The sequence below is a fragment of the Ceratotherium simum genome, chromosome 13 (assembly GCF_057802395.1).
Source record: "Ceratotherium simum simum isolate JZ-2026a chromosome 13, ASM5780239v1, whole genome shotgun sequence".
Lineage (NCBI taxonomy): Eukaryota > Metazoa > Chordata > Mammalia > Perissodactyla > Rhinocerotidae > Ceratotherium > Ceratotherium simum.
The window spans coordinates 64,926,387-65,070,565 of record NC_141912.1 but is presented as its reverse complement, the minus strand read 5'-3'; positions in this window follow the sequence as shown (position 1 = coordinate 65,070,565).

The following is a 144,179-nucleotide window of genomic DNA, read 5'->3' as shown; positions in this document are numbered from 1 at the left end:
GGAAATGGGAAAAATCTTCCCCTCTGTATCTACAGCTGGCATTTTTGCAGGGATCATTAGTGGAACACATTGGCAGTGAAAAACAGGTTCAGCTTTTCCGGGACTGGCTGTCACTTGTGCCAAGAGCAAATGGGAATAGAAATAGTAACACCAGTCCGGCTATTACCTCACCGGAGTTGGCTGGCTCTGCACCCACGGCTCTCATAAGCGGAACCCAGTCTCCTCATCTCACTTGACCTCTCTGCACCACTTGTGTGTGTGAGATGGGGCAGCGTAGGAGATGCGAACCGTGGCTGGGTGCTGGGTGTGAGCAGCCAGCTTGACTTTGCAGTCCAAGACTGTCTCTTCCCAAGGGATTTACCTCTTTTCATTACAGGAAAAGCTTGCAAATTAAGCTCATTTTAATGGAAGTATTAATTAGCAGAAAATTTCCAGGAAGGAATTGAGAGAATTTGGCCATATTTATCAATAGCCTTTTAAAAATATCATATGTTTGATCCAGAACGTGATTTCTAAGAAAACACCCTGAAAAAAATCATCTCAAATGCACACAAAGATTTTTAAGTACAAAAATGCAAATTATAGAAAGATTTTAGTAAATAAAATCTTGAATAAACAGCAATAAACAATTAATTAAGTAAATTGTCATTATCCATGTTAAATAGTTGAATAACTATTAAAGGAGTTTTATAGAACTTTAAATGAAAATACACATTGTTTAAAGTTTCTCTTTTTCTCTCTTCAAAGAAAAGAGATACACCCAAGTTATCTCTAATAAGGGGGAATTTTTCCTCCTTACAAATGAATAAATATGAAAGGAAACTAGCATGGAATAAAAAGCCGCCAGGAGCTGGGGTGGCTTTTGGAAGAGAGAGAGAGATGATGTTAATGAACAGCACCAGGAAATCAGCAGAGACGCCTGCTCCCTCCACAGCGTGGAGGTTGTTCTGGAGTGTTAACCAGTGTGATTAAACAAGACGGAAAAGGCAAGCAAAATAAATGCTGTAAAGTAGGTAAGACAACTAGGATTATTTAAGAATTATATAATTTTATATTTGAAAATTACAGGAAGTCAGTTCTAGAAAGTAACAAAACAATAAGAGGATTTGGGAAATTAAAAAATTTAAAAATCATCAGACTATGTGATAAAATTCAGGAAAGATAAACTACCCAAGAATTAATGTTTGAGGTGAGAGCAGGAAGTGGACTCAGTGTGTGAGGGGTCCTGAGCCTGTCAGAGGGAGTGAGAGCATGGAAGAATCCAGAAGCCCCTAAGGCTGGGGTGAGGTGAGGGGGTTGAGAATGAAAAATGAAACTGAGGAATTAAAATGGGGGCATAACATGCAGGGCTTTGTAAACTATGATTTGGGCTTTTTTCCCTCCATTCTTAAAGCAGTGAAAAATTTCTGAAGAGTTTAAAAGGGGACCATAAGATAATATCTGCACAGAAAAAGGATATTCTGGCTGCAAATGTGGGAGCCCTTTTGAGGTGAGCCACGTAGAAATGAGGTGACAAGTTTTGGGTGGAGATCCATGAGAATAGTGTCTACAGCAGTAAGAAATCCAGATGAGAGATGCTAGCAGTTTAGACGGGGTGGGGGCTGGGAACTGGAATAACCCAGTGATGTTTAGGAGATACAATGATAGGGCTCTAGGCGGTGGGCTGTGGGGTGAGGGTGAATGAGGGGCTCAGCGGCCTTCTGGGCTTCTGAACTGCACAGCTGTGTGGGTGGGGACACCAGTTATGTGCGACAGAAAACACTGAAACAGTGTGCAACTCAATTAGCCTAATTCAAATCAAAATCTTGTCTCAAAACTATTTCTCTAACAACAGTGTCAACAGGCTATTTCGAAACTCAGAAAACCGGGAAATGGTTTTTTAATTCTCTTCTTTCTTTTGCTCTCTTAAGACCTACTCTCTGAAGGGGGACTGTCAAAGGGCAGCAGAAGAATTGCCATGAATTAGAAATACATTTTTAAGTGTATCGAATTATTATCATGTCCAATATAAGCTTTTATTTGGTGACATTCTAAGCAGCAACCTAACCACGCCCTCCCAGGAGAAGCACAGTGAGTGTAGATAAGGAAAGCAAATCTTAGTTTTCTTTTAAGTGTCATTTGAATGTTTTGCATGAGTTTGTGTTTCTGATATAGTAAAAAAGAAAAAAAAATTAAAAAGTCATCTAAGGAAAAATAGATATGTTGCTTTTATTTAAAATAGAAAAGGAAGGGGAAATGCCGAAGAGTAATCCAATGCTGGTCAGAGGTCAAGCTGGGAAAAGGCCAGGAAGTGCCCACTGCATCTGGAAACATGAGGGTCATCATGACCTGGGGGGGTCAGAGTCAAGGCTGTAGGGAGAACACCAGGCAGCAAGAGCTTGTGGAATGGCACGTGGTGATGAAGTGGGGGCCAAAGTGTGTTGATGAACTGACTAGCAGGTGAAGAAAGAGATGGGTAGTAGCTAAAGAAGAACGTGAAGTCTAGAAATTTGTTGTGGCTGTTTAGCTTTGATGAGAAGGCTATCAAGAGATTAGATATTAGGATCCAGCCCTGCTGGCCTAGTAGGTAAGGTTCCACTCTCACCACTTCAGCGGCCCGGGTTCGCTTTCCGGTCTCGGAACCACACCACCCATCTGTTGGTTGCCATGCTGTGGCAGCAGTTCACACAGAGGAACTAGAACAACTTACAACTAGAATGTACAACTGTGTACCGGGACTTTGGGTAGGAAAAAAAAAAAGAGGAAGATTGGCAACAGACGTTAGCTCAGGGTGAATCCTTCCCTGCAAAAAGAAAAAAAAGAGAGAGATCAGATATTAGAATGAAAAGAGGAATCTCCATAATGGATGGACATTGAGGGTATAATGCAAAGTGAAATAAGTCAGAGGGAGAAGGCCAAATACCGTATGATTTCCTTCATTAAGTAGTAGATAATAACAACAATAAACAAACACATAGGGACAGAGATTGGATTGGTGGTTACCAGAGGGGAAGGGGGGAGGGTGGAGGGTGAAAGGGATAATTCGGTACATGTGTGTGGTGATGGGTTGTAATTAGTATTTTGGTGGTGAACATGATGTAGTCCATGCAGAAATAGAAGTACAATGATGTACACCTGAAATTTTTGCAATGTTATAAACCAATGTTACTGCAATAAAAAAAAAATAAATAAATAAATAAATGTAGAATGAAAAGAAAATTATTAAGATATTTTTAAAATAATGTAATGAAATATACCAAAATAAAAAATATTTTTTATGCCTGTATGTTGGGATTTGGAGCAATTTTAAAGCCTTAAATAAAAAGATAAAAATCTTAAAATTTACTCTAGTGAACAAAGATTTATTTTATGTTCAGAAAAGTAAGGCCAGTGAACTTCATTTTACAAAAGAAACAAAAGAATGCTGGTCACCAGGGTGCAGTTCTGCAGGCGTGGGTTGAGATGCTGGAATCTGAGGGATTTGTCCAGCACCCTGTCCTGATGCTCCCTTCCACCCAGGAGCCTGGTTGCTGTGAGAATTTCATACTGCATGAAGCTAGAGAGCTACATGGTTGTAAAATAATGTTTCAATGGAGGATCAATATTAAAAGATAATGAGGATTTCCAGTTCCAGATAAGATGGAGTAGACACGTTTACCCTACTCCTCTCTGCTTCTTACACCTAAATATCTTGAATGAGATACATGAAACAAACATCAGAAGATTCTGAAAGGTGAAGAAAAGAAGGCAGCTTATCTAGGAACCTTGGGGTCCAAGGAAAGACTTGGCAAGTTTTGGGGTTTTTTCCTGCCTCCTACATATCCCATCCTGGGCACTGGAGAATTTCACAAGCTAGAAAGAACAGGAAATGCAAACAAACAAACAAAGAAAAAAAGAACAAACAAACAAAATAAGCTTGATTTCTTTAGCCAAAGGACATGGAAGGGAGCGGCAGTGCAGGACGTCAAGTTATGGACACACCAGACACGCTCCAGAAAAACTGTGCCCTCCTCCCAGACTTCAAGACTCTGTGAGCAGAGATCTGGGTACCACCCCAATCCAGCAGAGCGACGCCCCGCCTCCAGGAGGGCAGTGTCTACGGGCACAGCCTGTGTGAGAAGTGCCTGACTGGCACACTGCCCTGGGCGCAGCAAGGTGTGTCTCAGTCCCTCCTGATGGACAGGCCCTGCAGAGGCTGTGTATGAGCAGACTCAACCACCACCCCAGCATGGTATTATTGGTTAACATGATCTAAATACAATAAAAAGTAACTTCATACACCAAGGAGCAGGAAAATCTCAAGTTAAATGAGAAAAGGCAATCAACAGACAACGCCGAGATGGTACAGATATTGGAATTATATGCCAGGATTTTAAAGCAGCTATTATAAAAAATGCTTCAACGAGCAATTTTGAACACTCTTGAAACATGAAAAAATAGAAATTCTCAGCAAAGAAATAGAAGATAGGAAGAAGAATCAAGTGGAAATCTTAGAACTGAATATATAATAACACAAAGAAAACATATCTTTTCCACTTCCAGTTTGGAGGAATAACGGGTATTGACAAATACGCCCACCCAGAATACTTAGAAAAATGAGACAAAACTCCACACACATCTGTTTGAAATCATCTGGGAGATGCCAAAGGAAACAGGCTCCAAGAAACTAGAATTCCAAGAGAAGACGAACTTATCAAGGTAAATGCTGTATTCTGTAGCACTTTTCCACTTGAGACATTGGCTGATTTTTTAAGCTGAAAAAGGAAAAGCAGAAAGAGGTTGCTGACAGACAGGAACCTGAGTGAGCTTGGGCGGTCACCCAGGGCTGGGGAGGCAAAACTGGAGTTCAGGGCTATCACGGTGCAAGACTCATGGGAAACTATTCCACAGAGGAACAGAGCCCGTGAAGGGGCCAGGACTCCGCGTCAGATTGCCCCTGAAGATGTGTGCTGTCTTCTAGGCAGCACAGGAGCGGGAGTCTGAGACATCAAGTGGAAAGCTGTTCCTCCGAGCTGGAAGATGAACAGAGCTCCTGCAGAAGTCACAAAGCTAGAGACATACCCAAAAATCGAGGTCAGAGCCCACCGAGGAGGAGGGGAGCCTCCTCCTGATTAACAGCCGAGATTTCCTGGTAAGAGCCGGAGAGGACTGTACCACAGGAGGAAGAACAAACCGGAGATAGAATAAATCTCAGAAGACTGGGTAACTCTCCTCCAGGTGCTCTGCGCTAACAGCCGGTGAGAGAGCAAACTCAAGTCTCTCTGGAGGAATTAAACAGCAGCCCAAGCCTCAAACTATCCCTCATGTTTCTCATACACGTTATTCAACATTCAGTCAAATACTTTCAGGAATGCCAAGAGACATGACAAAATGATCAAAAGCCAAGATTTAAAAGAAGGCAATGAAAATAGACGCACAATTGATCAAGATATTAAAGTTATCAGACAAGAACTTTAAAATAACTGTAATTAAAACACAAAGGAAAATAGAAGAAAAGATAAAGAATTTCACTCTCACATTGGAATCTATCACAAATCTATAAAAAATATTAAAAAATAATCAAATGCAAAAGGCAAGAACTGGTTTTTAGAAACAGGTTTAATGACAGATTATATACAGCAGGACAGAGAAATAACAAACTGTAAGACAGGTCAATAGAAAATGTCCAGATTACAGCAAAGTAAAAGACATAGAAAATACAGAACAGTGCATGAGAAAAGTGTGGGCCACATGCTTCTAGTCTATGTACAAGTGAGGTCCGAGAAGTGCAGGAGACAGACAATGACGGCAGAAGCAGTGGATAAAGGGATAATGACCAAAACTTGTCAAAATGATGAAAGACAGCAAGCTACAGAATCAAGAATCTCTACAAATCCCCAGACGGGTGGACGTATACGTGAACAGGTAGATAAATATCACACAGGTACATCGTCATTTAACTGCTGGAAGTCAAAGACAAAAACAGAATCTTTAAAGCAGCCAAAGAAAAACGGCGACAATGAGACACAGCTCACTTCTAAGCAGAAGTGATACAAGCCAGAATAAAAACAGAATCATACCTTTAAAGGGATGAAGAAAATAACTGACTACATATCTGGATTCTAGATCCTGCAAAAAATGTTCTTAAAAAGTAAAAGCTAAACTGGAAAAGAACTGAGAAAGTTCTTCCACACAGAACTCCTCTGGAAGAAACACAAAAGCCAATTCTTCATGCAAAAGAAAATTGAGCCCCAGTGACAGCTGGGAAAGTGAGTGGGAACTGAGAGCAGAGGGACGGTTAGATGTGAGGGTAAATCTAAGTCCACACACTGTCTACACGACAGTTGTAGGAAGATCTGTGTGGTTTAAGTTATATGTAGAGTGAAATACAGGACACCCCCAAATCAGGAGAGGGTTAAAAAGAGTGAAAACGTTTAAGACTTTTGAATTACGTGGAAAACAGTAAAAGTACAAATTTTTTATTATACTTTGATAATTTAAATAGTCACCTGGTAATCACTAAAAGAAAAGAAAAGAATGGATGAGTAACAAGCTAAAAAATTGAAAACAAATCAATGATAAAAAATACTGGATTTGAAGAAGAACAAGAAGGAGAGAAGAAAGAACAGAGCAGGTGGCTTAAAGAGAAAACAAACAGCAAGGTAGTAGATTTAAACTCATATAGAGCTCTGATTACACTTAAATTAAGGGGGCCAAATAGTCTAAATAAAATAGAAGTGCGCCAGACTACACTGTTTAAGTGAGGCATATATTAATATAATAGTGACCAAATTTTGAAGGAAAAAGATGCAAACACTAGGCAAAAGAAAACTGGTGCATCTGTATTAATTTCAGATACAGGAGGCTTTAAGGCGAGAATCTTAAAAGATATAAAGAAGTATGTTTCATGATGATGCTTTCAATCTATAAGGAGGATATGACAATTATAAATTTATATGCATATTATAATCTAGCCTCAATATAAACAATGGAAAATGACTATTTACTAAAAGACAAAAAATAGATAAATCCATAATTACAGTTGGAGGATTTAATACATCTCTCTCAGTAACTGATGGAACAGGCAAATACAAAAGGGATTAAGATATAGAAGACTTGATAAACAAAATCAGCAAATTTGTCATAATTGAGAGATTTAGAACACTGCCCTCAAGACTTGCATTTTTCTCAAACATGCATAGTATATTGACTCCAAAATTGACTGTATGTTTGGATCATAGAACAAGTTTTAAAAAATGGTCAATGAATTGACACCATACAGAGTCATTTTTTTCAACATTATATTTGAGGTCTTGCTCAGTGCAATGAGGTTAGGAAAAAATTTAAACCCTAATAATTTGGAAAAAATTATTTTTTATTATTCCCAGACAACTTTGTATATGCAGAAAAGTCAAAAGAATCTATTCTTGGGGCCGGCCCGGTGGCGCAAGCCGTTAAGTGCGCCCGCTCCGCTGCGGCGGCCCGGGGTCTGCTGGTTCGGATCCCGGGCGCGCACCGACGCACTGCTTGGCAAGCCATGCTGTGGCGGCATCCCATATAAAGTGGAGGAAGATGGGCATAGATGTTAGCCCAGGGCCGTCTTCCTCAGCAAAAAAAGAGGAGGATTGGCGGATGTTAGCTCAGGGCTGATCTCCTCACAAAAAAAAAAATAAATAAATAAATAAAAAAAAAAAAAAAAAAAAAGAATCTATTCTTCAAAAAGAGTCTTTATCATTAATAATAAATTAATATAAATTAATTAATAATAATTCTTTACAGTCTCTCTAATGAAACTATTATAATTAACAAGTGAATTTAGCAAAATCATTTGTATCTCTATATACCAGCAACATTTAGAAAATGAAATTAAACAAAGAAGATAATATAACGTGCAAAACTAATTGATAGAAAAGGAAGAGAGAAAAGTAAAAATCTTACAATTAGATATTGAGAAAAATGGCTAAAATATAATCTGAAAACAAAAACAGCATACACAGAAAAAATGAAGATACAAAACTATCTTTAATAAAATAAATATATGGTCAGTGAAACTGAGAAAAATTAAATGATAGTAAAACAAAGAGTTAAGTTCTGCTGACTAATACCATTTTCTTTCTTTTAATATATATTTTTAATATTCTTTTAGCCTCTATTGTTTTCTTATTTTCTTCAACTTTGTTTTATATCATAGTGTGTTATTCTGCTTGGAAATCTTTTTCTTATTAGTTTTATCCTTTTAACGCTCCATTTAAATTTTATTTATTTAAATGTTTTAACATTTTCTGTTTTGTCTTAAATTTATGTAAACAGTATATCTCACATCATGATATAGTTGTATTTGATTATTTATAGAGTATTATGTAAGAGCATAAGTATTATATAAATTAATGAATCTGTAATGTAAATTAATGTTTAACTTCCTCCTCCCAAGGTAAAGTTGGTGCTGTCCTAGGTTCCCCCTGCAGCCTTGCAAGCCCGGGAGATATTTGCCCCTCCGTTTGTAGAGGGGAGCCTCGTATCACCCTCCACTTTGAAAGTCGGCTGGGAAGTGTGTCAGTGGAAGGAAGAAGGAATGTGGTGACAAGTCTGAAGAGAGTAGTGAAGCTGAGGGGGCCTTCACCTGAACTCTTCTTCCAGAAAAGGGACGTGCCTGCAGACAGTTCAGGGACACAGTAGAGAACACCCGGTGCCACAGGGGAGGGTGTTGCTGGGGACAAGTCTACATTGTTGTGCCAGATATGGTTCTGGGCCCCCAAGGATAAAAGACAGTGAGGACCCCAAGCTTACACCTTCTTCAGCACTGGTCATCCATGAGTCTCCTTACTCCGTCAATTGTTATCCCTTTGACTCAGTCTCCTAAACTCCTCTGCTCTTTCATCCCAGACGGATCCCCCTGTCTCTGACTCTCCACATCTTTCCACGGTATCTTGGCTCCACACTATTAATGCTGTCGTCCTGGTGTTCGCACTATCAGGAGGCCGGAACTTCTGCAAACTACCTTCAAGGAGATATGTGCATGGCAGTCATTGATCATATGATTAGCCAGTCAAGTGAGTGACACATGGGTACCAGGAAGGCAGCTGGGAGAACCAATGTACCCCAGAATACACTAAGGTGAGGTGATCCTGTTCCTTATTTAAGGAATGAAGAAAGTGGAAATCACTCAGTGAGACTATGAGATTTAACAAACTGTTTACTGTAGATTGGTGTTACCTATTGATGCCGTCAACCTATTTCTTTATTTACTCTCTGTGTAATCTATGGAGAAATACAAAAATATGATTGTTAAACTCCTGCCTACAATGGAGAAAGATGTTATTAAAACATATGAAAATAAACGTGCTTTTGTGATTATGAAAAGTTTCATTTCTTATTTTATAAGACATTTTCTTACAAGATCACTGGATGTCACTCAGGAAGGACTTCTGTTTTTATAAGCTTTCCTCTGGAGTCATCGTCCTGTGGTCTATTTTGTTGATACAGGAAATGAAAGTTTTCATTGTGAAAGCAAGCTTGATGTTCCACAACCCACAGACCATGACAGTGTTCTAGAAAGTGTGTCATTTCCTTTTTTAATCTTTTTTTGATAGTTAATCAATTTCCTCCATCTCACAAATATCACACAAATATAATCTTGTCCAAATAACATACACTGAGAAAGAACAAAAATTTGTATAAAATTCATTTCCATGTTCAAATGTGTGTACCTCCTAAAAGTAAGGAAGGGGAGTCCAGAATTCCTAATTTTGTGAATTTTTGAAACTTTTATTTTTGATTTGTATGCACTCATTATTTACGGTGGGAGCACTAAAATACCAAAGACAGTCAATCCTAGCAAAGGATGACTACACAATCAATAACAATCTTTAACTCATCTCACTTTCTGTGCTAAGTAGAAACAAAAATTTTTGAAGGAAAAATACAGAAATTAATTTTCATGTAATTATTGTGGAATCCAAAATACAAAGGTCTAAAGAAATTTTAAGACAGTCCTTGAACCAAAGAACTTTCCCTTTAAATAGAGAAATTTGACCATCTGTGGTGTTGACTGTGATAGCTCCTGGAATCCAAAAACTTGCTGTGTTCAGGAGACACTGAGGCCCCTTCACCACAGGGGGCAGGGGCGATCAAAAGACTTGTAATCTTTGACACTTCCCTCTCCTAACTCCACAAAGTCTGTGTCAATAGTTTCACATTTCATTTACTGTACAAACCCCTTAAGCTTTTCCTCCACTTAGTTGTAGCTCCAATCCAAAGCTACAGATTTAAGACGATGCCGCCCACTTCAGATCTAGATTTCTGCAAAAAGCAGGTCTAGGATGATAACCATTGCAAAGATCCAAATATTACCAGGACTATTTCTTCCTCTTTGCACGTAACTAACTGTAACGGCCATGATTAATAAATCTTTGACTGCATCAACTCTTACTGATCTTTCTTTTCCCTGGATTACATCAATAAAACTGAAGAAGCAAATATGTGTTAGAGGGGAGAAGGCAGGAGACAGTAGCTAACAGTTTTAAAAACTCACTTTCTTGGGCTATACGGTAATTCCCCAGTGGAAGAGAAGTATTCTCCTTGCACGCTTCACAAAGCAAAAGTGAGACACTCCCTAATATCTGACTCAGTAGATTTTGGGTGGAGCCCAGGACATTTATTCAAAAAGCTCTTGAAGTGATTCTAATTCCAACAAAGTTTAAGAACAATTAAAGTGGTCAGAATGGCTGGATATAGCAAAATTTTAAAAACATCAGTTTTGAGTGAATATGTCTCTTTCCTTAAAAATCTTCCACCTGCTTTTTCCTTTTAGCAGTATCTTCAAAAAAAAATCATTGTCTGAGACCTCTGACTCAATCCATAGAACAACTAAAGGGGAACTCCCCGGGAACTCAGCTGTAGCCTAGGGTTCTGGTGTTCATAACAGCCTGACGGGCAACAGAGCTGTAATCATCCCTAGGGCACAACTTGGAGAAATAGTTCACCAACTTTTCTTCTTTTGGGTTATTTTTAAGAATATCACTTTTTATAATAGAGTAACTATTATCATTCAGAAAGATGCTTAATACCACCTGCAGAAGTTCAGTCTTAGCCCTAAAGCTTGTAGTTGATCTTCTGTCTCGCCTACCTGTCTGAGTCCCAGAAACACTGATCACTAGAAGACAACTTGCCATCCCAAACATAGTAGCACAATTTCCTTGTAGGATTTTAAATCCCAGGTATATCTATATTCCTCATTTTATGCATGAGAAATATAAGAAAAATAGACCTTTGTCTATAATAACAACCACTGGATGGATTGCCAAGCATTGGCTGGATTCTCAATCTTATGTTGTTGTGGGGTATGAGGGCTCTCTTTCATGAATAGAAATCTGTTCAGATAAACATCTTCAATCTTGTGGTCCAAATGTCCAGATGCTACATCAACGTAGTGTGGCCCCCTCTGCCAACTGTGATCACTCGCTGCCTCATGTCCCAGGCTCCCAGCGTCTTTCTAGTGAATTCTCCTTTGCTGGTTATCTTCACAGACACCCTTTTTAAAAAAATGTTCTTTTCTGTATTGGGCAGTTAATTTCTCTTTATAATGATTTTCCTATTGAATACTTTATTTTTTCCATCATTTGATGGCTTCCTCACCCTTACCCTGGGAATTTGTAATGTGTATCAAGAATCTGAAGTCTCAAAATCTTCAGATGCTATTTATGTAAACAAAACTATAAAACATGAAAAAATTGAATTGTGTTCCATTCCTGTAGAGTTGTTGTTGCTATTCATTTGTCTTGCCATTGCTTCATTCACAAATACGTGAATTAGATTGGTCTTTGCCTCATAGGATAAATTGGTCTAAAGATAGTTAAGTAAAATACCTCTGGTCTTCTGCTCTTCAGTCCGTCCTTCACCCAATAGCCAGGGTCACCCATCCAAATGCAGATATAATCTAGGCATTCTCCTTAATGACTCCCTCACTGTTTCCCTATGCCATAAAATTTGAACACCTTGACATGATGTGCAAGGCTCTTCATATCTTGGTCATATTTGTCTCCACTCCTTACCTTGTATTTACACTTCAACAAGACCTACACTTGACTACAGTTGAATCAAACACACACACACACACACACACACACGCACACACACACGCATGCACACACACGCAGTGTCCTGCCTCTCTGTCCACAGTTACGTTGGTCCCACTGTCTGAAACATTTCCTCAACCTATAAGACTCAGCTCAGGTCAAGTTCCAGAAAGTCTTTCTTGATCCCACCTCCAAAGTGAACCAGATGAGTCATCTCGGGGCTCCCAAAACACTGTGTCTGCTCCGATTCAATGCATCGAACGTCATCTTCTTCTCATTCTCTAGTAATACATCTTCTTATGCACTATGAGTGAGCTCCTTAAGAACAGGGACTCTGCCTTATTTATTTTCTAGTCTCCTGGCTCTATCAATAGGTGCTCATAAATGTTTGCTGAATACATGGATGAATGAGTAAAAAATCAGTCAGTTAACGTTGTAGCCTACTGGAGGAAACATGCCTAAATAGATATAGGTTCCCTTGCCGGCAAATAGGCACATGAGCTTAATATTCAAAGTATGTAAAGGTAAGATTTATTTGTTTCTTATAGTTCTATAAAATTTTTGTAAGATTATTTTCTTAATAATCCTTTTAGTCAACCATTTTTTGTTTTTAAAAGCTTAATTATAAAATAATGACTAAAACATTCAGTCTTCTTTCTTCAGTGGCAGCATGAAGGGGTAGCAGAGGGCATGTGTGTGGGAGATTAATGTTGGGAGACCTGGCTGATGTCCTATCTTTCATTTACTAGCTGTGAGTCTGGTTAAGCCTCTTAACTCCTCCAAGTCTCAGTATCTATGTGTGAAATGTTTCTATGTGTGAAATGATTGCTTATCCAAACTACTCGTGAGATTTCATTGAAGAGCAAATGAGATAGCTATGTAACAGTATCAATAAAAAGTGTTTTTATTTCCTTTCCTAAATAAATCTCTTGGTTCTATGTGTCCCATGTTAGTAAGGAGTTACATTTAAAGAAACAGTCCAACAAGCAAGATAATTAAATATTGATTAAAACCACTATTTGTGTTCCTCAATGAACATGTATTCGTAATCCACAACTTCTTAAAATTCCCTCTTCCACCCATTCTTCTTACACTTGTATTTTATCGCATACCTGTTGAAAGCTTCTCTCCTCACACCTCATTCCCTACTCTCCACTAAAAGCTCTCATCAAACCCAGCCAATGCAGGCCTTCCCTTCCCTCCCCATTTCTCCATCAGTATCTTTTCTCCAATGGGCAGAGGAGAACTGAGCCCATGAAGACTCGAACATCTGTAGTTTATGCTCCTGTTTTATATATGTGATGAGCTCTAGATATATAGAGCTCTAGAGAAGATGTGCATTCATGTCCACACAGAGATTACAGCTCTCAGGACTCTTCCACCATCACAGCCCTGATCATACTGAACTGTCACATCCTTGCTCTTAGTACAAGACCAAGCTCAGGCACCCCTCTGGCTAATTCATTCATTTACTCACTCGTTCAGTACTTTTAGACACCAATTCTGTGCCAGGCACTATGCTAGCAATGGGAATTCTGTCCTCTGATTTCAAGGACTTCAGAAGATAGTGGAAGAAGGATACACAAAAATAATGTTTACGTTACTGTCTGATAAGTAAAATAATTCAATTAATTAACTTTATTTTTCTCCTTTGTGGTAGACATTGTGCAAAGATCTGGGGATATAGTGGTGGACAATATAGATACTAAACATACAAACTTAAAACAAGGAACATGTTGGGTAGAAATGTAGTCTGGGAGATCAGGCAGGCATCCCTGAAGACATGATCTTTAAGCTTCTATCTGAAGATGACTAGGATTTTGCCAGATCAGAGGCAAAGGAATTGGCATGTGTGGGACCCGGAGGCTAGATAGAGTTGGCACTCAGCAAGAGCTAAGAAAAGTTTATTATCTTAGGTGCCTGCACTGCGAGTGGGAAAACAGATAGACTTTTTGAGCTGATTTTTGCTCAAACCAGCAAAGTGTTGAGGTCTACCCGAAGGACAGTGGGAAATCTCTGAGGAGTTCTAAACAGATCAGATCTGCACCTTTAGAATTTCACATCCTGACTCAGGAAGGACCACAGACTCCTTCGAATGCTGGGGCCAGTGCAGAGGCAGCTTCACTGTTCTAGGGAGAGAGGCTAGTGGTGTAGACTAGGGTGGTGGCTGTCAAGATGGGAGAAAATTGATACACAGAAGTTTAGGAAATAGAATGAATAGTACTTAAAATTGGCTGGATGAAGGATATGGGGGAGAAAGCAGGGTTTCTGGCTGGAAAGAGTCCAAGCAGAGGCACCGGGACACAGGATCCTCCCATGTTGTGGCACCACCATCTTCAGTAAATGGTCTCCAGGGTCAGAAGGGTGAGAGAGAGTGAAGCTTTGCAGGAGACAGCTTTTTATGAAGCACATGGAGAAGTAGCATTTACCCTTCCATCCTTATTCAATTGGCCTTCAAATCAAAATGGTCTCCCGGAAATGCAAGGAGCTAGAAAGTAGTTTAGTGGACACCTAGGAAGAAGGAGAGACTCTCCAGAGGTGGTAAGCACTACACCGGCCTGCGCAGCCAGCGGTCAGCTTTGGTGGGATGGGCTCAGGGAGGGGAGAACAGACAGGGGAGTCTGGGACACGTTGGAAGAAGGCGATAGTCACCTGAGCCCGGAGGAAGACTTCACTGCGAACCAGGGCCCGTGTTCCGGGCCTCAGGGGGAGAATAGGTCAGGGGCGTGGCTTAGCACGCACACATCATGGATCATGAGCGAGGCGTGGTGAGAGACGCGCAGGCCAGAAGCAGGAAGTCAGCCGAGTTATCCCAAATGTGAAGCAGGTTACTTTTCAAAATAGCGGTCAGTACATCATCTCAAGGGTATTTCTGGAAAAGTCAGCGATCAATGTTGCACCAACATTTGCTCTGGGTGCAAACAATGAAAAGGCAGGAAAAAAACAAATTATGTCTATTTAATTTTGTTAGTTTTTTCTCGTTTCACCAAGACTACTTGTATTCGCCTACATGTGATGGACTTGCCACCATCGTGCGTCTAACACATAGAAATATGACTTACAGACTTTAAGTTTTATTTACTTGCTTACTTTTTAATCTTGTCCTCTCCTGACTTCATTTTTAATCCTCAGTGAGGGAAAATACTGGATAGTTCATGTGTGAGTCTGATGAAACTTTATTGCCACTTTCCTGTCAAAATTCCATAAAAAATATGATCTTACTGAAATACGAGTTTATATTATAACTAATTTTTTAACATTTTTCCTAAATAATTAAAAAAATTTTAAGAAGGTGAAGAACCTGAAAAGGGCACATAAGGACACTGTCTTGTCAAGAATCAACAACAGCAAAATGCTCTCTGTAGGACTAATAGGGGTAATTCGAAGTGTAATTATTCCAGAGAATTTTGGATTTAAATTGTCATTTCACCGCATATGCTATTAAAATACCTGCCAATCTCTCTCCAAAGATGTCAAAATCAACGGCAAAAATAATGCCTGATTAATTGATTTGAGATGTTGTATATTTCAAAATTAACATGGGACCCAGTGTTTGCTGTAGTTTGTTTATGGATTTTGTGTATTTCAACTCTTTCCAGGACATATTTAATTGATTGTAATTAAAAATTATTGGCTATATATTTCTAAAATCCTTTTCTGTGATATTTTCTGTTGTAAGGCTTTGAGCTTATAGAAACTTAGGTTTTAATATTGTTTCCAAAATGGAAGGTGAAATAAGTTTTAATTCTAACAGATTTAGTAGATGAGTCTCAAACAAATGCAAGATATTCAAAATTATTTTGCAATCATTCTCTGGGAGTAGAAAACTTTAAACAAAGAACTGAAATGGAAGAATTGTGAACAGGGACAACAATTTGCCAAGGCGGAAGGAATTCCAGACACACACATTAAGAATCTCAATTATTCTGTATTTTCCATGTCACTTGAAAATCCTCATTCCTGGCATTCTCTGGATCATCCACAGAGACAGAAATGCTACCTGCCTCAGGCTGTATCTGTTTACATGATATGTCTGGAGGAAACACAAAAATTCAGCAGTAATTCCAAATATTCTGCCACTTGTTATGAAGATGCTGCCAAAGAAGAAAGAGCGCCACCTAGTGAATTCCTTGAGGAATCTTTCCTACCTGCCCTCCTTGGACACCTTTTAAGGGGCGCCTGCTCTGCACTATGCACTGGCTACACCCATCTCTAAACCACTCACGCAACATTGTAGCACACTGAAATTCTCCCACCAGCCTCTCCACTGCCCTGTGCCCTTACACTCGGTGTCCTGGGTCTGGAATGTCCACCCCACGTCTTCACACCTGCTAAAATTCTACTCATTCTTCAAGAGAGTTCAGATGGTGCCTCCTTGGTAAGACTTTTCTAAAAGCCCCACCCCTGAGCAGTGTTACTTTCTGTGGGTTCTGTGCTTCCACCACATCATCTGTTGTCTCCCTCTCTCGTATGTGTGCGTGTCATATATTCTGTACCATATTCTTACATGCTGGCACATCCCACTTCACTGTATAGTTAAAGGCAGAAGCAATGTTTGCCATGTGACAAACACTCAGAAACTAAAAAGGTCATGTTCCTTTTGTGAAACAATTCACCTCCACTCTGCCTAAGCAATCTAGGTTCTAGAATATGCTTTGATAGCATCAAGGATATTGATGGCCACTCATGTATCTTTCATTGGCAGTAGGCTGGCTGACTCTCAGAGACGATGTTTATCCACGACAGACTTCTTTGCTTCTCAGTGAAAATGCTGCAATAACTATCAACTTTTGATTACTTTATAAATCTAAAAATAGACTCACAAAATATTCAATGAATGTCCATTAATGAATAAATGAATTGATGTTATTAACAACTCTGTCAATGTAAGGGGATCCATGAGAAAGAGAGGTGATGAGAAGATGACCAGTGACACCCTGGGGAAGCCCCCACTTGAGGTCCTACAAGAGATCAAACACACTCCCATGTCAGCATGTAGAGAGTTCACTGCAAAAGCAGGACCAAGAGAGGGGAAGGGAGTCAAACAGAGCTTAAGGGAACAAGGTGGAGGAGGGAATCAGACAGTGGCTCCGGGCCAGTGTGTAAAGGAGACCCACAGGTACGAGATCAGGGCCTGGTCCACAGGAGAGCCACAAGTACGGGATCAGGCCTGGTCCACAGGAGAGCCACAGGTATGGGATCAGGGCCTGGTCCACAGGAGAGCCACAGGTACGAAATCAGGCCCGGTCCACAGGAGAGCCACAGCTATGGGATCAGGGCCTGGTCCACAGGAGAGCCACAGGTACGAGATCAGGCCCGGTCCACAGGAGAGCCACAGCTATGGGATCAGGGCCTGGTCCACAGGAGAGCCACAGGTACGAGATCAGGCCCAGTCCACAGGAGAGCCACAGCTATGGGATCAGGGCCTGGTCCACAGGAGAGCTACAGGTACAGGATCAGGGCCTGGTCCACGGGAAAGCCACAGGTACGAGATCAGGGCCTGGTCCACAGGAGAGCCACAGGTATTGGATTAGGGCCTGGTCCACAGGAGAGCAGGGAATGGGTGCTTCCTGAGTGGAGCCAAGTATAATCCCCAAATGGAAATGAGTCAGTGGGAGGGAACTCCAGAAAGACAGGAAATGGGATTATGAACTTAGTGGAGAAGACAAATGTACTCTTAATCACAGTTGGGCAGAAAACAGACAAGAAGAGGACAGCTAAAAGAAAATAGTTTAATACTGTCCCAGCGACCTTGTCACAGCAGCAATCCATCTAATATTTAAAGGATCCTGAACTTCAGAGCAAAGAGCAGTATGTGTGACAATCCTGTCTCAATGTTCCTCAACCTTGGCTGTGACAAAGATTCTCTCAACCAACTCCAGCCAGGATCCTCTGAACCCTCTTCTCCACTGGGCCTCAAGCTTGGCTTGTACAGATTGAACAAAACACTAAGGAGCTTCTAACAGCTCAAGGCCACGTCCTTAGGGTGACCCTCGGCCCCCTGAAAGTGCCTGCCTGAGAAAACTCGAGGCTGCTAAAAGAAGTCACCGTTTGTCCCGGCCAACATGAGAAGACAGGGCAGGTCTCCCAGCCTCTGTGGGAGAGCGGGAGCCTGACTTCCAAAAGCGCCAGTTAGGAAATCCGGAGGGTTTCACATGGAACCCCGCTGCCCACTTGATGAATGTTCACTCTTCTGAGACCCCACACACCTCCCTCCTAGTCCCTCACTCTCCCTTTAAAACACCCAGTCACTCTGTACAAATCAAAGGTGAGTTCAGTTCAGGCTACACTCTTTTCCCTGTTGCAAATAGTATGTTATTGATTAAAATATGTCCTTAGTGCAGTGTCTAGCCTTGTTCGTCTTTGACAGATGCATATATTTTAAAAATCCCAGTTTCCAGACCACACTCCATATCAACTAACCCAGAATCTCTGGGGGTGGGACCTGGGCTTCGGAACTTTCCAAAAGCTCCCGATGTGATTGTTATCACCAGGCAGGGTTGAGAACCACTGCTTTAGCGACAAGCAAGCAGACAAACCTCCGGTGTCATCTCTGAAGGAAACCCAACTCCCCGCTGACAACCAACCAGCTGCCGACCGTCGGGCTGCCGTCGGACAGGGGGCTGGGCCGGGAGGGCCAACGGCGGGTGGGAAGGACCGGGTCAGGCGGGGGAGGCCGTGCGGACGCTGGAGGATCCAGCCCAGAGCAGCACGAAGCAGGCCGGCCTGGTGCTGCCTGGGAAGCAGCAGCCAAGCGCAGCCTGGCGCAGAGGAGAGGACAGGTGCACGTAGGGTCGTGGACTCGCACAGCGGCTGGAGAGGGCAGTCGGTGGAGGTGCTAGACAACGACCGTGTGCTGTGCATCTTCAGCGCCTCAGCGAGTTCTTGCGGAGAAAGGTCTACATCCAGGTCTGTGTGTTTCTACGGTTTTTATTCGTTAGACCTCCTCGTGGAAGAGTGGAGGGCTGGGGTGATAGGCTGATCTGGAGGACAGTGCGCAGTGACGAAAGAAAAATTTCCTGATGAAATGTAAAACTAGTTTCCTATGGATTCATATTTGGGTTGTTCATGGGATATTGAAAGCAATTTTTGAATAGAAAAATGCAAAATAATTTAAATAATTATAAAATTTGAAAAATTTAAACAAACATATTGACTCCTTTTCTATCTTTATTATTCCTATTTTTTAAAGAATTTAAAACATGGATATGAGATTTACTTTAATATTTAAATATTTATAATTAATTTTGCATATGGTACTTCCATCCTATCCTACATATTCATTCAGAATATGAAGCCTCTTTCAAAAAAAATGTGAATAAACAATTCCCATTAAGCAAAATAAGAATGCATAGCAGATTATGAAAACTAAGTGATAATATATAATCTTCCAAAATAGACTGTGGCACTCTCCATCAAAACTGCGATAAATTTACAAACCCATATGGGTAATATCTTGGCAGGAGCTGCCCTCAACTTTTAATACTTTATTACATCTATTTAAACGATAGTATTTTGGAGAACTTTAGGTGGACATCAATTTTTTCTGTCAGGAAAGAATAATCAGCAGTATCTTTATTTAATACAAGAGCAAAATGTAATAATAAAATTCCATTAAACCACACCACAGTGAAGAGAAATGATCTACAAATACGTGCAACAGTATAGATGAATCTCACAAACATCGTAAATGAGAGAAGTCAAGCACAAAAGAGGGCACATGTGCGAGTCCGTTTATCAGAAAAACAGGCAAAACTTTCCTATGCTATTAAACATCAGGGTAGTGTTTAGTCTCGAGAGTGGGAATGAGCGGGGCTTCAGGGGTGCTGGTGATGGCTGTTTCTTGATCTGGGTCCTGATCATCTGGGTGTGGTCAGTGTGGGAAAATTCACTGTGGTGTCTGATAGGTGCATCTTTCTGCATGTACATTACGCTTCCATAAAATGTTATTTTTTAAAATCCCACTGGAAGTGCCCCCATGCGCCCATTTTTTAATGTCGTGGGATAAATCAGAAGCAGTATGGAAGAGGTGGGTAAGCACTTTGGATGTGGAGTCTGGGGGCCCTGCCTCTGTCTGTCAATGACTGTGTGGCCTGAAGCGACCCGGTCTCTCCTGATCCGGGTGCCTCATTGGGAGGATGAAGGTGTACAAGCCCCACCTCAGAGAGTCAATGGGAGGCATAAACCAGCTGATGACTGTCAGCAGCCTCATAAATGTGAACTGTAGCGGGATTGTGCGTTTCTCTCACTTATGAGGAACCTTAAAACGGTTCCTGACATCTATTGGATTTGTAATATTGCGTATCTTTTCTTGGTTTCTATGCTGATCCTCCCTCCCCCAACACTAAAATAAACTCAGTAAAGGCTGGGAGGATTCCTCAGTGTGGCGTGGAGAGTTAGATGATGAAAGATGTTAGGGGCCGGCCCAGTGGTGTAGTGGTTAAGTTCATGTGCTCCACTTCAGGGCCCTGAAGTTCTTGGGCTTGGATCCCGGGCGGGGACCTACACACCACTCATCAAGCCATGCTGTGGTGGCATCCCACGTAGAAAATAGAGGAAGATGGGCACAGGTGTTAGCTCAGGGCCAGTCTTCCCCACTAAAAAATATATAAATAAAGGTGGTAGGCAGGTGACAAGGAATGTGGCATTAGCAGGTGGTAACAGTGAGGGAGACCTGGACCTGTAGCACACACCTCAAAGGCTCAAATTAAATGGAAATATATGTAAACACTCTGACATCCAAACAGAATACTTCTGCAAAGAAAGACTCAGCCCTGGGCTTCTGACCCCTTCCTTAGAGGGCGTGGCAGTCAGGTAGGTCCCAATCACTCTCCGTCTCTGCCCCAGTCTAGCTGTCTCACCTTGGGCAACTTATTCTCCCTTCTTAAGCCTCATTTTCTTCATTTGTAAAATGGAGATTATAATATCTTGCATGCTGCCATATGAAGACTAAATGGAATTGCTCTGTCCATGTCTGGCATATAGTCATGGTAGCTAGGAAATCATAGTATTCTCTTACGTCTCCCAGCCCTTGACTAATGAGCAGCACGGAGAAAGAGTCAGAAAGCTAAAACAATACTGAAAACAAAATCATATACAAAAAAATAACCCTGCGATTTGGCTGGTTGATTGATCAAATGATAATGGAGTTCCACTCTGTGTCTTAGAAAAGTGATAGACATCATTTTTTAACTCAAATCCTAATGAATTTGACTGCTGATGACAGGCTGTAGATAGGATTGATTTTTAGATGAATGATTTTGATTTATTTTGCCAAGATCTGTGATTAAGTGTTGTTAATTTGTCCATATTTGTTAGCAATTTCAGAATCTGGCTCAGAGAATGCAAAAACTTGAAGCCCCTGACCTGGCCTAGGGTCATGAAATAGGGTGATGCTCACTAGCCCAGGACCTTGGCTTCCCAAGGGTCTGTTAACTCAATTTTATGGATCCTAAGCATCTAGCATATGCATGCACACTGATGGGCATGAAAGGAGACACAAATGTTGCCCAAGCTCAGCTCCTTCTGCAAAGCATCTTGGAGAGAAATAAAGGGAATAAGTTATGTCTAGAACTAACTACCGCAAGGCAGACTTGACTTGACCAAGTGAACACCGTTGGGAGCCCAAAAAGGCTATAACATTGTCATCCAGGCATGTGTGTAGAAAGTGAAATACATGGAAGAGAGAACTTTGGTGGGAAATCTGTGTTTAGGGGATAGAAAAAGAAAGATGACCCAGAAAGGAGACATAAAAAGAGTAAACTCAGAGATAGGAGGGAAATCATGAAAAATAATGCATTCTTTAAAAGTCAATGGAAAAGAAACGTTTTAAGAAGAAAGGTTGGGGGTCTGGCCCAGTGGCTCAGCAGTTCAGTGCACACGCTCCGCTGCTGCGGCCTGGGGTTTGGATCCCGGGTGCGCACTGATGCACCGCATGTCAAGCCATGCTGTGGCGGCGTCCCATATAAAGTGGAGGAAGATGGGCACGGATGTTAGCCCAGGGCCAGTCTTCCTCAGCAAAAGGAGGCAGATTGGCATGGATGTTAGCTCAGGGCTAATCTACCTCACAAAAAAAAAAAAAAGAAGAAGAAAAGTTGGACAGTGTCTTCAAACACTGCAGTGGATGGTGAGGATTGAGCATAGATCCCTAGATTTGCTACCACTTATTCTTTGGGCTCCCGGTGTGCTTTCTGAGAGTAGACTCTCTCGAACTCTATGGGAGAGAGAGAGCAGAGGGCAAGGAAGAGGTGGGAAGTGAGGGGGTTAGTTAGAATGGAGTCTAAGAGTAGAGGAAAGAGAAAAACACAGAGGACGGTGTGTGGAAGGCAAGTGAAGCAAATGTGTCAAGGAGGAGGAAGTGACCAACCCTGTCAAAGGCTACCAGTTGGTCAAGGGCGTGGAGGACTGAGACCCCAGCACTGAATTCAGCAATTCAGAGGTCAGCAGTGGCCTCCACAAGGGCTAGTTCTGGGCGGGGAATACAAGGTCAAGAGAGTTTGCTATTGTTTTTCTTTAAGATGGAATAGACTACCAAAAATATTTGGCAGATTATGGGAATAATTAAATAAAAAATGAAAAACGTTGATTATTCAGAAAAAAATTATGTCCTTGGAGAAGGCCGTTTGCACAGATAGGACCATTAGCACAAGCGGGGGCATTGGCCTTAACTAGGAGCAGGGCCAGCTCCCCACTGGGAGGAAAGCAGAGATACAGACTCAGATGCTGAAGGTCGGCCACGGAGAGTTTCTAGAAGTTTTCTCTTGATGGTTTTTATTTTTCAATGTGAAATATGAACTGAAGTTAATGACTAAGAATGTGGAGAGAGAAGATACTACCAGAACTGGTATAGATGCTGTTGGCAAAATTCAAATGTTCAGATTTTTAGAATGAGGTGCACCTGATTTTCTTAGATTTTACACAGAGGGGTTTCTGGTTTTGTTTATGCTATGTTTATATGTTGTGTTTTGTTTGTAACATTTGTATTTATTAAATATGTTCATTGGAGGGTTCAAGCCAGTGGAAAGAGGAGTTGAAAATACAGAAAGGAGGCACAGGTGCAAATGTGCGTATAGGAGGGATTTCAAACTTGTTAGGATCACTTTTCTCCCATAAGACACCGGCAGCTAAGAATGATGAAGTCCATGGGGAAATAGTGGACAAGTTCAAGAGAACAAGTTGGAAGCACAGCTGTGGGGAATGGGTGAGCGTGCTGACAAGCGTGTGCCAAGGATGGCTGTGTCATTGAGTATCCAGTTGGGCTTGGATAGTCTATATTTTGGGGTTCAACAGCCCACATGGTTGTATGATTTCTCCAACATTTCCCTGAAGTTAAAGGGTAAACATCTGCTTATATGGAAGTCAGCCCCTTCCTAAACAAGAAGTACCTGGAGGAGAATATGTGGCTCTCACACAAATGTAACTCTCGTGGAATATTAAATGCACATTCATTGATTCATTCATTCAACAAAAGGTTACTGAGCATCTTTTATATGCTATGAGCAAACACCACAGCCTGCAGTCTAATAGAACAAGACACTAATCAAATTAGCTCACAAATAAATGGAAAATGCAATAGTGAGCCCATGGGAAGGAAAGGAGGAAGGGGCGATACCAGCACATAATGGTGATTTTTTCCCATGGTGGGATGAAGTCTTCCCAGAGGAAGGAAGGAAAGATTGAACAACAATCTCAAGACTGAGTAGGAGCTCCCTAGGGGAAAGCATTGGGGAACTGTACCCAGCAGAGAAAACAGCACAGGCACAAACCCTGGGTGGAGGGGGGCCCAGTGATCACCAGGGGTGGAAAGCCCCAGAGCAAGCCCCACATCTAAGGAATGGAAACCCACAGAGCAGACCTGGAGGGCCCAGGTATCTCCCTTCCCCCTTAGAGCAAAGGAAGCCTCTGCACTTGACAGCAGGAGAGTCTGGTGATGGGTGAGCATTTCCCAAAGACCATTGTGGGTGTGGGGTGCATGGCGAGGCCCTACAGATGAGGGAGCTGGGATCAGGGGTGCGGGATGAAGGCAAAGAAGTGAATGGATTCAAGAGGTCTTTGGGAGTTAACACTGTCAGGGCTTATGGTGGATCAGATAAAAACGGCGAGGGAAGGTGGAGACAGAATAACTTCCTGTTTCTACTTTTCCAACAGGCTAGATAGTGCAGTTTTGGGTGGTGGAGAGGAAGACTAGGAGTTTCAGTTTTTGTCATATTCAGATTGCGACAATCACAGGAGAAACCCTTACATGATTTGTTTGGGATTAAAATAATCATAATCAATGAATTTATTGATGGTGCTAAATATAGGCTACATTCTAGCATTTGGCTCTGATGTTACATAGGTCTGTTTTCTCAGATTTTGCCTTTTCTACCATCACTTATGAGATGTGTTGAATGACAATCCTGTCATCTGCAGAGAGAATTCATTGTACGATAACGTGCTTTCTTTTTCTTTTTTTTTGGTGAGGAAGATCAGCCCTGAGCTAACATCTGTGCCCATCTTCCTCCACTTTGTGTGGGATGCTGCCACAGCATGGCCTGACAAGCGGTGCGCTGGTGCATGCCTGAGATCCGAACCTGGGCCGCCAGCAGAGGAGCGCCCACACCTAACCGCTCTGCCACAGGGCCGGCCCCATGTGCTTTCCATGTATTAGGGAACTAAAAGTGAACACCGTTTCACAGGTTAGGAAGCTGCAGAGCAAAGAAGAACAAGCACAGCGCATGCAGAACACCGGAGCTCAACAGCCCAGCAACGAGGGAACTCGCTGACTGCAGGCCGGTCACTTACCCTCCACACCTCAGCTCGTTCATTTTGAACTCGAGATACAAAAGTGAGAACAAATGGGTTGAAACTGATCTCCAAAATGTCTTCTAGTCATAAAACTTAAAAGAATTGCTTGTGAACATAAAGCAACAGAGTAAGTAGCTGAGGTTTGTATTCCGTATTCTTAAATTTCTGAGTTACCACGTGAAGCCAGAGTTCTCCTCCCAAAATAAATAGAAAAAAATAAAATAAGAAGCAGAAAGAAACATGCCCTAAAGTGAATAACTAAAATGCTTAAAATAAAGGCAACAAACGTCAAGATTTCTAGGAAAGAAGAGGAAAAAAAACCATGATAATTTATGTATTATCAAAAAAACATTATTGAAGGAATGAGTTATGCATTTTTTAAAAGGCCAAGAACAAGTCCACTAAATAAACAAATAGTAGAATTACATTAGAGGAAATAAAAAACAGTAGAAGGATGGTAACCTTAGGTGTTGACCATAACAACAGCAGAAACGTCTGCAGTTTATTAGCACCCGTGCTGTACAAGGGCAAACCAGATTTTCCTCAGCACTGCTGTCACAAATGTGAACGGTTTTTGCAAGATGTATTAATTTTTCCTGATTTTTAAAACAATGTGTATAATATTTAAAAGATCAAAATTAAATTAAATGTAAAGAAATAACATTTCTAATTCCAATCTCTCCAGAAGTGAAAATGCTACTATATTTCTTTTCACTTTTTTAAAAATCTTTTTGAGTATCAATAATTTTTATAAATAAAAAATTGGAATAATACACAGTAAAAACAATTTTATGTACTTCCCTAAACATTTTTAAACTTTTATATTAAACAGTTCTGTTTCCTAAATATTTTTCAGAACATTATTTTTTACACACGCTTAGTAAATAATTATGTAGATATTTCATATTTTATTAAACTAATACTCTATTTGGGACTTTAGGGTTTCTAATTTTTCTCTATTATGAATAATATAATGTAATTAAAATCTTAAAACATAAATATTTGTTTGCCTCTCTGATTATGTAAAGCCATCCCACTATAAAGATGTTGCATCAAATGACATGAACTAGTTTAATATTTTCACACATGTTAATTTTCTTTTATTCAAACTTTATAGAGGAATAATTGACAAACATAATTTATATTTAAAGTGTACAATGTGATGATTTGACATCCATACACATTGTGGAGTGATTACCAAGATCAAGATAATTAATACATCTGTCACCTCACGTAGTTAATTATTTTTGTGTGTGTGGTAAGAATGCTTAAGATCTACTTTCTGCAACTTTCAAGTATATACCACCATATTATTGACTATAGTCACCATGCTGTGCATTAGATCTTCAGAACTTATTTTTCTTATAACTAAAAGTTTCTACAATCTTACAATTTTCTTCCCCCGCATCCACTGGCAACCACCATTCTACTCTCCATTTCTATGAAACAGTTTTTTTTTTTTTTTAATTACACATATAAGTGATACCATATAGTATTTCTCTTTCTCTGTCTGGTTTATTTCACTTAGCATAATGACATCCAGATTTATCCATGTTGTCACAAATGGCAGAATTCCTTCTTTTATATAGCTGAATACTATTCCATTCTGTATATATGTACCACATCTCTTTATCCATTCATCCATGAAAGGACATTTAGGTTGTTTCCGTATCTTGGCTATTGTGAATGATGCTGCAATGAACATGGGAGTGCAGATATCTCTTCAAGATACTGATTTTACTTCCTTTGGATATACACCCAAGAGTGAGATTTCTGGATCTTATGGTAGTCCTATCTGTAATTTTTTGAGGAAACTCCACACTGTTTTTCATAATGGCTGCACCAATTTTCCACCAACAGCGTACAAGGGGTCCCTTTTCTCTACATCTTCACCAACATTTTTCTCCTGTCTTTTTGATAATAGCTATCCTAACAGGTGTGAGGTGATAGCTCATTGTGGTTTTGATTTGCATTTCCCCGATGATTAGTGATGCTGAACACCTTCTCATGTACCTGTTGGCTATTTGTATATCTTCTTTGAAAAAATGTCTATTCAGATCCTTTGCCCATTTTTAAATTGGATTATTTGCTTTTTTGCTATTGAGTTGTATGAGATCTTTATGTACTTTGGATATTAACCCTTTATCAGATGTATGGTTTGCAAATATTTTCTCCTATTTTGTAGGTTGCCTTTTCAATTTATTGATTATTTCCTTTGCTGTGCAGAAGTTCTTTAGTTTGATGTATCCCACTTATTTATTTTAGCTTTTGTTGCCTATGCTTTTGGTGTCTTATCCAAGAAATCATTGTCAAAATCAATGTTAAGGAGAATTTCCCTGTATTTTCTTCTAGGAGTTTTACCGTTTCAGGTCTTATGTTTAAGTCATTAATCCATTTCAAGATAACTTTTGTGAGTGATGTAAGATAAGGGTTCAGTTTTATTTTTTTGCATGTGGACGGCCAGTTTTTCCAACATCATTTATTGAAGAGAGTGTCTTTTCCGCATTGTGTGTTCTTTGCCCTTGTCAGAGATTAGCTGACCACATATGCATGGGTTTGTTTCTGAGCTGTCTATTCTGCTATGGTCTATGTCCCTGTTCTCATGCCAACACCATGCTGTTTTTATTACTATAGCTTTGTAAGATAGTTTGAAATCAGGAAGTGTGACACCTCCAGCTTTGTTCTTCTTTCTCAAGGTTGCTGTGGCTATTTGGGGTCTTTTGTGGTTCCATACAAATTTCAAGATAGTTTTTTGTATTTTCATGAAACATGCCATTGGAACCTTGATAGATTGCATTGAATCTGTAGATCACTTTGGGAAGTATGGATATTTTAACATTAATTTATCCAATACAAGAACACTGGATCCTTTCCATTTATGTGTGTCTTCTTCAATTTCTTTCATCAATGTCTTATAATTTTCAGTGTACAGGTTTTTCACCACCTTGATTAAATTTATTCCTAAATATTTCATTATTTTTGATGCTATTGCTTTCTTAATTTCTCTTTCAGACAGTTTTTTGTTATTGTATAGAAACACAACTGATTTTTGTATGTTGATTTTATATCCTGCAACTTTACAGAATTTATTTATTAGTTCTAACAGGTTTTTGGCGGACTCTTTAGAGTTTTCTATGTATGAGATCATGTCCTCTGCAAACAGAGATCATTTTACTTCTTCCTTTCTCATTTGGATGGCTTTTATTTCTTTTTCTTGCCTAATTACTGTGGCTAGGACTTTCAGTACAATGTTGAATAGAAGTGGTGAGAGTTGGTATCTTTGTCTTATTCCTGATCTTAGAGGAATAGATTTTAACTTTTCACTGTTGACTATGATGTTAGCTGTGGACTTGTCATATATGAACTTTATTATCTTGAGGTATGTTCCATCTGTACCTAATTTGTTGAGAATTTTTATCATGAAATTATGTTAAATTTTGTTGAATACTTTTTCTGCATCTATTAAAATGATTGTATGATTTTTATCCTTCATTCTGTTAATGTAGTGTATCACATTGACTGATTTGTGGATCTTGAACACTCCTTGAATCCCAGGAATAAATCCCACCTGATCCTGGTGTAGGTGTATGATCCTTTTAATGTGCTCTTCTATTGGGTTTGCTAGTATTTTGTTCAGGATTTCTGCATCTGTGTTCATCAAGGGTGTTGGCCTGTAATTTTCTTTTCTTATAGTGTTCTTGTTTAGCTTCAGTATCAGGGTAGTTCAGATTTTCTATTGCTTCATGATTCCATCTTGGTAAGTTGTATGTTTCCAGGTATTTATCCATTTCTTCTAAGTTATCTAACTTATTGGCATATTTGTTCCTAGTAGTCTCTTATGATCCTTTGTATTTCTATGGTACCAGCTGTAATGCCTCCTCTTTCATTTATAATTTTATTTGAGTCATCTCTTCTTTCTTAGTTAGTTGAGCTAAAGATTTGTCTATTTTGTTTATCTTTTCAAAAAACCAACTTTTAGTTTTATCGATCTTTTCTATTGTCTTTCTAGTCTCTATTTCATTTATTTCTGCTCTAATCTTTATTATTTCCTTCCTTATGCTAACTTCTGGCTTAGTTTGTTCTTCTTTTTCTAGTTCTTAAGATGTAAGTTTAGGTTGTTTGATATCTTTCTTTTTTTCTTATGTAGGCATTTATTGCTATAACATTCCTCTTAGTGCCACTTTTGCTGTATCCCATAAGTTATGATATGTTGTGTTTCCATTTTTGTTTGTCTCAAGATATTTTTTGATTTCTTTTTTAACCCATTGGTCGAGCAGAAGCATGTTGTTTAATTTCCACATATTTATTAATTTTCCAGCTTTCCTCCTGTTATTGATTTCTAGTTTCATATCATTGTGGTCATAAAAGATACTTGAAATGATTTTAGTCTTCTTAAATTTGTTAAGACTTGTATTGTGACCTAACATATGATCTATTCTGAAGAATGTTCCATGTGCACTTGAGAAGAATGTGTACTCTGCTGCTGTTGGATGAAATATTCTGTATATATCTGTTAGGTCAATTTGGTCTAATATGGAGTTCAAGTCCATTATTTCTTTGTTGATTTTCTGTCTGGATGATCTATCCATTGTTGAAAGTGGGGTATTAAAGTCCCTACTATCATTGCATTGCTGTCTATTTCTGCCTTCAGATCTTTTAATAATTATTTAATATATTTAGGTGCTTCAATATTGGGTGTATATATACTTGCAATTGTTAAATCCTCTTGATGAATTGACCCCTTTATCATTATATAATGACCTTCTTTATCGCTTGTTATAGTTTTTGGCTTAAAGTCTATTTTGTCTGATATAATTATCCCTGCTCTCTTTTGGTTTCCATTGCATGGAATATCTTTTTCAATCCCTTCACTTGCATCCTTTGAGTGTCCTCAAAGCTGAAGTGAGTCTCTTGTCAGCAGCATACAGTTGAGTTTTGTTTTTTTAATCCATGTAGCCACTCTATGTCTTTTAATTGGAGAATTTAAGCCACTTACATTTAGAGGAATTATTGATAAGTGAGGACTTACTATAACCATTTTGTTCATTGTTTTATGATTGTTTTGTAGTTCCTTTCTTCCTCTTCTGCTGTCTTTCTTTGAGACTTGGTGATTTTTTGTAGTGTTAGCTTTGATTCTTTTTTCTTTATCATTTTTGTATCTATTATTTTTGTGGGTTTTTTTCATTTTTGCTTTGTGATTACCATGAGGCTTTCACAGTACATCTTACAGTTATAATGGTATATATTAAGCTGATAACAATTTAACTTCAACTGTATAACAAAGTTCTACACATTTACTTGCTGAGGAGAGAGAGATGAGTTGACGGGGAAGCAGGAGGCAGCCCCCTCCCCTACCTTCTGTGGGCTAGACTTGTCTCCTGTATTTTTCTCAGCCACAGCACGCATCTTACTTTGTTACCCAGAAATACAAATACAAATGCAAATCCCACTATTAAAATCTTGGAGAATAATTTTAGAAACAACAACTTTTATTTGCTTTACTTTAAAAGCCCTGGGGTTTTATATAGTGCTTCATGCAGACAGCTTTCCAAAAAAAAACACTTTAGATATTTATCTATCTCCTTAAAATTTCTCACTTTAGGCCGCTACAAAGATTCTCTCTCCTTTCTCCAGGTGCCTTGACTGCCTTTGTGCTTCCCCGTCAGCTCTGCCCTCCATGTCACCACTCTGCTTGGGACCCTCTGTCCTATTCTCAGCCCTGGAAGTGGAACCTGGTCTACCTTGCTGAGGATCTTTCCTTATAGGAAACCGCTCTCTGGAATTCTGGTGAAGAACTCTTCCTCTTTGTGAAACGTAGAAGTATTAGTTCAGGATCTAACTGCTCTGCTGGACCAGAAGCTCCAGGTAAACCAGCATTTTCTTTATACACTACTCTATATCCATCTTCTGACATAGGGCAGAGGACAGAGTTAAACCGAATAAGTATTTGTTGAAAGAATGAATGTCTAGACTTTCCTAGTGTGCAGTGGACAAGGAGCTGTGGAAGGCGTATGGCCCAGATCAAATTGGAGAAGGATAGGGAGCAAAGGAAGGGAAAGGTAGCGGCAGAGAGTAGAGTATTTGAAAACATAAACAGCATCCTCAGTCAAGCAGAGAATCTCAATTTTCTGACCCATCCCTTTCTCATCATCTGGAGATCCATTTGTCAATTGTGCTGTGAAAAGTGGCAGCAGGAAGAAAACTCAGGCTCTCAGACATAAGTATCTGCTCCCTGATATGCTGCCAGGCTCCCCCCATCTCTGACTAACTGCTATTGCTGTTGTCTGCAGACCTATTCCTGTAGCAAAAGAGAACATCGTGCTTGAGACGTTCCATCTGAAGTCACAGGAATTAAAGGGCTTTGAAACAGAAAGCCCTTTAGAGAGAAAAAGAGCAGATGTCCAAGGTGTTTGTGCGACAACAATAAATACTCATGGCTTTGTCCTTTATTGAGGTCTTTCAAATCTATGTGCATGGGGAGGGGATTCTGAGTTTTACTTGTTAGAAAACATATATAGGAAGAATTGGTAATATTCAACATCATCTAAATGTCAGAAAGAAAAAAATGTAGGAAGTAATCCATGTAGGGAATTCCATTTTCCAGAACTCAGGGTTTAATTTTTGTTTTTAATTTTAGCTGTTGCAAGACGAGAAGATACAACTTGCTGTGTTTTGACATTTAGTTTGTAAATATAATCATTTGAATCTAGTTTACAATAAATTCAACTTAATTTGTATCTCAAAAGTCCTAAAATTGGCTTTGAAAAAGTCATTACCGGGCGGCCCCATGGCTTAGCGGTTAAGTGCGCGTGCTCCGCTACTGGCGGCCCGGGGTTTGGATCCCAGGCGCGCACCAACGCACCGCTTTTCCAGCCATGCTGAGGCCGCATCCCACATACAACAAGTAGAAGGATGTGCAACTATGACATACAACTATCTACTGGGGCTTTGGGGGGGGAAGAAAAAGGAGGAGGATTGGCAATAGATGTTAGCTCAGAGCTAGTCTTCCTCAGCAAAAAGAGGAGGATTAGCATGGATGTTAGCTCAGGGCTGATCTTCCTCATAAATAAATAAATAAATAAATAAATAAATAAATAAATAAATAAAACTGTTTAAAAAAAAAAAGTCATTACGTCTGGCGTATCCCAAAATCATAAAAACAAACATATGAGGGAAGAAAGATAGCCAGCAATAAATTTTTTAAAAATCATATCCCTTCACCACCACCAGTACTAGTAAGAAATGGAACAAAACGACCTCTCAGAGGCACAATTTTATGGAGCTGTATCTAGTTTGGGAGGTGGGAAGTGGGCGTTTCCTTGCATTCCCAGCTGTCCACATTCCAGAATTAATTAGCAGTGATAGAGGCATTCTCCTGAATCTAGTGCATGTCTTCTAACCAGCTTTCCTATGAGAGAAACATGTCTTTCTTCCTCTTTCACAACCACAGCACATAACCCTGCCTATTTTTATGCCCAAAATAAATGTCATTTAATTTAATGAATATTAAAAAAACACTTCTACCTAGATGATATTAATATGAGGTGATATAAGAGTAAGAAAAAGGAGAACAGCTATGAAATGTAGGAGGAAATCTTCTACAGCATGTCAGTTTAACACACACAGAAATAATGGGCTATGTTTGCACCTCTGAAGAAATTGGTGGTTAAATCTCTGTAGAAGGTACCCGACAGGCTAGTCCATGTGATCACTGACCTGAAATTCTTCCTAGACAGCCTGATGCCTCCTGCCAGCTCTCAGAGGCTCAGGTATGTTCTCTAAAGCTTGACCAGCCTCAGATATCAGTGGAATGAAGCACCTGCCTGACTCTGCAGGGAAAATTTACATTAGGGGGTGTTACACTGTGTCCTTGCCAGCTCCTCCTCATTCATGAGTTTGCATTAGATCGGCCTGTCCTGACATGAAACAGTGAGTTAAAATGTATAATAGTGAAAAGACTAAGTGTTTCCCAAGTAAAATTCACGTAGCATGAATGTTATTACAAAACCTAAGCAAATCACTTTGGTAAGTAAGTGGCCATGGAGTAAATAACTATCAGAAAAACACATCTGGGTTTATTAACTGAGCTCATGAAGTAATATAATATATCATGGCACCTTAGGAATCCAGATTTATAAAAACAAAACCAAACAACCATTGTAGTGGGCTGAATGGCAGCCACAAGAAAGGTATGTCTCTGTCCTAATCCCTGGAAGATGTGAATATGACCTTATTGGAAAAAGGGTCTCTGCAGATGTAATTAAGTGGAGGATCGATCTTGAGATGAGGAGACAATTGTGGATTATCCAGGTGAGCCCTAAACCCAGTGACAAGAGTCCATCTAGGAGACCCAGAGAGGAGAAGCCGAGACACACAAAGAAGGCAGTGTGGAGACAGAGGTGGGGGTGCAGCCACCAGCCCAGGAATGCCCATGGCCACCAGAACCTGGGGAAGCAAAGAACACTTCCCTCCTGGGGCCCCAGAGGAAGCACAGCCCTGCCGCAGTTTGAACTTCTAGTCTCCAGAACCACGAAAAAACAAATTTCTGTCATTTTAAGCCACCCAGCTTATGGTAATTTGTTATGACAGCCTTAGGAAACTAATACAGCCACTAGATTATTCTGTATTTTAAACTTACATAGAGAAGGAATTCCAGCTATGGAGAATACCCTGGACTGGTCCTCAGCGTAGACAGCGTCTTACAAAGTTTCCGTCCAGAAATAACCATGTGACTTTGAGCAAGAATCTTGGCCATGCTGTTAATCAATTTCTTTAAGTACAGTTGAACTAGGTTATTTTAAAGCTTCCTTCCAGCTCTAAAATCTGCATTTCTGGCAATAAGTGACAGCATAGAAAAGTAAATGAGAAGCACAACTAGCATTGTGTGGACACAGCATCTGAGACACACACAGCTCTCAAATCACCCACACGCTCACATTCTTATAAGAGAATTCTATGGTTTGTGTAAGGAGAGCGGGAAGAAGAAGCAAGATTAGCTATAACTGTGATCATTTATTACCCCAACTGTTGTTTGTTTCATGTAATCCTTATGATGAACTTGCTGTTGTAGCAGTCTGAGTCCAATCAGGAGACCGAAACCACACAGTGGTTTAAACAGGGCAAGGTAATTCAAGAACAATTGAACTAAGTAAAAGAGTAACTGTAAGATAAGAGGAAACCTGTGTAGTATGCCAGGGCTGAGAGAGAGGACGTAAGGAAGACAGACTTGCAAGAGGGGACCTCTGGGTTCCCTGTGGAGAGGACTGCAGAAAGGATATTGTCAGGCAGAGCTGCAAAATCACAGAGGGACCGCATCCCAGGCCTGTGACTGGGCAGGCTCCACCAGGCGTCCACACAGCCACACTGCTGATATCCCAGCCCACACCAGAAATTGCAGGAAACCTCTTCCTCCACAATGTCCTCCCAACACCCCCGTTAAGAAAAGTCAACATCGTGCTCGATTTAAAAGAGGAATTCCATTATCACAGGGAGTATATTGAAGGGTGCATTTGGAACTGAGAGGTAATAAATTGATAACAGACACACTTGCATAGTAACTGTTATCTATTAATCACACATGGGTACACCAAGGTTCAGAGAGGTTAAGACAGACACTAAATCACAGAGCTGGAAATAACATCCAGAGCCATCAATCATCAACAATTCCTGAAACAAGTCTCCAACCACAGCCCAAGAGCCGTATGATGAAAATTGCCCATTGGAAGTATTTTGTAGATGGCTCTACATTTTGAGTCCATTATTACACTTATTATCATCATATGGTAAAACTTCATCTGATGAGAATTTTTCTGCCCCATTTGTTAAGAAAAAGAAACAAATGACAAGTTCCCTCACTCTGTGCTTTCTAACCTTCCTTCACCCCCAGGCTGGGTCAAATGTCCCTTCCTTTGTTAAATGGCCCTCCTCTCAGCAAAGGCGCTGTGCATTTCCTCACAGTGGTCATCACTCCCTGCTGTCATTATCTGCCACCTGTGCGTTCCTCACCCTAAAACTCCAACCTTCTCCACTGTGGACGACGAGCTTCACTCGTTTGTCTTCACAGTGGGGCCAGTGCCCTGGGTCATGAGAGATTTAATGCAGAGTATTGGACTGAACCAAAAAGAACAGACTCCTATCAGGGCTTTATTCAAACAAGTCATTTCCAGGATATAGCTCAGGGTCGAGACTGTCTGCAGACTGAGTGGTTAAGGACACAAACCAGTCGGGCCCACGGGATCTTGATGGCACTCAAGGTCCACCATGTCCACGGGGTTCGCTAGTGACTTTCCAAAACCATGCCCTGGAGGGAGGACCAACATATTTGGAAAGACTAGTCCAAACAAGAACAGTCATCAAGGACTAGGTGGCAAGTGTCGAAAGAGAAAAGCTGCGGCATGTAGTTGAAGGATTTCAACTCTGGAAGCATAAGGAGAGCTAAGAGAGAAAAATCCCACGAGCAGGTTAGAGGGATTAATTCCCAGTGTGGCATACCTCTGATGTCTTTTAATACTCTCTCCGTGTATGTTTGTGGAGTTACATCGGGTTGATTTAAAGGGTCTGGAACAGCCCACTCAACACAGTCTCCAACATTATGACATCTGTGTGGCTCACTGCCTCTGAAGACTCACCCCGGTGTCCAAAGTCATTGACATGTTTAGGTTCGAGCCCAGTTAAAACTGAGCAGGTCAGCTTCACGCCTTGGGCAAGGCGCTGAGGGAAACCACATCTTTAGCCCTGTAGCAAGTACCTCTTTAAACAAGTGACTCCTAATCCTGCAAGGTATTTTCACTGTCGTTTTTGTCTATCTTCTCATTCCCCCACCTCCTTGAAGACTAGGACCTTGCCTGTCCCTCCCTCCTCCATCTTCTTCAGGGACTAAAGTTCTAATTCCATATGTCTACCCATGTTAGTAACACCAAGATCTCCCAAAGATCACATTCTTCTTGGATCTGGAACATTCCTCTATTTACTGCCAAATCTCCTATTGAATTCTGTTGGATTCTTAGTTGTCAAATCCCCACTAGCCAGGACTTTTCCTACTGGCTCTCCTGGAACCATCCCTTGACTCTAAATCAGGCTTCACTCAGGAATATGTTGCATTGTTTCCTACGTGCTGAGTATCGTTTATCGGATCAATGTATTGACAATTGAGCCCATAAAACCACACTGGCCACATCTGCAATGGGAAAAAATGATTATTGATGTTCAACACTTTGACTTGGAAATACTACTAGAATCACAGATATATGGGAAGTGCTAAATTACATAGACTTTTCTCTCTTTACCAGGTAAACAAATAAATTATTAGAAAGATTTTCAACACAAAGCATGAAACAAGATGTATCAAATGAATGTTAATTTAACCAAGAATACAATTAATAATAATATCTATTACACCAAAACAATTTATTTTTAGTTGTCAATAACACTACCACTCGAAATAAAATGAGCACACGTTTGTACATATATAAACATATATATCACCCCTGTTTTGGTTCCAAATGTAGTTAACAGTCTTCCACAACTGCTGGTCTTGAAATTCTTTCTTTGGCTCATTCCTCCTCACAAAAATTTGATGAATAGGACAACAGAATTTTGGAACATCAATTTTTGCAGTGAAGAGACATAATGAGGATCTGAAAGAGAACCACATTCTGCTCACAGGGCTTACAGAACATCTAAACAATGCCAGATTCATATTTGAGCACAAGGAAGTCTCATAATTTATTGTAAGCACCAAAAGTTTTCAGATATTTATTTCATTTTTTGGTATATCTAAAATCTGAATAACTGGGCTTTCTCTTCCAACCAAGACAGGTAACGAAAGACCTGACGTACTCTCCAGCTTTAGACAACGGAAAAACCAGGCTAAACATATGGAACAGTGGCTTCTAGACACTGAACAACAGACGGCACAAGAAAGTGACCTCTGAGAGATGGGAAACAAACAAGGTCATGCCCAGGATCCCCCAGCTCCCCGTGGGCGGTGTTTCCAGGCCACAGTGCAGGGAGTCGGGGCTCTTCCTGAGCTAGGAGACAGAGGTGCGAGTTCAAGGAGGCACAGGTGGGTAGAATTTGCAGAGCAAAATACTGGTTAGGAGAGAGGGGCACAAAGAGAGGAGAACTGCAGAGAGAGACAGAGACGGGAAGACTGAGGTCAGCCGAGGGGTCCCCTTGAGTTCTCAGCGTGGTGCTGCTGAGCCCCCACCTGTGTGTGAGGGGGAGAGCCTCCAGGGGGGAACAGGCAGCACAATCTCCTGAGATCACACAGAGCTGAAAATGGCGCTAGTCCCACCAGCCAGAACAGAAACAAACTCCTAATACAAAAGACACTAGGTAGAGGATTTAGAAGAGTACATATTGCCTCAGCAGTGCGGGATATTTAGCCCTACATTTAAAGGCTTCTCTGATCTCACTTCACTAAACTTAAAAGGAGCAAACTCTTTCCAAGTAACTTAACTGCAACCCAGAGTAAAGCTCAAGAATATTTAAAAGAAAACAAAATACCCACACTCAACACATGAAATTATTGTCTGGCATCCAATCAAAAATTAAAGATACGCAAAGGAGTGGGAAAATATGGGCCATAATGAAGGAAAAACATCAGTTGATAGAAATGGCCTCCAAAATGGCATAGAGGAAAGAATTTTTAGAAAAATAACATTAAAGGAGTTATTATAACTATATTCCGTATGGTCAAAATCTGCATAACTTATTTACTCCTGGCAATAACACTGCTCATTGAGCTTTAAGGTTCGGCTATATATACACCAGAAGCTTTGTTGTTGTTCCTGTTACAGAAAATTTCAGATACTGTAACACCCAAATAGAAGGACTATACATGTCAGTTATTCTTCTTTTTTTAACAAGAATATGCTTTTCTGTATTGAGTTGACTAGGAAGTTAGTAAACCATTTCTGTCTGCTGCAGTCAAAAGACAAATTTTATTGCTGCTTGGACTAATTTCTCTACTTATTTCATTGACTTACGGAACTGCTGATGTGAAAGCACATTAGAATCTTTGAGAAAAATGAAAAGCATGAATCATTCAACATGACCATCGGGTGGTGGGATTTCATTAAGAACCGAGGTTTGAGTGGAAGAAGAAAAAGGAAGGTCAGAGGTCAGGTTACACCGCCGTGAAGGTCAGAGGTCAGGTCACAGCACCGTGCTCAGCAGACAGGAAACAGGATCACGGTCATGGTGTGTGTTTGTAGGAATGATGGCCTATCCTTAAGGGTGTGATGCGAGTTTCAGCAACAAATCACAGCCTCTCCAGATATTGAAGGTGTCATTCACTTGCTTTCCTGGCTCACAAAACAGTCTCCTCCCAGCTGGCCAAATTACCCAAAACTCTTAAAGTGCCTACAGATGAGGCCCAGTCTAGGTCCTTCAGCTCAGTCAGAAAGAGGTCAAGGGGAAATGGATGGTGTTGGGGTGAGGGCAGTCTATGCCGTTCGACTTCATTCTGTATTCAAAACACATGTCAGCAGTAGAGCCAAAGAATGCAGGGAGGAAAAGGGAGATATTTTTATTGTTGGCTTGTCCTCACTCTCAGCCCCTTCTCCCACTGATTCCACGGGCTAGTCCCACATGGCCGTGTGGACCTCTGATCTGCTGCTCCTGCTTAGCTATCACTTTCATCATGTCACTCAGAGACCCAGAATGGCCTTCTGTCACCTTAGGGCAGCAAGTCAGAAGGCGTGCTTCTTATAATTAAGGCCCTGAAATATGTGGCCTGATTCGCTCGTAGAAGAAACCTGGGCTCAGTGGTCAAGCTTTGTAGGTACCGTCCTGACTCCACTCTTCGCTGGCCATGTGACCTGAGGCTCTAGGCCTTGGCTTCCTCATCTGTAAAATAGGGATGTTTTAGAATAGTGGTACCTACTTCTCAGGCTTTTGGTTAAGAATGAAATGAGATAATTTATGCAGGACACTTAGCATTGTAAGCACTTCATAAAGGTAGTTATTTTTATCTATTTGAGTATATTTACCTGTATTTCATAACAGGAACGCTCCCCTCCCAGTAGGACGACTTCTTATCATAGCCCACTCTTCAACAACACACACACACACACACACACACACACACACACGCACAGAACCCCAAATCCCCATCTCTGCTTTTTCTCATGATTTTCCTTTTCTAAAATGCCCTCTGTGTCACCGCTTGATTCATCTGTCCATTCTTTAAGATTCATCGCAAGTCTCACCTGAACCATTAAACCTGAACTCCTCTAAATCCTTGTTATAGTTATTTTCCGAAATTCATGAGTGATTGTACTCTCAAATAAAACAACTTTTATATGTTGATTGTTAGTAAAAAAAATATATTTGATATGTTCATGCATTGTATATTATCTCCCCAACTATGCTTTTTACAGATAATTCTTAGCCCCATATGATAGATATTATACTGCTGGACTCAGGAACTCCTTCTTGACTTATTGATTAAAGTAAGACATAATTCAAAAAACATGGAAAATGTTCAATGAGCTCATATGCAAGAGATTGATTGAAGGGGTGAGGAAGTCAAGGTATTCATTTGTCCTGGGTGACTTACTGAAGAAGAAAGAGTAAAGGAATGAAAATATAGTACATTTGCATTTTCTCTTCTGCTTCGGAAGTTTGCAAACGGAGTGTAGTAACTTGCTAACAGTATTTTGGTCTTCATTATTCAGCTTTAATCCTAATACACTCTGCTCACCAGAGATGCGTGTTTAATCAGTTCCCTCATTGTCTGGCCCCAGAAGTACATCTAAAGGGTGCAGTTAGTAAGCAGTCAGCTATCAAAAAAAAAAAACCCTCTGAATTGAGAGATAAAGTGAAGAAAAAAATTATCCTTGGAAATCTAACAAAAATCAACAAATGATGGATAATATCAACACGGCAGGAGTAACTTACAATGGGAAAGCCTTTATAATATTTTTTTCAAGAAAACAAGAAACCCCCACGTCCAATCAAGAAGACCATAGCGTTTCTTTAACACAACATACATAATTATGGGTCTGGTGTTAGAGAAAGCTATTGCCATGTCAATCATAATGTAATACAGTCTGAGATAAGGATATGTTAATATAAATCCTTAATCTTGCACAGATTCTAAAACTAGGAAGCAGTAAATTATCCGATTTTAGTCAGTTATCTCCAGAAGAACATGCTTCTTCAAACCCTCAAGGAGTAATATGTGTCATTGAGAGAGAGGTACTTGCAGATTGAAAAGTAGAGTGGAGAATCCACTAACCTAGGTTGTTGGAAATGTCCCCCAAGAATGTCTAGGACCTTTGTTCAGTTGTGATGCTGACCAATCAACATTCTGATCTCTAATTTGATTTCTTAAATGGATTTCACAAAAAGGTGGGGATTAGAGGCCCTGTAAGCCTGTGGTCAGTTGGCTACTGTGAAAGATTTAGAGTTCTGTGCCTATTTAGAATATGGTATCTGGTTGCAAGTCAGCTTATGAATCTGGTTATCATGTGTCAACCCTGAGACCCAGCTCCCCTGTGGGAGATGTAATGAAATTGTGTCCCAGGCTTCAGACCTTGAGTCCAGTCCCAGAACCAAGAGTGACCCACCAGGATACGACCAACCTGCAGGACCCAGCCTCCACCCCGGCAACCACTGTCCCTTTCTTGCTTACTAGCTCTTTACAACATCACATCTCTCTATCTAAAGAGGCTACTTGCAAAAAGTGTTAGCAGAGAAGGGTGATGTTCCCCACATCACAGGGCTCCTGCTTCCTTCTCAGGCTCCAGCAATGCTGAGCATGTGACGTACTTGTTCCACAAGTCACAGTGCTGTTCCTCTCCCTCCGCCGGGAGCCTGCTTTCCCTCCTCACGGCTTGACTGACTGACACTCATCAACAGCAGCAGGTTTTCTTTGACCTAACTTCCCAGCCACACACACTCCTGGATTAGGAACTTTTACCTCTGCTCCTTAGAAACATTCTTGCTGCTGCATCTGCACGTTGTTTTCAAGTGATCCATTACTGTCTGCTGATTGCAATGATCCTTGAGTGAATCTCAGGTTGTACTCATCTTTAAATTCCTAGCACCTCGCATTGTGTGTAATGTCCAGGAAGCCCTCAATACATTTTTGATGAAAAATGCTTTGTTAATTTACTGTAGTAGGAGACAAGAGACTTTCCTATGCAAGTACTTTTACAGATATTTGATGTACATTTCCTACTAGAGCTCAGCCTTCATAACATTTTCATAAAATGACAGTTCTGAATACGGAGTAATTTTTGAGGCAGCAAATAGTTATATTTCCCAGTAAATATATTTTAAAATGTGTATTTTATATGACACTTACATAGTACTTCCTGCACCAGGAACTATTCTGAGTGCTTTATAAATATTAACTTGAATTATCCCCATATCAAACCTATGAAAGAGGTGCAGTCACCACCCCCACTTACAGTTGTGAAATAGAGATACAGAGAGGTGGTGTAACTTGGCCGACATTGCTCAGCCAGTAAAGAAAGAACCAGGATTTGAATCCAGGCAGCCTGGCTCAGAGCCCAAAGCCTTCCCTGCAGCCTGATGGACTTGCCAGTTAGTCTTCAGCACAAAGGAGCGGGCGCCTTGTCTGCAGGAGCCGTGATGTAAGTCCCTCTCCCCTCGTCTAGCCATGTTAAACAGATGTCAGCTAAAGCTCACACTTCAGGCAAGTATTTTACTGAATTACTTTCCTCTAAGGAACCTGGCCTACTTTACAAAAAGGAAAATAAATAACAAAAACAAAACAGGAGCTCAGTAATCCTCACAAAATCCGCTGAGGAATGTACATGTTAAAAAAAGGAAATATTTTTAGGTGGGTATTTAGCTAGATTCCTACCCCCTTAGGATAAGACTGAATAATGATTTCACTCTGCCCTGAGATTGAAAGGTAAAAGCTCTTGTAAGAGTTGGAAAGGAAGCCAAGGATCTAAGGGCTCTCCTGAAAACCTCCTATTTCCATTCTTTGAAGTTCAAGTCCTGCGGCGATTAGCAGCTGCTGACCTGACTTCCCACTCTGCTGAGGGGCGCCTGCCGTCCTAGAGACCAGAAATCAACTGAACCAGGCTCTCCCTTAAGCTCAACACTTTAAATTGCAGCTGGAAGAAACCATCTTCAGGACGGGCAGCCCCAAACACCTTCCCTCCGCGACATCTCGGCCAGAAGGAACCCGGCTCCTTTGCTGGCCCCGCAATCGAGCCATAAAGGAGAAAAGCCATGAAAAGAGAGCTGCCAGGACTAATTGAAAATTGGGTAACAAATGAATGTCATCAATTACATGTTATGTTCTTAAAAGGATCAATAGGCGTTAAAGAAAAGACGTTTGCCACTGTTTAGAAAATTGATCAAGGAGACTCCTCAAGAGATTAACTTAGAAAATTGTCTTTAGCAAGCAAATGTGTAAGGAGCAAATAGTAAACCCAAATAAGCCCTAATCTTGTCTGTTGGAAAATAAGGAGTTTTTTTATTACAAAAGAAGATTGAAAGAGACCTATGCTCTGCAAACTTGGGGTATTACAGACCAGATTTACCCTCTAATCCAAAAAATAAGGCAAGGGGCCAGCCAGGTGGCATGATGGTTAAGTTGGAGCACTCCGCTTCGGCGGCCCAGGGTTCAGGGGTTCATATCCCAGGCGTGGACCTATGTACCGCTCATCAAGCCATGCTGTGGTGGCATCCCATATATAAAAGTAGAGGAAGATTGGCATGGATGTTAGCTCAGGGACCATCTTCCTCACCCCCTCAAAAAAAAATAAGGCAAAATATACAAAATGCTTTTAAAAAGACTACACCTCAGGCAACAAAATTCACATTGAGAGACAAAAAATAAATGAGGTGAACCGATGACTTCCCCAGTTTACTGCCTTGACAGAGATCCCAGGTCATGGGGCAGGAAGGAGAAACCAATGGAGACCAGCCAACTTGCTAAGTTGGGGAGACCAAGACACTTAGTTCTCAGGAGAGAGTACTGGAGAGCAGATGGATACACAGAGAGAATTCTAGATCTTTGTAAACTGTTCCCTAAAATATTCAGTTGAACACTGTTCAGTGCATGAATGTGAGGAAATTATCCTAGGCTAGAGAAAGAATTGCCCAAAAGGACTAGCAGGAATAGTATATGTGGCTCCTATCAGAAGACAAATATTGTTTTCTCACAGCTGCCAGACTGGAACTTCTCACAGTTCACAGGGCTTCCTGCAGAGAGCTCAGATGGGTCCCGCTTCCACAGTGTGAACAGCTGGCCTTGGGCTAAACATGCTCCTGCTCCACACAACAAATCTAAAGAGCAAGGCCTGAGAGGGTCAAACTGTCTACAACTCACTTAACTGTGTCACAGAATAAGCCTAAATAAGATTTACAGGCATACAAAAATATCCAGCCACCAATAGGATGAAATTCACAGTGCTTGAGAACCAGTAAAAAATTACTAGCCATGGAAAGAAGCAAGAAAACAGTATCCACTTAAAAAAAAAATCAATCAATCAAAACTGACCCTGAACTGATGTAGACATTAAAATTGTCAGGCAACAGCATCAAAATAGTCACCACAACTGCATTCCATATATTCAAAAGCTAAGGAGAGGGGCCAGCCTGGTGGCGTAGTGGTTCAGTTTGTGCAGTCTGCTTTGGCAGCCTGGGATTTGTGGGTTCAGATCCCAGACACGGACCTATGCACTGCTCATCAAGCCATGCTGTGGTAGCATCCCACATACAACATAGGGGAATAATGGCACAGATGTTAGCCCAGGGACAATCTTCCTCACCAAGAAAGTAAAAGTTAAGGAGACACATGGAAGATATTTTTTCAAAGACCCAAATCAAAATTCTAGAGAAGCAAACTGTAATGTGTGAGATGAATAATGCACTAATGGGATGAATCGCAGATTAAACGCTGTAGAAGAAAGGATTAGTGATCTTGAAGATATAGCCATAGAAACTAGCCAAAATGAAACACAGAAAAAAATAAGTAAAAAAAAATGGTCAGAGTGTCAGTGAGTGTGGGGCAATTTCAATCAAAATTCCTGAATGGAAGAAAAGCAGAGGGAAAAGGAAAAGTATTTGAAGAAATAATGTCTAAAATGTTTCCAAACTTGTTGAAAACAATAAACCCACATATCCAAGAAGTTCAATCAACTCCAAGCACAAGAAACATGAATAAAACTATACCAAGGGTCACATCATAATCAAATTGCTCAAAGCCAGTGATAAAAAGGAAATCTTAAAAGCAGCCAGAGAATAGATACATTATCTACAGAGTGACAAATGTAAGGATGACATCAGTTTCTCAACAGAAACAATGTAAGCAAGAAGAGAGTCACGCAGCATCTTTAACTAAAACTAAAAGATAATAAAAAGTACCTGATAACCTAGAATTCTAAGCCAAGAATCAAACAGGAAGACAAAACAAAGTCCTCTTCAGACCTACAAAAGCAAAAGGACCCGTCGTCAGCTTCCCTCTTAAGAAACTAGAAAGAGAAGTTCAAGTTAGCTCGACATAGGCAGCATAAAGGCAATAATAAAGCTGCGAGTGAAAAACAGTGGAATAGAAGACAGAAAAGCAATAGGGAAGATCAATAAAACCAAAAGCTGGATCTTTGAGAAAATCAGTAAAATTAATAAACCTCTAGCCAGACTGATGAGGAAAAAAAGACAGTAGACACAATTACCAGTATCAAGATCAATAAAGTGTTAGTGACTATAGACTATATAGATATTAAAAGGGTAATATATGAACATTAATATATGAATGACATAAACAACTTTATGCCAATAGAATCTACAACTTAGATGAAATTAACAAATTCCTTGAATGATACCAACTACCAGTGCTCAATGAAGAAGAAAAAAATAACATGAATAACCATACTTCATTTAAAGTAATTGAATTTATAGTTTAAAACCTTCCCACAATAAAAACTCCAGGCCCAAATGGCTTACCAGTGTATATTACCAATTATCAAGAAGAAATAACACCAATTCTACATAAACTCTTTCAGGAAAATTGAAGAGGAGGGAATACTTCCCAACTCATGCTACATCCTGTTACCAAACCAAAGAATTATTTAAAAAAATAACTATAAACCAGTATCCCTCATAAACATAGACAAAAATTTTCTATCAAAATTTTAGCAAATGGGGCCAGCCCCGTGTCCTAGGGGTTAAGTTCGGCATGCTCCACTTCAGCAGCCCAGCGTTGGTTCCCAGGTGCAGACCTACATCACTCGCCGGCGGCCATGCTGTGGTGGTGGCCCACACACAAAATAGAGGAAGATTGGCACAGATGTTAGCTCAGGGTGAATCTTCCTCAGTCAAAAAAAAAAAAATTAGCAAATTGAATGTGACAATATTTAAAAAGCATAATACATCATGACCAAGTGGTTTATCCTAACAGTGCAAAGTTGGTTTAACATCCAAAAATCAATCAATATAATGCACCATCTTAACCAACCAAAAAATGAAAAACTACAATGATCATCTCAGTAGACACAGAAAAGGCATTTGACAAAATTCCACAGTCATTCCTGATAAATGTCTTAGCAAATTAGAGATATAAGGGAGCCCTCAATGTGGGGCAGGACATTGGTGAGAAGCCTGTGGCTAACAGCATATTTGATGTGAAAGACCAAGTGCTTTCTTTTTTAGATTGAAAACAAGAGAAGAACATCTGCTCTCATTACTTTTATTCAATATTTTACTGGATATTCTAGCCAGTGCAATAGGGAAATACAAAAAATATAAGGCATTAACACTGGAGAGGAAGAATTAAACTTTCTTTATTCATAGACATGATCATCTATGTGGAAAATCTAATGAAATCTCAAAAAAAAAGCTATGAAAACTAATAAGTATGTTTACCTAAATTGCAGGATTCAACAAGCATATATAAATATCAATTATATTTAGATATTTTAGCAACATACTATCAGAAATTGGCATTTTAAAAATAACACGCTTTACAGTAATATCTAAAAATATGAAATTGTTAGGGATAAATTTGACAAAAGATGTGAAAGAGTAGTACACTGAAAACTACAAAACATTGATGAGAGAAATTAAAAGATAAATAAATGTAGACTATACTATGTGCATTAATCAGAAGACTCAATATTAAGAAGACAATTACCCCAAATTAATTTATAGATTCGACAAAGTCCCTATCAGAAATCCCAGAAAACTTGTTAGAAATTGACAGGTTGATACTAAAATTTGCATGGAAATGCAAAGGACATAGCATAGCCAAAGGAAACTTGACAAAGACAGCACAGGAGGACTTCCATGCCTCATGTCAAGTCTTTCTATAAAGTTACGGTAATTGAGCAGGGTGGTGTTAGCATAAAGACAGACCAATAGATCAACGGAACATGATAGACTGCCTAGAAATAGATTCAAACATTTACAGACAATTGATTTTTAACATAAGTGCAAAAGCAATTGAGTAGAGAAAGCATAGATTTTTTTTTTCAACAAATGGTACTGGAGCAATTGGATTTCCAAATGTAATAAAAAACAAAAAGAAAAAACAAGAGAAATGAGAAAACACTTAAATCTTACCTTATATTATATGCAAAAATTAACTCAAAATGGATCACAGACCTAAATGTAAAAGCTAAAACTATAGAATGTCTAAAAGGAAATACAAGAAATCATTGATGATTAGGGTCAGGCGAAGATTGATATGAGACAACAGCAAACGCACAATCCCTAAAACTAAAGGTAACGAATTGGACTTCATCAAAGTCAAGAACTTCTGCTTGTCAAAGGCCCTGCCACGAATATGAAAGGACAGGCCACAGCTGGGAGAAAATGTTATCAAATCAGAGATCAGATAAAGATTCTCTCTCCAGAACAAGTCCTTCAGCTCAACAACAAGAATATAAACCAGTCAATCAAAAATGTGTGATAGATTTGAATATTTTGCCAAAGAAAATATACAAATGGTTAAAAAGCTCTGAAAAGATGTTCAATATCATCAGCCATTAGGGAAATGAAAATTAAAACCACAATGAGATATGACTACACATCAACTAGAATTTCTAGAATCAGAGACTGACAAGGCCAGTGGTGGTGAGGATGTGGGTTAACCAGGGCCCTTCTGCACTGCTGGTGAGACTATGAGAGGTACAGCCACCCTGGAAAACAGTGAAGGCAGCATCTTAGCATATTAAACATAAACTTACCATACATTCCGGTAATTATATCCTTAGACATCTACCTATCTGAGAGAAATGTCCACAAAAAGACTTGCACGTGAATGTTCCTTGCACCATTATTCATAACAGTCAAAAACTGGAAATAATCCAAATGTCCATCAAGTGATGAACAGATCAACAAAGTGTGCATCTCCATACCACGGAATATGACTCAGCAATAAAAAAGAATGAAATACTCATATATGCTATAACACAGGTGCTCCTCCAGCTGTGCTCTCAAGCCTAGACTGTATGACTTCATTTATCTGAAATTTCCAATAACAGTAAATCTATAAAAACAGGCAGAAAATCAGTGATTGCTTAGCCTGGGGTTTGGAATAAAGAGTGATTGCAAATGGATTTGAGGCAACTTCTTGAGTGGTGGAAAGTTCTAGAACTAGATTTGGACTGTGGCTGCACAATTACATAAATTTATTTCAAACCATTTAATTGTCATGAAGGGAGATTTTACTGTATAAATTATAATGAGGCTTAATAAAGCTGTTTAAAAAAAGACCATATGAATTTCTATTCTTATTTTCCCTCCAGATTACCTTAAATAAATTAATAACAAAAGTAAACTTAATGAGTTTATATTAATGATTTTTTTCAGCAGTAACAAGAAATTTTGTCAAGAAATAGCCAATCTGGGCTTCTTTTAGTTTGGAGAGGTATATAAACTATTGATTTTCTTTTCTAGAAAATAAAACTGTAAATAAGCAAAAAATTTGCAAGACAAATTACTCATCTTAAGCACTTTTACACCACTATATATTTCTCAAACTATTTAGAGAGCTGTCACAGTCCTATAATGTAGATAGAGAAAATATTTTAGTTCATTTCAAAACATGAAGGAAGTCGAGGCAGCATTGAGTTAAAGGATGTGTCAAAAGTCATGGGATCTCAGAATTGGAAGAAAACTTTGGCTTTCCTTAGAATGGCTACTCACTGATGTTTAAATGCTCCTCTAGAACCCTCCCAAGAGCTCGTTCTAATTTAGCTGGAAGATCTTTCATAGCAGAGAACTTCTTATCCCCAAGGGGGAAAGTTTCCATCTTTGCAAAGCACTGATGACTTGAAACACCAAACATGGATTTTCTTAGCTTCCACCCACAGCGTGAAGCTGGTCGGCGGGAGGAGATCTGTACCAACCTCCAGATATCCTGGCTCCCGCTACTGCACACATATGCACTACACGAGTATTGTACATAAAAAACGTGGACTGACACAAGACAAGTCTTAGAGACCCAAACCTCCCTTAGATTCAGGCTCCTTGGGAGTAGGAGCAGCAGTCATCAGAATCGCCATTGTGTCCGTAGAGCAATCACTGCCGAGCGATTTAGACACTCAGTCAATCATTCTGAACCAAACTTGTAACTGTATAACAAAGCAAGCACACCTGAACCACTTGAACAATTTTCCCGTGTCTACTGCATAAACATGTATTTTATGCCACTGTTTTCCAGAAATTAATATCCTTTCTTGTTATATGTGATGTATAAACAAAATGTGGGAAAATGTTGGTGTAGGTGAGTTAGGAATTACTTGATGAAGTTAGTGATTTTGTTGACATGACTAAAAACGTCCCTGAAACTTGCCACATGATGTAAAGTGAGCTTTGTTTTACAACCACTTTTATCCTTGTTTAGAATCCAAGTTATCAGAAGGCTTAAATCCTGGGAATCATTTTTAACTGTATAGTGAAACAATAGTCACAGGAATAACCAACGTGTTCCTTCAGTTCCTCTCTGAATTATCAAGGTAAGAATAATATCTGCTATTGTTCCATACAGAGAAGGAACATGTTGCAATAAAAAAACACAACACGCAATTTTAGAAGTCAAGAGACCTACATCCAAGTCTGGCTCACATTAGCTGCAGTCAACTCGTGCAACAACTTTCCTTTGCCTCTCTATGACAACAGCATTATTTCCTGCCACATGTGCCTCAAAAGATAATCGTGAAGATAAACAAGATAGTGGATGCAAAAGCAATTGGGAAACTGACGAGCTAAGCAAAAGTGAGATAGAAACACTGTATTAAATTGCTGGAAATTTGCTTCTTCACGTTTATTAAATTACATAAGATAATTCCTTTTTTTTTTTTTTTTTTTTTTAATAGTAAAACTCCAGACTTTAATCCAACTTCAAATTCCCCTGTTTTACATGAGGCCCATCTCAGGCTGCAAATACTGAGATGAGAGAAAGGGGCATGGCTGCTTCCTCACTATTTCCTCACTGCTCCTTTTTTCAGACTTACTAGTTGGTGTTTTGCCCTTTCCAGGATTGGTCCTGGGTGGGAGGAAAAAGAAGTAAAGGTAGAAAATATCTTCCTTGACTATCATTGCTAATCTCTGGATATGGTGGATGTCGAAAAGTTGACTTTCCCTTCTTGGAGTGTTTCGTGCCTCTTTGAAGTGGCACTGTCAGTGGGATTTCTTGCATTTAGTTCCCTTCATTCAGGCAAAGCTTTGTCCACTGGTCTTTTATGACTCCACCTTCAGGCCACTAGCTTCCAGTGGTCCACCGCTCAGTAGGGACACTCTCATCTCTTCTGTTGGCCCTTTGGGACGGGGTTCCTGTCAAGATGGTGCTTGATAACCAAATATTCAATTCCCTGTGAAATAGCAAGTTTATTCTATTTTTTCATGCCACCAATTTTACAAATGGCTGTCATTATTCAATGGAGCAAAGCCTATGCCTTAAATACAAGAATGAGTACTTTATGCCAAGAAAGTGCAGAGAATTCTATTCTGCTTGTAATAAACAATTAATAAATATATTTATTTGAAGAGATGCCCTCCAACAACTTTAAATTATCATTTGAGAGAAAATTAATTCTATGGAAACTTTTGTAAATTATCTATATCTTTATTTTTATTTAAAATTTAGCACGCATAATTCTTAAATCATTATTTGAATCTTGAATACTGTCAGGAATCTGACAAAAATGGGAAAATCTGTACCTAGTAAAAAACACAGGTGCACACACGTTTGAAATTCTTCTTACAAAATCAGTAGATTCACAGACTCCATTGCAGCCTAAGAATTGACCTATAGTCCCTAGACCCCAGGTGAGGAACCTCTGTTTTAAGTTTTTATGAAAATTCTTAATTAACACACTTAAAGGCAATGGAATAAACTAAGCCCCTCCACTTTTAAACAGTTTATTTATTTATTTATTTTGTTTTTCTGTGAGGAAGATCAGCCCTGAGCTAACATCCATGCTAATCCTCCTCTTTTTGCTGAGGAAGACCGGCTCTGAGCTAACATCTATTGCAAATCCTCCTCCTTTTTTTTTCCCCAAAACCCCCAGCAGATAGTTGCATGTCATAGTTGCACATCCTTCTAGTTGCTGTATGCGGGACTCAGACTCAGCATGGCCGGAGAAGCGGTGCGTCAGTGTGCACCGGGGATCTGAACCAGGGCCGCCAGTAGCAAAGCATGTGCACTTAACTGCTAAGCCATGGGGCCAGCCCACCCCCTCCACTTTTTTTTTTTTTTTTTTGTTATTCAAACAACACTTCTCTGTATTTGCAAAATTGCATCCTTTATTCTGACTGCAATGGTCTTTCCAGCAAGCAAACAAACACAAAGTCATTATTCAATATGAGACAGCATTTGTAAACAGTAATGAGGTGGAAAATTAATTAAATGTGGCTGAAAATTATAAATTATTTAACGTCACCTCAAAATTCCACAAGTGAATAGACGCTGTGGGGTGGGGGTGGGGAATCGTTCTGAAAGCCTTTCCCTTTGCTAAAGTCTTCCTGGAGCTCAAAACAGTGGCCACACATGTTCAGGGACTTCATGTTCAAAGCCTTCCTCTGCTTTCTTTGTAAATTAGCAGTAGTGCTGCACAATTCCTGCTAATCTTGTGATGTATTATACATGACATCTAAGAGAGTTCATGAAGGTGTCTGAGGACCCCAGCCCTCTTTGCCAGGCCCTGCCAGGAATCTGACTCTCTCTTACAATAGTGCTAATTAAATCTTGCCTACAGACAACCAAATTCAGTGTGCACTGGGTGTTTTCCCATAAAAGTAAGACAATAATTTTAATAGAAAAAGTGTTTTAATTCTCAACCATTTCTGGGGCCAGCCTGGTGGCATAGCGGTTAAGGTCACGCTCTCCACTTCTGTGGCCCTGGGTTCTCAGGTTCCTATCCCCGGCGCGGACCTATGCAGGGATTATCAGGCCATGCTGTGGCAGTATCCCATATAAAGCAGAGGAAGATCGGCATGGATGTTAGCCCAGGGCCGGTCTTCCTCAGCAAAAAGAGGAGGATTGGCATGGATGTTAGCTCATGGCTGATCTTCCTCACAAAAAAAAAAAAAAAAAATTCTCAACCATTTCTACACAAATATTATCACCAGCATAATGGAGACCTTCCCCTGGATTATCAGGTAACTAAGCTTGTTAATCTGTTTGTTTTTGCTTTTTGTTTCAGAAAAAAATACTTTATGGAAAACAGGTTAAGTTTTTCCCCTGAATCAATCTCTTTCATGGTTCTATTCAGCTAGAATATTTCAGTTAACTACAATCAGATTTTTTTTTCATTTGGAAAGAACTTTTACACATGACCCACTAGGAAAATCCATTTGAGCTTAAAATTGATATCTGCTTGTATTATAACAGATTGTGTAATCACTGGATCTAAAACACTCAGCAGCCCTCCTGTGTTCAGGAAGCAAGTACTCATATCCCACCGGCAGCCTTCTTGTCAGATTTTTTTAGGGAATTAGTGTTCATTTCCACCCTTCCTCATCCCTAAAAAAAAAGCTGATTTTTTTTCCCCTAGAAAATGAATTTGTCAGAAGATTTTTTTCTCAGACACCCACATGGCCAAAATATGTTCTGTTTTAACCCTAAAACATTGGCCAATAATGCAAAAACCTAGCACAATATATATATGTTAGAAAGTACTGTGTTTTCTGTCTTTAGAAAAACCTTCAATTTTATGGAAAATAAAGAAAGTTGAACCAAGAATTCAGCAGCCAAAGAGATTTGACATCTAACTATGTTTTAAACATCTTTAAATTTCTGGTAGAAATATACTCTCTCTCATCTTCCCCATCGCAATCCCATTCCATGATGTCAAATAAACAATTCTGATACTATTTCAAAACCACTACAGAGAGAAACATTTAGCTATAAGAGCTAGAAGCAGCCTTCTCCACAGGGAAAGGTATCTCTTCTCCTCAGGCCACAGATGGAGACACTGAGCTCTGTCCCTCAGAAGTGTGTGACGCATGTTTTGGTACAACAAGACAACTTTAGGAAAGTGGCAGGAGGGAAACCTGTCTCTCATGCCCCACCTGGAGTTTCAGCAACCAGTTGTGAAAACTCAGCTCACCTAGAAACATGTCCAGGAAGGCCTCTGTGGTACCCTCTTTCACTTCTCTCCTCTGGTTGGCCTTGTCTTCCCTTCTTCGGGAAAATTCAGCCCATTTGGTTCTCTGTGCCCACACCCATTCTGCACAACAAACGCTGATAAGTAACTGGAATTACACATTTGATGCCTAAAGGGGTTAACTCTGTTTATCTCCGCATCCTGGATTCCAGCACCCGACCTTCCTCATAATAGAGGCTCAGTCAACACTGGTGAAGAAATGGATGAATGTCGACTGCAGACAACTTGCAAGTATTCATCCTCCCAAAGGCTTATGTGATTTAACACGGGTTGGAGCCTCAAGCTGAAGTGACAAAGACTAGAAGGTGGATCTCAGTGACCAGTAAGCCTGATGGAAGAAGCATAGGCATCCCAGGAGACCCAAGGCCCAAGGAAGACACTGCCTCACTTACATGTAGGGATGGTTCTGTCTCTTCAGGGTGGGAGTCCCCTGTGTGTCTTATAGTCCGTGGTTAAGGGCTAGAAAAAGCACCTGCCATGTTTCCAATTAATCTCTCCCTCAGGTCAGAGAATGAGCTAGCATGGTGCTGTGTAGGAGATCAAGATTTGGCCACCCTGAAATATGTCTCTTTACCTTGATTATTTTCTCTGACGGACATTTGACCTCCTCCACTAACTGCCTAAAGGAATTTAACTCTGGGTATGGACAGACTGGCAGGGTCCTCACTGAGCCCATTCTTTTCAAAGTTCTGTTTACCAAATATTTACATTTGTAAAGGTATCTCCCTATGTGTAGTGGGAAGAGGGGGGGATGACCTTATCTGTGAAAACTCTTATCAGGACGGAAGAAGAAGACTTAAATGTACATACTCTTTATTACTATAATTCCTGTCTCTCCTGCCACATTCTCTATAGGTGGCCCTGCAAAGCATTGCCTGACAAACATTTACAGTTCCCTCTCCCTGTAAATTATCTTCTTCATCTCTGAAATCCCAAAACACCACCCACACCCAACATCCTCCTTTGTCTTTAGCTGAAGATAGTATTTAAGATGAGAATCACTGCCAGTTTGTTGAGAAACTCAGTGTACCTTGTTTCTCCCATGTATACATGTTATTAAACTTGGCCAGCCATAAGAACCTTAAGGGAAAGGACAGAGGGGGATTCACCCTCTTCCCCCACAACTGAATGTCTGGGTCCCCCCAAATTCAGATGTGGAAGTCTACTCCCCAATGTGATGATACTTGGAGGTGGGGCCTTCAGGAAGTGATTAGGTCATGAGGATGGAGACCTCATGAATGGGATTAGTGACCTTATAAAGGGACCCCAAAGAGCCCCTTTCCCCTTCACCATGTGAGGTTATAGTAAGAAGATAACTGTCTGTGAGCCGGGACATGAGACCTCACCAGACTCCAAATCTGCAGCACCAAATCTGGACTTCCCAGCCTCTAGACAGTGAGAAATAAATGGATGTTGTTTATGCCCCCAGTGGATGGTATTTTGTTACAGCACCTTGAACGGACTATGACGTATGGTGAAGCCTGGAAGTAGCTAGTGAACATGGAGGAGGAGAGTGCGTCCCAGCAAACTTGAACAGAGCCTGAGGGCTCCTCTCTTCACCACTGGGCACCTGGTCTCTGTCTGCCTTCTGCTTCATCCTCTAACCCCAGGCCCAGACTTAAACATCTCAGAGTGGGGCCGGCCCCGTGGCTTGGTGGTTGAGTGCGCGCACTCCGCTGCTGGCGGCCCGGGTTCAGATCCCAGGCGCGCACCGACGCACTGCTTCTCCGGCCATGCTGGGGCCGCGTTCCACATACAGCAACTAGAAGGATGTGCAGCTATGACAGACAACTATTTACTGGGGCTTTGGGGGAAAAATAAATAATAAAAATTTAAAAAATCTTTAAAAAAAATAAAATCTCAGAGTGGAATAACATAACATTTTTGAGCATTTACTATGAGCCCATTGTTCTAAGCAGTTCTTGTTCTTTAACTTAAATCTTCATAGCAACTCTCAAAGTAAGTATTACTATTCCCTCCACCTCTCCATTCCTGAATGAACTGTGCCCAAAATAAGGTAGCTTGTAAGAGGAGATGCCAGAGAAATAAGAGAAATAATAGTCACTGATGGCTCGTTCTGTGCCAGGGCTTAATATACAATATTTCATTTACTTCCACCACAATCCTGTGACATAGGGACCATAATTATTGCCATTTTACAAGTGTAACTTACACATACCTACCCTATAGCTGTAATAATGACAGGGGCCGGGATTCCGACTCCCATCCGCTTGCCTCCCTGCCCTGGCCCTCCTCACACACAAGGTGCAGGATCACAGTGAGGCTCGTATCAACAGAGTCCTGCTGTGTGTCAGCCATGCCTCTCAGTACTTCACAGGTACTAATTCACTTGATCCTCTATGAGTTGGGTATAATGACTATTATTATTACTCTTGTAATTTTGCATTTGAAGAAACTGAGGCGAAGAAAGGTTAACTAATTTTCTCAAAGACACACGAGTAAAAAATGGCGGCATATAGGCGTGGACCCCACAGACTCCAGGCTCCTCACTGCCGCGTCATTGCGCTGCTTCTCGGTGTTCCTGTGACGGCATCTGGATGGCATTTACTTAGAAATCATACATATATATTTATTTTTACTTATATTTCACATTTATACACACACACACACACACACACACACACACATATATATATATATATATATTTATGAGACCAGGTTGATCTCAACAATCCTGAGGTGGATAGAACAAAACAGCGTCAGCTCCACTGTAGATGAAGAGCCCTGGGGTTACAGAGCTAAATCACTCTCTAGCTGTCTACCAACTCCAAGCCAGTCAAGTTCCCACTAGAAGAGGGCCTCCAAATCCAGAGCAGTTTATCAGATTCCAGGCAAATTTTATTACAAAAAGAGCATCTCGCTTTGTGAATTCCCCTTTTCCTATATTTGCATGGCGGTGAGGGGGAGGGGAGGACTTCAAAAACTTTAAAAGGTCACTTGTTTGGAGACAAGACAGGAGACGCTGGCTTATTCCACCTTTCAGCTCCAGGAAGCCTGGGAAGACTTTCCTGCTAGAGCACAGGTCCAGAGTAGACCAGGGCAGGGTGGGCCCTGTGCCAGCTGGAGAGGCAGGAGCGCTGAGCAGTGAGGAAAGTGCTAGATGGAGTTAATCCTGGCAGGAAGTTCCTTGGAATCCCGCAAACCCTTGAGGGGAGCTCCCCACTGCCCATCCTCCTTGGTCCACACCAGGCAGCAGGGGCCACCTGCAGCTAACTTCTCTTCCAGGGAGAGGGAGGAGCTAGAGATGCAGGCCCTTCCTTCAGGGTCTCACCCTGGCCGGCTGTCTTCTACTCCGGATCTCTCTGGTCACCTCACTCAGGCCTTGCTCCCTGGCAGCACAAGGCGCCAGTCATTGTACTTCAGCATTTCATATCATCATCATTATTATTATTTTGCTAATTAGCTGAATTGAGGGGCACTGAACCAAAATTAGCAACTTTTTCACTGGTATGCTCCCATCTCTAACAGCTACACAGTTTTCAAGTATGACTCACCATCCCCAGAGAAACTGGGATGGGGGAGGAGGGGAAGCGTCTCCATTTAGAAAAGGTGCGTGCCCCGCACTTTATTTCTAACTCTCGGCAGTTTTCACATGATCCTGACTCACAGAAGTGAGGAGGAAAATATGTTAATTAACCAGATTACAGAATAATTCCCTAGCTATGCTCCTAGGGGGATTCCTGCTATGTGGAGATGCTGGGGAAAAGGCTCAAGGATCAGCAATAATTCACGCTACATGGTCATTGTTACATTTTGACACTAAGTCAAACCACCAACGCTAGGAAGGGGGTGTGCCCCAAATGCACTCGAGGAGCCAGTAGTGTTAGTGAGGATCTTTAAGCACCTGGATAATAGAACGCTACCAATAAGATAGGTTGTAGAAGTTCGGGCCCAAAATCCGGTGCAAAGTCCACAAAAAGGTTATTTATTTAGGAGTGCCGACATTGGGAAAACGATCGCTGCGGGTCGGAAACAGAAATCATAGGAGGAGCCCGTGGTGGGGTCTTGGAGTGGGGTTAGAATTCTGCGGAACTGAATTCTGGTGGCCGAGAGGGTCAGGCCCCCCGGCCCCCTGCGTCGACGCCGCTGGCCCCGGCGCTTTGGAGAGGGGCAGCCCCAGCGCCGCCCTGTGAGCCCCGCCAGGACTCGTGCCCGCGGTCCGCAGGTAGGACTGCACCCTCCGAGGGTGGGCCGGCGGAGAGTCCACGCGGACTGGGGCCTTGGCCCTGGTCCTCCCCTCCCCTCGGGCGCCGCAGTGCACCCGGCTGAAGTTCTCATCGGCTCCCCCGCGCACCTGGAGGAGGGACTTGGCCTGGGCCGAGACCTCACCTGCTGCGCGCAGGGCGCGGGGAGGGCGGAGCCGGTGCATGGAGAGGGCGTGGGGATGGGGGAGCACGTACACGGAGAGTGCGCGGGGAGCGCGGAGCCCGTGCACGGAGAGGGGCTGGGAGCGCGGAGCCCGTGCACGGAGAGGGCGTGGGGATGGGGGAGCAGGTGCACAGAGAAGACGCTGGGAGCGCGGAGCCGGTGCATGGAGAGGGCGTGGGGATGGGGGAGCACGTACACGGAGAGGGCGCGGGGAGCGCGGAGCCCGTGCACGGAGAGGGCGTGGGGATGGAGGAGCACGTACACGGAGAGGGCGCGGGCGTCGAGGAGCAGGTGCACGGAGAGGGCGCCGGGAGCGCGGATCCTGGGCGCCGAGAGGGCTCGGGCTGTGGAGCGGGCGGCTGTGCGCGCTGGGGGCGCGTCACCGCGGTGTCGCATGGCTGTTCGCTGCTAAAAGAGCCCTTGGGAATGATGTTGCCAGATTTTCCCTATTTGTTTCCTTTTTTTTTCTTTTTGTTTTTAAAGAGTCCATTCCATGTGAAAATTGATTCTAGTCATCTCGAGGATTGAGAGGAAACAATTTGAAAGCTATGATGCGTTTGAAGACGTGTGGCCACAGTACACACCCCTTCCTTTATTGTTTCCTGACACCATGAATACAGTACTAAAGATCTACACTTATGTGAAAATGCACCATATTGAAAGATAAAAGCAACGCACAAGTTGCGCAGAAATTCTCAGAAGCGTGACTGTTATCCAACAGAAGGCAAGAACTCTTTAGAAGTGGGAGGTTCTGTGATGGTGGTGTTCTCACACAGGGCCTGAGCATCCTGTGATCAAGGTCACCAGCTGACCCCGGCTTCACAACAGACAACTGACAGCAGATGAGGCATGGCAGAAGACAGACTCTCCTGCCTTTCCTTGCTGAACCTCAGGAACCAAAAATCTCTTTATCATCAGTTTTAAGGGGAAAGCTTTTTGTGGAGCTGAGCACCAAAATGACACTGATTTATGCCAAAACTGTACCAATTCCATTAAAATGGACACAGTAGATTCAGTGGTGATAAGAGCAGTTAGGAGGCCAGGCAAGAAGGGCGTTCCCTTCCAGAACTACTTCGTAACAGCTGCTGCTGGCCTCCATCAGCTTTCCTGGCTGTTGCTGCTGTTCAAGACCACACTCACGAAAAGCACCTAGATGATACTCGCAGTTTATGCAGTAGAACATCTGACGTTTTTTTTAAAGTTAAAATTGAAAGAATACAAACGGAGCAAGCCAGAGTATTCAGAGAGGAAAACCTACGTGAGTAGAAGCCAATGTTGCAGCTGAGAAATGACCCCTGGGGGCTCTTCCTGGCAGTGCCCCCCGAGAGGGAACCTACAAAATCTGCACCAGGCCTGGATAAGCAAAGACACGCCTCTTAAGCTGAAGTGGGGATGTAAATTAAACGCCTCCTCAAGTTAAATCCTCTGCAAGTGGATAGGAATATCTCAGGACAGGCAGTGTTGCGTTCTGGTGTAGGGACCACAGGAGTTTCACAGCGAGTCCGGTCTCCACGGAGCCATCACTCTAACTTTGACCCAGCACCTTCCCGATGCCTCAGGTTCCTCTCTTGGAAACTGGAGAAGAGCAGATTCCCTGGGCCCGTCCATATCTAAAATTCTCATTCTACCAGTATGCGCTGGGGGGTGGAGATTTCTGTAACAGAAATCGCACTGGATAGTTGGGGGACCAGGTGGTGAGAGTAGCCAGGCTCTGAAAAAAAGTGAAGGGTAGAAAATTTGAGAAGGCCTTGTGGAATCAATTCAGCATAAGTCACAAGTAAGAGAAATTCGAGGAAGATACTAAGGAAACCATGCTGTCATCCTGTCCGTTCAACAAATTTATTAAGCGCCTCCTCACCTGGCCAGGTGCCGGGAACACACAGTAGGACAAAAGCAGACGGACTCTCTGCGCTCACCTGTCTTACTGTGCAACAGAGCTGCAAACAAGCAGGCGAGAGCAGGTTCATCACAGTGCAAGCAGCATGGTTGTTGAAGGTGGTAAATTAACGGGGCGCTGTTCATGATTGTATGGGTAGGTCTCTGCTTTCTAAGTCATCTACAGTGAATATGTATTGTTTTTGTAATGAGAATATGTTTTAAAAAGCTATGGCACATAAAGATCACATTTTATGCTTATCAGGGTGGTTTTACATAATTACTTAATGAAAGAGTTGGCTGCTCAAGGGAGGAGCCACCTGCAGCTCAGGTTAGATGCTTATTCAGATCACAGGACTGCAGTGAACAAACCAGAAGAGCACAGGGCCATGCACAGAACCACCACTCCCCAAAGGCTGGGGACCAAGAGACTAGGATTAAAGCCTAAATCCCATAAATCTCCAAATCCCAGGCCCTTTCCAGCACCCGACAGTGTCTCCTAATAACTACCGATGGATCTGGAGGATTAAGGTAAGAATGGTGATATGTGCAGTCACAGAAAACGAAATGAAAGAAACCTGCACAAGAAAACCCTCAAAAATTTGAGTCTCACTCTCTTGCTTTTGTTCTCCTGCATCACTCTTCCTTTTAATTTTTTTATTCTTTTTAATTTTTTTCTATTAAAGACACATCCTTAAATAGTATTTGGGAACGAAATAAAGGAAAAAATTACATATTCCCAGTATACTAAAATGACTCCTGTTGATAATGTGGAAAAATTCTTCTTACTTTTTTCCCTAGAGTTAGGGGTTTTTTTAACATTATTATAATTAGGCTGTATACCCAATTATAAGTTATTGGTGGATTTCTGCTGTAATTACCCAAAGTTGTTATTAAAAATTGAGTCAACAGTAAGGCAAGAGCCCCAAACTAAAAGATTAATAAATATGTCGGATAAGCAATCTTAGATCAACCTTTCCTTAACTGTGTGCCAAAAACACTGAACCCATGAAGTGTTCATTAAGAAAAAGCTTTCGTGGTAAAACAAGTTTAGGAACTTTTCATGTTCTCATCCCACTTCAGAGATTCACAATGCACTTTACAAAAATCTGAGAGAAGCAGTGTTTACAAAAAGGAAAACTTGTTTAAACTTTGGCTCAACATTTCCTAAATTTATTTGTATACAAAAATTTTTTAAAATATTTCACACTTATTAACATCCTCTGGAATAGGAACAAACTTTGAGATACACTGCACTGGCTTCTCCAGAGCTGTTTCCAGTGATGGATTCTTTTTTTTTTTCGATGAGGAAGATTGGCCCTGAGCTAACATCTATTGCCAATCTTCCTCTTTTTTGCTTGAGAAAGATTGTCACTGAGCTAACATTTGTGCCATTCTTCCTCTATTTTGTACGTGAGACGCTGTCACAGCATGGCTTGATGAGCAGTGTGTAAGTCCGCTCCTGGGATCCAAACCCAAGAGCCCCAGGCCACCAAAGCAGAGTGCACAAACTTAACCACTACGCCACCAGGCTGGGCCCTCCAGTGCTGGATTCTTAAAGGACGATATTATTAGACATGTCTCCCCTTGTGACACAGAGAAAGACACTGGAGGACAAGGAGTTTCCAGATCAGCGAGGCCAGGGAGTGGTGGTGGGGACACACTCAGGAACTCTGTGCACTTGGAAACCACATCTAGGAATGCAGCATTCAGATCCAGGCCTCCAGTGTCTGTGAAGTCTTTCAAGATTCTGACTTTTCCCTGTCAGTGGCATCAGCCAGTGGAAGAATCTGGAGGAATCACTAGTGGAAGGAGAAGTATCAGCATTATTTGACGATTCTTCCTTTCTTCTCATATGTTTCCTTCTTAGCTTGAAGCCTTGAAAGCATTCTTATTTTGTTTCACACTATCCCTCTCTCCACATTCAAGTGCAGAAGTCTGTTGATCCTACAATTGGAATATCTCGTGTCCTTTCTTTCCTCTCTACTCCCACCGTCTCACTCATTCACTTAACAGCTCTTTTCTGGGCACCTACTCTGTCCTCAGTAGACATTCACCAGAGACACGGTATCTGCCCTGGAGAAGCCCACACCTCATGGGGGAGACTCACCCATTCAGGCGATATCGTCTTTCACCAAGACCACTCATTGGATTCTGTCTTTCCTGCCTCCAGGCCCTTGTACTCCAGTGCATCTTATAGACTTCCCAGACTGACCCTTTCAAAGCCCAAATCTGATTATGTCTCTCTGGCCAAAAGTGAAGTAATGGCTGCCTAGCCTACCTATAATCTGAAACTGTCAATATTCTTACAAAGATGACAATTTTGTGTGGCACAACATAATAAATGAAGATGCCATTTTTCCATTTGTGGCTACCATATTATGTAAAAATCTTGAGAAGGATCTTTTCCAAATCTGAAAGGTGTGTTAGGTATGGTCAGACTTAAAAGATAGACCATGAGCCATGCATAAAATCCACTTTATGAACACAAGTCAAAAGCCATAGGGTACACTCTGCAGTTACCAGCAGTGGTCTAGACTCTAGAGGCTTCTCACATGACAGCTCTATGCAGTTTGCTCCACCATGAGTGTGAGCGTCACCTCCCACTGACATACCTGCGACCCAATAAATCCGCTGCGTGTTCCAGTGTCTGTTCATACTCCACTTCCTCACCGGGTTGTTGTGAGAATTAAAAGACATAATCTACATAAAATAAGTGGCAGATTATGTTTGCTATTAGCAATATGGCTTACAAATGCTCACTTTTTCCAGGAAAGCTTCATTTACAACCCTACAGGAAGTAACCTCCCCGTCCCACTGTCCTCCTGGGTAACTTTTGTACCTCTGATACAGCACATCCCAGGGTCTGTCTTAAATTAGAATTATTTATGCATGTGTCTATTCCTACCCTGGATTATGGACCCGTTCTGAGCAGGCATCGTATTTTATTCATGTGTCTCACCCACACTGGGCAGAGGCCTTGCGTTGTTAAAGCAATTTGCTAAACATAAGGCGCCATCAACTCGATGCAGATTTGCATCAAGCACGTTCTGAATTGTCTTGCGTTCTTTGTGGGTGAGGGTCAATACCAGTCCTCTCATGCAGCAACGTTCACGAAGTTAGAAGTCAGGGAATTCTTGTTTCAGTGAGAAGCTTGCCTGATGGCAGAAATGTGGAGCCCAGATGCATCTTCTTATTGCTCTCCCGGAACAATTCACTTTCCTGAAGTTGGAATTGTCTTTTTCCTCAGTCATAGTGTAAACAAATACAAGCTAGCCTTCCTAATGAGACATTTTCTCTTTCACAGCTTCTCAGACAAAGGCATGAATGTGTAAAACTTCCAATTATCTCAGTAACTGGGTAGTGAAGAGTTAAGGAAGTATTCAAGAAGATGCACAGTCTCTCACTTCTTTCACAGTGTTTGGGAACTCGAAGCTCTGCAGAAGGGGAAACCCCAGAAGGCTATACCTGTGAATGACTTCTGCACTCAGGCCAAGCTTTCCGTTCACACTTAAGGACAAGAAATTCAGAGAAATGAAGAAATATGTTCAAAAGTCGTGTGGTGAGAGGAAACATTTCTGTCCCGAGATGGATTTAGACCCACCCAAACGGAAAGCAAAGGGTCAATTGGAGATGGTTCCAGAATCTTCTGATTTTGAGCATCATGCCTTTCTAATCCCAAGGGTTCTGGTGCCCTTGCTGTCAAAAAGCTGACAGAGGGAGAAGCCAGCATGGACAGGAGAGTGAAATAGGAGCTTTAACTGCTGCTCCATGAAATACTGCTCCTGAGGGTGTCTAGGCCATCAGGAAGGCATTCAGACTGAAGCCTGCTGTGGAGAGGGTCACACTAACATTCCAGTTTTAAGAGCATGATATGCTCTTTTACACCTTTGAGAAGGTAGTCTCTGTTCTCCTCCGGAACTTGCAGCTAATAGGATCCACTGCAAGATGCCAAGCAGCCTTGCTCACCCAACACGGAGCCAGGGGAGCGCGGATATGACACATTCTTTGCATCTCCTCTTCCTCATCACACCTGTCCTTTGCTCACAGCATCAGCTGTGGAGGGATCGAGCCCGTCATTACACTCTCTCCTCCATTTCGCCACCTCCCCATCCCAATCGTCTGCCCACCATCCCTTGTGCCACGTTTTCCTGGTTTCCATGATCAGCCTTACTATCCTTCCCTGCGTGGATCTGGCCATATCCAGATTGATTTCAGCCACACCCCTTATCTGTTCCAAATGCAGAAAGTCAAAAACCACATCCCTAAATCACAAATGGCAGAAAATCCTGTGTTAAAATTAATTAAGTACAAATACACATGACACTTGATCAGAGGCAGCAGAGTGCTGTGGTTAAGAGGGAAGAATCTGGAGCCAGATTCTGTGGTCCAAATCCTGGTTTTACTACTCCATCACTTATCCTCTGTGTGCCTCAGTTTACCCAACTTTGAAGTGAGAATGGTGATGATACCAACTGCATTAGTTAGGATAGTGGTTTGACTGTATAATAATAAGAGCAAAAATAACAGCCACTTAAATGAAACAGAGATTTGCTTCTCTCTGATGGAGGAGTGTGGGCTGAAAATGAGGCTCCATGGCTCTGTGGGATTAGGCTCCCCTGTCTTATTCTTCTGCTCTCGTCTCGTGGACCTGATGATCACTCCACCTCCCCAGGATGTCCACTCTCTAGCCAGCAGGAGAACAGTAAGAGAAAGGGGAGAAGGGGAGTAAGCCCTCATTTCCATTAAAAGTATGGTCCAGACGTTCACTCACATCACTGACATTGATCAGAGCCTAGTCAATGGCCACATCTAGTGTCAAAGGATGCCATATGCCTTGCTACAAGTTCTGCTACTCTATCACACAGAGAATAGAAATCGGAGGGAAACCCAGTCATCTCTGCCACACCAGTGCTGTGGAGCTGTGTAGAGTAAATGAATCACACACGTAAAGCACTTGAAACAGCGATGAGAACATAGTAAATCCTCAACAATGGTTAGCTGCTAAGACAATGACAATACTAACAGTTGATTATTATGCCTGTTTCTTCTTCCTGCTTTTAGACTATATGTTTGTGGACAGTGAAAATGATGTGAAATATTTAGACCTTTTAATTTAAAGAATAACTATTTATTTATGACATGTGCATTAATTTTTTAAAACTAAAATAAGTGAAAGTAAAAAAAACAAAATAAGAATCACCCACCTCAGTTATAGAAAGCTGCATAATTATAATAGGAACAGTTTTGAGCAATAGAATTTTTCTTTTATTTTCGGAAAATCTATATGTATACATCAAAGTATTAACTAGGGAAATTAGAAAATTGTGGAATTCAGACAAATCAAGATTTGCTTTGGCATATGTTTGAAAGGAACTAAATTTCTTAACAAAAAGAGTTGACAACTCTAGAGCTATTTTCTTTACAACAGATCAAAGAATTTAATTTGTTGGTCCAAGAGTCCACTAACACCAATGGGTCCTTCTACAAAAATAAAGAGACCCTGCTGATCGAAATGTGGAAACAGGAGTAAATAAATGAAGGCAATCTTTTAGACCAACAAGTGGCAAAACCTGGGCCAGATCAGGTGCATAAAGTAGAGACTTTTCTCACACAAGAATCCCTAGATTCTTAAGGTTGTCACTGGCATTCTGGGACAGTGCAGAAAGCTGACTCCTCTACCCAATGGAAGAACTTACACTTTCTATGTCGTCTGTTACCATGGAGCTTTATTAGATCCTTGGAGACTTAGGTGGAATGAGTACTGGTTTTGGCACCAGGTCATCTGGGTTTACATCCTAACTTTACTTGCTGGCTATATGACTTTGAGTAAGTTACTTAACCTCTGCATGTATTAGATTTGTCATCTGAAAATAGGAACAATAATGGTACATACCCCATAGAGTAATTTTGATGATTAATTTAAAAAATGTGCATAAAGTTGTTAGAGCAGAAGCATTCAGGAAGTGCTGGCTATTTAATTATTAATATTACCCAAGTCTTTTAAAAACTTTATAGCATAACGTTTCATACAGCTTTACCAGTCACAAAACTCTTCTATGTCCACTGTCTTATTGGATTATCACTACAGTGCTCCATTAGGGTCGATATCCTCATTTTAAAGGCAAGAAAACTGAGACTCCAAGGCAGGAAATAACTGCCTAAGGTCACCGACCCTCCAAACCACAGAGCCAGGGCTCAAGTCCTGACCTGTTGCTCCTGCAAATCAGCTTTCCTCTGCTTTGGTCAGGGCAACGCTGTGGTGATGAGTCATGAGCCTTCAGTGATTCAGTCCAGGCCACTCCTTCTGTGGAGGTCTTCATGAGCCACGCTCCGCGACCATTCCTCCCTGGTCACCCTGCGCTGGGCCAGAGAGAGACACGACTTGAGAGCAGTGCAAAGACAGAGACAGCAGCCACTTTCAGATTTTCTCTTTTGGAAATTTGAACATTTCTAGATCTGACAGTTGGTGTGGGAAAGAGACTCACTCTTATCCCATAATCTTTATCTGTCCCCACCTCAATTTATATATATATAGTCACACATTGCTTAATGATGAGGATATGTTCTGAGAAATGCATCAATGCATTGTTAAGTGATTTGTTGTTGTGCGAGCATCCTAGTGTACTTACACGAAACTAGATGTTGTAGCCTACTGCACACCTAGGCTGTATGGTGCTAATCTTATGGGACCACTGTCGTCTATGCGGTCCATCATTGACCAAAATGTCGTTATGTACCACATGACTGTATATATATATATGTGTGTGTGTATGTGTGTCTGTGTGTGTCTGTGTGTGTGTGTGTGTCTATAGTTATATAATTACATAACTATGGCAGACTAACTTGTTAGCTTGCAAGTAGGATACTATTTCAAACTCTGCCCAGTTGCAGACTTAATGCTACATCCCACATTGCCCAAGATAGTCCTGGTTTACCTCTGTTACACAGCATAACTATTAATATACCTCATTTCATTCTCAGAATTGTCCCCTTTGGAAGGTAAATTATGTGGTCACCCAACATACCACCCACATAATCTCACAAGGTATCCTTAAAGAAGTGCAATATTGCCTGACTTTTCGCAGGTTTTGATGTTTGGTGATTCACTCCTTTAATTTGCCAGCTCAGGTTACTCTGGCTAAATTGCCATGGAAATAGTAAAATCGCCCCTGAGTCTCCTCCCTCTCAGTTTCTATGGAACGTGGTGCCCATTCGAGCCCTGCCTTCTGCATTGTTAGATAGTGCATTTGTGCACCCCTCTGTCCCCTATACTTGTCCACAATGGTTTTCTTCATATATGAGTCCACTGACATTCCTAGTCTGAAGCTGACAAACAAATGAAATACCTCTTGGATAAGGCAGATGATTATCCCCGGGTTTAACTGCCTAAAGATTCAGGCTGTGTTCAGGTTGACTAAGAATATGGTTTACCTACTCCCACATTGTAGAGCAATGCCTCTCATGGTGCAATTTAAACAGCGTCGATACTGGTTTTCCTCCACAAATGGAAGTTGAGCCACAACATTAATTCACTTACCCCAGGTTAACGGTAAAAGCGAAAACAGACCCACAAAACACGGCTGCTGGGGTCCTGTTCAGCAACTCAGTAGGACTGCACGTTTCTATTTTCTGGATTTGCTTTGCAGACGTTTCCATGAGGCTGTCTTTTATTCATTACAAGACATACTTCTGAAACGTTGGTCCCGCCTTCAGTCTAATAACACAACATTAATAATAATTATTAATTATTCATGTTCTATTTATGTAAGATAGGGAAAATAAAACTGAAAGAGATAAAACTAAAAATATTTGTATAAGGAGGCATGACAGCAGGAGCATTTGGGTAAAACTCAATCACTAGCTGGAAAAAAAACAAGAAGAACAAAGGTATCACTGCTGATATAGACAGATAGACAGGTAGGTAGGTAGATAGATAGATCGAACCAGAATTAGAAATTTTTGTTCCAACCTTAATTAAATTACAAAATTTTCTACCACTGGAAAAGGGCCTAGTTCATTCCCTTAAATTACAAAAATAATGTTTTTCCTTTGCCATTCACTCCCAGACAACATAATTTCCTTTCCTCTCAGATAACCACACCGAGCCCAGTGCCCTTCTACCTACATGAGAGGAACTACCTATTGGTGACGATTTATCTAGCTTCTTTTACTCTGAACTCCCATTTCTAATCTGATTCTTAACCACCACTCCCACTCCCCACCTCCCCTACCTCTGACCTCAGTCCCTGACGTCCATCTTCCTTCAGTGGCAGTTCTGTCCCTTGTCCTTCATTGGTCTGTTTTCTGTAGGCTCTTGCCTGCTGCCATCTGCTGACCCGGTGTCTCCTCCAAAGATCACTCCCCCAACTCTTCAGGCCCATGTAGGCCTCCAACCAGCCACATGGGCCTCATCAGAAAATTCAGCAGCCTATTACTCCATCCTGCAGAGTAATTTCTCTCTCTTTTGGTTTAACGTCTCCCACCCTAGCCATAGGATCTTTATTATTATTATTATTATTTTGTTTAATTAAAAGGAAACATAAGTTGTCTTCCCAAACAAAAGGGCAATTATGTTCAGGGATAATATTCAAACTTTTAGCAGAAAAAGTGACAAAGGTACAAGCTACCAGAACTGACCGCGGTGCGGCTGCAACTCTGAGTGACCATCCAGTGAGAGAGGGATTGCAATTACTTCTTAAAACACAGATTCTCAGACCTGGCTGCACATTAGAGTCACCTGGGAAACTTTTCGAGGCCATCACTGACTGGCCCCAAACTCAGTCCAATTGTACAGGAATCTCTGGGGGAAGGGTCCAGGTGTTGGTACATTTTAGAACCTTTGCAGCTGATTTTAATGTGTAGACGGGCTACCAGCCAGTGGGTTGGATGAATGAGATGTAAGCCGTCACTGTTACTACGCAAACTGTAGCCAGTTTTTGAAATGGTTCTTCTTCTGTTCAACTGAGGCCCAGAAGCGTGATGTGAATTGACCAAATTCAACACAAGAATCAGCGCTAAGTAGAAGCTAAGACTCAGAGCTTGATCCAGTGACTCCCAGACCCATCTTCTGTCCGCTGCACCGACTCTGACAGTACAAACAGCGTTGCTGTACATTACAACCATCTTATGTATGAATCTTGTTAGAGTAGCCACTTGTGATTGTTTAGCCACATGACTGTATGTGTATCTCATTGACCTACTTTCTTGATGCTCATCAAAGTTGTTGAGGATGAGCGGACTGTGGTCCTGATTGGACTGGCTGTTTATGATCCACTCTGCAATGTCCTTCAGTGAGTAGGTAGTGGTATTATCGTCGTAATTGTCACTACAAACTGACAAAACCAAAGATCAAGGAGAGAAGGCAGGCAAAGCGTAGCAGGAAGCACTATAATTCTGATGTCAGTGCAAGATCCAAATGGCATCTGCACCCAGGGGATTCTGTGGACTTCAGGTGAGCAATGTTTACAGCATCTGTGCAAGGGGATGGCTGAACTGGTAGCACAAGTTCAGGATGAGTAGAGAAAAGCCACATTCACAGCACTCCTTTATTTTACGGATGAAGCCAAAATCACACAGTGGGTGGGGGTGCAGAGCTGGAATTAGAAATCGAGTAGCCTGGTCTTCACTGGACTGCTGCCCTAAGTCCACTGTGATGCAGGGTAGACTGTCCCTTATTGTGTTCCCTATAAAGAAAGGGAGAAGGAGGGACGGAGGAAGGGAGACAGAGAGAGAGAGAGAGAGACAATGAGATCATCTATATTCACTGTAATTAATCCATCAAGGTTGTTTGGTCCTGACACCTGAATTTAAATTCAGACAGTCTGAAAAAAGAACTCAGACTCTTTAACTCTTATGCAAAACTACCTCCCTAAAAGTACTTAGTAATATTAATAGATAATCTATATATTGCTTTTCAATCTGTCAATTTCATGTAATTATATAATAATAATAATTTGATACAGCATATAACCATTAGCCCATGCAGGTTGGTTCCATGATGTTATTTAGATGGTTGAGACTGGGGGATCCAATTAGGGTGAGAGGGTTTTCTGGTAAGTTTCCTCCTCTTTTCCAGAGGCCTGGGGAGAATTACTCTGTGCAAGTGCCTTGGGCTCTTCAAAGGAAAGCTGCCGTAACAATATGAATTGATAATTGTTTTGGACGTGAATAGGAGTAGTAGTTCTAGTAGCGCTAGTAACTAATACAATTCTGAATTTTGAGGGTAAAAGCCTGTACTCTAATTCCTCCTATGTTGGCTTTGGGTATTATAAAATACATCCCAATTATAAAATGTTTCCATATAGCAATAGCAATCTTGTTTGCCGTGCACTGAGTGGTGTGCAGAGCTTTTCTCTCACTGTAAAACAGAGATCCAGTAACCAGTACTGCACCAGTGTTAACAGGCCCCTGCTGTGATATTTCATTTATAGGGAAAAAACGACACAAAGAATGAAAATCCACATGGCAGCCTTGGGCTGGCCGTCTGTGGCTCAGCCACTCTGCATTTTAACCAGCATAAAATATTAAATATTTAGGCTCAGGGGCTCTGTGATAGTTTAGACCCAGCTGTAATATTGGTTTAACAATCAGGAAAAATAACTTTCCACCTCAGAAGCAAAATTAAAGTAGCAATCGTTAAACAGTGTAATTGACTGAGTGTGATAACTTTGAGCTGCGATTCAAACAGAGGTGTGCTTTTCCCATTGTCCCAAATTGTCAATAATTAAAGTCATCATGTAATGTAGTTTATCTGGCAACCACTAAATAACCCAAGAATGGGAGAGCCTAATAAACTATATAAATGTATTTTATCGATGCATAGTATTTTAGATAACTATGTGTATATATAAATATACCTCATTAATCCAGACACCACTAATTCAGAGAAGGGATTAATGCAGACACGGAGTATTTTTGAAACTGTTCAGACACAAAATCTCTGTCAGGTTAATGATGCAGCATTTAAACGAGGCGTGTGCTGAAAGGGAAGGAGGAAGAAGCTCAGTGTCCTCAACACCCTTTGAGGTCGGATTTTTATAACTGGATTACTATTTTGAAATTAAAGTGTTAATTGTGGGGTATGTTGAAGTTCACTGGATGAAAAGAATTTGGGAGGCAGAATAGCATGGCTGTTGGAATGAACACATGGGGGTTGAATCCTAGCTCTGTCACCACCTAGCTGAGTTATATTTAATGAAATACTGTCTTTAATGGACAAAAGGGGGAACATACTTGCAACTGAGTCTACTCAAGAAAATCCTGACCCCACGGTTACCATGTATACGTCCTTTTACAGACTCTGACTCAAGCAGACAATGATTCATCAAATCACAGAACCTGAAAGTATCCCTGATACTCAGGTCCCACAAATAAGCACCATCACTGGCTCAAAGCTGTTCTAAAACAAGGCTGCCTGGGGGTAGAAAGGCGGGACTCGGGCCCCACAAAGACCTGGAGAACTAGGCGATTTTGGCAAGTCATTAAACATCTCTGAGCTTCGTTGTCCTTAATAAGTAGAATGGGGATAATACCAACTCATATGATAGTTGGGAGGATTCAATTAAATAAAATAATGCTTCAATAAATGGTAACTTTTATTGATAGGCAAGGTAATGATATTAGCATAATTTTAAAAACAAACATTAGGTCTAACAGAGAAAATGTTTTAATAGCAGTCATTTGAACATAGCTAGGGTATTGAATTCAGATCATCCATTTTTTTTAAGCTGAAAGCAGCATCACCTGTTGACCTATTCTAGGGTCATTCTGCTGTTGCTAAAAAAACTACATTACTCTTAATCTTTGCAGGTCCAAATTCAAAAAGTAATTTGCTCAAAACCACATAGCCAGATAACATCCCACGTGTATTAGTCAGGGTTCTTCAGAGAAACAGAATCAATAGGAGATGCATACATATAAAAGTATACATGTATGTGTAAAGAGATTTATCATAAGGTTCCAGTGATTATGGAGACTGAGTAGTCCCACGATCTGCCCTCTGCAAGCTGGTGACCCAGGAGTGCTAGTCGTGTGGTTCCAAGGCCTAAGAGCATAAAAGCCAACGGTATAGACTCCAGTCCAAGTCTAAGAACTAGGAGTGCCAAGGGCAGGAGAAGATTAATGTCCTAGCTCACGCAGTCAGGCAGAGAGCAAAGTCAAACCCTCCTCCACATTTTTGTTCTATTCAGATCCTCAACAGATCGGATGAGGCCCACCCATGCTGGGGAGTGCAATCTGCTCTACTCAGTCCACCAGTTCAAAAGCTCATCTCTTCCAGAAACAACCCCCACACACACCCAGAGCTCTCTGGTCACCCCCAACCCAATCAAGTTGATACAACACTCGCTTTCACACCAGGCTGGTCCTCATGTTATAATGGTGGTTTTCACTCCTTCTTGCTTTCTTTATTTCTTCCAGTAGCAGAATCATTTTTTCAAGTGAAATCTCACTTGGAATCACAGAATAAGTGGGAAGGGATCTTTTGCCCTCCACCCACCCTCCCAGACCCCATGCTCTTGAGACACCTTTCTGAGGAATCCTAAGGCTCTGTGGAACACGGGTGGAAAACTGTTCTGTTGCACAGGAATGCCCTGTTTCTACAGCCTGTTTGGGAACGGGAATTAAAGAGTTGAATATTCTTGATCACATTTGATAGTAATAAATCTATTTGGACATTAAACTAAATTTAGCCAAGCTTCTTCTTTATGAATTATTGAAGGAATGTCAAATGCATATCTTAAACTTACTAAAAAGCTTTTTCTCCATGGAGCTTATATGATAAAACGTGACAAAAATCTAACTAATTTAGAAAATGAGTACATTTTTTTATGTAACTTTCCAGCACCTTTAATGCTTTTTATGCCATATTTTATTTCTCCTGATAAAGTGCATAATACGAAAGTACGTGTGTATATATGTATGTATCTTGCTCTAATATAAGAGGGCAAGCAAAAACTACCACGAGTGCCTGGTGCAGTTAGGCGAGGACAGAGCCTTTTACACTAATTCTCTCCCTTGATTCTCTGTGACTTGAACGTACTTAGGCCCCAGAGGCCCATGGGTGAGAATGAGGCCGTATTAAACGCTAATACTCACCCTGTCTGCTCCGTGTCTCACCTGCTCAGCGCAGAATTCCCGGGCCCACCAATGTTGAGCATCGTTTTTTTGTGCTTACTTGCTATCCTTATATTTTGTTTGCTGAAATATGTGTTCAAGTGTTTTGCCAATTTTTTCATTGGTTGTTTTATTAATATTGAGTTTTGAGAGTTTTTTGTATCATCTGGATACAAGTGTTTTATCCAAATCTGTGGCTTTTCTTTTAAATCTCAGCCTTGTCTTTGAAAGAGCAGAAGTTTTCAATTTTGATGAAGTCGACCTTATCATTATTTGGTGTATTATCTAAGAAGTCTGTACCTGACTCAAGGTATCAAAGAGTGCTTTCTCCTGTAAGTTGCATAGTTTGAGTTTTACATTTAGTTGTATAATCTATTTTGAGTAAATTTTTGTATATGTTATGAGGTATGGATATAAGCTCATATATCAGCATATAGAGGTACTGTTTTTTTCCCAGTACCATTTGGTGAAAAGAATCCTTCTCAACTGAATCCCCTTTGCACCTTTGTCAAAATTCTTCGTCCAGAAACTTATGGCTCTATTTCTGGGTTCTCTATTCTGTTCCATTTTTTTAATTGCCCATCTTTATGTCAATGCCACACTGTCTTGATTACTGTAGCTCTATGAGCAGTCTTGAAATCAGGTAGTTTTAGTTCTTCAACTTAGATCTTTTTCAAAATTGTTTCATCTATTCTTGACCCTTTGCATAGCCCTATAAATTTTAGAACCAGTTTTCCAATTTCTGCCAAAAAACAAACAAACAAATGAACAAAGCACCCTCCTGGCATTTTGATTGGGATGGAATTGAATCTATGGATCAATCTGGGACAGCTGACATCTTGACAATACTGAGTCTGGACTCTTGTTCCATTATATCCCTCTGTTTACTTAGGTCTTTAATTTCTCTCGGCTGTGTTTTGAAGTTGTCGGTGTACAGGTCTTAGCCATCTTTTGTCAGATTTATCCCCAGGTGTTAAATATTTTTGATGCTATTGTAAATGGTATATTTTAATTTCAATTTGAGATTGTTTATTGCTATTATATAGAAATACAACTGATTTTTTAAAAATTAATCTTATATCCTGCAACCTTGCCAAAAGCACTTATTTGTCCTAGGAAATTTTTTTATAGATTCCATTTATCAGTTTTTGCTTCATATATTTTAAAGCTCTGTTATTAGGTGCATAAACATTTAGGATTATTGTGTTCTCTTGATCAAATTATTCTTTATCATTGTGAAATGACCTTCTTTATCCCTAGCTGTTGCTCTGAAATCTAACTTTGCTGATACTGATATACTCAATCCAACTTTCTTTTTGATTAGTGTTTGCTGGTATATGTTTTCCATGCTTTTATTTTTAGCCTATTTTTGTCTTTATATTTAAAATGTTTTTTATAGGCAGCATAGAGTTGGGTCTTGGTTTGTTATCCAATCTAGCTATCTCTGATTTAATTAAAGTATTTAGATGATAATCTACATTAATTGTGATTATTGATATGGTTAGACTTAAATCTGCCCTCTTACTATTTATTTTATATTGTTCCACCTGTTCTTTGTGCTATTTTCCTCTTTTTCTGCCTTTTTGGGTATTAACAGGATATTTTAGATTATTTCATTGCATCTTCCTAGTTGCCTTGTTAGCTCTCACTCTTTGCTTTGCTATTTTAGTGGTGGCTGTAGGGTTTATAGGATACATCTTCAACTTACCGCATCTGCTTTCAAGTTACATTGCACCCTTTGCTATAGTGTGAGAACCCTTCAATAGTGTACTTCCATTTCTTCCATCACTGCTTTTGCGCTATTGTTGTGATACATTTTACATTTGCATGTGCTGTAAATTCCACTTACCTTGCTATTATTTTTGTTTAAACAGTCCATTGGTATTTAGAGAGATTTTTAAAATAAGAAGAAAATTCTCCTATTTTTCCCCATGTAGTTACGGTTATCAATGCTCCTTGTTTCTTTCTTTAATCCGTATTTCCATCTGGCGTCCTTCTCTCTCAGCCTGAAGGATTTTCTTTAATATTTCCTGTAGTTCAGATCTGCTGGTGATGAATTCTTCTAGCTCATTTTATGTCTTAAAAAAGTCTCCATTTCACTTTTGTTTTGAAAGATATTTTCACTAGTTATAGAATTTTGGGCTAGCAGTTTTTTCTTTTAATACTTAAAAATGTTGCTCCACTATCTTCTCACTTGTTTCTTTATAAAAAGAAATCTGCTCTTATCTTTAGTCTCCATTATGTTATGCGTCTTTTTTCTCTAAGGTTTTCTTTTATCACTAGCTTTTAGCAAGGTGATAATAATGTGCATTCATGTCATATTCTTCATGATTTTTGTGCTTGGGACTTTCTGAATATGTGAGTTCATAGTTTTCACCAAATTTGGAAAATTTTGGCCATTATTTCTTCAAATATTTTTTCAGTTCCCTCCTCTGAAAAAACTCCACTTGCATACCTAATAGGCCACTTAATATGTCCCTACACATCATCAATACTCTGTTCATTTTCCTTTGACTCTCTTTTCTGCTGTGGTTCACTTTGGATAATTTCTATTGCTTTGGCTTCAGTCTTACAGGTCTTCCCTTCTGCACGGTCTGATTTGTCATGAGTTCCATCCAGTGTACCTTTCACCTCACACACTGTAGTTTCATCTCTAGAAATTCACTCTGGGACTTTTTTATATCTTCCATGTGTTCACTTGAACTTTTGAACATATGAAATACAACCATAGTAATTGTTTAATGTCCTTCTCTGCTAATTCTATTTTCACGTCAATTCTTGGTCAGTTTTAGCTGATTTAACTATTCTCCTCATTATGGATCATAATTTCCTGCTTCTCTGCAGGCACTGTAATTTTTTATTGGATTCCAGACGTGGTGAGTTTTACCTTGTTGAGTGCTGGATGTTCTGTATTCCTGCAGATGTTCTTGGCTTTTGTTCTAGGATTGCAGTAAACTTATTTGCAAGCAGTTTGACCATTTCAAAGATTTTTTAGCCAGGACTGGAGCAGTGCTTAGTCTCAGGCTAATTATCCCCTACAACTAAAGGAGGAACTTTGTGTACTCTGCCCAATGCCCTACTGATTATGAAATTTTCCAGCCTGGCGGGTAGAAGCTGGCACTGTTCCTGGCCCTGGGCGAGTGCGGGCACTGTTACCTCAAGTCCTGCAGGAAGCTCTTCTCCAGACCTCGAGTAGCTTGTTCACTTGAAGACACTGATCAGGACCCTCCTGAACACCCAAGGGGCGCCTTCTGTAGCTCTTCAGAGTTCCTTCTCGTACAGATCTCTCCTGTCTGATATTCTGTCCAGCAAAGTCTAGTGACCTTCTTCTCCTGACTCTCAGCATCATCTCCTCAACCCAGGAAGCTCACGGGGTCCTGCCTGGGTTCCATCCCTGTACTGCAACCTGGAGACACTCCCAAGGCCCTAATACGGGGCAGTTACATGGTCATCTTGTTCCTTTGCCCTTTCTCAGGGATCACTGTCTTCATTGCCTGATGTCCAAAGTCTTGAAAACCATTGTTTGATATATTTTGTACTTTTTTTTTGTTTCAGGCTAGAGAGTAAATCCAGTCCCTGTTATTAAACTGGTCAAAAGCATAACTTCATCCTGACGTTTTAAATTGGAAATGTGGTCACTTTAAATATGTTAGATTAAGAAGAAAATTTCCAAATACAAACACAAACCTCAATAAAGTGCCACTTTGGAGAATCCAAGGGCAATATGAAGACACAAGGAGGGGAGGAGAATAGGAGACGGCACACCAGGAATGTACTGAATCCACAGAACACAAAACTTTACTTTAAACCTTTGCATTCCACAGCGCTGGCAGCGTCACTGGTCACAGCACATGTTGTATAAGGCTGACCTACCTTAAAATGCATGAGCCAACCTTTATTTAGAATTAATTTTGATCCTTTGACCTTTCATGAATTCTTAGCTTCAAAATGTCAAAAGCCTTCAAAGTTTAATCAAAATGATGTCATTCCTTCTCACTGTCAAGTTCTGCACTGTGCCTTTTAGTGGCATTTATGATTATTATAGCAAACTGATTTAACTCTCATTAACTCTCTTATATTTCTTATAAAGTGAGGAGACTAAAAAGTGACTAAGCAATGATTAAATGTACTACAATGTCACATCTAAACAAGTATTGAGCTGAAACTCCTAAACCATCAATCAAATAATTTTGGAATTGATCTCAGAAAAAACCTGTGGGCCCACAAGAAAACCTGTCCAATTGTTTTGCCCTTTCTTTTCTGCCTACAGTCTTTGCTTCTGCCCAGTTTTCTTCTAAACCCTGCCCTGCAAAGTTTGAGCAAACAACAGAACCCAAGAAGGGGCTTCTGGGGTTCACTACTATGGGCTGTGCCAGGCAGGAGGCAGGGTCTCAGTGAGCCAAGGCAATGAAGCCCATCAAGTATTAAGATGACTCAGAACAATCTGTGCTCTGGTTGCCCATGCAGTGATGAGAGTGGTGACACAGGAGGACATTCCTGAGCAATATGAATGTGAATCATCGAACTTGGGTGATGGAAAGTTAAAGAATTACCATATGCCATTGGAATAGAGAACGTAGACACGGCAGAATAAATACCAGAGGTCTTCCTCAGACCTCTCCAGCTGAACAATCACAGCCAAGTTTTAAATGAATTATACCTAAGACAAAATAGCAGTTTTCAAGGGCTTATGGAGTGTCGGGCACTGTGTCCACAACTTGACACTCGTCTATCACACTCAGTCCTCACACAGTTACGGAAGAGTCGTGCAGCTGTCCACATCTCGCAGAGGTGCGGAGTTCCCCTCCAAAGTTCCCCTCCAAAGTGACAACTGCTTTCTTAGTTTGTATGTCCTTCTAGAGATGCCTCACCAGCTGTCCTGGTGAGCTTGTCTATTTCTCCTTTCAGTTGTATTACTCTTCGCCTTTGATCGTCTATTGTCAGGTTCATGGCAGTTTGGGACTGTCACATCTTCTTGGAGAATGGACTCCTGTATCCATTATGTAGTGCCCCTCTTTTCCACGAATAATCTTCCTTGTTCTAGAATCTGCTTTGCGTGACGGGAAGGTAGGTCTGCCAGATTTCTTCTCCGTGTTAGCAGGTTCCCTTCCTCCACCTCTTTACTTCTAACTTATCTAAGTCTCTGTGTTTAGAATAGATGTCTTGCACTGCCACCTCAATTCTCTGATGGGTGCAAGAGAGGCATTCATTTTCAGTTGTCCAACTTTTGCTTAAGGTCTGGAACACTGACCTCCAAGCTGTCTTCAGGTCAGAGCCAAGACGAGAAGTTTTTCTCAGCCCAATTATTTTTAAAGATAATTTCTTCTCAGACAGAGACAATGAACACCCATTTTTATAAGGAGAAATTCTCACCTTTTGTTGACAAGAGCAGTAGTATGTGCATCAAATTCACTGAAGAGTTATATACATTGTTTTAGAACATGATAAAAGGAGAGTTAATAGGATTCCATTCTATATATCATTTAGGTTTAGATTTATATGTGTCACCAGACTGTTCTTGCTAACTATGTGTTTTGGTACGAACTCTGAGAAAGTATTAAAGTCCTAGGAGCCTAAGTTAAACAATTTGACCCGTGTTCTTTTTTTGGAAAAGAAAATGCAAAGATTAACTTGAAAAATGCTGCAAATAGTCTTAAAGCGATCTTAACTATTTCTTTCATCATCATTTTCCTTGGATCTGTGTCCTGCTGTTGGTTTGGTTCCATAATATTTTTGTTCTCCAAAAAATGCAATTATATAATTTAATAAAGAGAAACCATCCATACAGTTACAGAACTGTTCATGAATCTAACCAGCTTTGATTGTTACCCTTGGGCCCATCATGAGGCTCACAATAGTGACTCTTGGGAGGGACCAAGAGGGTCTAAACAATTGAGGTAACAGTAAAGCATCATCTGGGAGTTTTTCTTTTTTCATTTTAAGTGATAACTCAGACTTCTTAAAGGAGGTAGAGTTACCATCAAAAGGCAGATCTCCGAAATCTAAAAAACTGACATAGTTCATGAGAGTTTTGTACAACTATCAAATCCAGGCATAAATGTAGATTTGTGATTCCTTTTGCTTAATGCATACAGTTGGAAAAGATATCATTCCTGAAAAGCTATGACAATTCTTTCCCTTAAGAGCATTTTTTGAGTAAATTTTTTTATTGAATGTAGCATATTGTTTCAGTTATGTGTTTCTGATGAACTCACCACCCTACAACTTAATGACACAAACCACAACAGTTTATTATTTCTTAAGATCCTGTGTGTTGACCAGTTGATTCTTCTACTGGCCTGGGCCGAGACTACTTAGGTGGGTGCACTCAGCTGGTGGGGAACCTGAAGGTGGGCTCAGCTGTGACAGGTGGGTTGCTGGGCCAATCCCTCCACGTGCTCTTCTATCCAAGGCTCCCTCAGGAAGCATCACAAGAGGGCAGACTTCCACCGATAAGCTCTCATGGGGCCTCTGCTGGCATCATGCTTGCTGATATCCCCTTGACCAGAAGTCACACAGCCAATGTCAGAGCCAACTGGGAGGCTTGATTCACTGGGGGCCATCACTGTAGAAATCTATCCTAGCCCTTCTTTGTACTCCATGTATTCACATCTCTCCCACTTGCAAAATATACTTAGCCCCACCCAAGACCCTCAAAAATCTCATCCAATCACTGCGTAAGGCTCCAAATCCAAGATCTAGTAATCTGCATGCAGTCCTGATGCCAAAGAGGCCTCATAGGTGAATTTTCTCAAGTACATCTCTCTAGGAACAGCTCCTCTTAAACGCTGGATCTGTGAACTAAATGGTTAAGTTATTTTCCCTCGGCACATCCAACATGCATTGGTGAGATAGGGAAAGGATAACTTTCACCAGACCTTCACATTCCACAGAGAGGAACAAAGGCACACAGTAGTCACTGGCCCCTAGTAATCATGCAATCCTGCGAGGCACATGTTGTCAAGCCCCACGACTGTAAGAACAGGGAATGTTCCTTGATGGAGACCAGTTCTGGTTATCAGTGGTTCCCTGATCCTCTATTTTCTCAGCTCTGTCTTTGGTTTATAGCCATTTTAATATGACATGAATTTTCCTGAATTGGTAGCGCTTCCTCTGGAGAATTCACCATTGTCATGTCTGGAGATATTCCATCCACCTCATTCTCTCTCTTCCCACTTTCTGAAATTTCCGTTACACAAATGTTAGATCTCCTCACTGAGTCTCACACATCTCTTGCATTTTCATTTCCTTTTTAGGACTTGTGATTTCCACATGAAACTTGCTAACAGTAATAGAGCTGGAGCAAACACCAGGGAGCTGAGATGTAGCAGAATGTCCATCACTTGTTCCTGGGGAGTTTGTAAGCTCCTGTGACCATTTGGTCTGGAGATAAAAGACTGGATTTACTGTTGGGTAGCAGCTAATGATAGTCTGTGGCTGGTATCAAACAAAAAAGGAAGGCCTTTTACTGGAAGAAGGTGGAGAAAAAGGAAGGGGTCAAAGTGCATTTGGAGAACCTGGGCTAAGAACAATGCCAGCACGTCTCCTATTTTCAGTCCAGTGTCCTTAGTCCAGACAGTTTTTTCCAGACATTCTAGTTCAACACAATATCTTATCATCCAGTTCTTATCACTACCCAACTAGAAGAAAGAAGAAAAGATGGATAAAGAAATAATGCATATGCGACACTTAACATTCTCTCTCACCCGCTTTATCAGACTTCAATAATTTAGGACAGGGGCGCTTCCATAGGATTTCCTGATTCACAGCTGCTCTGAAACATGTGCCCCAGGATGTGCTGGAATTGCTGCAGTGTCTTGCCCCACTCTGCGTAAGTGAGGTGAGGATTTTAGTTGGTAAGGGGGTGGAATGAGTGTCCTATAAGCAGCTACCGATACTTCCCAAATGGCCACTCTGCTTACTAACATGAGGAGGCAAGTCAGTCTCATGGTGGAGTAAATTTGGTAGGAAAGTAAGTTGATTGTCTCTTTCGCTTGAATGGAAACAAAGGAGTTCTCTTGCGTTCACCAGAGATTATTCAAGTTCAATTCTTTAAAACAAATAAAATAGATAAATGAGCATCAAAATAAAAACCTTGAAATCTGGTCTAGCCAAAAGGTACTGCACTTAGGCCCAAAAACCTATCCCCAAAATGTCACTTACTAGTTTTGTGACCTTGGGCAAAATACTTAAACATGTTTAGCCTCAAACTGTACAACTTCAAAACAGAGAGGGAGATGATTAGTTCAAGACCATGCTGCATGGTTACGAAAAGCTCTGTACTTTACAATATTTGGTTATTTTTAAGGATCCCCATTGCCATGGGCATGAACATTTACCCAGTTCCTGGAAGAAAAAAATCACCCCAAAAGAGCTTTGCCCAAGAAAAGCTGATGAAACAAAGTCATGGCCTGTTTCCCTCTTAATCCTCCTTCGGCACCTTCCCGCCATTCCTGGCTGCATACTTGGCATACTTAGAGTTTTAGGCCACTAAGAATATACATACATATATATTTTTTTGGATGGCAGTGGTGCAACAGAAACAGATGCCATTGTCACAGTTGGTAAAACTCCAGCTTCAGGAGCCGTGTCTGCAGTCGAAGTGCAGCTACCCGGTGAAGCCTGGTCTGCTCTGTTCTGGGAGAGGCTGCGTCTGCTTCTGAGTGAAGACACTCTCTCCCTCGGGACTTTGTCACCCTGCTGACACACCTCACTGGCGTTATCATTCAAATAGAATCTTTAAAATACGAGAAAATAGGAACTCATTGGTACAAGGGGAGAAAACATGGAGACTTGATTTTGTAGCTGTCTCACCTTATTGCCATGTAGGCATGAAACAGGGACACACATTTTCTTGCTTACTTAGCAATGTCCTATTTTCCTTAGCTATTCTTAAAGACTGAATAAGGACACCTTTTACATCATTGTCCTTCCCAGTTCTAAGAATAGTGGGCAAAAATAATGTGATGGTGACAATATAAAAATAGCTACACTGATTGGGCTTCTACCCGGGACCCACAGTTTAGACACGTTGTCTTATCACATTATTGCTCTTCTGGAGTGTTCCGGGTAGACATCATAATTCCCTTCTACAGAGAAGGAAAATAAGTCTCGGAAAGATTAAATAATTTGACCAGGTAAGACAACTAGTAAGTAGCAAAATGGCGAAAAGTGATCTTGTGGAGCGACTCTCCCCATTTGCCGGTAAAATCTGTCAACCAGGTAGCAGGGCGTTTGGGAAATGGGATACTGCCTTCTTTAATTTTCTGAAAATAATAAGGAAAAATAATCAGATTTGTGGTTATAAACCTCGACTGAATATCTTCTCATAATGTCTACTTTCTCACCTTTATTTATGTATCGGACGCAGCCAGTTTCAAACCTTTTGAAATCAAGACGGCGGGCTGAGAAGAAGGGGAGGAAGGTGGAACCCTAACATGATTGATTTTCCTTTGTTACGCTAGAGTATCAGGTCACATTATAAGTGAAGTCTGGTTGTAACTGAGTGAGATGCAGAACACTGACGTGGTTCTATTGGGGAGCATTGTTCTATTAGTCAGGACTCTTTCAGTGGCAAGAGAAATAACTCTCAAATCAAACCAGCCTGAAAATAAAGAGAGGAAATTGATTTAGCTCATGGAATTGGGAAGTCCGAGGAAAGGGGCGAACTCTCTGGCCACAGCCAGGTCTGGAGATTCAAATCATCTCGCTTCCCTTCTCTCTGGCCTCTTGGGTTTTCTTTCCTCAGCGATGCCTAGTTCTTAGGCAGGTCTCTCTCATGCATCAGAGAAGATGGCCACCTACACCTCCAACCTCATGTCCTCCTTAGAAGTGGCATTCCAGAGAAAAGGCCACACCCTCATTCCACAGGGTCCATGTCAGCCCACAAATGGGTGCTGTCTTGACTTGAGTTACATACCCACAACTGGTGTCAGGGAGGAGAGAATACTGATTAGTTGTCCCATCATCTGTCTACCCCGTGTGGGAAAAGGACAACATGGTCGACATCCTCATACTCTTCTCCAAAAGAAGGGATATAGGGCAGGAGAAAAGAAGTAGCAGACATCTACTGAAATTACCTAAATATTTTCACTTTTTCCTGATAGTTTTCCATGGCATTTGCCCCTTTTCTCCTCAAAGCAGACTGTAGGAAAAGTGAAAACATAATTGAAGAACAACTTCTTAGTATGTTGAGATTAGCCAAAGTTCTAACTGCTTCCTTTCTTGCAGCCTCCAAGAGCAAATCAGGGGGATCCCTGATTCTGTCAACACCAGGGGGAACACCCTCCTCTTCCTTGTCCTTGCTTCTTTGCTTGAACAAGCCACTAGCTGATTGGAGCAGACACCACTTTCTTGTAGCATAGAGCCTTTAGGCACCAGTCATTTTATCATCTGCTCAAAATGTGCAAAGAAAAGAAACGGCCCTGGGAGCAAAGAATTATCAATATGCGTAATAACTATATTCACCACACCAATACCCAGACAAAAGGCTTGACAAAGAAATTTAATGATATTTCTACCTGTCAGGAAACCTCAGTTTGAATACAATATTGGAAATTTGGTACTTCTCAAGGGTTTATGGGCACTAAGATATTGTCAGTTTATAGGATGCCATGAAATGTATCCCCCTCCTCAACAACTGGGGTCTAGGATCACTCTCAATATAAAACAGAGATGTACACAATCTCCTTAAAGATACTCACTCTGGGTTTGCTAGGATTGGTTGTTACATATTGAAAGATTCTTCTCTCCATAAAGGAAGAACATGTCAGGAAGGAACCAATGAGCTACGGAAGAAAATTAGAAAAGAAAACTTCAGTATTTTTCATCTGAGAAGTCTCTGGGTAAGGGGTGTCCTTGAACAGATAGTCTGACCTGGTGGATTCTCTGTTGTTGGGATGATGTTCATACAGTGGAAGGATCATGGGCTTCATGTCTGATAAATCATTCATCATACAAATACTTAATTCATACCTACTGTGTGCCAAATACTTTTTCTAGACCCCTAGGATGTGTCAATGAGCAAAACAGACAAAGGTCCAATGTCACAGATAGACAATGAGCATAATAAATAAATGTGCTAGAAATAAAATATGGGCTATGAAAAAGAAAACATAGAACAATATATAAGGAACAGGGAAGGCTCTGGAGGAAGGGTAGGGGGTGGCTTTAATTTGAATGGTCAGAGAGCCCTCATTGAGAAGTGGTCTTTGAGCAACGTCCTGAAGGTGGTGAGGGGGTTTGCAATGGATATTTATGGAGAACCTTCCATGCAGAGGGAGGAGCTAGAGCAACTGCCCGAAGACAGGAACATTTGTGGCACATCTGAGGAATTCAACGAGGCCAGGATGGCAGGAGCTAAGGGAAGACAAGGCAGAGTACAAGAGACAAGGTCAAGGAGAGACCGCGCAGGCCACCACAAGCACAAGTGGGGCAATTCAAATGTGAGGGGATGGTGGCAGGGTCTGGAGTGGTCGCAATGAAGTGGTGAGAAGTCATATTTTGGATACATTTTAAAGTAGAGCAAACAAGACTTCTTGAAAGATTGGGCATGGAGTGTGAGAGAGACAGTTGTCGAGAACCACTCCAGGGCTTTTGGCCTGAACAACTGAATTCAAACCCTGTCTCCACCGCTTACTAACCATGTCACCTTTGGTGATTCACTTACCTCTCAGTTTCTTCCTCTGTAAAATGGGGCCCAAATGGTGCCTACCAGGCAGTAGGGTTGTGAGGCTGTTGAGGGAGATACTGTTTGCAAAGCATCTGGTATATGGTAGACACCAAACGAGGGGTCATTATAAGCTACTTCCCCACTCATCAAGCCAATTCAGGCTATGATTTAGTCTGCTATGATATTTACTTCCAGAGGAAGTCTGCCTTGGCCAAAAAACACAGGAATCTAGGAAACTAGTCCACTTGACAGTAACAGTTTTCAATGTAAATGCATTGTTATTCCAGTTTTATGCTTAAGTCTCTGAGCCTCACACTGTCAGAACAATCCTGAGAGACGGACAGTTCTTGTGGTCTGAGGAGCTGAGCCAGTGGCCCACACCTGTGCTGTAGTGTATCCCCCAAAAGTTTGCCACTTCTGAAGCCCTTAGAGTGGACAGTCTCTCCTGGGCATATCCTGACTTTACCAAAATCAAATTAATTTAATCAAGTTACAGTAAACATTTAAAATTGGGACTCATCTAGGCATCTGGGGAGTTTAGTGACTGTATTACTTTAATTCCAGTAGACTAGATTTAGAACACTGTGCTCTATAGTGTAAAACTCTGATAAAATTTTATTTTTTTCCAAGGACATTTATTATATCAAAAAATAACATTCTGGATTATGATTGTATTAAAATTATAACAACTTCTACCATTTGTTGATCACCTACCATGTAACAGGCATGATATTAGACATTTTATATCATGCAATCTCCTTCAGCCTTCCACACAGTCCTCCAAGGCGTTGTTAGCTTAGCTGGGCAGCTGAGGAACCCGGGATCCCAGAGAATCTAGACCCCGGTGCCCACACCTGGTCCATAAGCGGCACACACCTGTGCAGCCTTTTCTCTCCACTGTCCGAGTCCATGTTTGGTTGCTGTTTTGATTCGTTTGCTTTTTCTGAGGAGAGGAGAGGGGATTGTTTCATTTCGTCTTGCCTTGTTTTGACTATTTTTCATTATAACACAAATGATGGATCCTGCCTACTTTTAACTTTCTTTTTTTGACTTTTTGTTTATTGATCCACTCTTCACCCTCAACCAGAATTCCGGGCACTGGGAAGGGGCAGGGCACCGGAAGCAGCTGCAATTCCCAAAATATGCTCTGCAGAGCACGGCTTAGAAAGTAGCTACCCTGAAAATGGTTCCTTGGCCACGTAAAGTCTTACAGCAAAGAAAAGATTCTCAATCATGCTTAATCTAGTAGTTTCCAAAACTATTTGACCACACAGCCCATTGATTGGAAAATAACCATTAACACTGAGACTAGTTCTGAGAACAGGCTGTGGAGATTAGGAACAACAAAGCCACTTGCCTGCTTTCTCAGAGGGCTCGAGAAAGAGAAGTTAAAGGTTTTCCCCTGAAATAGCGAAGAAACAGCAAGAATTTCCTTGTTACTCGATTCGATCTGCTGAAAATCTTTGCGATGCAAGGCAGAAAAGTAATGATGCTGTGTTTGTCAGGACGACAGATCAAACATTAAATTTTTGGAATTTGAATTGAAAGGCTGTCCATGCAGAATACAGGGCAGCTTCAGGAATGTGCCTTGAACCCTCTCAGGCAGATCTGCCCTGCTGCACGGCGACAGGGGCCCCTTGGCCTTCTACCCCAGTCCAACCAATGCGTCCCCCGCCCTCCCCTCGTTGCAAGAACTTCAGGTGATTTTTGATAAACAGGAAGCCGCCCTCCTCCACCACTTCTCACCAACCCTGACCAACAACGGGAGAAATTACAACACTGTCCATGGTCCCCCGTCCCACCCAGACCTGAGGCCTGGCTTCTCGTAGTCCTCAATCTTCTATCTGTCGTGTTGGAATTAAATTATTGAATTAAATTAATGATTTTATTAACTTAATGCTTAAATTAGTTATTATCTAGGAGGATTCTTTTGTGCTTTGAAAGGAAAAGTCATTGGCATTTTTATTTTACTTAAAGTCCAACATATCAAACTTATACCTAATTACCAAAACTACGAAAATTAAATTTTCTTAAACAGTTACACAGTGACTAAAGTCTTAATTAAAATCTCTTAAATGACTTAAACAATTGTAAATTACTATGACTAATTTTTGAATATTTTTAAATATTAAATAACTCCAATCAAATATTAAAATAACTCTAAAAACGACAAAATGTGTGCCAATACAATACAGTATAAAATTTATTTCCACACTTACACTTATTTTGTAAACATTAAGACCCTGGGTTTATTTCTTTCTCAGTGTTTCTTCATTATTTCATATTTTTCTCATTATTGTTCATGTACCTTCTTTTGTTGTAACACTCTTTTGAAGCCTAACCTGCCTCTCCCCTCCCCCAGTTAACATCTTGGAAGAGTTGAGGGTCCAGGACTTATTGATTTGGGTGGGAATGAGGAGGCTGCCTGCTTCTCTCAGATGAGTTACACGTGAACTAGTTGTCATCTCTCTGAGCTTTTCGTTTGTCTGATTTGCTTTTAATAGTTACACTTCGTTTCTTTCAGTCACTAAGACTTTTCAACTTCATGCTTTCGCCTCTGTTTTTTGCACCTGGCAGCTCCCTTCCTTAGTGTTTTTCTAACTCCTGCGTGGCCAGTGCAGCTCATCTCGTCACGACTCTCTTGTTGTGCTGCATAGATCTGGTCTGTTAGCGTTATCACAAACCCACATACGCTCTGCTACATTGTGTTCTTAGAGGCACCATCGAGGCTTCATCTCCTAGGATATAAGGCACAGAGTTTGCCCCATTACTGATTCTTATTAGTAAGTTATTAATAAATTAGTTAATTCATTATCTGAGGATCCCCAATGAGTATTCTTTTCTACGTGATTATGGCGTGACGCACCCTTTCTGAGACGTATGAGACCCCCTTCCACCTGATGGGTTGGTGTGCTCACCAGCACAGAAGTTCTCGTCCAGGGCCCAAGGCTGTTTGTCTCACTCCCTGCTTACACAGAATAAAAATGTAGACCTGGACTTTATAAATATAAATTTAACAAAACCTATACATCCAAATATAAATACTCCTCTCCTGATTAAAATCAATAAACACTTACCATAACGTTTTCCTTTCTTTTCATGAGAGTTATTGTGCCCTTTATATTAACTTTTTTATGAATTTTCAAGGATTTTTAGAAAACATTTATTTCCATTAATTCTGATGAAATTGTCACAACTTGGCCGGAAGCAGTTTTATTAAGTTGCCCCTTAGTTCTTTAGCACTACCCCCAACATCCTCAAAAAGATTCCTTGCTGTCCGGCAACAATAAGATGTTCTTTACCGATTTTGACTTTTCCATTGCCCATGACATGGAATCAGCCACTCCCCTAGGATCCTGGGTGTTTCTCTGTGGAGACAAGTACAAGAGACGAAATCTACGCCCAGGGGTGTGCAGGCTTAGAGTGAGTAGCGCGAAGGCGCACGGGAGCTAGAAAAAATATTCTTTTTGAAGAATGTAAGTTTACTTTGGTTTTCCCAAGTAAATGGGGAGCATAAGTTGTTGTTTTCTTATATTTCTTAAAGACGGACTTCAAACCAGACTGACACACCCCATAGTCTAAGCCCTGAGGAGTAAGGGAGCTTCTGCTGGGCCCGGCCCCCCAGGTCTCCTTCCGGACTGGAGCTGCTGGGCCCACAGGGCCGAGAGCCATCCCAGCCATCTAACTGCCTGCCATCCACAGCACTGTTCAAAATTCTGTCCAAAGTTTCCACTCACTTTATTGTTTCTTCTTCCTGCTGAGCGATGAAATCTCCTCGTGGAAAAGTCAGAAATTTTCAGATATTTTTTCTTTTAGCAGAATTATAACTCTGGCAGATAATTACATTTGCATATCTCTTTTTCCTTTGTAAATAACATTTCTTTTTCAGTGAGATGCCCTCATGAGAATTAGCCTCTTTCCCGAGTTCCAAGGCTTTAGAGGGTAGAGCAGGAGACACTCTCGTCCACTCCTCCAGCTCCTTGAGCAGCATCTCTGAGGGATCCCTGCTGGTCCACAGGAACGGAATATGGTCCCCCAGGCCAGCCCATCAGGAAATGCACGTCCTGGAGGCAGTGGCTCTTCTCCTCTTAGCAGTTCCCCAGGGGCTTTGTTCCCTGAGGGGAACACGTTTTCCTGCCATACGAAGAGGCACTTAGACATTTGGCAAATCTTAGCCATTTGCTATTTCCTTGCCTAAGTAACTAGGGTAAACCATCTCCTTCTTCGAGGTGTCCTTTGTGGTTCAGTGTATTCCAAGTATCTCCCAGAACAAACAGCCCAGACATAGTGATACTATTCATATTGATGTCATTAGCTTATCGAGCATATATCACAAGTGCAGCACTGTGTTACACCTCATCTCAGTTAATCCTAGCAACAACCACTTCAATAGGATCACTTTTATCCCATTTTCCAGATGAGAAAACACATCTAGAGGAGAAGACAACGTACGGTTGACTTAACCCAGCGTGGAAGTGATGGCCCAGGGATTGGAACCCACAGTTCCACCACGAGTCTGTGTTCTTAGCCGCCAGCTCTACTTGTTCCTTTTCATCCTTGCTCACAGCCAACTTCACATTTAGAGAATGTGTCCCCAAAGCAGATTTTATATCCCATTAGCCTAATCATCGCACAATTCAATTTAGATACCATCCTAGCAACAGCCACCACTCCCCATTTTTTAACTGTAATTGACAGTCACCTAGAAACCACATGCTATCTCCAAACCATGCCCGTTAAGTTTATATAACAGCAAACAAGCCACCTCTCCTATTGTTCACCTGCAGGTTCCTCTCTGGCCTCTCACCATGGAAATCAATTACAGCCTCCTGTTCCTGCCTTTCACGTGTTGTCAAATCCAGTCTCACAGGACACGCTTGGCTGATTGTGTGGATTCCAGTCCCCTGAGTGACTGGGTTTGAAGCGTTGCCGGGCCCTGTCACTACCTGCCCACCAACACGCACGCACGCTTGCTGCCCTGGCGTCCCGTGGGTGAACTGGTCTGTGCCACCCTGAGGCCTTTCTTCTCTCAGCACCAATTTCCCCTCGCCAGCAACTTCACCTTCAGGTTTGGCACCAACGCCCAGGGGTGTGCAGGCTTAGTGTGAGCAGTGTGACATGCTCTGATGTGTCCAGAGTATGTGGACAGAAAAATAGCGAAGTTGAAACAAAAAAACTATCCGAATCGACTTCCTAGCAGACAGATACTTGTTATGTGCACACGCTGGAGGGAAAAGCAACGGGGCACCAGGAGCCAACATGTATACAAAATACGACTCGTCTCCTCGTGGACCAGGTGGCTCAGCATCTGAACCTGCCCTGGACAGACGGCCGTGGGCTCTCCCCACACATGCCATCAGTCTTCTGTGTCTCACCTGTTTCTTCCATCCTCCTCCCTATCCCAGGCTTTAAATTCTCATAGACAACATCAGTATTGATGCCATGATTATGGATATCAAAAAATAATGCAACACCAAAGAATGCTTCCTAAGCGGCATAGCGGAATTTGAATGGTACTCTCCAAACATTCCCAGCACGTACAAGAAATTTCTATATTTGGAAGAGACCTAAAAGTCACCTAAAACAATCCCTTCATTTTTCACACAAGAAATATAGGTGTTTATTTATAGGAAATAGTGGAAACCGCTTTCAGTTAACAAGAATATATTCAATTAATAATAGTAGTTCTGGAATCCCTGACCAAATGTGGAAGCAAACGTAAAACTCCTGGGTTGAGAGCTAGGGGGAGAACGCGCAAGCGCTGGGATCTGTTGCATTTGCGGCACAATGCTGGCTCCCTCTGGCGGACAAAGTAGTAATTTCCAGTTAGCAGCGTCTGTGTTTACGATTAATGAAGGATACTTTCTTGAATTGGAAATGTCCAGTTGGGTCCAAATATTTGAAGAATTTGAATATAAATGTAGTCTCAAAAATGTTACTATTTCCATCTGTGATTAGCCTCTTCCAAGGAGTATAATGATTAATAAACTGTTGTTTAAACTGGATTTGAAAAAGAGGCAAAAATCTGGTATAAAAAAAATAAGATGTTTCCTCAACTATCTTCCAAAAGAAATTTATGTTCATCAAAAAATATATTGATATTTATTATTATTTAAAAAGAGCAAAAAAATCCATTACTATTTTTAATCAAGGCAATATGACTAGTACCAATTTATTATTTAATACATATTGCCAATTAAAATGTAAAACACACAAATTATTTAGTGATTCCAAAAATCCATGGGATTGGTCCTTTATTATCAACTGTTCCTGTTCTTTGGGCTAAGAAACTAACACACAGTGAGCATGTCATTCTGTTCGCACGGGGAGGGCAAACTCACACGTGTTCAGTGCAGGATTCTGACCCAGGATTCTGTGAGAACTTCGGAATTTCAAGCTAAACATTTTGTGTTTGTACATATTCGAGAACAAGAATCCTCAACTTTCTCCAGATTCTCAAGAGTTTCTGGGACCTTAATTGTTTATGAACCCCGAAGTAGTAGTTACATAAGTGGGTTCAATTTATGAAAATTCGTCAAGTTGTGTGCTAAGATATGCTTATAGTTATACTTAAAAAAAAAATTTCTTAGAAGAAGTTTAAGAATTGTTGTTTTGTGTTCCCAAACTTATTAATAATAAACCCTCACCATGCACTGAGGTAAGTATAGGGTAGAAGTTATTAAAATCTTTTGAGACTCAGTTTCTCTAATGGTAAAGTACAAGTAACTTCCCTTGGGTTGTTGAGAAAACTACTATGAAATAAAAATCACCAGAAATTGGGTCCTGTTTCTGCAATGTCCCTCAGCCCAGGGGCGCTGACTGACTGTTATACTGCTGCTCTGACGTTCTTCAGAGTTCTTTCTGATTCTTACTGCCTGGTCCCTTGCACTCTAAGCCCCTGTCGTAATTAGTAATTCTTTCTGTTAAACTTTCACTGTTCAACTGACCATGTGGTTGCTCTCTCCTCATTGGACCCAGACTGTTACAGCCTCTTACTCTTCACTCAGCCAGGATGTGTAGGGGAATCTATTAATATGTGAAAAATGATAACTAGATTGCATTAACTCTATAGAACAGTTGGTCTGGTTACACCAGTCTTGTGGCCTGCTAACTTTTCTTTACAAGGATATAAAATATATGAAGAGTAGAGACTAACTCTTAATTGACAGGGTTTATGCAAACAGTACCAATTTGTGCATGTGTGATTCACAGAAACTCGTACATCAGATATTTGTAGAATGGCATTATCATTTAAAGGTGTAAAGACCACAACTATGGGACATCTTGAGAATTCTTATTTAACCAATCAAATATGATTCTCTTCTGTGACGGGTCCAGAAACTCTTTTCTTATCTTAACAATATAGAGTGTGGGTGGCATTGGGGATGGTAAGGTTGGATTACTGTGGGGGTCATTTTCCCTTGGTAAACCATCCGCACTCGCCTTCTCCACCTGCTGTGTGTGTGGGTCTGATCGGATCCCAAACCCCCACCCTTTCCCACCCCTTCAAAGCCCCTCTCTGGGGTGGGAGTATGACACAAGCCTGGCTGGTCAGCTCTTCACCCTCTGACCATGATGAGTGGTTCAAAATGGGCAAGGCACACAAATATGTCTAAAGAGTGTGAGCTGAGAACGTTACTGGAATTTTTTGGAAAGAGAAGATCTCTTTCTGCTCGGTTTGCTGAGCTGCTAGGATGGAGGCCTGGATCTGCTGGTCACTGTCTGTGCCAGCGCGTGGGAGAATCCTGTCTGATAAAGAGAGAAACACAGGAAAGCAGAACTAAACAATGCAGAAAAAGAGATTGCTGATAACATCATTTGACGACCTGGGTCTGGCCTGGGGCCGCGGGACCTGAGGTTTTCAGACACAGGAGACAGTAAACGCCCTGAGCCAGGCTGAGCTCACTCTGTCATTCGTGGTCAACATCGTCCTGACCGTGGCAGCTACTGCAAGGGACACATCTAACAGAGGCCTGCAGGTCGCAGACGAGTGACTGGGAATTTCCTCGGTCAGAGTCCAGGGGTGAAGTTCAGCCAGGCCTCCCTCCAGGTCTCTGCCGTTTTCTTCAGCAGAGAGAGTGACAGGCTGCACGGCCTGGCGTGTGTCCGTGTGTGTCCGTGTGCGTCACAACCACGATATTTAAACACAGCCCACTTTGTAGTTATTTTCTTCCATCCGAAGTCCGTCTGGAAATGTGCCAAACAGACACTTACTCAGATACACACAAAAGGTCAAGTTTTCTCCCCTGCCTTCCCATTTAAAGCAAAATACTTTTTCTTTATTTTAGTTATGGAAGGGTTAAGTTCTTTATTTTTATCATGCCATACTATGTTGCTTAGTTACAATCCATTACTAATGTTAGTTTTTATAGTCTCATCTGTGTTCAGATGTTGAAATTTGCTTCTAGATGCCTATTTCTATTTTTCAAACTTAATTTTTTCTTCTGTACTTAAAATTCAAAACTCAATGCCAATCTTTTTGAAAACTCCATAATTCTTTTTTCTGTTTTGCTATGAGTTTTATTTGAGAGGGAAATGCACTTAGAGCAATGATTACAAGGCAATCGTGGATCAAATTAATGCTAGTTGTTGTGTAATCTTCTGAATGTACCATTTGAAATAAATCTGTCAAAAGATAGATTCACATAAAATCATTGTAGAATACCGCTAATTCGTGTTACAATGTACTGGATGGTAGCAAGAAATTGTCAGCCATAAGAAGTACAGTTGCTAAATGATCTAATACTAAAACAACATATTTTGGGTGCTGTTTATTGGCACTTTGTCCTAGAAGTTAACATTTACTCTTTTTCTTGAACATTAGACATTAGAGAACTAGAACCTGTTTTTCAAATATTCTGAATAAACTAAATATCTGTCACTCAGAAGGGAACAATGACTCTAACCTGTTCCCATTCTCTTCTCTCCTCAGAAGATCCCTTTGTTGGCTGACCAGGTGTGGCCACTCGGCCAGCACATCAGGATTTCTGTAATTCCTACGGGAGACACCATTGACTCAAGGAGGGCTCCTCCCAGAAGGCTGTGAAGGGAGAATTCAAGCAATTTTTCCACTTGCTGGAAGTTTAAATGTTGATAAATAGTTTAAAATGTAAATATCTGGCAAAACTGAGTTACACTTGTTCTACAGTTAGTTACACATTATTATTTAGATCATTTTCATTTTAATCCACGTTTTCAATTGCCAAAAGGATTTGAAAGTGTTCACAATAAAATATGTGCCATTAAAGTTATCAGGATAACACATCATAATCCAAGTAAGATGATATTAAAATAGTTGGACCAGAAAAAAAAAAATAAGCTAAGAATAGCTGGTTCAAATTTTGCCAGGCAAGGCAAAAGAGCATAACATACTATATAATGGTCATCCAACAAAAGGAAGTGTAGTCATTCCAAAGAGACAAACATTTTCCAAGCACTATCTCTAAAGATTGATTGTTTCAAAGTCTATAGAAGGAAAAATTAAGTATATTACAATCTAGAAAAATTTTTCAAAAGTACCAAAAATCTGTCCCATGACCAGCTTTTACTCACTATCAATGATAGCCAAGAAATAAATGTTAAGCTTTCCTCTTGTGAAAAAATGTGTTTGAGGTGCTAAAGTATATTTTTTAGGTAGATGATTTCAAACTGATGTATAGGTCACACATAGAAGAAATTAAGAATAAAATGGCTTGTGGTTCAGTGGTTTTCAAACGCTCTGGGCCGAGACCTAGAAAGTCTGTCTGAGCTTCCTGTGCCCCACAGAAATCACCGTTCCCATCACCCTCTCCCATTTCAAACAAAAGCAGCTGCACTTGGCACTTTAGGCTTCTGCTTGAGACTGCATCTAAGACACAGTTTCCAAGCTGAACAGGGACCATCAAAAATGGTTATTTTAGGCTATTCAGATTCAACTCCAGGCAGCCTCTATGCAGGATGTTCTTTCAACATCACTTAATAATTCTTACAACGCCTGAAAGGAAGTCATTATTTTATCTGTTTTACTGACAAGAGGAAACTAAAGCTTTAAAAAAGGCATTTTGGGTCTGGCCCAGTGGCGTAGTGGTTAAGTTCACATGCTCCGCTTTGGCGACCCGGGGTTGGATCCTGGGTGTGGACCAACACGCCACTTGTCGGGCCATGCTGTGGCAGCCTCTCCCTATAAAAAAGTAGAGGAAGATGGGCATGGATGTTAGCTCAGGGCCAATCTTCCTCACACACAAACACACACACACACACAAAAGGCATTTGATGAGTGGAGGAGGTCAGATTCCCAAAAGGCCAGATAATTGGGACTTCGAAATTATCAAGGAGTGTGACAGGTGTGCATTCTGGAGAATGACAGTGATCCAGGAGCTACCATCTAAGAAAGGAGAGAGTGACCCAGAGGTCAATGACTGAAGTGAGGAGTGGAGAGAAGATCTGATGGAAACTCAGTGCTGGAGATTTCTAGGAAAGAGGGAGGGCCAAGGGTCTGGAAGCCAAAATGAGGAGCAAGAAGGATGTCTGTTCCCTCCCAGACCAGGGCGTGAGTGGTATGGAAGAAAACATGTCCTCAGGGGAGAGGTAGGTGTCAGTGAGAACAAGATTACGGGAACACTCAGAAAACAGGGTGCGCAGATGAGTATGCACTGATGACTGACCAAGAGCTCCAGAGGCACGGTGGGGAGGGTTTTCGATATTGAAGAGAGGAAGGAGGTGGAAGCAGGTGAGGGAGGTACAGAGCTATCGGAGCTTTGGTGGTAGTTGACATAAACAGGAATGTGGACCACGTAAGATTTTTTGTGATGCTCCCTTCAAAGCTGTGAGTATTAGGAGTGGAAGAAAAGGGTCCTAAAGGAGAGCCCAGATAATTAGGGCTTCCACTTGACCCCTGCTGATAGAGGCATGGACTCTATAGTGACATGAGCTTGCAGTGAGTCCTTGGGTTCACACCCAAATTCGCAAACGGGGCATAAATCTCACCCTATGATTCTGCACCTATTTCAGTGTGGGGGTTTTCCCCATACCACCAAGCACTTCTCTGACACCAGCAGAGTGTTCTATAATTCAACTCAACTTGACACTGTCTACCTGGAGACAGCATCCGATTCCACAGGTTAAGGGCTCAGTCCTACAAGTCCCCCCCAACCCCACCCAACTTCAGATGTTAGTTGCAAGTCCAGGTTGTGACCTGCACTTCTGAAAAAACAGCTATAGATTGGAGGTTCCAACAGCCCCCCTCTTTGGGTTCAGTTAATTTGCTAGAGCAGCTCACAGAACTCAGAGAAACATTTTACTTACTAAATTACCAATTTATTATAAAAGGATATAGCTCAGGAACAGCCAGATGGAAGAGGTGTATAGGGCAAAGCGTGGGGAAAGGGCTCAGAGCTTACGTGCCCTCTCTAGGATCCTCTCTCTCAGTACCTCCACCTGTTCACTAACCTGGAATCTCTCTGAATCCTGTCCTTTTGGGTTTTTATGGAGGCATCATTACATAGGCACGATTGACTAAATCATTGACCATTGGCCATCATTCAACCTCCAGCCCTTCTCCCCACCCTGAAGGTCAGGGGGGCTGAGACTGAAATTTCCAGCTCTCTAATCACATGGTCAGTTCCTTCAGCAACCAGCCTCCATCCTCAGGCGGTTTCCAAAAGTCACCTCACTAACATAAACTCAGATGTGGCTGAAAGGGGTTTGTTATGAGTATCAAGACACTCTTATGACTCTTGTCACTTAGGAAATTCCAAGGGTTTTAGGAGAGCTGTGCCAGAAATGGGATGAAGACCAAATACATATTTCATATTATAGATCACAATATCACACACACCAAGCGTGTGGGGTCCCATTTGACTTTTCTATTAGAGGCATGGAGGCCAGAAGAGGAGCAAAGAAGACTTTGAGCATCATTTCCACCTGACATCTACCAGCGCAAGCAGATTTTGAGCTCCGGAGTTACAGATACAGCTGGCAAGAGAGACCAGTTCTCAGTCCTATTTCAAAACCTCCCTAGAAGCAGGCTCTGAAGGGTCCAGTTGGAGTTCGGGTCTTATTGTCTGTGACCAGGGCCTGTGTGATTATGTCATATAAAACAGCAACTGAGAGTCCATCAGTGTGATGGAGGGAGGCAAATATGGGATTCCTCATGTGGTGTGCTGCTGGGCAGACACCCCAACAGGTGTCCACCAAGAGTCTGATCAAAAATAGAGTTTAAAAAGTCTTTTAGGGGCCAGTCCCGTGGTGTAGGGGTTAAGTACAAGTTCTCCTCTGCTGGCGGCCCGGGGTTCGGACCTCAGGTGCTCACTGACGCACCGCTTGTCAGGCCACGCTGTGGCAGCGTCCCACACAAAATGGAAGAAGATGGGCACGGATGTTAGCTCAGGGCCAGTCTTCCTCAGCAAAAAAAAAAAAGGGGGGGGAGGATTGGCATGGGTGTTAGCTCAGGACTGATCTTCCTCACAAAAAAAAAAAAAGTCTTATTTAGATTTCAGGGCTGAGATCTGTCAATAATAGGTGACAGAAACAGGTAATGTTAAATGGCAAAATGTACACACACGTGGGCCCGGCTTTCCCCCGCTTCTACTTGAGTAAGAGATTTTTGGCTCTGGATGCTCGGGCTCTCTCCCTCCCCCGCCCTCCAAGGAGGGATATTTTATTGCTGAAGAGAGATTTAGACTTTTGTGACGCAGAATTAAGAGAGCAGAGATTAGTGAATGACCTAGGTCTGCTGAAGAAGTAGCAGCTTTTTGGGAAAAGAAATAACTGGAAGTTGCTGCATGGGGTGGAGACAAAGGAAATGGGAGAGGAAAACAGGATTTTAAGAAGCATTTATGTGGACAACATATTATTTCATTATGTTTAATGAGCAAAATAAAGTAACTTCAACCATTTTGAAAATACTTTGGCCAGAGGAATGTGTTCCTGGACTCATAATACCACACTGACGCCAGACCACAAGGATGGTGGCTTGAGAGAATTCCAGGGAGTTGGGAGGGAAAGCTGTGCTCCTTTAACCAGGGGCGTGTGCAGCGATAATAGGACACCTAAGCAGGCACATCGTACTCAAGTGGAGATATGGACTTGGAGTCCAAATGAGAGGTCAGTGCTGGAGTAGTAAGTTTGGAATTTATATAAATAGAGTTAAAAGCAAAACTTGAGACTGAATTAGTCATGCACATAGAAAGGGAAAAAGAAAGTATGAATGACCAAGCCTCATGAAAGACTGACAATTGAGAAGCACAGAAAGAAGGAGAAGGCATAAAAGGTAGAAATATCAAGAACTATGTGGCTTGCAAAGAGAGAAGTTGGAGGAAAATATTCCAGGAACAAGGAAGAAGACACACGATGTAAGAGTTTCAAAGAACCCAAGAAGTTACCTGGTTCAGTCTCCTGCACTAGAAAGCATCCATTTAAGCATCTTTGCAGATGTCCTTCTGGCCTCTGGGTGAACATTTCCTGTTGTGGGGAGCTCATCTCAAAGGTATTCCACTCCTATGCTGAACCATGCAAGATGTAGGTTCTAACTTGTATACTTGATGGGGACAATATTGCCCTCAACATGGGAGAAATTAATTATTAAGGGGGAGCCAAAAAAAGATCTTACTCTTCTGTATAAATACAGGTACATAAACATTATACGGTTTATCTGTGGTATTAAAACTTCATTGTTGGGGGTGGATGGTGGGCAGTTATTAGGAAAAAAAAGTGTTAAAAGTCTCCCTGATGAAAAATAGTTGAGAAACACAATTTATACTAATCTACAAGTTAACAAATCCTAGTGGCTTAAAAGAGCAGCATGTATGTTGCTGAAAGTCCTTCATTACAGAGCAAGGAATGTGATGGCAGTGGTTTCAGGAATGTGCTCACACCTTTACTCTTGGACACAGGCTTAGAAGGCTGCACTACTTCCTAGCAGGTGACATTATGGAAGACTTCCTTGATGGGCAGGGGAGGGCCTGGAGAATCACAGGCATTTTCTATCTCAGCCTGCAAGCCACACCCATCTCTTCTGCTCACATTTCATTGGCCAGAAGAAGACACAGGCACTGTCTAAATTCAAGAGGATAGGGAAATATAGGGGAAGAATGGAATATTGGACAAGCATTACAATATCTGCCACGGAGTTGTCATACTGAGTGGAAATCTGCCTCTCTGCAATGACCCCACAGCGGTCCTCATTTTGCATCTTTGAGCAACACGTTGACACTCTATTCCCTCTGCTTCAAAAGAGAAAATTAATTCTCTCTAAACTCCTCTCACCATCTCTGGCATGAGAAAATTAGCAACACATTTATCAAACCGTCTTTCCTCCTCAAGACTCTGCAATTCGTCAATGACCATGTTACATCCAACAGATCGCCGTCCTTAGTGGGGGCGTATGAGGCAGTGGGCTGGATCTAAGTATGAATTCTTCAGTGCTGTCTAACTTTTTTTATTTTGCCACATCATTCTGTGCACTGATACTAAGCGTGTGGTCAGCCAAAATCTTGGGCTATTTTTTTACATGGTCTACAGCAAAGTGAGAAATTCTTTGCGTTTTATCAAATTAGAAACTGATGGATAAAATTTATCACAGTGTTATCTAAATAATGCACTTCCAATAATAGATTTTTTTATTTGTTTGATCTTTTGTGTAAGAAAAGTTGAAAATAAGGACAGTAAAAGCAACGGCTATAAAACAAGTTATAATTTATGGTTCTTACAAATATCAGTTACATGACATGGCCCCGTATTTTTGGTGTTTGTTGTGTTTTAAGTGAAACTGCCTTTATGGAGCTCTGCTCCTGGGGCCTGACCCAAGCACAGCGGCCGATCAAGTAGGTGAACATCAAGAACTGGGGTTTCAGAAGCTTTTATCCTCAAAACAGTGTCTCAAGTTTCCTCTCAATTTTAGTGACCGTTACGATTGTACTTGCTATCCTTTTTATACCCTTTTCTCACATCAAAACGTATCTGCTCATTTTCTAGATCAAAAAATACTTATGTGCAAAGCACTTTGTAACTATGAAAAATAAAATTTCAAATTACAAACAAAATTTTCCTCATACAATAAAGTTTCTTACCTCCCTTTGGCCTTAGAGGACCTTACATACAAGGTGAGAGAAAGAGAGAGACACCAAGACAAACACCAGAAGATTTGCAGAGGCAACTGTTGAAACTAGAATTTCCATGGACGACAATCACAGAAAAGGATCCATGAGAGGAGAGAGCCTTCAACTTTGTCCAAAAGAAAGAATATTATTTGGAAAAGCATGCTGCCTGGGCAAGGCAGTCCACGTTTTTCCACATTTGGAGTGTAGTATGAACAAATGTGAAGTGGTGACGAGAGGAAGTTGCATAACTTGGGAAACAATGAGCAGAGAAACTTCACCCTAAACCCTGAGTTTGTGCTAAGAGCGGTGACAGAGATTTAAAAATATGCTCGAGTCCTGTTACCCTGGCAAGATTTTGGACTTGGCATTGAAAAGCCACTAAAGGCTTCTGGGGAGAGCAGAGACGTGATCAGAGCCGATTTCCACAGCAGATGTTATGACGGCAGCATCTAAGATGGACTGGGGTAGAGACAATGGCTCTGGAGAGAGGAATTAGAAGCAAATGCACTAATCCAGTGAGATATGACAAGAGCCTGGGTGGAGACCGGAAAACAGAGTAGGAATAAAAACAAATATTAGCTGTAATAAAGGTGATAAAGAGAGGAGTAAAAGTCAGACTTCATCAGCTGACTGCAGTTGGGAGAGGAATAGAAAAGAGACTTCTAGTCAACGTGGAGGAGTAAGACGCTGAGTGAAATACCCCTCCCATTCTAACCACTAAGAAACACAGCACAATCACAAAATTAAATCCATAGCTGAGCTGAATAAAAGTCAGAGTGGTAATAGTGAGGTGAATGTGAAGCTTAACAAAAGAATCGAGATGGACATTAACACTTGCCCTAGGAAGGAACTGAACTCAGCCTAGAATCGGGAAGCGCTGCCCAGTCGATGAGACAGACAGGAGAAAACCTGTACCCACTAGGCCCTGGAGAGCATCTAAGCAGCGTGCCAACTTCCCAGAGCTGTGGGTAGAAAATATTTCATGAGCAATACAAAGAACAGTCCTGTGACACACACCTGTGTGGTCTGAACTAAAGCAACCCATGTGGTAGAGAAACCACTTTCTGAAAAATTGCTTGAAAACTCTGAGGCCAGGGGAAATCCATAAGTGTCCTTCAGAGGCAAACGCAAAACACTTTTTACGATTCCTCGTACAACCTATGGCAGAAATTACAACTCACGCAGTGAAATGCGTCTCTATGAAAGGTAGTCAGCTGATCAAAAAAAAACACGAGAATTTGTACTTGTGAAACAGAAGGTAATAGATAAAAAAGAAAAGGCAGAATAAACAGTGATTGGACCATCAAACTTGAGTGACTAGAAAAATGGCTAAAACTGCTACAGAAACATTCCTCATCTTTCTTATACTAGAGGAAGAGGCCTCAGAGCAACTGAGGCTGCTGGAGAGCAAGAGGGAAGGGGGGGTGAGAGAAGCAAGCCCAGAATCCTACTTAAGCCCAGCTCACATCTCCAGATGGTCTCTGACCTGCACACTCACAGGATGGACAGCAAGCAGCTGCCACTCAGACTGACCTGACACCAGAGCTGTCAACCACTGCAGATGTGAAAGTGTGCAATCCGAGTCCAACCAAGTCAGTTCTCTACTAACACAAAAGCTTCAACACCCTTTGAAGCAAAGACAGAATCTAAAGTCTACACAACACGATATCCACAATATCCATGATACAACCCAAAATTACTCAACATACAAGGAGTCAGGAGAGTATGACCCCTTGCCAAGGAAAAAGACAATCAAGAAATGCCAAGTCCGAGATGACCCAGGTGTTGGAATTATCAGGTGAGGATGCAGAACAGCTGTTACAATTCTGCTCAGTGAGGCAAAGGAAAGTAGTCTCCTAAGTGAAAAGATGGGAAAATTAGAAAGTGTAAAAAAGGTCTAAACGGAAATTTCAAAATAGAAAAATAAAATATCTGAAATTTAAAATGTATTTGATCATCTTAATAGCAGAATGGAAACAACAGAGGAAAGAGTCAGGGAAGTTGAAGATAGATCAATAAGAATCATTCAATTGGGAGAAGGAGAAGGAGGAGGGGCAGGAGGAGGAGAGAAAACGAGAGATGGTATTAAGTAAGAACAGATCTTTAGGGCTCCGCGGGACAATTTCAAAAGGTCTATGTACTGGTAGTTGGAGTCTGAGGAGGAGAGGAGATAGAGAATGAGGCTGAGAAAAATATTCGTAGAAATAATGCCTGATAGCATTAAAAAATTGGTGAAAACCATAAATTTACAAGTTAAAGAAGCTCAGTAAACTCCAAACAGGATTAGTTAGAGGAAAATCATCCCTACGCACATCATGTTCAAACTGTTGAAAACCAAAGATAGAAAGACATAGTGAAGGTGGCCGGAGAAGAACGACATGTTACGTATAGGAAAGTAATGATTCAAACGGCCAGGCGCCTCTCATCAAAAACCATGGAGGCTGGAAAACAATAAAACAATGCCCTTAATGTGCCAAAGAAAATAAACTGTCAACCCAGAATTCTAAATCTAGCAAAAAATATCCATCAACCATGGTGGTAAAATAAAGATATTTTCAGATTTTAAAACTAACAAAAACTCTAAGGGAATTGACGGCCTCCAGATCTGTACTGCAAGAAATACTAAAGAAATCCAACAGGCTGAAGAGAAACGATAGCTGAGAGAAAGTCAACAATAGACTTCAAGACAAAGAGCACTACTAAACGTAAAGAGGGACATTTTATAATAAGAGAATGTTCCATTCATTGGGAAAACATAACAATCGTAAATGTATACGTGCTGATAACAAAGCCACAAAATATATGAAGCAAAAATTGATAGAATTAGAGGAATAAATAGTTCCACAATTATAAAAGGAGAATTTTATACCCGTCTGAACAATTTATAGGAAAACTAGACTAAAAAATTAGCAAAGACATAGAAAATCTTTAAAAAACACTGTCACTTTGATCTAATTGACATTTGTGCATCACTAGATTCAGAAAATCTCTCTGTGAGTGACACAGAACAGTATATCCTCTATGATTCTATTTACATAAAATGCAAACAAATCTGCAGTGACAGAAAAGACGAGTGGTGGCCTGGGGAGGGCAGAGGGAGGACTAGAACGCAAAGGGGCATAGGAATCTTGTGGAGGTGATGGAATTGCTGTGTCTTTTTTGTAATGGTGGTTCATGAATGTGTACAACTTTCATCAAGTTGTGCACCTAATGAATGTGTTTATTGTACATAAAATGTTCTTCAATAAAATTAACAAGAAAGGTAAATTGAATACGTTTAATTTGAAAAGAGCATGACTAGTATGATCCAATTTTTCTAACACTATAAAATTTATCTTTCTATTATTTTATGCATGAAGAGAGTTTCTGAGTGATATTCCTCAAATGTTGATGATGGTAATTTTAGGGAGATGGAAGGTTGGGAGGGATAATTTTTTTTTTTTTTACTTTTCTACATTGCTTATATTTCTTTTTATAATGGCCATATATCATTTTTACAAAATCAATACATTAATTTTTGAAAATGAATTGTTAATGAAAAAATGAAACACTGTGGTAGAACACTTCTTTTATAAGGTTGACAGTAAATAGAAGCAAAATATTATTACATGATTGTGAGGCATATTAGAAGAGGGGAAGAGTTTTCACAGAAGGGAAGAATCTGTAAGTATGTGAAACAGTTGTGGAGGAACACTGTACTTTTTCCTCACAGATCCCTGAACTCCATTTTCCTCGATAGCAGCTGAGCAATCTGTGAAATAAATTCATGCCAACATGCAAATAGGTACAAAGATTTTCCATCAGCCCTCGTCAAATTTCCTCTTAGCTGAAGTCAAGGAGATCCAACTCCTTCTTCCAAAGAAGGGGCAGCAACATTGCAAAATAGACAATTTGAGGATAATATGGTATTAAATACCATAAAAATATGGTATTAAATAGTACTCAATAGATACAGTTTAGTAAACAAATAAATAGAGAATGAAGACGGGATAGCTTTCCAGCATCGCTTAACTTGTGCTCCATCGTGCTTTGTATTCCACCACAGCACGTGTCTGGTGCGGGTCACACCTTGAAATTTGTGGTGATTAGTTACAGGATCAGTTTCTCCAATGACAGGTCACGTATAAAGCACCTCATTATACCACAGATGGGATTTTATACTTCAGTGCCTACCCTGACACATAGGTACACACTGACAGACACAAAACTCTATAACCTTTAAGCTGGAAATCCTGAACAAGATTCTAGTCTCTCAGCAGTTCCCAAAACTGAATGATGGTGTCCAACAGTAGTAACGAGACATCTGTAGAATACGTTATGCACCAGGGATAGTTTCCCTTTTGAAATATCCTAATCACCCCTAATATCCCCTCTTTTGGTTTTGTTTTATTAATGAAAGAAAAATATAAATCAATGATAGGAAATTTAAAGCCTGACACCCGAGAAATGATGAAAAGATCAATGAAAAATTTGAATATTATGTTTATAAATAAATGTCATAAATATCATCCAGATATTTAAGTAAATGAGGTTTTTTAACTGCATTTTTTTCAGTTTTATCTAGGAGAAGATCATTCTTAAAAGCCCCTGTAGGTATGTATTTGGGCAATTTTCCAAAATAATCTATTTTTGTGATATTATGTTGGGCCAAAACATGAAAGAGTGGGTGCTATTGGCATTAGCAACAAAAAGAATACGTAACTCAAGGGGTATCCGTAAGACAAACCTGACAAAAGGACAGGTCACACTCACGACCCAGGAATCCTCAAGTAAGGTTCAAAGCTGGGAAGCCCACACCAGTTTTAGCCACAGCACGGCTGCTATAGGGATCTAGCAGTAAAATCTCATAGCATGGATCTATCTTCAAAAGGAAAGAAAACCAGTACAGTTCTCAATTGTCGTAATATCAAGAGATTTTTGGTTGCATAACTAGGAAGTTAAAAAAAAAAAAACTGATGCCGGGGTCCCACGCCCAGAGATTCTGACTTCATTGGTATGAGATGTGCCTGGGCATGAGGATCTTTAAAGACTCTCATCATTCTGACGTGCGGCCGAGTGTGAGGATGCACCGAGCATCCTGAAACCTTCCCGTCCAACAGCTGAGGGACTTTGTTGGCATGAACCAAAAAAAAAAAAAAAAAAAAAAAAAAAAAAAAATTACTTTTTCTAACAATTAGATGTAATTTTAACTTTATCCTGAGGTACTTGTTCAACAAGAAAGAAACAGTGACTCAAGTTTGGGGATAAACTGCAAAATTCTATAAAGTCCGTAGAGTAAGAAAGTCAATGAAGTGCTTAAGAAATCATATGTTTTTTCTTACAAAGATCCCAAAGCAAAGACTTGACATGTATACCATTCACACTTGACCTAAAAACTTTAAACGGCAATATTTTAAATTGAAATAACAAAAAGCATGTTCCTGAAATCAAAATATGCATATGTGTATATATATGATAACTATATGTGCACATACAGTCTAACATGTCCTATCCTCAAGAAATAACACTTAGAGTTCATCCTCAGCTTTTTGGCAAGTAGATTTTCATTTTCACGTTTTATATATATTTATATTTAATAACAGTAATGCATGCACATGAAATAAAAGTTTTGAAATGACCTAGAACTGTTATCCTATATTTTATTATTGCCATAGTATAGAAATGTAATTATTTGTTAAAAATGACTGTAAACATTTTGAAGCTCTTGATAAAATGGTCCAATTATTTTCCAAAATTCTTGAGGAGTTAGTACACTCACGATTAATGCACAAGAGTAACTGATTTGCTATGTTCTTATGATGGTTAATTTTATGTGTCAACTTGGCGAGGCCATGGTACCCAAGAATTTGGTTAAACACATCTGGATGTCACTGTGAAGTTATTTTTCACATGAGATTAACATTTAAATCCGCAGACTTTGAGTAAATAGATGACTCTCCATAATGTGGGTGGGCCTCATCCAATCAGTTAACGGTCGTAAGAAAAAGACTGACCTTTCCCAGGGAAGAGGATATTCTATCAGATGGCCTTGGGACTCAAGCTGCAACATCAGCTCTCCCCTGGTCTCCAGCCTGCCCACCTGCCCTGCAGATTTTGGACCTGCCAACTCCACAATCACATTGAACCAGTTCCTTAAAATAAATCTCTCTCTGTATGCACATCCTATTGGCCTGTTTCTCTGGAGAACTCTGACTAACCCCGTTCTGTACACGTTTTATTTTCAGTGTCAGTTAGATGTGTACGTGGCCCAGTGTCATTCGTAGTTAGCATGAGAGGCTGGCTTTCTGACTGCAGTCTTCCATGAGGATCGGTTTTTATTTCAAATATGGTAGTCACTTCCTCCTGCTCCTTTGTCACCATATGTATCTTTGTCTTGACCTGGTTGACATTTCATTTGGATGGACTCCTTGTGAAGCTATGTCCCTATTCATAAAGACTTTGTACTTGGAAAGTTTATTTCCACCTACCCAATCTCCTCACATTTCTCTGAATTATCAAATCATTAGCAGATGCGATCAGTGTGCTGGAGTACATTTATGTTTCCTAATTTAAACACTCCTAAGAGCAGTGTTTAAATAAAATTGTGCCTTATGAAAGAAAAAATAATCTCTAATTATTTAATTTAAAGTGTCAGGTTGAATGTGAATCAAGGGGAAATTTTTTCATCAATAAAGAGAGCAATATAGTTATTTTCAGATTTAGGAAATATTTCAAAAAAAGTATTTTACAAAGCATCTTCTATAACATTTTGTATATGGCTCTATCTACGGGAATGTGTAGAACAAAATCATTTCCTACTTTCCATTTTAATTTGATGCTTTCTCTAAAATATAGTTAGAAAAGCATAATGCACTTTCCATGGGCTGAAAAGGGGAGACTTACTATTGTTCCAACCTCCACAGCCACCAAACCAGCCTTATTCACATTCCACACCAACAGCCAAACGCCATTCATGAGACAAAATAATTGCTGATAGCAACAGAAATATTTTTAAACTACCCTCTTCTTTTTATTCACATCTGCTCAGTGTTTGAATAAATTTTCCTTTTGTTTAGAAAATGTGCTTAACTGTATATTAAGTAGCTAGGATCTGCGGGTATGAATGAGCCAGGGAACAGGTGACACAGAGCATGTCCCAGGACTGAACATAATATGGCCGCAGTGACCCACATGGTCTTTGCCTTGTGGTATAAAATGTAACAGAGCTCTTCATTAGTTTCCCAAACACAAACAGTGCACATATTTGTGTGCCTTATCGTTTTCAAATCAAGATGTATTATTCTTATAAGTACATGCTGGCATTAAAAATAGGGACTTAATTCCTAAGTGCAGGACTTGACTGAAAAACAGTGAAAACTGCCTTTTGATTTCAATATTTACAAGAACCAAATTTCCTATGTGGAAAAAAATGCAACAAATGAGAAATAATCTGCTTTTTACTGTTATCTTCATGCAGCAGTAACTACAACCCGTGCTCAGAAAATCTTCAATAAAAAGCTCCGTAGAACAGAAACATTTAAGAGAAAAGAGCCTCTCCGTAATTGTAATCCTGAACATATTTCTTTCTCTAAGCATTACTCTCCCCTTTAAGTAGTACAACTTAATGCCGGACTGGACTGCCCTGGTCCGCTGCCGCCGGGGGCGATGTACTCCGCACATGGCAGTTAGCAGGGCTGTTCTCCTCCAGGACTCCTTTTGAATCCCGAGTTCAGCCCGCCAGTCTGTGCCAGCACTTGCTGCCTTTCTCAAGCAGAAACACTCGTGCGAACTTGAGCGAGGTCGTTAGCGTGAGAACCCTTGCAGCCGCAGAGCGCTGGACGCTGTCTCCAGGACGCTCCCGCGGAGCGTGCCATTTCACAAGGAAGGGTTCAGCTACCACCTTTTTCCTTTCTGTTTCTGTTTTCAGATGAAAACAGTGGAACCGAGTGCGGTTTCTCAGACCCAGGTCTCACAGCTATGAGTTGTCCTTGCTTCCACGTTCCCTCGCACCCCAAAGCCAGCCGAGGAGCAGTCCTGCCAGCCTGACCTTCCGACGCAGTCCCAAGGCCAGCGGGTCCCTGCGCCCCCGCCCCGGCCCCCGGCCCCGGCGGCGCCTCGCTCTCTTCTCTGGGCGGCCCCAGCCTCTGACGGCGCTCCTGGGCGCGCTCACCGGCCACGGCTGTCCGGCGTCCACACAGCAGCCGGAGAGGCCTTTCTCAAGCGTGCATCAGATCATGGCTCTCTTCTGCTGACGAATCCTCAACGGCTTCCCACGAGCTTCAAGGACTCTGGTCATTCGGCCCTGCTTGTATCTCCTACTTCATCTTCCTCAACTTTCTCCCTAATTCACTGCACTCCAGCCAAACTGGCTTTTTTTCTGTCCTCCAAACTGCCGCGCTTTTTCCTGACTCAGGGCCTTTGCACCTCCTCTGCTTCTTTTTGCGTTTGTTTCCCCCCAGATCTCTCCATGGTTGCTTCCTTATGAACAGTGATGTCTCCACGCAGACGTTACTTCCTCAGAGAGGCCTTCCCTTCCCACCGTTCCAAAGCAGCTCCTCCCCATCCCTCTATCATAGCATCCTGTTTTATCTTCTTTATAACAATGACACTTGAAATTATTTTATTTATTAATTTATGTGTTTATCACTCCCTCTATATTAGTCACAAATTGCTGTATGATAAATTACCCAAATCCTAGCAACTTAAAACAACAACAAGCCTTTATTATCTCACACAGCTTCTGTAAGTTGGCAATTTGAGAATGGCTCAGCTGGCTTATTCTGGCTTGGAATCTCATGTGAAGTTGCATTTGGGTGGGCTGCAGTCATCTGAAGGCTTGACTGGGGCTGCAAAATCTGATCTCAAGATGGCTGACACAGACAATTGGCAGGTTTTTGCTGGTTATCAGGCAGAGGTCTCAGGCCCTGCACGTGAGCTTCTCCACAGGGCTGCTGGAGTGTGCATGTAATATACAGCTGGATTCTCCAAGAGCAAGTGATCAAAAAGAGAACAAGACAAAAACACAGTGTGTTCTATGACATGACCTTGGAGGTAACATGCAGTCATTCAGAAATATCCTATTGATTACACTGGTCATCCTTGTTCAGTGTGGGAAGGTACTGGACAAGGGCTTCAGTACCAGGAGGCAAAAATCTTTGGGAGTCCATCTTGGGGGCTAGCTGCCACACGCTGGATATCACAGACTCTGCCCTGTTCAACAATATCCCCTGTGACCAGGAAAGTACCTGACACTCAAGGAATGTTTGATTAACAGTAGACTAGCTGGTTAGTGGCAGACCTGTGTCTCAGTTTGTGAGATTGTGTTCACACACGTGTGGGTGTAAAAAATCCCAACAGAACGTCAAGGAACTGGGTTCCTTTCTAGCTCTGTCCCTGCTTAGTCATGTGACCTTTGATAAGTCACTTAACCTCCATCATCTTCAATAGCTCTGTCTATAAAATAGAAATAATACCTCTCCTGACTCATTCACATGTTGGTTGTAAACATTATGTAATAGAAACTTAATTCAACTGGGGTTCAGGAAACCAGGCTCCAGATTCAAATCTTGTGTTTTTTTAATTATGTTACCTTAATCCCAACCCTCCATTTCCTCTTTGATAGAAGAAATTGGTTAAATTGTATAATCTATAATGTTCCTGCAGCCCTCAGATTCTGCAGTTTTTATGGCTAATGCAACAATTACATGATGTGGATTTCAAGGCACTGTAAGAAACAGTGTTGTGTGGTTTGACCAAGGAATATTATTATTATTGCCAAAAGAGTCAAAACGCAAGTGCCCCTGTCACTATAGCAGGTGTAAGGTGTTCTCATTGAGGAGGTGGCGCCGGCAGCACGGCAACGCCACACGTGGTCAGGGAGGGCCCAGAGGACAGTCGGAGGTGCACTGGCAATCCCTGGCAAGCCTGTCAATCATCCAGGTGCTGTCCCCCCTCAGGCCTGGGTTCAGCTGGCTAACCCCTCACCACTGGCCTTGAGGTTTCTGACTTGAGGGCCCAGAAAGTGTAAGAAAGTGTGAGAAAAACTCTTTCGCCAGAGCCCCCGAGGGCACCCTTGCACCTTTCTAGAAATGGAAGGGAAACAGTCCCAACTACAGGTCAGCCTAGATGTGTAGTACTGTGCACAGTATAGTAAGTACACACTTTTATTTTGGAATTCCAGTCAGCCCCCCTCGGTGCCTGCTTGTGCTCACAAATCTCAGCCAAGAACTACTTTCCTCCTCAAGATTGTAAGAGATCTTCTCACTGACACCAAATCAGTAAACGCTGAGACTCCTGGCTCGTAGGATTTCATTTAAAGTCCTCACTGCTTTTGTTTTAAAACTTGTTTATTAGAAGTTGGTAGGAGTTGAGGCGATAACACCTACCATCTTTGTACTTCAGTCATGTTCGTTTCTTCAATATCATTTTGAAAACTAAGATTTGCAGATTTTATAAAAAACAATTTGTTGATTTGACATAGAGACAGATAGTTTAACTTTTAGATCTCTCATTGATTGCTTTTCTTACTGAAAACAGCTTCAATTTGGGACAATCATAACCCACTCGATCCTCATAGTGGACAATACAATTGGCAGCCTGTATGTCTCTCTCTCTCTTTCTCTCTCTCTCTCTATATGTATATGTATATGTATATGTATGTACATGTATATATATATGTAGGGTTTTTTGTTTGTTCATTGGTTTATATTGTGATAGAAATGGAAATGCCTGCAGGAATTTTAATGTTTGTATTTTATAAAAATACCACTTTTCCCGTGCTTCTAAGAACTCAGAAACGTCTTTCATTTGTGTTTAGAACAAAATCTGGGATGTAAAATTCTGAACGATGATGTAACTGATATATTTGAACAAACATCTGTAGAGCAAGACAAGTGTCACTGATTTGTTTGTGGAACTGGACCGTTTAAAGTAAAGCATGAAGATCTCAGTGGGTTATTTGTCAGCATGCTTACCAGTTACTCAGTTTATAATAAACTTAATACATCCAAGCGTATCAGCACAGCTCTGGGCCTAGACCCAAAAGAAAACATTAGGATTCAAAGCAATACAAACACCACTACCTATTGCACTGTGTTACACATCTTAAATTTTTGATGCTTAATCCCTAAAAACCACCTTGAACCATGTGCTGCAGCCACCAAGAGTGTGGGATGAAAATATCTGAAGGGATTAAAGAGTCGTTTCCACTAGAGAAACACATTTTCTCAGCTGTTCTGGTTTCGGTGAAGAGCAATTTTCCCTAAACCTCTCCTCCCCCATCCCCTTCACTGCCTTTCCCCCCTGGGAAGTGGAGTAATTTATCAGGGTGGGAATTTAGTAATAAATTTGGCATCCTCAGCTCAGTTCCACCCTCCATCCTCTTTGGGAGAGAGGCCTCAGCCCTTGATCCATAGGCTCTGCCTGGCAGGCCCCACCGCAGGGGGAGACCAGCCAGGCTTCTGCATTGCAAGCAGGGTAGGTCAGTTAGCAGGACTATTTATCTCTCATAAAGCACAATCTCGAACTTTGACCATATTTTGGGTTTCCATCTGTCAATCTTTATCTTCCTTCTCAAGACCCCAACAGTTTCCAACAAACCAATTAATAGCCTAATTAACAGAAATGTCCTGACAAATTTCCGCACACCTTCGTATCCCAACACCAAGCTCACACTTGCAGTTAGACGCCAGGTTTGAAGAAACACACACACACTAAGAAAATAAATGTGGTTAAGACAAGAAAATGTCCTTGATACCATATTGTGAAAAGAGTAATGTAAAAACTTCTATATTTTAAACACTGCATTAAGTGTCCATGTAAGTCCATTTATCTGCATATTCATGAGTATTTTTATTGGTGTTCATGAGGGATGTTTTTCATGTTTTAATTAGTTCTCTCCCTACTGAAACATGTTGTATCATATTTTCAAACCAGTAGGTGTCCCAAGCAAAGACCTCCTGCGTCGTGTGCAACCACAGCAATTTTTCTATAAAATATATAGCTCTTCTCTAAAGTTACTTGAATTTAGATTATTAAATGGAAACTTAGAAGTGAGGTGAAAATTTTATTTAGCCCAGGAGCCAATTCAGAAAAAAAAAAGTATTTATAGACAACAAAATAGTTGTTTTATGAGCAGTGAATGCATTTATTTATTTTACCCAGTCACTGTGGAGGGAGTGGACCTGCTGATCTTTCTTCCTTATCTGTGTTTCTTTCACTTCTTCACCCCATGCTTCGTCCTGTGCCTTGAAACCATTGTCAGAAGTTCCACTTCCCCAGTGATAGCCACTGTCTCAGACTCCGACCGCATTGGACAGAAGTCAGCCAGGGATTACGCAAACCTTTTAGGGCTTCCTCAATTCGAGCTCACAACTGAGTCCATGAGAATGCTACAGTCAGACTCTAATATTTTTGTTTTATATTCCTGTGATTAGATTGATATCTGTATCATGAAGCTGAGAGAATCACATATACCTCATTGAGAGTGGACTGCTCAAGGTATTACATTGAAATGAACAGAAAACCCTTATTTTTCTGAAGGAAAATTTTGTGTTACTAGCCACTTAAATGTTTCTACTAAGGTCTAAATTTATTAATAACTTTACATTTTTAGCCTATGCTCTAGCCACAGGCTAGTTGGAAATGTTCAGTCTCTTTGAGTACCTGTACACCTTGAATCCCCATGCCTAGGAATGTGTGTGTGTCTGTGTGTATAAGGAATAGACGTGAATTGGGGATGCTCTAATTCACACTTAGCTTAAATGCCTATATCAGAGCGTTTTCAGCTTCCTCCGCAAGCCACCTGGGCGTCCACACCTCCTTTCTCAGGCTTCACTTGAGAATCATGATAGACTAATCATTTGCTGTCAAAGCATGCCTGTCTTTTGAGTTCCTCACAACAACTTGACTGCTTCCTTAAAAGCCACTACAGTTCTCTTTTTCCTAACTTTTCAGGATATCACAAGGAAAGGCAATAGATCTACACCTTTATTTGATGGTCTTCCTCTAAAACTACTTAAGGATTTTGAAATTATGACAGAGACCAAGAGTCAATCTTTAACATGACTTGTTTCAAGGGGCAATGAACAGGATGTGGCAGGACCTGGCATGAAATGGAATGAAAGGGGAAATGAACAAATGGGAGATGTTCTCTGGATTAAGCAGTGAAAGTAGAAATGAGGTGATGAGTACTTCCATCAGGGAGTTCAATGATGTTTAATTTACTTGCACTCTAAGGAGAAACAGGAAAGCAGTTGTCCATTCAGTCCACTGTGCCAAGATTTTCATTTCTTTCCTTTTATGATTACTATTTATTATGAAAGGAGTACTAAAACATTAGAGGAATTCCTAAACATGAAAAGCACTGTTTCCCATTATTCTAACACACTGCCTGGTCACTGATGGTCACTTCCCTGAACAGTCCTCTTCTATCCTCAGACCAGATCAGGGGCCCGTTTAAATCTCCTTGTATTGTTTTCACAAATTTAGCCCAGCAAAGCTTGACTATTTTACTCCCAATTGTACACCCAGCGTCTAGCGTAGTGTGTGACACAGAGCAGGTATCCAATATATATTTTTGAATAAAAATGAATGAATGAATAAATATTCCTCTTAATTATTCATCCTTGAAACCCACATGTCTTCTGGTCTCCCCAGTTTGTAAACACGAACAACAACGTTGAAACCATTAAACTGATTTCATTAGCTCTAAGGCCTCACCTGCTCAGGCAGGAGTTCCTGCTTCCTAGAATGTCCCTCCTAAATATTTAAATTTTCAAGATTCTCCTGATATCTGCTGCTCCAAAGGGCAGTTCTCTGCCATTCATGCGAGCCCCAAGGCCCTTCATGCCACCTGGAGGGGGAAAAATAGCTCCCTCCTCCCCTCCTGCCTCCCTCCCCTCTTCGTCCCAGAGCAAGACCCCTCGGGCTCTGAAATATGACAAAGCCGAACGGGCACACAGTCCGCTTCCTCCCCGTGGCTCACGTGTTGGCAGACATGAGTCCATCGATGAGCCCCAATCAATACAAACAGCCTCTAGAGGAACGTGGTGTCTTCTAGCCCCTCTTCCAGCTTTTACATCCATGTGTTTAGAAAATCAGTTTACCCAACAGTCTGGTCTTGATGGGGACATACATGACATGTTGGTTTTCTTGTTTTTTCCAATCATTGTATTTAACCATAAACTGCGGGATTTCCTTTTCCAATCCCTTGTTATCTCTGGAAGATCCCTTAGCTTTCTGGTCCCTTTCAGATATTAGAGCAACATCATTCAATTCTTCTCATTTTAAATCCTGCTCTCATATTTTCCCTTTCCCACAATTCAGACTTAATCCTTAGCCTGTGGGACCTGTAGTTCTTAAGAGGTGTGGTCTGCTCTTTTACTGGTCCCCTTCCCCTTCCGTCATGTTGGAAGATGACACAGAAAAACTGGAAGGGTTCTGACATAGCTGGCTGCCTGTTGATGGGAGAAGGTAACCCTAAAATCTGCTCCTTGGGGTCCCCACCGATATGTTGGTCTCGAGTAGATGTTGTGCCTGATTTCTTAGGGGCCCTTTTCAGCTTCACCTTGACCTCCTCCTTTACTGAGGAACCCTTCAGAGAAGGTCAACCACATCTCCCTTTGGCTACCCCAGGGATCTATGCCTCCGAACTCCTCTCTGAGTGGGGCATCATCTTGCCTGGCCAGCAGCTACCTGAAGAGCTCCATTTCTTCTGCCTCTTCCTCTAAGCTTTATGTACCTTCTTGTAGAGCCACAGGTACACCTGAGCTCCTTGTGGGGGCCCTCAGGTGGATTGGGAGCCTGTCCCCCTTTATGACCTTGTATCCAATACCAGAGTTACCGCACACTTCATGATTCAGCTGCGGTAGTGAGACTTCTGCCTGAGAAAATCACCAGGTGAGGGTAGCCGCTGGTTGCCATGTTCCCATCAGGCCCCCTAACTGGAGATTACACACATCAAGATCTCCTAAGGTCTCCCTCACCTTCTGCCTCAGGGGTCATGCTGGGGTGGCTCTGTCAGTTCTGCAGCCCAACAAGAATTTAGTCAAAAGTGAGATGCCCCGTGAGTCCTTCTTGCAATTCAGTATCCTCTTTAAACCTCTCTCCTTCTTTCCTTTTTCAAAGGAGATCTCGCTGTCTGTGAAAATGCAGCTCCCCCTCTCACATCTCTGGGAGACCAGGACCCAGTCAGAGACTCTGCTTTGCAGCCCCACTGGCATGTAGGCAGGACTATGTGACTTGGTCTTACTAAGGAAATGAGAAGGGAGGTCATGTATCACCTCCAGGCCTAGGCTTCTAAGGAGCTGTTGACTTCTTGTTTTCTGTTCCTCATTCTATCAGTTGGATGCAAAGGACTGTTGCCCTGAGAGATGGTCAAGATACAACGTGCGAGGAACTTGGTTCCTAAGTGATTTCGCAGAGGAAAGTCACCCTCTGACCAATAACACATGCGTAGACTTTATGTGGGCAAGAAAAAACCACTATTGTGTAAACCCTATTCTGCATTCTGTTACAGTCCCCAGAATCACCCAGCCTGATACCTAAAATGTCTGTCAGAGAAGGTGAAGAGTGTTGAGGGGTTCACCAGAGCTTACGAGGCCAGTTCTGCCACCTCTATGTGAAGTCTACAGATGCCTAGATCCAATTGTTGAATACTTTCTTTAAAACATGGATGATGAACTGGCTTCCTTTTCCTCAGCTTTGAGCCCTAATCATAATCATCATCACAATCATTATCACCATCCTCACAGCTAAACTTTATGTACCAGAAATTGTTCTGACCATTTTATATGTGTTAGCTCACTTAATCCTCACAACAACCACATTTTACAGATGAAGAAACTAAAGCACCAAGTTTATGGAATCCTCAGAAGATTGAATACTAGGAGCAGGTGACCAGGATTCAAGCCCATGCATCCTGCTCTCAAGCCCACGTTTTGAACACCAAAGTCTACAGTCTCCAATTTCAAAGTACTGTCACTGGGTCCAGGACTTTGAGAAAAGCCCTACTCAGCATCTTCTTCAATGCACATTTTACGTGGTTATGTAACTCATGTTTCCCCAGACCATGTGTAGGGAATAGGCACACTAAAGGCGTAGTGTAGAGATGCATTTTCTTCATTTAATTCAGGAGACATTTGCTTCCAGACGATCATTATGCTCCCCTCTGCTGTCCAGTTCCATCTGTTCTGGCCATAGCTTGAGTCCCTGTGATGGGTGCCATTCTGACCTCACTTCTATACAAACCATTACCTCTCTGAATGGGAAAAATGGTCCTCCTCTTGACATTATTAAAACTCCTTTTTAGAACACAGAAGAGGAAGTTTTTACCTTCTTTATTTTATACCCTGACACTTCACTCCAAACTTGGCACAAGTGCTCGGGAATGGGGAGAAAAGGCTATAGAAGAGGTTGTGTTTGAAAAAAATACCAAGTGGTATTTGCTAAACAGTGTACTCAAAATTGACCCAGCCTGGACCCCGCCCCTTCCCAAACTTTTACCAGTGTCTCTACACAAAGCATATGTGTCATGACTCTCTCATGTCCATCTGGTAAACTTCCCAGTGGCAACACGCAGCCCCTGTGCCCCCTCCATCCTCCCCTCTCCATATTTATTGTGAGTCTCAGGGATTGGGACCAACTGTGAACCCCTTGTGTTCAACTATTGCCTCTCCAGGAAGCTATTCAGCTTCTCATGGAAATAGAAGGCCCAACAGCGCCCACTCCCTTGTCGGCCCATCCAAAAAGAGGAAGAATATTCATTGATCAACCTGAGTTCAAAACAGGTACACAGCTAAAGTCCTTGCCCGGGAGCTATGGCTGGGATTTTAGCTTTAAAGTATAGAAGAAATGCCCTTTCTCTTCCCATTATTTCATGCTAATCTTCCATGTATCAACATTGCCTTTCTAGTTTTATTTTAATAGTCGCATGAGATTACATTACACAGATAAAAAATAATATATGTAACAATTCTTTTCTTGATGAACATTCAGAATTTTTTTGGTCCAACTTCAGTTTATTTTCACTAAGAAAAAAAATTACCATGGTGTCTTTAAAAAGACAAGTTATTAAAATATAATTAATCCTGGCTCTCTAGGAAAAAAGTTACCTCTATGAAGTAATAATTTCCTGCAGGATCTCAGAGTATCAGCTAGTGGCTTCCAGACACACTGACAGTGTCTGTAAAACTATGCGTGCCATGTTACGAGTCACCTGTTTGTTAATAATGAACTTAAGCACAAGAATTTTTCAAACTCTGTTCACTTGAGAATTCAGGACCCATGAAAAGTCCAATAATTGTGGAAATTGCTTAATAATCCAAGTATTCCTAGAATTTTCACAGTGTATTATGATGTTTGATTATTAACCCTGACTTTGGAAAAGAAGGTGTGATGACGATTCTGGCACTCTGTTGCTGCTACCCCCTGAGAGCACTGACCTTTCTCCCTGACCTGCTGAGGTTTTTACGGTGAATGACCAGGGAGTCCAATAACACAGCGGGAGACTCGGAGGGAAGAGGCCCCACCGAGGGCAAAGGGCTCCCGGGGCCAAGGCTGGAGCCCAGGCGCCTAAGGCAACCGTGGAGGAGGAGAAACTCAACCTTCAGGATCACATACTGAGAACAGTGCTCTAGGGTCCAACAGCTACAGCAGGAAAAGCAAAGTTGGGGACAAAATCCCACGTGAAAGGTGAGGGTGGAATGGAAGAGCCAGTAATGGGTCAGAATTCCCAGGAATGGGGACTCAGGACTGAATGTTCAGAACAAGTGTACACATAGATTTCAAGTGGGTGCAGCCACTTCAAAGGACCGTGGCCTGGCACTCTATTAACAAGTATAATTACAGAGCAGTGATAATCTATCTACATGATCATAACCTGAAGGTGATTGATAGAAGATCTAAAAAGTGCTTCCAAATGATCAAAACCGTTTCCCCCGCTCTAAGATAAGTTCAGATGCTGTAAATGAAATTTTAATATGAACAAAATGTAAAAATTAAATATAAAAGTAAAAACAGAAGAATATATAAAATAATATTTGCACAGTTTTGCTCAAGGGAGAGACCTTAAGACTGTAGGAAACTTAGAAAGAAAACAGTATATTTAACTGCATCCAAATTCTATGTATTCTATATATTCTCTATATGTTCTGTAGTCCCTAAAAATTACCATATATATTGTTGTCTTAGGTTGGGCTAGACCACAATGACCACAAATTGACCCTCAAATCTCGGCTGTGTAACCCAGCGAAGTTTCTTTTTGGCCCCCGTCCCAGTCTGATGCCATCAGGAAGCTTCCTCGTCTCAGACCAGCACCACCTGGAGCATCAAATCTCCCAGGCCCTGCATCAGGGAAGGGGAACCCGACTGAGGCTCTTAGACCCGAAGCCCTCCCTGTCCCTTCTGTCTGCAGTCCATTGGCGAGGTGGTCATCCAGGCAAACTGAACTATAGGAACCGTAGGGACTACCAACGGCTACTTCCAAACACTGTCTCTGGCATAGGATTAGTCATTCAAAAGGCTTTACCGGGACAGAAATCCTTCCAAACACTAGAAGCAAACAATGGATGCAGAAGTGAGCTGCCTCTGTCATTACATTTGAGCTTCAACGTTTGCCCAAGGAGATATATCTTTTGGAAAATAAGTAGCACCTTCTTCTAGCTTAATATTTTATAAATGGCATACTCCTCTGTAAGATATGATACATGATTAAGTTAAAATAATCTCATTGGACATAACAATTGCTTTTAAAGCACCATGGACAAAGTATTTAGAACAGCGTAATCACAGCTCTGCACAAGCTCCCCTTTAGATCGGAGCCTTAAAGATGTCAACAGAAAGCAGACAGAATAAGGGTGAGGTAAGACAGGCGGCTGTGTCCCAGGCCCAGGGTGTCACTGGTGTTTCCTGGGTGTGAGTGGTTGGATGCAGGATCATTGGAAAGGAGGACGGTGGACCTCTCCCTAGCGGAGTGTGACACAGTGGAAACCTGGGAAAACAGTCATTTTAACCTTTATTGGAAAACATCTGCCTTAGGAATTCTCATCAAGGACTCTCAAGAAGAGAGCAACTGTGAAGTAAAATGAGAGAGAATTTTCATCTAAAACATTTTGTTTGAGATCAGGTCAAAACAAGCTGATAAAATAATTTAGCTGCTGGCCTGAAAATGTGAGTAAGCATACAAACAAATGAAAAAACAAAGGCAGGCACCACTATTTTGGAACAAGGCCGGGAAACTGGCAATTTAAACACCATTAGAACTTCAGAGGCTTCACCACGAGAAGCTCCCGCACTCCTGGACTGCTTCTCCGTGGGTTGTTGCTCTGTCTTGAGTCTGCTTTTCAAGCGGTGTTCCTGATTTTTACAAACTTGTCAGAATTTATGCATCCAAATAAATGTGTTTCCATTGGAGTAGTCTCCTTTAGAGGCTTCGGGCTAATTTGGTTGATGTTAACCATTGTCCAAATATTTTCAGGAACTCCTCTTTTGGAATTACCTTCAAAGTCAGCATCAGGTTCTTTTGAACGGTGACGCATCAACATCCTAAAAGGAAGAATCTGATTTGAAGCCACCAAATGTCATTTGAATAAGGCAAATTACCCACCTCATTAATATCACTTTAAATTTTAAAAAGTATATGAGGCGCTCACATATATCTATACAGATATATGGAGAGATGTATATAACTTTACAAGTGAATATGATCCTCCTTTGGCCCACATTCAATTCTGAAAGACACTTTGCTAAAACGTTTTGAGCAAACACAGTTGGCATGGACGTTGTTAGTCAGTGTTGCTGAGGAGGCTCTCTGAGAAGTCCAGTGCGTCCTCTCCAGTAGTTCACCCCCCAGCGGCTTTGCACAGGGCCTACTTCACTGCCATCGGATGATGGGTGAAAATTTGAATCTAATTTTTGTGTACTCTGCATTTCCCTGATTCACTAGTGAGGAAGAAAATGTTTTTCTGTCCATTTTCTTTTTTTTTATTTATAACTTGCTTTTTTTTCTAGTAGCCATTTGTATATTAGGAATCGTGACTTGTTATCTGTCCCATGGTACTCTAATTGCACGTATTTTTGCAATTATTGTTTTGCATCTAAATACACGTATTCACACATGCGCACATGCACACGTGCACACACACATATGTTTGAGAGAGAGATTGTAATACACTGTGTTCTTTCTGAATTTTCTACCTGAAGCTCTCTCCCTTGACCAAAATTTTATGAATATTCTTCTACATATTCCTCTATTTGTATTTTTATACCTAGTTTTATATTTTGTTCATATCAAAATTTCCTTTAAAGACAAGTTCAAGGAGGAACCTCTAGGAGCCAGTCACCCTTCTAAGTTCCAGTAGTTTCCACCACATCATCTGGTCACTCCTTTCTCACAGGTTATTCCTTCCTCATCAAAATATATCTCCTAAGTGTTTCCATTAATATGTTTGGAAATAATAAACCACTTTTCTTTTATAAGAGTCTCTAGAAACTTTTCTTGACTTTTCCTCCAATTGAAATTAATTTAACTCAGCTTGCACTTACTGTCTATAGTCACTGCGTGTCGAGTATGGGGACATTGCCTGAGACACAAACGGGGTGTGCTGGGGCGCCTTTCCCCAGGCACTTGCACAGGTGCTGACGGGGCCTCACTCCTGAAACCAGAGCTTGACGGAGTGTGCAGAGTGGAGCTTTGTGTTCAGGGGCCAATTTCGTACACTAATCATCATTTAAAATGTGTAGTGGGAAGGGAAACGGCAAAGAATGTTGTATGTGGGGGTTGTCTTTTTTTTCTTCTTGTGGGGAAAAAAAAAGCAAAATGAAATCTCATTTTTACTTCCTTTTTTTTTCAGTCTATGTGGTCTGGAGGAAGGAAGTGTTCAGGAAAGAAATCAGTTTCCTAAAGTTTTTAGAAGCACTTAGGGGATTGGATTTTTCTTTTGCTAAAACAACTGCAAAGGGATATTTATACAAAGAGTTAGGTCAAACCTAACAAATCCAGAGTTTATTTTTAGATTTCTGCTTGGCCAAGGGGAAAATATGGTAAATGAACCTTATGTTCTTAAATGGGCATGCAGCTGAACTCAAAACATTTCAGAAATCTGGCAGAAGCACTGACGAACACGAGCTTTCTGAGCATGATTAGAAATCCCCAAACAATGACAATATTACTGCCGTTTCTTTTCTTCCCTTTTTTTAAACTTACTTTCAGTTTTAGTACTCAAGATCTCTACAGTTTTGAAGATACCAAAACAAATAGAATAAAGATTATGTAAACATAGAGCTGTAAATAGAAAGTCCGGTAACTTCAGCTGAGTCGCAGCAGAGCTGTGCTCAAGTGAAAGCCACAGCCACATGCGGCTGTTGAGCACTTGAAAGGCAACTATTCCTAATTGAGACGGGCAGAAGTGTCAAATACACACCGATTCCAAAGATGAAGTATGAAAAAAAGAATATAAAATTTCTCTTCAAGTTTTCATATCAATTGCATGTTGAAATAGTAACATTTTAGACATAATTGGCTAAATAAAATACATGATTAAAATTAATTTGCACCTGTTTCTTTTTCCTTTTTGAAATGTGATGACAAGAAAATTTAAAATTGCATATTTGACTCACAAAATCTTTCTCCTGTACAGCCCTGTAGCAGAGCAGTGGAATTCAGAACTGGGCTCTGAAGTAAACCTACCTGGATTTAAACCAGACTACCGATGCACCAGCGTGTGACCATGGGTGAGTTACGTAGGCAATGTGGGCTTCAAGTTTCATTCTACATAAATGGTGAGTGATAAGATAGTCCCCATCTCACAGGGCTGGTGAGGACTCAGCAGGCAGAGCCTGGTGCAAGGCAAGAGTTCACTGAGGGCTGGTTCTGCTATTCTTACTTCAGAACCCAGAAGAGCAACAGACATTTTTCTGCATGAAGAAGTTCTCAAAAAGAATGGAAAAAATCAGTTAAAATCAGTAATTTGCAGAAGTGATGCTTCCCCTCCCCTCCTTTCTCACTCTACTGCAGCCAATTTATATATTGAGGAAAAAATCAAAGCATCTTTCTAAAGGGGAGCATTCTCAGGATTTGTAGATTCCCTACGCAGGTGTGTTCCACCCTCCGCAGGCAGGCCCAGTCCTCTGAGGAGGCTGGTGCAATTAGATAAAACTGCACACGCTTCCTTTGCATGGGGATGTCCCATAGAGAATAAGTGGATGTGGTACGTGGATCTGACTTAAAAGAAACTAAGAGCAGTATTTGATGCCCTGAAACCATGGGAGCCAGCCTGAAATAATGCTTGTAGCTACTTCTATTGTGTCTACATATTAACATTACCCCTGAGGGCTTTATATGTTTTATCTCATTATATTTCACAACATTCACTGAAGTAGGTCTTATTATTCTCTCCATTTTATGGTGAAATTGTATCTAAAAAAGGTTAAGTAATTGCCCAAAGTCACACAGTCAGTGGCAGGCAAGGACAGACTCTAGCCCAGCTGTACCTGGGGGTCTTACTATCTCTCTGTCAACAGGTCTGCATAGCACAGATCACAGCCCCGTGGAGAGAAAGGAATGCTCTCCCTTTGTTGCAAGGATATCACCTTAGTGGGGAAGAAATAGTTATCAGGATCATCACATTGTTTCTGCTTGTGTGTGACTTCAGAAATTATCTTCATAATTTCTTGTAGTTCACTCAGTGTGATATTTTTGGGGTAAATGGAAGTCCACGTTTCATTTGTCTCTTCTGTCACACCACACAATACAACACTGAGCACGTGGCTAGTGACTATTTAATAATTGTTGAATGAATAAGTGTGTGAGTATCGGTGCCACCACCGGTCATCTGAACCGCAGGGCACAGAAGGTTTTGAGAGATTATTTGCTCAATTCTCCCAAGTATGAACATAGCAAATACCATTCTCTATCCACAGGAGAGGAGTTGATTCATTGCATACGATGGACACCTTAGGACACCAGGGCTTAATTCCCTCTTGGAATCCCATAGAGAACCAGACCTGGATTAATCCACAGTCTTTGAGGACCACCTCGACCTTAGTTAGGGGTGACAAACTACAGCCTCCGACAGATGTGACTCGCGGCCTGTTTTTATAAGGCTTCTGAGCTAAAAGTGCTTTTATATTTTTAAAGATTCAAAGAAAAAAACAAAGAAAAATATGCAACAGATGATATGTGGCATGCAACACTTAAAATATTTACTATCTGACTCTTTGCAGAAAAATTTTGACCTCTGCTTTAGGTCAAAGTGGCTATATATCCAAGTGGAACAGGATTAACTTACCCAATAATATGGAGGAAGCCCTCTAGGATCCATGGTCCCCAAACTCTTTCCTATGATCTATCTTCAGATATAAAATTCTTATCTGTTTTCATTTGTATGTGAACACCAAAACAGCAGCCTCGCGACCTCCATCCCCCACCAAAGGCCCCTATAAAAATGCACATGCCATCCAGTAGCGTGGCATAGAAGATGGTGCCTTGGGTTTAGAGTGACATGAGTTCCAATCTCAGCTCTTATTAATTGTTGCTTATTAGGTGAGGAATTTGAGCATGGCAGAGTTAATTTCCTCATGCACCAGTCGTATGTACAGCAGAACCCGATCAACAGCACTTCTCAGTATACAGCACATGTATTGGTTATCTATTGCTGTGTAACAAATGACCCCAAAATGTAGTAGTTTAAAAACAACAACAACTACATTTGTTATCTCACAATTTTGTGGCTCAGGAATCCAGGCACGGCTCAGCTGAGTTCTCTAGCTCAGAGTCTCTCACAGTATATAATCAAGGTGTCAGCTGAAGTTACAGTTCCACAGGGATAAGACCTGATTCCAAGCTCACTGCCTGGTTGTTGGCAGGATTCAGGTCCTTGGCAACCTTTGCTTAGGGGCTACCATCAGTTCCCCGCCACAGGGCCCTTCCACAGAGCAGCTCACAGTACGACAGCTGGCTTAATCAAATTGAACAAGTAAGAGAGAGCAAGAGAATGCCAGCAAAGCAGACGTCACAGTCTTTTGTAAACTAATTTCACAAGTGATACCCCATCACCTGTGTTGTATTCTGTTCATTAGAAGCAAGTCACTAAGTCCAGCCCACGCTAGAGGGGAAGAGATTCTACAAAGGCATGACTCTCAGGAGATGGGGATCATGGGGGGTCATCTTGGAAGGCTGCCTACCACACCAGGATTGCCATGGGGCAGGGAGTGCATGGGATGGAATCAGATTGGCACGTAGGACCAGAGAAAAGGCAAACCCAGTGGAGCACACTGTCCCTCTAGGACGGCACGTGCAGAGCATGACAGCTCTGGAATAAAACAAGTGAACACACTCCCCTGTTCCGTGACCTACAGACTACACAGCCTTGGACATGTTCCTTTATGTCTCTGGGCCTCTGTTTCTTCAACTGTAAAATGGAGATGACGACACTCCCCTGGCAGAGCAGACGTAAAGATTACCTAGATCACACACAGAGAAAGCAGCCAGCACAGTGCACGGCACATGGCGTGTGGTCAAAGACAGCAGTCATGTTACTTTCCTTCTTACCTACGTGCTAGTCCATCAACCCAGCAGTCGACACGTTTCAGATCACAAAGATCTGTACAAAGAAAAGGACATCAGGAATGGTCTTCAGAGAAGACAGCACCGCGGGAAAAATGGTCTCTCACGTGAGTTAAGCACTCTGCACTCAACAGGTGTTTTCACACGCCTCACTTTCCCTGATCCTCACCAGGCCCATGGGGCAGTTTAGGGCTTATCTAGACTCATATTTATAAAATGGGAAAACTGAGACACAGAGAGGTTAAATGACTTTCCCAGGATTGCACAGCAACCAGCGTATCAGCAAAGGATCTCCGAGGGATGCGGAAGCAACCAGCGTGTCTGGTGGTGTCAGGACCCACAACACGCTGAAACCAGAGGTACCAGTGAGGCCGGGGCCTCAGGGTCAGGAATCCAGAGGGTCCCGAGCTCCAAAGTATGGAGCAAACTGTGAGTCAGCAGCCAGGAAACAGGGGCGTCAGGGCTTGTCCAGACCAGAGCTCAGAGCAAACGTGTAGCAGAAAGCAGTGGGGAAATAACCACGCTGCACATGTGGAGGAGCACGGGAAGGGAAGGCCGGAGGCGGGTGTCAGGCCTCAACGGAGACTGGAGGGGCTCCCAGCAGAGGGAACATTCAAGCGGAGCTCTGAGAGCCCCGTGCAGTCGGGAGGGAGCTGGAAGGGGGCTCTCGCTCACATAGGGGACACTAGTGTGTGCAAAGCGGGTTCATAGGGTCGGGTCTGGAGAGGCCACGACGCTGAGCGTTGAGGAGCTAAGGAGTCAGAATTCTCTCCTGATATTGACAGACTATTTTAAGTAGGGGGATGACATGATCAGATTTGTATTTCAGAAAATCACTTGGAGTCAGAGAAAAGGATGGAATAATGGGGAAAGATTTCAAACAAAATAATTTATTCCCAGAGAAGTTTCTGAGAAAAGACCGTACCTAATAAAAACAGTCTAATTTTATACACATTTTTCCGCTGTCTGCTTTATACCTGGTTCCCTTTTTAACCCATGAGAGTGATTCTCATGACAGACACATCTGTTTTAGACTGGAAACTACTTTAGCTGGTCCCTGGATTATGAGTCCTCCTCAGAACACGTGGGACTGTGACTTACTGGCTAACTTCCTAGAGGCACACTGCTCTGGGGTTTGATGGCCACTGTGTTTTTTTTTTTTTTTGTCATTTATAGTTGCGTTTGTATTCTATTTCAGAAATAATAACTGAAAAATAGTTTGCTTTTATGGAAATAATGAGCCATGGAAGAATTTTTTTCCCATTTTTCAGTGGCATCTGCCAGTCTGCTTGGTGGTGCGTGACAATAAATATCCTTCTTGCTTTATGGAAATGACAAATTTAAATATGACTTCATTTTAAAATGCATTTGGAAAGGAACGAGATACATATCACACATACCACAAGCCCAGTAAAGCACACAATGGATGCACCTGACTCTCTGTACACAGCCTCTCGCACTTCTTCAGTAGAAAGAAAGACACGGTGTGAGTGACACGTGACAGGCAGCTGACACTCGCAGGGCTGAACGTGTCATTCTGCGGTGTTAGTGGGAGGGTTGTATGTGTGGAGGGAGAAATGGTGGCACAGTGTTTAGAAAATAAAAGTACTACCATGGACCCACAGTTCATGCCACAGGTGATCCTCAATTTTTGTTTTTCCCCAGTTCTATTCTTAACTTCCAGAGCTACCAAATATTGAGGGTTGATGCTGTGTGGTCAACATTAGTGCTGTTCACCAAAAATGTCTGCCTCTCTTCCCCGAACCTGGTGGGGCAGTGCTTCCCTGTCCTCTCACGCTTACAAGTGCCTCTGGGACTCACTTTGGCCCATGAGCAGCAAAACTGATGTGTGTCACGGATGAGGAGAGGTTTGAGTGGCACTCATCCCTCTGGCTTGGCAAGTAGGTGTGTTCAAGGTGTGGCTGCTCCTTCAGTCTGGGTCCTGAGTGACTACCAGAGGCCCGTTGTGGACTTGGTGGACGTGTAGCATAGGAAGAAATGAATGCGCATTTTTATTGCAGCAAAACTAGCCTATCTTGAGTCATATCAAAACTGGTACCTAGCCTTGGAGGAGAGACACCATAGCAGACAAGCCTACAACACAGGTCGTGGCTGAGGCCTGGGCGGTGGACAGCGAGTGAACCACCACTGGAGACAAGAACAAGTTAATATAGATGTTTACCAAAACATTTGGTAAAACCGTTGCCTGTGGTACCCCAGAAGGCAGAAAATGTAGCTCTAGAGAAAAAGATTAAAAACTGTGTTCATGGCATGTATTGATTACCAATTGCTGTATTTTACAAGGCACCATAGAGAGAGATGGCTCAGAAGCAATCAAGTGGTTTGCAAACACCAACAAAGAAAATAGGAAGTGTCTAGAAATTTGGGAAACTTCAGGGTTGGGAGAGGCAACCCTCCCCCCCCAACACTTAAAAGGGAAAACCCAGGGCTAGGAGGCACAAGGGCCAACTCAGGACAAGGGTCACATCGAGGATGTTATGGGCTCAGCTGTGTCCCCTCAAAATTCACATGTTGAAGTCACAACCCCCAGTACCTCAGAACGTAACCTTATTTTGAGATAAGGCCTTTAAAGAGGTGATTAGGTTAAATGAGGCCATTCGGGTGGGGCTCTAATCCAATAAAACCAGTGTTCTCTAAGGAGAGCAAGGAGACACCAAGGATGTCCACACACAAGGAAAGGCCAGGTGACAACAAAGCGAGAAGGCAGCCATCTGTGAGCCAAGGAGAGAGGCCTCAGGGGAAACCAAACCTGCCGACACCTTGATCTTGGACTTCCAGCCTCCACAGCTGTGAGGAAATGAAGTTTCGTTGTTCACGCTGCCCCGTCTGAGGTACGGTGTTACGGTTGCTGAGCGGACTAACATGAAGGGAATGGCCATCACCCAGCTGAATGAAACAAGGTGTTTCAGCAAAAACCAGTAAATGTTTTCACCTGGACCAGCTGTCGCAGAGCTCCAAGTTCTCACAGAAGAGAAAAGAGAGAGGCACGGGAGTAAGAAGGCAAGTCGAAGGAATATGTCAAGAAAAGAACTGTAGGTGGCTATGGACACCACTGTTTGGAGCCCAACAGTAAGAAGCTGTATTGTCAGTGTGGCGGGAAGCAGATGACACACACAAAGCATTTAAGTGAAGGGAGTTTGTACTGAGGCGGTTTACAGCAGCGGGTCAGAGTGAAGTATTGATTAGGGATGACGAGGAATCACAAGAACCTCCATCACCCCTAGGCCTGAAGAGCAGAGCGGGGGACAGGGGGACAGGGTCCTGGTGAGGTCCAGAGCCTCAGAAGAAAGGGCTCAAGAAGGACCAGGACCAGAGGAATGCAGCCGCTGCAGAGACTGAGGCAAGGCAGGGAAGGGGGTCAGGATGGAGGTACAGTCCAACCTCTCTCCCCTAAATCCTGCTCTCCAGTTTCCTACCTGTGTACTCTGGTCTGAATGCTTATGTCCTCCCCAAATTCATGGGTTGGAATCCTAAGCCCCACGGTGATGGTATTAGCAGATGGGGCCTTTGGGAGGTGCTTAGGTCATGAGGGTGCAGCCCTCAGGAATGAGATTAGTGCCTTATGAAACAGACGCCACAGAGCTCCCTAGCCCCTTCTGCCAGGTGAGGACACAGCAAGAAGTCTGTGACCCAGAGGAGGGCTCTCACACAACCTAGCCGGCATCCCGATCCCAGACTTCCAGCCTCAGAACTGTGAGCAATCAATTTCTGTTACAGGAGCCTGAAGAGGCTAAGATGCTGTCCTTCCCATTCACCAAGTCAACAGAAAGCCAGAGGGTAAGGGAGCTTGGATAACGCAGTCCATAGAGGTCAGGCCCCTGGAAGAACAAGGCAGAAAACGGAGTAGGCAGAAAAGGGAGTATTTGATGGGGCAAACAGAGAAGAAGCAACACAGAAACGTACTAAGTCTTGAAGAGAGACACACCGCCAAAGAAAAAATAACCCTGAATGAAGAGGTGAACGCTTGAGACTTAAATGATCCTGGGGCCCCCAACCTTTATTGGCCAAAAGCAGGAAAGTAGCTCATCACTTCCGAGTTGAAGAATTCATCCTAATCTTCAACATTCCCCACCACCCAGGGCCGTCACTTCTGCCCAGCAGGTTCTTATAGTTTCTGTGGATCCGAGATGACCTCATGTCTCCTTTTCTTCCCCTTTCTGGAAGACGTTGGTGCTGTTCTAGTTTTCTCTGCACTTGTCCACCCAGTTGAATTCAGTGGGTGACTGAGTTGCTCTGACCAGTAGCTGTGAGCAAGGTGATCTGTGTCAGTTCTGGTGGAAGCCTGAGGACTAGTTTGTGACTCGCTGCTCTCTTCCTTTTCCTTCTCCTTCGGGGCAGCCACCAGCAGATTCCAGATGGTGCTCCTCCATCTGGTGGAGCCAATAAGCATAGTGATGAATGTATCTCATGAGCAAGAAAAAAGCTCCAATCATTCTAAGTCACTGAGAGATTTGGGGTAGTGTGTTCTTACCCCACCCTGACCCAGCCAATCCTGACTGATGGTGGAGACAGTGAATTAATAACGCTGCAGCTTAGACCATGTGATAGTAAGTGATGAGGTGGGGACAGTGAGTTTAGAATCCTTAATATCAATGTCCCTGCTGTCCTTCTTTAGGGCTACATTAATTGTGAAACAGACAGAATTTGATTTAGTTACCTCCACCTCCATACCTCCCATCCCTGTGCTCTGCTTCCTCAGAGTTTCAGCTTAGGGGCTGGCTAGACTCTGAATTGAACCAAATAATAACAGCTAATAACAAGTGTTTGCTTCTCCTTCCACTGGTATCTGTGAGACCCTCCACTGTGTCAGCGTATTTCGAGGCCTCAGGTATCACATAGCAAACAAGACAAAGAAGGCCCTGCTCTCATGGAGCCTACCTTCTAGCAGGAAGCAACCAGCAATGATGCGAGCGACTCACCACTTTAGTGGGGAGGCTGGAGAAGTATCATCTCTGAAGAGGTGATATGGAAAGTAAAATCGGATTGATGAGGAGCCAGCCAAGTGAAGACAAGGAAAAAGAAAATTCTAGAAAGGGAGAACAACTTGTGCAGAGGCCCCACAGCAGGAATTCGAAGAAAAGTCAAGAGACCACAGCCACAGCTGGAGTATTGGGTTGAAGGGACAGATAATAGGAGGAGCCTTTCGGGGAACAGGCGGGTCCAGAACATATGAGGCTTCAAAGTCAGAGTTGGAGTTTGGGATTTATTCTAAACACAATGGGAAGTCACCAGAGGATTTTAGCGGAGGAGTGATGCGCACTTATTAAACTGCAGAAAGCTCACCCTAGTGGATGTGTGGACAATGAATTAGAAGGAGACAGCATGGAAGCAGCTGGGCGGATTAGCAGGCGCTGCAGCCGCCCGGGTGAGAGGTGGTGGTGATGAAGGGAGGAGGGCAGATCCAGGATGCTTTCCTGTGGACTCGACACCTCTCAGTGCTAACTTGAATGAGGGGATGAGAGAATCAAGAGTAACTAATATTTGGCTTCAGGAACTGAGTGAAGGTTGGTGCAGTTTAATACTCTAGATGTCAATGAAGGTGCTTTGACAGCATTGGCATTTAATCTGTGCCTTTAATGCCTTAGCCCAGGATGGCGAGTACTCGGGGAATTGCAGAACCAGTAGGGGAGACGCTGTGAGACAGTGCCTCCTTCTTAAACAAAAAAAAAAAAAAACACGATAGAAGGAAGAGAGAGAGGGAGAGGAGGGAGGGAGGGAAGGGAGAGAGAAAGACCGATTTGTCTCACTTTGGCAATGAAAACCGATCTCTTCTTAGCAGGAGGTGATCTGACCTCGGATCTTAGTCTTGCCATTGGATTCACTCCTCCCCTGGTGAAATCTTATCTTTGGCCCAAAGAACGAGAAGGTAGGGGAAATTCCTATTTCCCTTTAATGTTAGACCCAAACAGTGAAAAAAAATGATTCACGAAGACAACTGAGGTGATACAAACAAACAATTTAACACTTCATGAAGTGGACGGTCTCCTTTTGGAGAACTTTAAAGGGGATGGAAGGCAGGAAGTTTTCATAGGGTAAAGAATAAAGAACAAGGAAGAGATACACAGAAAACGTCTGATTGGCTGGGACCACACAGTCCGCCCTGTGTGGGGTGAGAAGGCCCAGGGTCGGGCTGGCATTCGGGGGTCGGCTGACTGGATACCCCTCATTTCTGGTCAAGCAGAGCATTTTCAGGGACAAGAAAGTCATCTAAGTTTCTGTTTGCTGACGTGGCAGCCCTGGCAGGAATGGCTCCATCTTGGGCCTAGAAAGTTACTTCAACAAACAGCCACAGGACCTTCCTGCAGTATCCTCGGAGTATCTTTGACAGAATGAACATGTAAACGTGACTTTACTAAAGGAAATTGATGGAGGGCATAGCGTGAAACTCGATTTTCCCGTGTCACAAGACATGTTTATCTTCCTCAACTTGCTGTCCACCACAGGAATCCCTTTTAAAGTCTTAATCTGTCTGCAGGAGGTGGGGATGGCAGGGTAGCGGGAGTCACTGTTATGGTAGCACATCCACCACCCAAACACTCAGGTCAAGACCTCCGATCTCATCTACCTGCTGCCTGGACGCCCTTTTTCTTCTGCTAAGCCTCCTCTGTCCCGGATGATTGATGCTGAGGATGACCCCTCCCTCTCAAGAGGACTGTGGGATCTGCCAATTTAAGTTCAAAACAGTCACACACCAGCTGCCCATGCACACCTGCCCTGCCAGGGCAGGAGGGGGTGACATCCTTTCTTGCTTCAGCCCTGTGACCTCTCAGATCAGTCTACGTCAGAGGCTTTCTCTCTACAGACACCTACTCGGTGGTTAGGAGCTCAGACTCCGGGGAGAGACTGCTAGTTTTCAAATCTAAGCACTGCTGCTTCTTAAATGAGTAACTTAAGCATTTCCTTAACCTCCCTACATCTCATCTCTTCATGTGAAGATCAGGGATGAGAGCAGTACCAACCTCACGGGGTTGATGTAAGGATTAAATGAGATAATAAGTTAAAATGCTTACCCTGGTGACTGGTTCTTATTAAATTCTCAACATACGTGAGCTATTTCTATTATCATTGTTTTTGTTATCATCATCATCATCATCATCATCCCAGTCCTTTTTGAAACCAAAGCACACTATAATGTTTGCAACTTTTTTATAATGTTAACCCGGAAATAGAGTGCTTTAGAGCAATTTCTAGGGAGTGTGCATAGACAATCATCAATAAATGAGCAAATAAGCATCCTTCTGTATTTTCTCTGTCAATCTAAAAATACTTAGCTTTCTTATATACTAAAAATAAAAATTAGATCCATGATTTCTAAAGCAATGCATTTTAAACTTTTAAGGTACCCACTTGATATTAACTCTATTGTTCCTTGGTAGTAAATGTCTCAAATGCTCCACCAACGCTCTGCCTTCTTGTAACTAAGTGTTGCCTCTTTCGGAGTCGCAGCCATGTAGTATCAGCTGAGCATCTTCTGCTGTAAGTTCACGGTAGAGTAGTTGTTTGCAGAGTGCTCTTAATAACAGTGCAGTTTAGTTCTGAACCTATGATTCATGACTTAGGTTGAGAACTAAAAGGCAGGAGATGAACCATAAATCCTGGTGCTGGGACTGAGAATCAGGATATTCAAACAGACGGACCCCAGACATCTCAGACTTATCGTCTTCTGGGGCCGAATCAGTATTCCCAGCAGCAGGGAGAGTTAAGTATAGTTGGATTTCCACAATGGATAAAGAGCTATTTTACACAAGATCTTTCTATTTGGGTTAAAAATAGAAAAATAAATAAAAGCAAAGAAACCACCAAATAGTTAAGATCCACTTCAACAAAAATAGCCGCTTCTGAGTTCAGCTATATTTGCAGTAAGGCCCATTGACGGCCCCAGTCATTCTCAAATATCCCTTCATTTTATTCTTTTTTCTCCTTAAAAGACAAAAACCAAACCAAAACAAAACAAAAACAGAGGAGACAAGTTATATAATCTACGTACTGGAAGACTAACCATTTTTATTTCTTATTGCCGTTTGAATTGGAAAGGAACACTCAGTCCTAGAACACGGTAATTCATCTCCTGTTTCTTTGTCCTCGACAACAAGTAGGAGATAGTTCAGAGCCATCGCCAATCAGAAAATACAACACAGCCACCATACGAGCTCTCATTTGTTTACTGGCCACTTCCCTGGCATCTCAGACATCCTGTTAGGTCTCAGAGCCTCCATCCAGGCACATGTAGGGTCCTTCAGAGGCAAAAGGGCATCTGAAAAGGCTCCTCTTTTTGTTCGATGAACATGTCATAGTTGAGCTGAGTTTTTAAAATACTCTCCACTCTTGTTTGTTTCTTAATACAGTACCAAGATGTAATTTGTATGAAAGCCAAAACTGGAGACATGCTGAATATGTGAATACCGAGGAAGTGGTTTCCTTAGCAATAACAGGCATGTGAAAGTCAAAACTTCCTTTCCTTCTCATGTGACCTCTTTTCAAAGCAATTCAGATAGAGGACAATGGAATTGAATTCCAAACACCCACAGTGTTCATGAATTGCTAAGCAATGATTCACCAAGTACCCAAATTACTCTAGACCTTCTGAGCATTTTATTAGTGAAATTGCTTTGTATTTAAATTTTCCTTCTTCAGTTTGTACATCAGTTTTCCTCATTCCTACAGACCACTTTTCCCTCACTCTGTGGAAATGCAGATACACAGAGCAGTCCTAAGTAGTGGTTAACATAAGGACTGTAGAATATGTTACAAGTAGAACATTGCATAAAATATTCACAATTATTTGCTTCCTTTGGATACATTGGATACTAGATATTCATAGAAAGATTATTTGATAATTGAAGTTTATTATTTACTCAAAGTAAGTAATATAGTTTAATTTGGGGGACAAGTCCTTAAACTATATTTTAGAAACACTGAAGCGCTCATTCATTCCAATTACCGACTTATCTTCACCCACTCATCTTAAAAATAGTGCTATATTTGGCTTACAAATTGCACATTCTGGTTAGTCCTCAAAGGTTAAACGGTGATAACTTATTTAAGAATCCACTCGAAAGCTGGGACCTCATGGTGTTACCCTCTTTTGCCTTTAATTAAATTGCAGTGTTCTTGAGAAACACAGACACGGCCATCCCAGGAACTCTTTATTTCTCTTTACAGCCTCTGAATCGTGAATCTCAAAATCATTAACATTACTCAACTTCTTACCATCATAATTCTGTGAAGTGACTTTGTAGTGGCTGTTGCCAGACAGACCCAGGACCCAGGGAGCCGGGTCACTTTCCCCTGTGATCCTGTGTGGTCTTAGGGCCAATAGTAACTCTCATGTTGGGCTATTATTTTCATGAAGTGTATAAAGGAAGGATCTAGCAGAGTGAGTGGTGCATAGTAGTTGCTGGGTGAATATTAGTTCTGCTTCTTTCCTCTACCTGTCCTCTCCATTTTGGCACTTTACATTCAGTTTACACTGATCTACTCTTAGTTTAATGCCTCTCTCCTGGACTCAGAAGTGGTCCAACATAAATCTTTATATTCAAGTGGACCCCAACTATTATCTTCCTTGATAGCGAGTAAGGAATGAATCCTAATAAAATCATGAGGATCTCCATTGAATTTACTCTCCATCCACTTTCTACACTGCTTGTGAGATTGTTTCACAAAGACAACTGGAGCTGCCCAAGCAAGCAGGGTAACTTTCCACACCTCAGACAAAGACAGTGGAGATACAGTTTGCAAAGTTCTTTCTTGCCCAGCACACACTGCACTGTGGCAGTGAGAGAGGTTAGACTTTGGGGAGGTTATTTCTCAGCCTGGGTGCGTGCCCCACCCTGTGCATGTTCCACCACGTGTGCACTGGGTGCCCTCAGTGGAAACTGGTCTTCATTTTCAGTACCATCTATCCTATGAGCATCCCTTCCTTTTTTATCCAAGGCTAGTTCTGGAAGATGGGCGCTAGGTCATACTGCTGATTTGATCAGTCCTGCTGCCACTAGAGCAGGAGTCCCTAGGAAAGTACTTGATTGTCTCTTGGAGTAGAACAGCCGGGGGCAGACATTGGAAAAAATGTAACAGAGTGACGAGTAATTGCTTGCCAAAATATTACTAGTGTTTGTTTGTGGTTGACTCAGCTAGTCAGAGGAAGGTGACTCTAGGAGTTAGGTGACCTTGGCTAAGTTACTTTATCTCTCTAGGCTTTGGAACCTTGCATTAAATCTCAGGATTTCAGACGATGTTCCATGGAGCCCTGGAGTTCTGCTATGCTGGGAGCTGGGACAATTGATACAAGAGACACTTGGCAATAGAATTCTGGGTGTCTGGGCGCAGAGAAGCTCTGCTTCTACCTGTCTTTGTATACTGATTTAACTTGTTAAAAAGGTCCTTTGGAAGAACAGAAAACTTAAAGATATAGGCCAGATATTTTCTAATTTCCTTTGAGCCTTGACATTCTAGAATTGTATGAGTACAGATTTATAGACTGTAATTCATATAAGAACCAATTAGCAAATATAAAACAACCACAAAACATGAACCACAAACTCTGTTTCATGACTAAAAACTGTTCTAATCTTAGTCTTAATCTTATAAAAATCTAGATTTGGTCCACAGGATATTGAGAAAGATGTCACAGATAATTCACAGTAAATCTGTGGCAATTAGTAGGAGGAAACAGCAAAAAAGGCAGCATAAGCGTGAGATTCACACGCTTGTAAATCAGTGTGGTTCTCCCTGTAACTTGGGGACAAGTCCCCAAGACCAGCAGTGGGTTTTGGGCTATCTCACACCTATTTTACTAATTATTTTTGACCTTTGAAAATGTCATAGACACCGCTGGATGTTCAAAGTGAAGGTCTCACAGTCCATAGTGCTCAGTCCACACCGTCAGGCAGTGCTAGGAAAAATCAGAGCACAAGGGAAGGAGGCAGCTCTCTTTCTGTCACACGAGGTTCTCTCTGAACAGAGGTGGGGTCACTCTCTGCACGGCCTATATTTTAAGGGTGAATTGTTTGACACCGTTTCCCCATAATCCGGTGTCTTCAGAGAGGGCTGGAAGGAAAGCAGCTGTCTTTCTGGCGTGGTTTTCCCCTATTAAAAAGGCTGTTGTTGAACTGTTCCGAAGGGGATGCTTTGATTGTTCGCACATTCAGCAGGCTGTGATTACAGTAATTACAGACCAGTGAAGGTCAAATTGACAAAACTGAATATAAACTGGGACAACCCACTGCACCAGTTCTCTCTGCACTCTTTGGGACTTTTTGTTGTTGTTGTTGTTGTATGAGTTGCCAAGTGGTAAATCTGTAACAAAAAATAAAAATACAAGTCATTGACTTCATTTGGCTGCTCAGAGGCACTGTCAAGGAACTGAAGTCAGTGCCACAGGGCACCTTCCGGCCCAGGTGCACTTTGGGCTCCATCACCTTCCTCCCCAGCCGCTGAGTTGATGCAACATATTCAGGTACTTTTTGAAGCATGTCATGAGTCTTCAATGTTTTTCTCCCTTATTTTTCTCTTTGCAAGAGTGTGATGCTGAATACGAAATGGACAGATACATTTTTGTTTGTATATGTGTTGTTTTATGGAATATTTAGCAGAAACAGCGCTCATGGAAAGAGAACCCACAAAATTACATGAAAATAAATGAACTGATCATCCCATGATTGACTCACCAACAACCAGAATAAACTTACCTCTCAGGTACACTAAATATAAACAAGGCTTTCTTCTCCTTTGTCCTTATTGATGGCATCAAGCAATAGTTTAAGTAATAATTAAGTAAAAATAGAGTCTATTATCATGTATTCTACACAGAGGAGGGGAGAAAGGTAGAAAATAAACCCTTTCTACACAGCAGATATGCTGTTTGTATAGTGCTGGGAAAAGGTGTGGGGTCAGAACAAAGGCTGTGTCTGAATGAAGCCAAAATAGTACAGGCGGATGGAAATTAATCAACTCACAGAAACCCAGATGTTCTATCCACTCAGAGCCAAGTATCTGAATTCTGGCTGGCTGAAATTTACATGTTTCCTCCAGATGTTTGCTTTCAGGTAGACAGAGTCATCATCTCACATGCCTGATTTCGTTATAATTTACCATATTGTTCAAAATTTAAAGTGGCCTATGACATGAATAAGGATAGGATAGTACAAGTCACTTTTCATGTTTTAGTAGAAATGACATTGCTAAAGGATAATATTTTTAAAGGATAAAATTATGCCTCTCACACAAATATAAAACAAACACACATCACAGATTTTATTTAACTCACCAATTAATGATGAAAACAGTAAAATGTTACAACTGTTTGCAAGGAGAATTCTAAGTATCTTATAAATGGTGTATACAGATATATACATATATAAAAGAATTTTGAAGTGAAATTACAAATAGATGCAACGTGGGTCTATCCACAGGGCAATAGTCAGTTGCATTTTACTAGACACAATTATATTTTATTTCTATGCACAAGAGTCATTTGCATTATTATCAATTACGCAACTTACAGTTGTAAAATAGCTCAAAGACAATGGAAGGCAGAGATAACCCAGAAGAGTGCACTAAACAGGACACTTGCTAGACATTTTATTCCAATTTCAAAGTCTTTATTACAGTTTTTCATAAAAGACTGTTTTCTAAAGTAAAATTATTTAAGTATACAAATATTTCTGAACTCCCACAGTACTTGTACCTAATATGAACTAATTTACCATTTTCTTAGACACTCTCAATTCTTTTACTGACTCTTGCCGTGTCTCACCTTGCTGCTTGGCTTAATTGCCTCCTCTTCCCCCTGTTGTCGAGGGAGGGATTCCTGCCCTGGGGCTGTGGGGATGGCTGAACACAAACACTTGACCCTCGACAGATGTGCTCACAGCGATTTCTTTTTCTTTTTTTTTTTTTTTAACAGGTCCTCTTATTTTTTATTTATTTATTTTTTTGTGAGGGAGATCAGCCCTGAGCTAACATCCATGCTAATCCTCCTCTTTTTGCTGAGGAAGACCAGCTCTGAGTTAACATCTATTGCCAATCCTCCTCCTTTTTTTTCTTCCCCAAAGCCCAGTAGATAGTTGTACATCATAGTTGCACATCCTTCTAGTTGCTGTATATGGGACACAGCCTCAGCATGGCCGGAGAAGCCGTGTGTTGGTGCACGCCAGGGATCCGAACCCGGGCCGCCAGTAACGGAGCGCCGGCACTTAACTGCTAAGCCATGGGGCTGGCCCCTCACAGCAATTTCTTAGTGACATAGACTCACAGCCCAGGGGAGGAGGACACCATGCCACACAGAACCACAGGGGGGTGCATTCTGGAACCGAGTGAACAGCCAGTGCTGTGGGAGGGGCAGGCTTTGTAGTATAAGAGGATGAGGTGCCCCTGGTTCCCGCAGAAGGATGTGATTGGTTTGTTTGAATAAATTCACAGGCCGGAAAGAAACTGAGACCCGCTGCTCAGGGATGAGCAGGAACTGGACTGGTCCCTTTGATAAAGAGGGTTGTTTGATGAGGGGACCCTGTCCACTGGAACAGAGTGGGGAGGGAAACGTGCAGTTAGGCCATTTGAAGTCCCCCCAGTTTACCAGATGTCAAGGCAGCACATAATATAAGCCTTAATTTTAGGGCTTACACCACACTTCTCCAGAGCAGCAAATTTTGCTGTTGAATAAACAACTTATGGAGCTCCTGCTATGTGTCAGGCACAGTTCCAGGCTCTGGACAGGCAGCAGTGGGAAGACAAGATCCCTGTCTTATATTCTAGGGAGAGTCAATAAACAAGAAAAGTAAAATACTTAGTATGACAGAGAAAAGGGCAATGAAGAAATTGTAAGGAGGGGATGGAGAGAGAAAGTGCAGAGTGATGGGGGATGGAGAGTGATGGGGGATGGAGACTGAGGGGGATGGAGAGTAATGGGGGATAGAGAGTGATAGGGGATGGAGTGTGATGAGGGGATGGAGAGTGATGGGGGATGGAGAGTGATGGGAGATGGAGAGTGATGGGAGGATGGAGAGTGATGGGGGATGGAGAATGATGGGGGATGGAGAATGATGGGGATGGAGAGTTATGGGGATGGAGACTGAGGGGGATAGAGAGTAATGGGGATAGAGAGTGATAGGGGATGGAGTGTGATGAGGGGATGGAGAGTGATGGGGAGATGGAGAGTGATAGGGATGGGGAGTGATGAGGGGATGGAGAGTGATGAGGGGATGGAGAGTAATGGGAGATGGAGAGTGATAGGGATGGAGTTTGATGAGGGGATAGAGAGTGATGGGGGGGATGGAGAGTGATGGGGATGCAGAGTGATGGGGGATGCAGAGTGATGGGAGGATGGAGAGTGATGGGGATGGAGAATGATGGGGGATGGAGAATGATGGGAGATGGAGAGTGATGGGGATGGAGAGTGATGAGGGGATGGAGAGTTATGGGGGATGGAGACTGAGGAGGGATGGAGAGTAATGGGGATGGAGAGTGATAGGGGATGGAGTGTGATGAGGGGATAGAGAGTGATGGGGGATGGAGAATGATGGGGGATGGAGAATGATGGGGATGGAGAGTGATGAGGGGATGGAGAGTTATGGGGATGGAGACTGAGGGGGATGGAGAGTAATGGGGATGGAGAGTGATGGGGATGGAGAATGATGGGGAATGCAGAGTGATGGGGATGGAGAGTTATGGGGCATGGAGACTGAGGGGGATGGAGAGTAATGGGGGATAGAGAGTGATAGGGATGGAGGTGATGAGGGGATGGAGAGTGATGGGGGATGGAGAGTGATAGGGGATGGAGTGTGATGAGGGATAGAGAGTGATGGGGGATGGAGAGTTATGGGGGATGGAGAGTGATGGGGATGGAGAGTGATGGGGATGCAGAGTGATGGGGGATAGAGAGTTATGGGGATGGAGACTGAGGGGATGGAGAGTAATGGGGATGGAGAGTGATGGGGATGGAGAATGATGGGGAATGCAGAGTGATGGGGGATGGAGAGTTATGGGGATGGAGACTGAGGGGGATGGAAAGTAATGGGGGATAGAGAGTGATAGGGGATGGAGTGTGATGAGGGGATGGAGAGTGATAGGGGATGGAGTGTGATGAGGGGATAGAGAGTGATGGGGGGTGGAGAGTTATGGGGATGGAGAGTGATGGGGGATGGAGAGTGATGAGGGGATGGAGAGTTATGGGGATGGAGACTGAGGGGGATGGAGAGTAATGGGGATAGAGAGTGATGGGGGATGGAGAGTTATGGGGATGGAGAGTGATGGGGATGGAGAGTGATGAGGGAATAGAGAGTGATGGGGGATGGAGAGTTATGGGGATGGAGAGTGATGGGGATGGAGAGTGATGAGGGGATGGAGAGTTATGGCGGATGGAGACTGAGGGGGATGGAGAGTAATGGGGATGGAGTGTGATGAGGGAATAGAGAGTGATGGGGGCATGGAGAGTGATGGGGGGATGCAGAGTGATGGGGGGATGCAGAGTGATGGGGGGATGCAGAGTGATGGGGGTGGGAGCACTGATGAAATTTTAAACGTGGTGATGAGGATGTCTCACTGAGAAGATGACACTGAGGAACTGTGGATTGAGCCATGAGGTACATGGTGAAAGAGCCCGGCGATGGAGAGACCAGCAAGTGCCAAGAGTCGTAGCAGCAGAGTGTCCTCACGTCCAAGGAAAGCAGGGGCCCAGTCTGACCAGAGTGGAGGGAGCTGGGGGAGGAGTGCAAGGAGATGCAGAGGGTGGAGCAGGAACTGTTTGGGGCTTTGTAGCCTTTGATGTTTACTATAAGTAAAATCCATTGAGGGAATCCATTGAAGGAATTTGGACAGAAGAATGGCCCACCACTTGACTAGTTTTTCTCCTTCATCTCTCAGAATTCCTAGTGACATCCTGAGAATATAAAAGCTACTCAATATGCCACAGTTGCTTAATTGTAAAGGGGCAACCCCTTTTTCACTGCCTTCCACAATTTTCTATGACAATCACAATAGACGTAGATGCCTTCTCAGCTAAAGCGTATGCTCACTGCAGAGCAATGGACACTCAGAAAATTCAGCTTATCAGGAGTTGGGTTTTTGAGACAATACCTATTTCTTCCCTGATCACTTTCCCTAACAGATGTAGGTCTCCCTACTGCAGAAAACATGACCCGGACAGGAGAAACTAGCACTTACATACAATGGAGGATGTGGTCTCTCTCTGCCCATGCAAATTCTAGAATACCCTGAGCCCTCTACCATGGGACAGGGAACATTTGAACTTTAATGCATTAAACATATTTCAACTAGCTTTTCTTCTTCATAAATTTTATTTATGTTATGAAAATATATTTCAAGCACTGTAGCAGTTATAAATCTATACTGGGATGGACTCTTAAAATTTTTCCTCCTATGAACAAGTTCACATACAAAAACAGTACACATGATAAATTCTGAGATCAGCACCTTAACTATATATTGTGCAGTGTGACAGACAGGTTCATAACTTATTCCACTCATGCCTCTCCCAAGTAAATGTAGATCTATCATCAACATAATTACACCTTGGTCCTGGATTTGATGTTTTCACCATTGGCATTTAGAGGAATTGGTATGTATAACACAATAAAGAATTGGATATGGGAAGAGAAAACTAGAAGAATTGTTAAATCTGCTGTGTCATTCTGAACCCTGGAGCTGATTCTGTTTGGTTTTAAAAAGGTATCAACCCCTCTTATGTTATTTTGGAAATATTAGTAATTACCATGGGAAAGAGTCCCAGTAATGCAGTAAGGAGAGAAAGTGGTCTGACACAATCGGGCAAGGGCTCATATGCATCCTGGGTCCCACTCTTCACTTCAGACACATCTGAAAGTTCACCACCCCACTCCCGACTTTGTCTGCCTGGAAAACAACACTCATCATCAAGATTCAACTCAAGCATTACTCGATGAAGGATGTTCCTCCTCTGCTCCTCTCCTCACCCCTCCCAGAGGTGGCCGCCCACTCACTGTACCCTATATACATTATGACTACTGTGTATAAGACACCATGTACTTATTTTTAACCAATGTGCTTGTTTCTCCTATTGGACTAGACGTAATTTAAAGGCCGGGTCCATGATTTAGTCATCTTTTTATCCTGAACACTGAGCCTATTGCTTAGCACATGTAGGATTCAAGAAATATTGTTGATGGTTCCATCTTGTCATACTTACAAGGTACAACATTATAACATGAGAAGATGAAGCTTCATCCAGCTTTATGATCTGGGAAAGGTCATTCTTCTTTCTTGGAGGCAGCATCATTACATAACAGCCACCACTAACGGCAGCAGAGTTTGATGTATAAAGAGAAACGAGATCACTAGCCTTTAAATAATTCTCTGTTTCAGTGTTATGCTACCAGATATTTATTTAATAGAGATTTTCTCATATTCTCTCCAGCCTCATCATCAATGAAAATCCACTTTTAGCGGCTCTAGGGGTGGAGCTGAAACTTGTCTTTGGTGCAAACTCCCCTTTGTGTGAGAGAAGCCACTGTGCCGAGCATTCTCTAGTCCTGCACATGGATGAGCGGTTGTAACCACTGTTCTCAGGAAGCCCTCACTGCTGAGACATCCAAATGCCCACACTTTGGAACAGGATTTATGCACACAATATTCTATTTTTTAGAAAGGAATTGGTTGCTTTCTTGGAGGGTAACATGACAGTGGTGGGATTACTATGATATTCAATAATGTTTTTTGCTTCCTCTTCTAGGCCCAGAGGTGGGGGCTGGGGGCTTTATGTTCTAGGAGGAGACAGACTAAGAAGGGAACTACAGATCAGGGCACCACATGTGGCAGCTGTCAGGGGCAAGAAGAGAGAGAGACCAACCAGATCCTTTGAAAGACAGCACATAGACTCTTGCCAGTGATGGTTTAAAAGGTTTCCCTCTGTATTATAAACCCCCTCTCGTGCCCTTCAAGTCTTAATCAAGTCTTTCAAACACCACAGCTCCGGGTTTGGGGAGTAGAGGGGTGGTAGCAGTAGCCTGGAAACGGATAATGAGAGAGTGGTGGACATGGCCTTGGAGAAGTGGTCCCTGGTTAGAAGGGACAAGCAGAGGCCAGAGCAGCCTTGCGCAGTTTGAGCCCTCACTAGGGACACTCATTAATGTCGCGGACAGCCCTGGACCCCTTTAGTCAGGCAGCTGGGAACTCCTCTGCCATTGTTTGACCATCAGAATAAAGGAGGAGCCATGAAAATCTGGAGAAACTAGGGGCGCTGGGTGACAGACGGCTTTTCTCAAGAACGTTGAAGGTAAGACTGAAAGAGGCGTCGGTGACGAAGTCTCTGCCGAGGAGCACAGGCTTCGGAGGAGGGTTCCCTGGCTTTCCGTCGTCTCCCCGAGACCGAATGGAACGCCTCTCAGACCAAAGAGCCTCGGACCCTCGGAGGCCCAGGGAGGCCGCAGGTCCAGTCCTAGAGCAGCCAAACGGGGAAGGAGGGGTCACGGGACACGGAGGGAATTCTTTCTCCACGCCGCGAGGAAGGACGGGTGATGGTTGGAGCCCACAGGTAGCGTGGCACCTGCGCGGACCAAGCGGGACTGACCAGTTGGAAGGGCAGGAAGCCGGTGTCAGCAAGGGTCCCACGGACACCGGGGTCCCGCTCTCCGTCTCCCTACACAGCAGCCCAGATGCCATCGTCCAATCACAGGGAATGCCCAATAATGAAAAGCATCCTGCTTGTACTGAAGAATTTTCCCCAAGGTGGATTTGCGCATCTCGGGGGAGGAGGTCCACCACTTGGTTGGTCTCCTCCCCGGTACGGCCTTTCTCTTCCCCGCGTCTTTGCTCGGCTCAGGCATGAGCTATTTTCCCTCTCCGCCTGTTTTTTCAGTGTGTTCTGCAGCATGCACCCAGCTCTTCGGAATTCTGTGGGCGGACCAGAGTTTTCTCCTCCCTTTCCTGTGCGCAGTGATGTGGAAACGGAAGAAGTAGGAACTCTTGACACTTTCTTTTTGTGATTGTTTTGATAAAACGACAAGCGATAGTCGCAAGCCTTAAAGTGGGTGGCAGAGGAGATGTGGAAGACACCTTCTTTATCACCAGCAACAGCTCCTTTGTCAGAGCATCCCAAAACGCTGGTGGGTGCCCAACAGTCCACTTTGGAGAGAATCCTGTTTTAGGCAGGCCCCAAATGGAACAAGCTGAGCAATGGCTCACTGCATAGACACCCAGGCTCTCCCTTCTCTAAGACGTAGGTCTGTCTCTCCTGCACCCTGATCATCTGTGCTATTTTTGTCTTTCATTAAATTCCTTTGAAGTGGTGGATTATTTTTTCTGTTTTTGAAAATTGCTTCTGGCTAGTGGATTTCAGAAGTGCAAGTTCTTTAAACTTTTCCCTCCTCATTTGAATTGATACTGTACTCCACTTTTTGTCTTTCCATTTTTGGAAAAGACTACTGTGTTGTTTTCTATTACATTTTCATTTCAGAACTATTTGAAAATGGAACTCATGCCATGCACGTGAATATTTTGCCTCCTCTTAGCTGATTTAATCAGCATGGATGCCATTATTCATGCAATTGCATGAATAATTTATTTCACTGTTGTAAAAGTTTAATAAAAGTTTTCTTGTCTTTATCAAATTCCATGTTACTCTTTGTTCATTTTATAGCGGCAACAGAAACAGAATATAAAGCAGCTCATATCAGAAAGCAATGAATGGCATGGACTGCATTAAAACTCTTGTGTTTTATTGCCATTTTACCTATGATTAAATAAGATTTTATACATAGAGTGATACAGTAGATCTATAGATCTAAGGATGGCCAGAATCAACCCATCAGGGCCACGTACAGATGAGAAAAAATTTGAAATCACATTATTACAACCGAGATGCCCAGCATCCTTTGTACTATCCAACAGAACCCATGGATCTTGTCCGTGTACATGTGTGTATGTGTGTGATCTACCCCCTACGTAATGCTATGTTGGAGATGAATCCCTAATCCTGGATGATTATTCTTTCTTACATAAGTAGAGGCACTGGAAACACATATTTGTTCACAGTTAATTTTTCTGTTACACCACCACATTAGCCACTTTCACCCAGTGAAATTACTCTATAGATTAAAAGTATCTTAATATTTACATGTGTTCCTTTAATGCTAGCGTGGAAAACCTTATAAACAAGAGCCATCAACATTTGTATCTACGTGTTAGTAAAGTCACATTATTGTCAAGCTGTGGATGCTGAAATTGCAAGCATGCTCTTTTCATGCAGTCAGGTGCTAAATTCTTGAAAGTTAGAAATTAATTCAAGATGGCTGTGAAGACTCCAAGAAGACATTTATCTGATAAGGATGAATGCATATATGACAGGAGTACAGAGGAAAAAGGGTTGGTCCAAATCCAGAAAATGTTCATTTGCTGACAGAGGTCCACAATCTCTTGTCTTACCCTCTTGGAGCCAGGATGTGTTTTAAGAATCAGAATTTGGGGGATTTTAGAGAAGTAATATAATGCATATACTATGTATCATGCAACATCACCCGGAGGCCTAGAGCAGCACCCTACAATAAAGTGGTTAATATTTCTTCAGCCAAAATTATAAATGTTCAATCTGTGTGGGTTAATTAATGATCATAAATACTTTTGTGTCAGTTCAGATCAGGTTTTGTGATCAAATGTGTTCAGATCAGGTCAGGTTTTGCTAAATTGGCCACTTTGGCTTTTTGAGACTGTGGATTTGCACCTACAGGTCAATGAACACATGTGAGTGCCTGTGTGGTCCGGGGACTGCACTGGATGCTGCGCCTAAGAGCAGATACAACACAGTCCCTTCTTCCCAGGAGCATACAGTCCAGTTGATGAGACACTTCAGCAAACCAATATTTACATGTTTGCACTGGATGCTAAAGTAAAGAAGACAGAGCATCAGATGACACTGGGAATTCAGGAAAATTCTTAGAGAAGTTGCCATTGCTAGCCTTATAAGAAATATTTTTCATAATGAACATATATAAGTGTTTTAAACACTTCCAGAAGAACAGTACTTCTATACTTGCTTAGGAAACAAGCCGTAAACACAGCATACAATTCTGAACTTCCAAACCC